The following is a 117,527-nucleotide window of genomic DNA, read 5'->3' on the forward strand; positions in this document are numbered from 1 at the left end:
TAGTGTGAGTATTACGTAGAGATGTCACTATGTTAGGGAAGTAAACAAAGTAGCCTTTGCAGACCATTTACATGCACACATATACCTATATAACACGCTACAGGAAAGGGCAAACCCAAAGCATAATTTAATTAATAACACGTTTCCATCCTCCTACCCATACCTAAATCATGTTGACAGAAAATATTGCCCTACTTAAGTTATTCACTGAGTTGGCCTCACAGTTGGAGTAAAGTTTGAAATAGCGGACAGTTATAAAATAGGCTTTCATTTTCAAAAGTGGAGGGACACAGATGAACAGAGAAAAATCACACTAAGTGTAAAATAAGCCACTTTTCCCCACTTCACTTGCAAGATTTAACCAAAACACTTTTAAAAGTTTGAGGTTTAAGAGACTGCAATGCTCGACTGACAAACTGCTTTGAATGACGCATACTGAAAGGAATGTCAAGAAAGCATGTTGACCTATTAAGGAAAATGACACGTCGAATTTACACTAAAAAGTCCTTCATGTATCAGGAATGCGCCTCCCAACAATTATCTCACTTTAGATCCCGTGCCGTTATTGATCAGCAGGGCTCGCTTCTATTTTCTGCTACAAATCTCTCATGCTAGTAGGGATGGTTTAGAGTCGATACAAAATAAAATAAGTTGAAAAATTGCTGTTATTTTCTTCTTTCAACCAATGCCTATTTAGCCATTTTCAGAGTGCTCCCACATCACAGTGCACACTCCAATTCGGTAATGAAAAACAGGGGACTCAGATGTTAGCCTAAAAAGTCACTGATGCCTGCTCTGGGTGCATCAACTCACATAAAATATGACATCAACATTTCAGCTCTTATTTATGAGATCACAATTGTGCACGCTGAGGCGACCGGCTGTCACAGAATGAAAAAGCATTTGCCCTTTTGCCTAGTCAGAATATGCCATGAGAAATGCTGCAGCTCTATAGATGTTCAGAATCCTGGGTTAGGTCTGTTTATGTATTCTGCATGAAATTATCCGGCAGTACATTACATTTGCAACCACTCATGCAGATCTGTCTACATGTGTGTGTGAGGTGTGAAGTGTGTGTGTTTAAGCGGAAGCAAGTGGGCACAAAGTCTCTTAGGTGCTGTTTACACGAGAACGCAAACGGTTGTATCCGCTACTTTTCTCTTTCGTAAAGCCCGTTCGTTCACACGAGGCCGTAACGGAAACTCGGAAACGGACCCCACAAACGATAACGGGTCCCAAGGTGGATAGATCTGCAAACGGAACGCTCTGGGGGGCCAAACGGCTCCGTGTGTACGCCCGAAACGATCATTTCCTGATAACGATGAAGCCTCTCCCCACCTCTGCTGCTCACTGCTGTAGCATGGTCAGTAGCTACTGTCAGTAGCTACTGCTAGTGCTACTGCTACTGACCATGCTACAGATGTTAGTGCAAAATCTACAGCTCCTCTACCACAACCATCAGCAACAAGTGGACATGGAGAACTACATGAACTACATGTTGCTAAATCCACCGCGGGGCATAAACAGAAGGGCAACCATGGCAACCATGCTCGGGGGTCTTCTTCGCTGCTTTTGGTGTATTTTGTGGCGGAAGTACAGCGCCACTTACAGGCCCGGCATATGTACTACAGCGTCTCTAGCGCTTTCGAGTGGTCTCGTGTGAACGGAATACTTTTTTGATATTGTATTCAGTTCGTTTGCATTTCGTTTGCGTTTGCGTATAAATGGGGTCTTAACTTACTTTAAAAAATAAATACAACACTGCCTTTCTCCATCGCTTTAGTCTGAAGGCCGCAGTTTCTCTCTGTTAACCCGCTTTTTAAATATATATCTTTGTTTCTCTTCACGTTTCACATTCTCTTTTTCCTACAATGTCTTTATCAAAAATTCTGATTTTAAATGATCCATTGATTTCCTTTTTCGCATTGTTACTTGTCTTTTTCTGAATAAAGTGAAAAGAAACTTTGGATTTCCTTTCAAAACTGAGCAGATGGAGTGAATGCCCACACTTTAAATAACTAGTTTCCTTTTGTTTTATTCTATCTAAAACTAGCTAACTTGTTTCATACTGTATGTTAAAAACCAATTAAATGTGAGAGAGATTGTGAGGTACATTTTCAGAAGGGAAAAGTTGTCAGGACTTAATAAAGGTGGACGAAGCAGAACAACATGGACGGGCTGTGGTTTCATGACCTGTCCGGGAAATCCCCAGTCAGCTGGTCCCTTGACTCAGCCATGGCAAGAGGAATTGCATGAGGAAGAGAGGAGGATCGACTGGTGGAAGAATAGAAGAGGAAGAGGGGAAGAGGAAGTGGAACGGCCTTTCAGCTCCATGGCCAAAGCACAATCTCTACTTTTTTGTGTGTGTGATGATTTCCCATGAGTTCCTACACATGAGGACGTGTACGGCATCTCAATACGGAAGCAATCCATCACAGATAGTGATATTTATTGTAAAGGCTATAAATGCTGAATAGGAATATAAAGGACAGTTTATTTCAGCATCAAAGCCATGTGTTCTGTATGTTTTGAGTTAGCTTGATAGAAGATAGTTAGAAAACCTCTACAGATGGGCATCGAACATGGAGCTCGTGAATCTAATTCTTTCATTTTTATTGGTACATTTGTAGTAATTGGTCATAACTGTTTTGTTTCTGATAGCACTTCTCAGCCCCACGTCGGAAATAAACAGTGTGGGCTGTACTTGTTTGTTCTTTTATTTGGATTTTGGTTGTCAAGTTGGATTTTTCTGTAGGTGGCTCTGTTCTTTGTCTACGCTCAACTCTTCATACCCTTTTGTTCTGTTCAGCTCACCCAGCACTTACATCACTTCCTGTGTCCATTTCCAGTGAAGACAGCGCCGGATGTTTTGAGCAGCAAGTGTTGAAGCTGCTGTGAAGTGTTTTATATATCATTTTGTTCCATCAGTTACCCAGTGACCCTTCAAAATCTTTATATTTGTATTGAGGGATATGAGTAACTAACATTTCATTGTTCGTGTGAAAGGCAATTCAATAGCAACAGCAGTGAATGTGTTAGCCACAACCTACTGGCACATGTAGAATGCAAGGGTGAAGAAAACTGTTCATCCTGTCTTAACCCTAACCACTCATGCTGAGGGCACAGGTGTGTACATGTGTGTGTGAGGCGTGAAGTGTGTGTGTTTAAACGGAAGCAAGTGGGCACAAATTCTCTTCACTTTCTTTCAAACACAAAGACAACACCACCTTTCTCCATCGCTTTAGTCTGAAGGCCGCAGTTTTTCATTGGTTTGTTCTTTTCTTTTTCTTTGCACCACGCTCTTCAAATATATACCTTTTTTTCTTTACATTATATTGTCCCCATGACACATGTTATCTCACATTCTCTTTTCCCTACTATGTCTTCATCTTGAAATCTGATTGAAATAATCCGATGATTTATTTTTTTGGATCGTTAGTTGGCTTTTTGTGAATTAGGTGAAAAAAATGTTGGATTTCCTTACAACTCAGATGGGGTAAATGCTCACACTTCTGTTCATGTTTGAGTGACATATTTCATTTTTTAGTCAACATAATAAGAAAAAATGGGGTTTGTAAGTATTTAAAATAAAAAAACTGAAATTTGTAAAACATGAATTACTTGCAGACTTTACTTATAGTGTTTTTTTTGTAATTCATCATTGACCTCTATCTGCATCAGTAGCTTAACAAGGATAGACACTTCCGCAAATTAACAATGATTTATAGTTAATTAAACATTAAATAAAATCGCATTTTGCATCAAGTTATGCAGAACGAACTGGCAGTGTTTGAATTAACATCTCTTTGCGGATGAGTAAGATTAACACTGTCTATTATTAATGTTTCCTCTGTAACTGTTTGTTCAGATCACATCATTTAGTTTTGTGGTGATGGGGTGGCTTGACTAGTTTGCTAGACTTGTGGTGATACCCACTGTAGAGTGTTAACAAGCGTCATCTGAAACTCGACACATAGTTTGTGTTAGAAATTAAAATCAATGTTAATAGCATAATTAGTCTAAAATATATCGTCAGTTTTAAAAGCTGTTTTATTGTGAAAAAACCCGGAAGTTCTCAAAGTCTCAATGCCAAGCTTTATTCTGAAAATCCTTCATATCCGGTCAGTACGTAGCATGTCGTGAAAGTGTTTCTAGGACTTCTAAACTAACGATTACAGCTGTTTATAAGGTATTAAATAGAAAGTCATGACAGAGATAATGAGGAGAAAATGCTTAAGGAAGTAGGCAGAGAATATCAATGTCGAAATCATCTGTGCTCTCGCGATATCGAACCGGCAAATGAGTAGGGGGCCACCCACTATTTGCACAGCGGGGGACAACGAGACGTGGATAAAAAGGCAGGACGAAAGATAACTCAGTCCCTTTTCTTCGCTGCAGCCTACCCTGAAGACACACCGGCTTTGTCTCTCCATTACCCATGCTTGTTCTTTAACCACGTTACTTAATTAAACTACCCATTTGAACCTTTTCAGAGACTCCATTAGTCTCGTTATTTTAAGTTTCTTTCCTGGGAGCGAGAAGATCACTATTTATCAACATTTGCCAACAAGTCTCCCTGAATTATAGATTTCAAGTCTTAATTTTGTATGTTTTCCATGATTATTTACGGTATAAGAGTTGTAGTGGACGCTGCTACTGTAGTTGCTAAAAGTTAAACCCATATCAGATGTGTTGAAAATGCGTGAATGTTAAACTTTTAAAACCTTCCTTTTTTTTCTTCAAAAGCTACTTTTACTCCCGCCCAGCAGACATAATGCCACACACACACACACTGTGAGAATAGATACAGCTAATAAGCCGTCAGGAGTGGCACGTATTAACATGATCCTGTTTCATGCTTTCTGTCTTCTTCTGCCGATTCTCTCTCCATCTGGAACCACGTGTTTCACTGCGGGCCAAAGACTGAATCCTGCCAGTCTTTCCCCCTTTTGCTGATTACTTTTGTATGTTTTGAAAATGATGCACCAGTAATTCATGCAGCGACTATTGACCTGTGTGCAATTTGCCTTATGTGGTCCGCTATTTTCACACATGCTGCTGAAATATATTCAAGTGAACCAGATGTACATGTGTCAATGCCTTTTCAACTGTGATTTCAGTCAGACAACTCACGTGTTTCTTTAACATGTTTATTAGAAGCCGCATATAGTTGAGTTTGGCGTCTAGGCTCGGGTTCATCACTCCACAGATATACATAGCACGATGAGTGAGGATTAAATAAATAACCCCCCGAGCCTACAGGTGGAAGCTGGGGTGGAAGCTGGGGTGGTGGTGGGGCAGGCAAGCAGCAGCGACGTGGAAGTAGCTGCAGCAATAGCAGCAGCAAGCAATGCATGGAGAGATATCTGGCAGGTTAAATAGAGCGGCATATTAAGGAGACTCTGTTTGGTTGTTTGTCGAGTGGCAAGGGGCGTTATGTATGAATGTGAATGAAAGTGCTCGAGTTGACTGCCTGAACTAGCTTGCAGGCTTCGCCCCATATATGACTGACCAGTGGCGAGCCGTGAGCTTTATACCTAGGCCCTCTGACCCCCACCCCTTCCCTCGAAAAAAAGAAAAAAAAATAGTTATTACGTCACAGCGTATACTTCAGCGGAATATCAAAACAACGGCCCAGGGTGCAAAACGCATCAATGACAGCGACCCTCTACCACACAAAACAACACCTGTGAACCCAATTTGTGTTCTTTGACATTGAAAATGATATTGCATTGTGTTTGTTACTTTCGTATGTCTTAAGTGTAATTTTGCATGCTTTTATTTTGAAGGCGAGTTCACGCTGTTGACAGGAAGTTGTTGTTGCTATGGAAACAAGAACAGTTTCACAGCGGGCGGATCTCGTCATAAAGTCCGCGATAATAAAACCCACCCATTTAGAGGGAAGATATGATTGGTCAATTGTACTGTCATTTGACATTACTCTCTCGTTCAGTTACTATAGCGGGCCCTCTGTGAATCGCAGAGGCCCGCTATAGTAACTGACATTCAAACAGAGACTGAACAGGCAGATTCGAAGGATTTATTTATTTGGAAATGTTATTTTATTAAATCAAGTTTTTTTTCGGTAAAACTAATGAAAAATATAACAAAAATAATATTAAAAATATATATATTTTAAAAAAATATATATTTTTTTAATGTTTTTAAATATTATTTTTTGGAATATCTTAGGCCCTCACAGAGGGCCTAGAGGGCCCTGACGGCTCGCCACTGTGACTGACTGTGACTGAACTGCTGCTGTGTGACAAATAGTAGGCTACTCACTGGAATCAGAATACTTTATTTTACCTGGGGGAATTTAGGTTTTGTGACAGTTGCTACATTTAAGAATTAAATAAAATCTAAGATTAAAAAAAATAAATAGAACAAAAATGTGTATGAACATACAAAGTTAAAGTAAGAATTTGCATTAATAAAATCAATTTAAATACAGATATATATAAGCATAAGAAGTTAAGATCATTTCCAATGAATAAAATAAAATAAAATAAAACAAATATATTTAAATAACTATAAGAAGTAAACATTTCCAATAAAATATCATACAAATATTTCAGTAAATATAAGATGTTAAAATAAAAAGATATACATTACAATAAATAAAGTGTTATATTAGAATAAATACAATAACAATGCTAAATTGCACAGTTTAAGAGGGATTGGCTGCTGACGGTTAAGAATGTCCTATCGTGGGAATGCAATAATCTATAGACAATGTTTTACTAGATAGATCATAGATAAAGTAGATCATAATGATATTTATAACTGATCTGATTACATCTACGACCGGTGCATTAGACTTGTTGATAGGATATCTAAGGGCCCAATGATTTTCCAATAGGATGTTGGTAATTACAATGAAGAAGGCAGGGTATAGTGTTTAATTTTTTATTAGGCTTAATATTTTTGTTTTATTGAGGGTCACCAGGCTTATTCCAAGTTAAAAGCCACTCATGGCTGCAGGGGTTCAGGTAAAGGACCTCCCAAGTTACCTTCAGATACAATAAGAAGGTAAGTCTTATCAAAAGTAGAACACTGCTGACCTCTGTTGGCTGAAATTGGAACTGCAGATGAATGGAGGTGTCTGATCTGAAGGAGGCACTAAATAGACAGTGTAAAACAAGCCTGCTGACTTTCATTGCTTTCTCTTTGCCTTCTATAGATTAGCACAGTGGTGTAAAAGTACAAGACATAACTTAATTAAAGATAGCCTTCAAAATATACTCAGAGTCCAAAAATTAAAAGTAGCCTATTTAATTTTGAGTTATTTCGACACAATTAACACTTATAGTTTCATGTCTTGTTACATAAGAATAGATCATATTTGTTAAGTGTTATTATGGGAGAATTACTATTCATGTGGTACTACTGCCTTATTAGGCCCATATTGAGCAGAGCATATTAAGACCAAAACTCATGTACAACAACTTCCTTACTTGCAACAATTAAGCACTAATTAGAGGGTTATTGAGGAAAAACTCTCAACTAATGGCTTATTACTTGCATAATATGGTCATGTTTCTACATAAGGCATTAATAAGTGTTTTATAATGACTAATAAAGAGCCAATATACTGCTAATATGCATGTTAATTAACAACTTGTTGATGGTTATTTTGTGTACCTTAATATAAAGTGTTACCCACATTTAATACCCAATGGCATTGTGAGGCTGAACAAAAGGACCTTTTGACAAACAAAAACATTTACTGACTTTTTTTAGGATAGCCTAAAGTAATGTTGTAAAATTATAACCGGGGGCCTTACAGGGTTAATACGTGTGAGTGACAATAAGTTTCAATTTCTATTTCAATTCCAACCTAATGAATAATATATTTTTCACTGTTGTCCAGGTTCAAAAATCATAAAACAACACCATTAAAAGCCACTATTCATTAACTCGGTGACGTTTCCCTCAGACGTCATGGAATAGTGGTTAGGAAAAGACGATATTTGGATAATTTGACCGCAACCTTTGTTTTATTATAATATCAGTTTCAATTCAAGTAGCGAAAAATCACAATGTTTAAATTCTGCTAAAAAGCAGCAGGAGACAGAGATTGTAGTACGCTCTCTTTTGTGTCAAGTTTTTGGTGTAGATGTAATGTTTAATCTAGATAGGTCAAATATCAATTTAGATTCATGTTATTTAAATGTATGCAGATGATTTACTGCTTTTTATTTATAATCCTGGAAATATGTTTGATTCAGATGTTGAGAATATATTCGAGATAAAGTTTAACAACACATGAACATCACAAATGGATTTAATTTAACATTAGTGATAAGAGAGAGCTTTGTGGTTTACCATTAAAATGTTCATGCTATGGTTATTGGTACCAATTTTCATTAACAAAAATAAAACTAGGATCCAGAAGTATATCCAAACCCTTAAGATCATTACAAAGTCATATGGAAAATATTGACTTGTTAAGGTTGTGAGTGACTTTTGTGAATTAATGTGAATAAGGTTTCTTATATATATATATCATATCTCACAGAAAGGGAATCCGAAGACATGTCACTTTTATAATACACACATTAATCTTTATTGTTTTAAAATGTTGAAACCATCGACACAAGCAAAAACAGGTTGATGTTGAAACATGTCCTGAGAGCCAGAGAGCAGACTGAGAGCAGTGTGAGAGAGAAAGCAGAGTCCCAGTGAGTCAGCTCAGGACTGGGAACACTGGTCTCTCCTCAGTGTCTCTGAGAGCGCAGTCTGGGAGCCCTGGGTGGCCTCACAGGTCACAGAGCGCACCTTCCTCCACTGGTCTGCAGGGAGCCTCAGGGTGCTGCTCCAGCTGTAGTGGGCGTCCTTCTCCAGCACCCCGGGGCTCCTGCTCTCCTCCCAGCTGCTGCTGCTGCTGCTGCTGCTGTCCACCTTCCAGGCCAGACTCCAGTCTGAGGGGAAGCCCTTGTTGGCCAGGCACACGAGCGTGGCCTTCCCCTGCTGCAGCTCTTCTGTGGAGGGGGGCAGCACCGTCAGGGTGGGACGGACATCACCTAGGAGAGACCAATCAGATTAGAGGACAGGGAGCACACAGCTGTCAATCAACCAGCAGACACTGGGACACCTTTACTGTGAGAGCGTTTCTCCTTTAAGGAGTTTCTGTCAGATGTTGGTTCTGCTCCATCAGTCTCTCACTCACACATTGTTTCACTTCCCTTTAAGAAGCCTCTCATGCAAATCAGCACAGAGGCACTTCATACAGAATCACCTCAACTACACTGGAAATAAAGTACAACATTAGGAAGCATTTAAAAAGTTGTGGTCCAAATCATCCAAAACCTGAACTCAGCAAACCATTATTTTAAATTATTTACTGGATAAATGAACAAATACAGGAAATGGAACAATCAATTGAGCTTAGTGTGAATCTCAATCACTACCCAGTTTTACAAACTTTAAAATAATGTCTGAAAGAATTCAACACATTTTTTAATATCCATCGTTATCTTTACTCTGTTTAACTGTATATGAAAACTGTTTTCGTAATTTCTTTGAAAACAGAGGGGAGAACCGAGATAGATACATTTAAAATAAGTTAAGGTAAAATTAGCATTTTTATCATTTCACATTTGAAGCTGTTTAAATGACAGTATGTTGGGAATGTATAAAGACATTTGAAGAAAATCTTCTCCGACTTAGGCTCAATGATGAAATAAAGACATGAATACTAACACTATCTAAACATTACGATTAAAATAATAAAAATCTATCTCTCAAACATTCTAACATAGAATTTAAAACATCTCTTAACAACATCATATTTAGTTTTTGTGCAGAAACTTACTTCCAACATCCAGTCTGGTTCCTCCACCAAAAGTCAACCACAGTGATACAAAGTCATTGAGCCGCCGTACAAAAACCTCTCACTGTAGAGAGACACGGCTCTCTGACTTTGACACACTGAACTAAACCTACCAGCCCTCAAGATGCTACTTCACCATTAAAGGTGGAAATAAGGATTTATTCTCGTTTAACTCTCATAAAAACATTTAAACGTCTTTTGCTGGAGGAAAGTTAGTCTCTTAGTGCAAAATATTTGAGAAGAATTTATACAATGGAGAGGCAACTATTTTGCCTAGTATGCGGAATACACAACAAAAGAGAAATTGCTCTTGTAAAATAACATTTGACTTACTTCCAACATCCAGTCTGGTTCCTCCACCGAACGTGTACCACAGTGATACAAAGTCATTGAGCCGCCGTACAAAAACCTCTCACTGTAGAGAGACACGGCTCTCTGACTTTGACACAAACAAACTCACCAAACACATCCACAGTTTACCCAGTTTATATAAGAACTGCTTCAAATGTTTGAAACAGATTCACAAACTATGGAAAAGTATCTAATGTTTATTTTGTGAACCTTTTAAACATTTAAAAGGAATACTAAGTTGTGTCTTAAGTTTCAAAATGAAGATGATTCTTTCGAAAAACAAATTGTTTACAAAATATGTTTTTTTTTAGATTTTATCAACTTTTTCATCAAAGTAATTGAACACTTAAATGAAACAATAAATGTCTAATAAAAGCTCTACATGTTATACTTCCAAATGTGCATAATTCCCATGAACACATGTTTGTTTGTCCATCAGGATTCATAATAAACCTCCATTTAGTTTTTCCTAGGTGGTATTGATTATTTGGGGTTATTCATTTGAGCTTTTTAATGAAATTAACTGCAAGAAAATGTGTCCATTGAACTTTGAGCCTCAAACAAGTGAGCGCTGACCCATTCCTGATCAATCCTCTGACAGAGAGATGGATCCATTGATAAACAGCATCATCAGAGTAATCCAGGTCCCTGTTGGAGTCAGTCAGAGCATTTCCATAGAGAGACACTTTGCATCAGCAGCACCATGCTCCAGTGCTCTGGGAGACCTTATAGTCCTGAGAGTTGAACACTGGATGACTGACAGCTGCCCTTCATGACAACAGAAGCCACAGAAATCCTCCTCATCAAAAACATGACTTTGATCTGCGTCCTCATCTGGACTCTCCTCTGCTGCTGCTTCACAGGTAAAGTCCAGAGAATCAAACTCCTCTCCTCTGTGAACATCCGTCCCTCTGGAATGAAGCGGACAAAACCATGACGCTGCTTTATGTCTTTGTCTCTGTATCCTCAGAGTCCAGAGGCCAGGTCACAGTGACTCAGTCTGGAGCAGTGAGCTCTGCTGCGGGAAGCTCCGTCTCCATCACATGTACGACCAGTTCCCATGTTCATGCTGGGAAGTGTTTAGCCTGGTACCAACAGAGAGATGGAGGAACTCCTAAACTTCTCGTTTATTATGCTACCACTCGAGCATCAGGGATTTCAGAGCGTTTTACAGGCAGTGGATCAAACTCTGACTTCACTCTGACCATCAGTGGAGTCCAGACTGATGATGCAGCAGTTTACTACTGTCAGAGCTTCCATTACCCCAACAGTCAGTATGTGTTCACACAGTGAAAAAGCGTCGTACAAAAACCTCCCTCAGTCAGACTGAACAGGAACTGAACTGACTGCTGCAGCTGGAAGCTACACTTCACTGAGGACACACACACACACACACACACACACACACACACACACACACACACACACACACACACACACACACACACACACACACACACACACACTTTCATCTCCATTAAGCGTGTAACTTTTTTCTTTTTCAAGCAAAGACTTCTGAAATGTTCCTGATAATATATTAAGAGAATGAACTCATACACACCATACTAAAATACTAAATCTATAAAAGCCACACTGAACTCATTGGTCCTCAGCTTCTTTTTGAACAGTGTTCACTTCTGTCTAACTGGAGTGACTCCCAAAGATGAAAAGTCCCGACTTCAAATCAAAGGTCACCTTCACTTTAAAGTCTGCAGTGAGGTAAATCCAGCCAGCCCTGATCATGAGACGTTTCTGACCTCCTAGTGATACAGCGCTGTAGAAGGTCAGAGATAAAGGAGGCTGTCTGACCATGCAGAGCTCTAAAAGGGATCACCAGTATCTTAAACTGGATTCTTTATTTAATGTGGAGCCAAGAATCAAAATCATCTGTTACATGAGATCTTTTCAAAGAGCCGGTCAAAGTTCATTTAACAGTCCTTTGAACATTTTAGTGAGTGATGGATGTGAAAGTTAAATATAAATTGAATTACACCGTTTAAATGGACAAACAAATCTGAAATGATCATCTCCAGCTTAGCTTGAAGCACATTGGGATACAACTTAACAAATAATGTAAACGGTAAACAACAGATGTGAATCCAACACTTCATGCTGCTGATCTAAAGTGTCAGCTATATTTCAGACAGTAGATTTGAACAGATGATAAAACAAGGAGCATCTGAAAACTGAAATAATACAACTTTATGGAGATTAAAGAAAAGCATCAGCATCTCAGGTATCTTCTCTGAGTATATTCATCATGAAATCATATTCCCCACTAATGACATTCATTTTCACATCATATAAAACTGCCTTGTTTAATCTTTAAGACCATAACGTGATCAGTCATTAAATATAGTATTCTGTCTAATGCCACTCTTCTTTTAGATTTACAAAAAGGATGAATTGCCGACTTCAGACTTTACATTTCTGTCAAAATGAATCATGTAAATTAAAGTAGCTACTCTATAAGAAAACTTGCAAAACTGAATTTGTATTCTGGTGTGAAACCTTTTAACAATCTGTATCAATAGATTTTTTTTTCTTTCACGTGTGTCAAACAACATATATTTCTACACTTTAAAATCTTCTCACCAACAGGCTCAACTTGTAGTACTTGCTTTGTGTAAACCAAATGAACTTGTGTTCGACATAGTAATCTTTGAGAGGCCATTATGTAGTGAAACATGAAACAGTGAATGCTGTCAGCACTGAGGGGGAACACCATGCTGTTTGAGGACAGCTACACTTCACTGACTCTGTGTGTTTGCATATGTGTCCTGCCTCTCTGCTCCCAGACATTAAGAGGCCAGAGGTGATCAGCGGCTGTCCAGGTCTTTCAGAGCCACTGACACGCCGGCAGCACAATGATGATGTCACTGACTCTACTGCTGGCCACCCTGGGGCTCCTTGTTCAGGGTGAGACTCTCTTCTGAAAACGTTGCTTCAGGATGCAACCAGGTTCACCAACATGATGATCTGCTATGATGGAGAAGCACTGAGACAAGCAGCATGTACCTTCTTCCATCTGATCTCCATGTTAAAGAGAGGATGATCTTCTGTTTGGATGTTGATCATCTTTCTCCAAGCTGGATTTGTCTCAATAACCCTTCTGCTGTTTTCATGTTTTCCAGATTCATCAGGAGAAATCCTCCTGACTCAGTCTCCTGGATCTCTGTCTGTTGTTCCAGGACAGACTCTTTCTATCAAATGTACAGCCAGTACAAGTGCTGGTACATGCCTTAACTGGTACCTTCAGAAACCTGGAGAAGCTCCTAAACTCTTGGTATATTATGCTACATCTCTTCAGTCTGGAGTTTCAAATCGTTTCAGTGGAAGTGGATCTGGGACTGTCTTCACTCTGAGCGTCACTGGAGTTCAGGCTGAAGATGCAGGAGATTATTATTGTCAGCATTGTCAGAGCTTCCCGTTCACACAGTGATACAACGTCGTACAAAAACCTCCTCAACTAAAGAGGAAGTGATTTGAATGAACAACTGCACACAAAAAACAAAAAACTATAGCATTCATTACCAACATTTTTTTAATGTAATACCACAACAACACTTTCAACATTAAAAAAACTTGTTTATTTCTGTTAAAAATAGTTTTACAATTAGTTTGTGATTTTTGAGTACCAAAAGGTTTTCTAACAGCTTTAATAACCACTCTATAACTTTGGCCCTCATAACTGTGAACCCCAAGTGACATTATAGCACATATTTAATTTTGTATAAATATTGAGTGAATGCTAAATTCTTACTTTTTATGTTTGCTTTCTAACGTAATTAGTCAAGGAGCAGGAAAAGAAAGATATTTTAGCTCTTAACAAATCTTATTTTCTATCATGCTGTAAGAAATTGTGTACAATTACATAAGTGTATCATTGATACCGTTTTATTGCACTCACAATATATCAATGATGCTATGCAATTTCTTCAAAACAGATTATAAAACTGTATATCTGTACATATATGTGTAGATATCAATGAAAAAGCTGAAGATTAAATCCATCAATTCATATAGCCCAATATCAGACATTTTACATTTGTCTCAGCGGACTTTACAGTTTGTACAGAATATAAATACGACACCCTTGGTCCTCGGACCCTCACATTGGACAAGGAAAAACATCCAAAGAAAATAAATGAAAAAAAACGGAGAAAGCAACAGAGGAGGGATCCCTCTCCCAGGACGGACAGACGTGCAATAGATGTTGTTTGTAAATTAAAAAGACAATACATTTACAACATAGGTAGTCCAAATGCTTGACAATGCATGTGTCTATAAATAAGAAGACATTGAATCCAGGTGGATGACAACAATCCTGTGGGAGCCATCAAAGAAGTATTAAAGGGCCCATGTCATGGCCATTTCCACTGATCATAATTCCATTGTTGAGGTCTACTAGAATAGATTTATATTGTGCAATTTTCCAAACTCACATTGGTTTCTCATACAGCATCTCTGTAAACTACTTGTATTCACTGAATTTCACTCTCTGCCTTTAACGGCTCGTTGTAGCTCCCAAAGCTCCAGCCCCCACCCTCCCTGTGAGCACAGTGTGCTCTGATTGGTCTGGACGTTGTGAATCGCGCTGAGCTCCGTGGAGGTGTTAATTCCTTGTTAGCGATACACAGCCAAACACAGCCAAACTCATCCTGAGCACACACAAACTCACAGCCAAAGTAAAAACAATAAGTGTGGCTTGATATTGAGTAAGAAAAAGGATGATAAACGCTGTGAGAATGGGTCTGCAGAGAGAATTTTGCCGCGATCCCAACTGTCTGTTATCAGCCTGCAGCCAGGGAGGAGAAATCAGCTGAGCTGCCTGCTCCCTGCACACAGATGTGTATGTGAGGAAGTCCGTGGATTGGTCAATTTGGACCAATCAGCGGGGGCTTAACGTAACGGCTCCACGGATTGGTCCATTTCGTTCCGGGTACGGCTTGACATCATGCCGTACCCGGAACGAAATGGAAGAATCAAATGGACAATGACGTATCTCCAATGAGGCGTTTTGGGGAGGTATTTTCTGTGTTAGAGTTTTACTCGCTACAGGGTGTACTTTGAGGGTTTGTGACTCTGCACACCGTTTACATGCATAAAAACCTTCATAACACACAAGGGGACGGGTAATAACCGGAAAAGCATGACATGGGCCCTTTAAGGAGGAGAGCATCAGGCAGGACCACAGCGACAGCTATAGCCACAACTCAGGATCCACGACTCAGGATTCACGACTCAGATCCACGACTCAGGATCCACTACTCAGGATCCACATTACATTTCATATAGCTGACGCTTTTATCCAAAGCGACTTACAATAAGTGCATTCGACCAAGAAGATACAAACTTGAAGAAAACAGAATCATATAAGTACATTATGTTTCATAGAGCCAAACCATTTTAAGTGCTACTCAACTGGCTTTAGATAAGCCAGTCCTTTGTTATTATATAAGTGCTTTGTTAGTATGTTTTTATTTTATTTTTTATTTTATTGCTCAAAGTGGAGTCGAAAGAGATGAGTTTTTAGTCTGCGCCGGAAGATATGTAAGCGTTAGGATGTCCTGATGTCAATGGGGAGCTCATCTGACGCAGAGCGGAGTGCACATACTGGGGTGTATGGTTTAACCATGTCCTGGATGTAGGAAGGGCCAGATCCATTCACAGCATGGTACGCTAGAACCAGTGTCTTGAAGTGGATTCTAGCAGTTACTGGAAGCCAGTGAAGGGAGCAGAGGAGCGGTGTGGTGTGGGAAAATGTAGGAAGGTTGAAGACCAGACGAGCCGCTGCATTCTGGATGAGCTGCAGAGGTCGTGGATCCAAGACTCAGGATCCACTTTTCCTTTTATACATAAATATGTGTCCCCTCTGTGTAAAGGCATTATGAAAGTTTCAGGAAAAAAGATTCCCTTTCTTTTTATCCTGATCCATCTAAAAACCTGTCTGAAAATGAGCTGGTCAGATTTTGGCCACTTTTTGATGTCACAATGTTTTTGTTGGGCTGTGCAACCATTAGCCAATAACCAACCAAGGTAACACCGGCCCACCTTATCACCTGAATCTCCTCCTAGAGCACCATTGTGTTTTTTTAAACCAAACACAGGGCTGAAGCAGAGGGGTTTACTGCATTATATCATGCATGATCTGTTTGGTTGTTAGAGCCAAACACTTCAGAGACATGGTTTGTAAATATCTGAGACCTATAATATATTGTTGAAAATGAGTATAATAGGGGACCTTTAAGGTAATCTCAATTTAGATTCAAGTTATATAACTGTATGCAGATGATACCCTGCTTTTCATTTCTTAACCTGCATTTCTTTTTCTTATTGAGTCAGATGTCCAGAATGAATTCAGGGTAACATTTAACAACACATGAACATAACATAGAGAATACATTAAACATTAGTTATAAGAGCTATGTGGTTTACCATTTAAATGTTCCTACTAAGATTATTGGAACTAATTAATAACATAGATAGAAACAAAATGAATGCGGAAGTACATCAACAGTCTAGCAATTATTAACAAGTCATCTGGAAAAAATGTATGATGGCTTTTGTGAATTCATGTGAATAAGGTTTCTTATCATATCTCACAGAAAGGGAATCAGAACACACTTTTATAATACACACATTAATCTTTATTGTTTTAAAATGTTGGAACCATCGACACAAGCAAAAACAGGTTGATGTTGAAACATGTCCTGAGAGCCAGAGAGCAGACTGAGAGCAGTGTGAGAGAGAAAGCAGAGTCCCAGTGAGTCAGCTCAGGACTGGGAACACTGGTCTCTCCTCAGTGTCTCTGAGAGCGCAGTCTGGGAGCCCTGGGTGGCCTCACAGGTCACAGAGCGCACCTTCCTCCACTGGTCTGCAGGGAGCCTCAGGGTGCTGCTCCAGCTGTAGTGGGCGTCCTTCTCCAGCACCCCGGGGCTCCTGCTCTCCTCCCAGCTGCTGCTGCTGCTGCTGCTGCTGCTGCTGCTGCTGCTGTCCACCTTCCAGGCCAGACTCCAGTCTGAGGGGAAGCCCTTGTTGGCCAGGCACACGAGCGTGGCCTTCCCCTGCTGCAGCTCTTCTGTGGAGGGGGGCAGCACCGTCAGGGTGGGACGGACATCACCTAGGAGACACCAATCAGATTAGAGGACAGGGAGCACACAGCTGTCAATCAACCAGCAGACACTGGGACACCTTTACTGTGAGAGCGTTTCTCCTTTAAGGAGTTTCTGTCAGATGTTGGTTCTGCTCCATCAGTCTCTCACTCACACATTGTTTCACTTCCCTTTAAGAAGCCTCTCATGCAAATCAGCACAGAGGCACTTCATACAGAATCACCTCAACTACACTGGAAATAAAGTACAACATTAGGAAGCATTTAAAAAGTTGTGGTCAAAAACATCCAAAACCTGAACTCTGCAAACCATTATTAAATTATTAACTGGATAAATGAACAAATACAGGAAATGGAACAATCAATTGAGCTTAATGTGAATCTCAATCACTACCCAGTTTTACAAACTTTAAAATAATGTCTGAAAGAATTCAACACATTTTTTAATATCCATCGTTATCTTTACTCTGTTTAACTGTATATGAAAACTGTTTTTGTAATTTCTTTGAAAACAGAGGGGTGAACCGAGATAGATACATTTAAAATAAGTTAAGGTAAAATTAGCAGTTTTATCATTTCACATTTGAAGCTGTTTAAATGACAGTATGTTGGGAATGTATAAAGACAGTTCAAGAAAATCTTCTCCAACTTAGGCTCAATGATGAAGAGAAATAAAGACATGAATACTAACACTATCTAAACATTACGATTAAAATAATAAAAATCTATCTCTCAAACATTCTAACATAGAATTTAAAACATCTCTTAACAACATCATATTTAGTTTTTGTGCAGAAACTTACTTCCAACATCCAGTCTGGTTCCTCCACCAAAAGTCAACCACAGTGATACAAAGTCATTGAGCCGCCGTACAAAAACCTCTCACTGTAGAGAGACACGGCTCTCTGACTTTGACACACTGAACTAAACCTACCAGCCCTCAAGATGCTACTTCACCATTAAAGGTGGAAATTAGTGATGGGAATTATGGCTCTTTGAAGGGAGCCGGATCTTATGGCTCCGTTCCTTTCAAAGAGCCGTTCAAAAGAGCCGTTCAAAAGAGCCGTTTTTTTAAGGTTACTAGGTTTATCTGCAAAATAATCACCAGGATAATGATTGCCAGACCTAATGTCAATAATCGGCATTGTAAACATGACACAAGGTGGCGCCATATCCATGTCATTCATGTCAGTGAATGTACTTTGAATTTACCCTCTGTATGTGTTAAGTAAATAAAGTTGCCTTGCCTTGAATGAAATTCATGCAACTCTTAATATTAGATACTGTGTTTTTAAGTGGCGATGGAGATTATTTGTTGACCCTGCTTTAAAGGATATTTTGCCTTTACAAATGGTGCGCTTTATCACTGCCTGGGTTTTGGTTGAAGTGCATCCAAATGCTGCTGCGTTTTCGCGTTTGGCTCATTTTCCATCCGAAAAACACGTCGTCTACCTGTCCTGTACCACTTGTTATGACTTCTCTCTCGCGCGTATTCCGTTAAGACCCACCCCATCTCACTCCTCGTGCTGAAACCTACCAATCAGAGTAGTGGCGGATCTTCACAGAATACGTTTGGGGAACAAAATCAAGCTTTTTAAAAGGCGAGTGGATGTTGGCAGGCAGTGAGTGCGGACCAACGATTGAACGATAACAAGAACGGCTCTCACCAAGTACGACTCGGTTCCCCTCGTTTGTACCAAAGAGCCGTTCAAAAGAATCGGCTCGTTCGCGACCGACACATCACTAGTGGAAATAAGGATTTATTCTCGTTTAACTCTCATAAAAACATTTAAATAACTTTTGCTGGAGTAAAGGTAGCCTCTTAGTTAAACAAATATTTGATAAGTATGTATACAATGACATGGAGAGGTAATTATTTCTCCTAGTACACTGAATAATAAGTACAACAAAAGAGAAATTGCTCTTATGAATTCATATTTGACTTACTTCCAACATCCAGTCTGGTTCCTCCACCAAAAGTCAACCACAGTGATTCAAAGCCATTGAGCCGCCGTACAAAAACCTCTCACTTTAGAGACACGGCTCTCTGACTTTGACACACTGAACTAAACCTACCAGCCCTCAAGATGCTACTTCACCATTAAAGGTGGAAATAAGGATTTATTCTCGTTTAACTCTCATAAAAACATTTAAACGTCTTTTGCTGGAGGAAAGTTAGCCTCTTAGTGCAAAATATTTGAGAAGAATTTATACAATGGAGAGGCAACTATTTTGCCTAGTATGCTGAATACACAACAAAAGAGAAATTGCTCTGGTAAAATAACATTTGACTTACTTCCAACATCCAGTCTGGTTCCTCCACCGAACGTGTACCACAGTGATACAAAGTCATTGAGCCGCCGTACAAAAACCTCTCACTGTAGAGAGACACGGCTCTCTGACTTTGACACAAACAAACTCACCAAACACATCCACAGTTTACCCAGTTTATATAAGAACTGCTTCAAATGTTTGAAACAGATTCACAAACTATGGAAAAGTATCTAATGTTTCTTTTGTGAACCTTTTAAACATTTAAAAGGAATATTAAGTTGTGTCTTAAGTTTCAAAACTAAGATGATTCTTTCGAAAAACGAATTGTTCACAAAATATGTTTTTTTTATGATTTTATCAACTTTTTCATCAAAGTAATTGAACACTTAAATGAAACAATAAATGTCTAATAAAATCTCTACATGTTATACTTCCAAATGTGCATAATTCCCATAAATACATGTTTGTTTGTCCATCAGGATGAATAATAAATCTCCATTTAGTTTTTCCCAGGTGGTATTGATTATTTGGGGTTATTCATTTGAGCTTTTTAATGAAATTAAGTTCAAGAAAATGTGTCTATTGAACTTAGAGCCTCAAACAAGTGAGCGCTGACCCATTCCTGATCAATCCTCTGACAGAGAGATGGATCCATTGATAAACAGCATCATCAGAGTAATCCAGGTCCCTGTTGGAGTCAGTCAGAGCATTTCCATAGAGAGACACTTTGCATCAGCAGCACCATGCTCCAGTGCTCTGGGAGACCTTATAGTCCTGAGAGTTGAACACTGGATGACTGACAGCTGTCCTTCATGACAACAGAAGCCACAGAAATCCTCCTCATCAAAAACATGACTTTGATCTGCGTCCTCATCTGGACTCTCCTCTGCTGCTGCTTCACAGGTAAAGTCCAGAGAATCAAACTCCTCTCCTCTGTGAACATCCGTCCCTCTGGAATGAAGCGGACAAAACCATGACGCTGCTTTATGTCTTTGTCTCTGTATCCTCAGAGTCCAGAGGCCAGGTCACAGTGACTCAGTCTGGAGCAGTGAGCTCTGCTGCGGGACGCTCCGTCTCCATCACATGTACGACCAGTTCCCATGTTCATGCTGGGATATATTTAGCCTGGTACCAACAGAGAGATGGAGGAACTCCTAAACGTCTCGTTTACGGTGCTACCAGTCGAGCATCAGGTATTTCAGAGCGTTTTACAGGCAGTGGATCAAACTCTGACTTCACTCTGACCATCAGTGGAGTCCAGACTGATGATGCAGCAGTTTACTACTGTCAGAGTGTCCATATCATCAACAGTCAGTATGTGTTCACACAGTGAAAAAGCGTCGTACAAAAACCTCCCTCAGTCAGACTGAACAGGAACTGAACTGACTGCTGCAGCTGGAAGCTACACTTCACTGAGGACACACACACACACACACACACACACACACACACACACACACACACACACACGCACGCACGCACGCACGCACGCACGCACGCACGCACGCACGCACGCACGCACGCACGCACGCACGCACGCACGCACGCACACACACACACATGAAATGTCCGTCATCTCCATTAGGCATGTAACTTTCTTCTTTTTCAAGCAAAGCATTCTGAAATACTTCTCAAGGGAATATAAAGAGAATGAACTCATACACACACCATAGGAACATTGTAAATCTAAATCTATAAAAGCCACACTAAACTCATGGGTGCTCATCTTCCTTTTGAACAGTGTTCACTTCTGTCTCGCTGGAGAGACTCCCAAAGATCAAAAGTCCCAACTTAAAATCAAACATCCTTGTTTGGAAATAACTCTGTCCCCAACAGTAGCACAAACTACAATAACTGGAGAAATGTTCAAGTCCACAGGAATTGTCCAACTCAAAAAACAGTCTTTTAAAAGCGGCTGAATAATCCAGTAAACAGAGTAAGTACCTGGGAGTGCACGTAGACTACGGACTGAAGTGGAGGATCAACACTGACGCTGTGTACAAGAAGGGGATGAGCCGACTCTATTTTCTGAGGAAGCTGAGATCCTTCCAAGTGTGCAGCAAGATGTTGGAGATCTTCTACCAGTCTGTTGTGGCCAGTGCTGCGGTCTGCTGGGGGGGGGGGGGGGGGGGGGCGGGCAGCATCAAAGCCGGTGACACCAGCAGACTCAATAAACTGATCAGGAGAGCTGGCTCTATCATCGGTGTGAAACTGGGCAGTTTGTAGCTGTGGTGGAGAGGAGGACACTTAACAAACTGTTATCCATCATGGATAACCCCACCCACCCTCTCCACCTGCAGCTGGACAGACAGGAGCTCCTTCTCCAACAGACTGCTCCGCTGTCACACAGAGAGGGACAGGAAAACATTCCTGCCTTCTGCAATAACACTTTTCAACACCTCACCTCTGGCTGGCAGAGAGCTCACTGCTGCATTGAGCTCCACTTCCTGATAACAATTTGCAATGTTCTGTATATTTGTAAATGATATGCTCTCATATGTTTATACAGTATAGCATAAGCCTATATTCCTGCTACTGCAGTATTTTTGACCTTTGTAAAGAATATTTTAAATATCCAGAATTTGTTATGTTGTTTATAGTGTTTATATTTGATATACTATTTTCCATTTTCATTTGATTTGTAATTGTTAATTGTTAACTTTATTCCACTTTTTAAGTATTTGTATTTTAATGTTGAACACACTGGTCCGGTAACAAAATGATTTCCCAAATTGGGATGAATAAAGTAAATATCCATCCATCTAAATCCAATGTCATTGACATACATGCACCAATGTAATCCACAGCACCTGCAAAGCGATCACAAAGATCCAAATATGATTGAACTCACCAGCAGTCGAGGAGGGATAGAATGCTTCGACTCTGGCTGAGTAACACCACTGTAGAAGCATCTTCTCAGAGCAACACCTTTGTAAAAACATCTTCTCCACCAATGATTTTCAAATATATGCATCAAGATAATCAGGATCTACTGTCATGTCATACAGAAACATAGGAGCGATTTAATTCTTATGAAAGGCATTCACACAACTAAGGTAATAAATAAGTATTTGTTTTCATATAATATCAGTTTTGATTCAATCAGCAAAAAATCGTGTAATTTAATAATTCTGCAAACAGACAGCAGAGACAGAGCCTGTGGTACCCTCTCTTTGGTCTCAAGTTCTTTGGTGGAGTTGTACTGTGTCCATTAAATAATATTTGAGGATTCATGTTATATGACTTTATGATGATGATAGCCATGCTTTTTATTTCTTATCCTGGACAATCTTATTTAGAAGTTTTGATTCAGATGGTCAGAATATATTCAAGGTACAGTTTAACAACACATGAACATCACACATGGATGTACTTACACATTAGTAATAAGAGAGAGCTTTGTGGTTTACCATTGAAATGTTCATGCTATTGTTATTGGTACCAATTTTTATTAATAAAAATAAAACTAGAATAAATCCAGAAGTATATCCAAACCCTTAAAGATCCCATCATATGCTTTTCTGGTTACTACCCGTCCCCTTGTGTGTTATGTAGCTTTTTCTGCATGTAAATGGTCTGCAAAGTCACAAACCATCAAAGTACACCCTGTAGCGAGTAAAACTCTAACACAGAAAAGACCTGTCTGTGCTGCCCCAGAACGCCTCGTTGGAGATTTATCTTTTTTCATTTTTTTCTTCCGGGGCAGGTTGACGTCACTAAGTCCAAATGGACCAATTGGACTCACTCACACTTATCTTTTCTCAGCCGCGATGCTCAGACCCCACGCAGCAGTCACCAGTATTCCACATACTATACAGACATGCTGTATGAGAAACCAATGTGATTTTGGAACATTGAACAATGTAAATGTATTCTAGTAGACCTCAACAATGGAATTATGATCAGTAGAAATGGCCAAGACATGGGACCTTTAAGATCATTAAAAAGTAATATGGGTTATATTGACTTGGTAATGTTGTGACATTTGTGAATTAATGTGAATAAGGTTTCTTATATATATCATATCTCACAGAAAGGGAATCCGAAGACATGTCACTTTTATAATACACACATTAATCTTTATTGTTTTAAAATGTTGAAACCATCGACACAAGCAAAAACAGGTTGATGTTGAAACATGTCCTGAGAGCAGTGTGAGAGAGAAAGCAGAGTCCCAGTGAGTCAGCTCAGGACTGGGAACACTGGTCTCTCCTCAGTGTCTCTGAGAGCGCAGTCTGGGAGCCCTGGGTGGCCTCACAGGTCACAGAGCGCACCTTCCTCCACTGGTCTGCAGGGAGCCTCAGGGTGCTGCTCCAGCTGTAGTGGGCGTCCTTCTCCAGCACCCCGGGGCTCCTGCTCTCCTCCCAGCTGCTGCTGCTGCTGCTGCTGCTGTCCACCTTCCAGGCCAGACTCCAGTCTGAGGGGAAGCCCTTGTTGGCCAGGCACACGAGCGTGGCCTTCCCCTGCTGCAGCTCTTCTGTGGAGGGGGGCAGCACCGTCAGGGTGGGACGGACATCACCTAGGAGACACCAATCAGATTAGAGGACAGGGAGCACACAGCTGTCAATCAACCAGCAGACACTGGGACACCTTTACTGTGAGAGCGTTTCTCCTTTAAGGAGTTTCTGTCAGATGTTGGTTCTGCTCCATCAGTCTCTCACTCACACATTGTTTCACTTCCCTTTAAGAAGCCTCTCATGCAAATCAGCACAGAGGCACTTCATACAGAATCACCTCAACTACACTGGAAATAAAGTACAACATTAGGAAGCATTTAAAAAGTTGTGGTCCAAATCATCCAAAACCTGAACTCAGCAAACCATTATTTTAAATGATTTACTGGATAAATGAACAAATACGGGAAATGGAGCAATCAATTGAGCTTAATGTGAATCTCAATCACAACCCAGTTTTACAAACTTTAAAATAATGTCTGAAAGAATTCAACACATTTTTTAATATCCATCGTTATCTTTACTCTGTTTAACTGTATATGAAAACTGTTTTCGTAATTTCTTTGAAAACAGAGGGGTGAACCGAGATAGATACATTTAAAATAAGTTAAGGTAAAATTAGCATTTTTATCATTTCACATTTGAAGCTGTTTAAATGACAGTATGTTGGGAATGTATAAAGACATTTCAAGAACATCTTCTCCAACTTAGGCTCAATGATGAAGAGAAATAAAGACATGAATACTAATACTATCTAAACATTACGATTAAAATAATAAAAATCTATCTCTCAAACATTCTAACATAGAATTTAAAACATCTCTTAACAACATCATATTTAGTTTTTGTGCAGAAACTTACTTCCAACATCCAGTCTGGTTCCTCCACCAAAAGTCAACCACAGTGATACAAAGTCATTGAGCCGCCGTACAAAAACCTCTCACTGTAGAGAGACACGGCTCTCTGACTTTGACACACTGAACTAAACCTACCAGCCCTCAAGATGCTACTTCACCATTAAAGGTGGAAATAAGGATTTATTCTCGTTTAACTCCCATAAAAACATTTAAATAACTTTTGCTGGAGTAAAGGTAGCCTCTTAGTTAAACAAATATTTGATAAGTATGTATACAATGACATGGAGAGGTAATTATTTCTCCTAGTACGCTGAATAATAAGTACAACAAAAGAGAAATTGCTCTTATGAATTCATATTTGACTTACTTCCAACATCCAGTCTGGTTCCTCCACCAAAAGTCCACCACAGTGATTCAAAGTCATTGAGCCGCCGTACAAAAACCTCTCACTTTAGAGACACGGCTCTCTGACTTTGACACACTGAACTAAACCTACCAGCCCTCAAGATCCTACTTCACCATTAAAGGTGGAAATAATAACTCTCATAAAAACATTTAAACGTCTTTTGCTGGAGGAAAGTTAGCCTCTTAGTGCAAAATATTTGAGAAGAATTTATACAATGACATGGAGAGGCAACTATTTTGCCTAGTATGCTGAATACACAACAAAAGAGAAATTGCTCTTGTAAAATAACATTTGACTTACTTCCAACATCCAGTCTGGTTCCTCCACCGAACGTGTACCACAGTGATACAAAGTCATTGAGCCGCCGTACAAAAACCTCTCACTGTAGAGAGACACGGCTCTCTGACTTTGACACAAACAAACTCACCAAACACATCCACAGTTTACCCAGTTTATTTAAGAACTGCTTCAAATGTTTGAAACAGATTCACAAACTATGGAAAAGTATCTAATGTTTCTTTTGTGAACCTTTTAAACATTTAAAAGGAATATTAAGTTGTGTCTTAAGTTTCAAAATGAAGATGATTCTTTCGAAAGAACGAATTGTTCACAAAATATGTTTTTTTTACGATTTTATCAACCTTTTCATCAAAGTAATTGAACACTTAAATTAAACAATAAATGTATAATAAAATCTCTACATGTTATACTTCCAAATGTGCATAATTCCCATAAATACATGTTTGTTTGTCCATCAGGATTCATAATAAACCTCCATTTAGTTTTTCCTAGGTGGTATTGATTATTTGGGGTTATTCATTTGAGCTTTTTAATGAAATTAACTGCAAGAAAATGTGTCCATTGAACTTAGAGCCTCAAACAAGTGAGCGCTGACCCATTCCTGATCAATCCTCTGACAGAGAGATGGATCCATTGATAAACAGCATCATCAGAGTAATCCAGGTCCCTGTTGGAGTCAGTCAGAGCATTTCCATAGAGAGACACTTTGCATCAGCAGCACCATGCTCCAGTGCTCTGGGAGACCTTATAGTCCTGAGAGTTGAACACTGGATGACTGACAGCTGTCCTTCATGACAACAGAAGCCACAGAAATCCTCCTCATCAAAAACATGACTTTGATCTGCGTCCTCATCTGGACTCTCCTCTGCTGCTGCTTCACAGGTAAAGTCCAGAGAATCAAACTCCTCTCCTCTGTGAACATCCGTCCCTCTGGAATGAAGCGGACAAAACCATGACGCTGCTTTATGTCTTTGTCTCTGTATCCTCAGAGTCCAGAGGCCAGGTCACAGTGACTCAGTCTGGAGCAGTGAGCTCTGCTGCGGGAAGCTCCGTCTCCATCACATGTACGACCAGTTCCCATGTTCATGCTGGGAACCGTTTAGCCTGGTACCAACAGAGAGATGGAGGAACTCCTAAACTGCTCATTCATTATGCTACCACTCGAGCATCAGGGATTTCAGAGCGTTTTACAGGCAGTGGATCAAACTCTGACTTCACTCTGACCATCAGTGGAGTCCAGACTGATGATGCAGCAGTTTACTACTGTCAGAGTTTCCATTACCCCAACAGTCAGTTTGTGTTCACACAGTGAAAAAGCGTCGTACAAAAACCTCCCTCAGTCAGACTGAACAGGAACTGAACTGACTGCTGCAGCTGGAAGCTACACTTCACTGAGGACACACACACACACACACACACACACACACACACACACACACACACACACACACACACACACACACACACACACACACACACACACACACACACACACACACACACACACACAAACACACACACACACACACACACACTTTCATCTCCATTAAGCGTGTAACTTTTTTCTTTTTCAAGCAAAGACTTCTGAAATGTTCCTAATAATATATTAAGAAGATGAACTCATACACACCATACTAAAATACTAAATCTATAAAAGCCACACTAAACTCATTGGTCCTCAGCTTCTTTTTGAACAGTGTTCACTTCTGTCTAACTGGAGTGACTCCCAAAGATGAAAAGTCCCGACTTCAAATCAAAGGTCACCTTCACTTTAAAGTCTGCAGTGAGGTAAATCCAGCCAGCCCTGATCATGAGACGTTTCTGACCTCCTAGTGATACAGCGCTGTAGAAGGTCAGAGATAAAGGAGGCTGTCTGACCATGCAGAGCTCTAAAAGGGATCACCAGTATCTTAAACTGGATTCTTTATTTAATGTGGAGCCAAGAATCAAAATCATCTGTTACATGAGATCTTTTCAAAGAGCCCGTCAAAGTTCATTTAACAGTCCTTTGAACATTTTTGTGAGTGATGGATGTGAAAGTTAAATAGAAATTGAATTACACCGTTTAAATGGACAAACAAATCTGAAATGATCATCTCCAGCTTAGCTTGAAGCACATTGGGATACAACTTAACAAATAATGTAAACGGTAAACAACAGATGTGAATCCAACACTTCATGCTGCTGATCTAAAGTGTCAGCTATATTTCAGACAGTAGATTTGAACAGATGATAAAACAAGGAGCATCTGAAAACTGAAATAATACAACTTTATGGAGATTAAAGAAAAGCATCAGCATCTCAGGTATCTTCTCTGAGTATATTCATCATGAAATCATATTCCCCACTAATGACATTCATTTTCACATCATATAAAACTGCCTTGTTTAATCTTTAAGACCATAATGTGATCAGTCATTAAATATAGTATTCTGTCTAATGCCACTCTTTTTTTAGATTTACAAAAAGGATGCATTGCCGACTTCAGACTTTACATTTCTGTCAAAATGAATCATGTAAATTGAAGTAGCTACTGTATAAGAAAACTTGCAAAACTGAATTTGTATTCTGGTGTGAAACCTTTTAACAATCTGTATCAATAGATTTTTTTTTCTTTCACGTGTGTCAAACAACATATATTTCTACACTTTAAAATCTTCTCACCAACAGGCTCAACTTGTAGTACTTGCTTTGTGTAAACCAAATGAACTTGTGTTCGACATAGTAATCTTTGAGAGGCCATTATGTAGTGAAACATGAAACAGTGAATGCTGTCAGCACTGAGGGGGAACACCATGCTGTTTGAGGACAGCTACACTTCACTGACTCTGTGTGTTTGCATATGTGTCCTGCCTCTCTGCTCCCAGACGTTAAGAGGCCAGAGGTGATCAGCGGCTGTCCAGGTCTTTCAGAGCCACTGACACGCCGGCAGCACAATGATGATGTCGCTGACTCTACTGCTGGCCACCCTGGGGCTCCTTGTTCAGGGTGAGATTCTCTTCTGAAAACGTTGCTTCAGGAAGCAACCAGGTTCACCAACATGATGATCTGCTATGATGGAGAAGCACTGAGACAAGCAGCATGTACCTTCTTCCATCTGATCTCCATGTTAAAGAGAGGATGCTCTTCTGTTTGGATGTTGATCATCTTTCTCCAAGCTGGATTTGTCTCAATAACCCTTCTGCTGTTTTCATGTTTTCCAGATTCATCAGGAGAAATCCTCCTGACTCAGTCTCCTGGATCTCTGTCTGTTGTTCCAGGACAGACTCTTTCTATCAAATGTATAGCCAGTACAAGTGCTGGTACATACCTTAACTGGTACCTTCAGAAACCTGGAGAAGCTCCTAAACTCTTGGTATATTATGCTACATCTCTTCAGTCTGGAGTTTCAAATCGTTTCAGTGGAAGTGGATCTGGGACTGTCTTCACTCTGACCGTCACTGGAGTTCAGACTGTAGATGCAGGAGATTATTATTGTCAGCAGTGTAACAGCAGGCCGTTCACACAGTGATACAACGTCGTGCAAAAACCTCCTCAACTAAAGAGGAAGTGATTTGAATGAACAACTGCACAGAAAAAAAAAAAAAACTATAGCATTCATTACCAACATTTTTTTAATGTAATACCACAACAACACTTTCAACATTAAAAAAAATAGTTTATTTCTGTTAAAAATAGTTTTACAATTAGTTTGTGATTTTTGAGTACCAAAAGGTTTTCTAACAGCTTTAATAACCACTCTATAACTTTGGCCCTCATAACTGTGAACCCCAAGTGACATTATAGCACATATTTAATTTTATATAAATATTGAGTGAATGCTAAATTCTTACTTTTTATGTTTGCTTTCTAACGTAATTTGTCAAGGAGCAGGAAAAGAAAAATATTTTAGCTCTTAACAAATCTTATTTTCTATCATGCTGTAAGAAATTGTGTACAATTACATAAGTGTATCATTGATACCGTTTTATTGCACTCACAATATATCAATGATGCTATGCAATTTCTTCTAAAAAATTATAAAACTGTATATCTGTGTATATATGTGTAGATATCAATGAAAAAGCTGAAGATTAAATCCATCAATTCATACAGCCCAATATCAGACATTTTACATTTGTCTCAGCGGACTTTACAGTTTGTACAGAATATAAATATGACACCCTTGGTCCTCGGACCCTCACATTGGACAAGGAAAAACATCCAAAGAAAATAAATGAAAAAAACCCGGAGAAAGCAACAGAGGAGGGATCCCTCTCCCAGGACGGACAGACGTCCAATAGATGTTGTTTGTAAATTAAAAAGACAATACATTTACAACATAGGTAGTCCAAATGCTTGAAAATGCATGTGTCTATAAATAAGAAGACATTGAATAAAGGTGGATGGCAACAATCCTGTGGGAGCCATCAAAGAAGTAGTAAGGAGGAGAGCATCAGGCAGGACCACAGCGACAGCTATAGCCACGACTCAGGATCCACGACTCAGGATCCACGACTCAGGATCCACGACTCAGGATCCACGACTCAGGATCCACGACTCAGGATCCACGACTCAGGATCCACATTACATTTCATTTAGCTGACGCTTTTATCCAAAGCGACTTACAATAAGTGCATTCGACCAAGAAGATACAAACTTGAAGAAAACAGAATCATATAAGTACATTATGTTTCATAGAGCCAAACCATTTTAAGTGCTACTCAACTGGCTTTAGATAAGCCAGTCCTTTGTTAGTATATAAGTGCTTTGTTAGTATGTTTTTATTTTATTTTTTATTTTATTGCTCAAAGTGGATTCGAAAGAGATGAGTTTTCAGTCTGCGCCGGAAGATGTGTAAGCTTTAGGCTGTCCTGATGTCAATGGGCAACAGGGAGCTGACGCAGAGCGGAGTGCACGTGCTGGGGTGTATGGTTTAACCATGTCCTGGATGTAGGAAGGGCCAGATCCATTCACAGCATGGTACGCTAGTACCAGTGTCTTGAAGTGGATTCTAGCAGTTACTGGAAGCCAGTGAAGGGAGCGGAGGAGCGGTGTGGTGTGGGAAAATGTAGGAAGGTTGAAGACCAGACGAGCCGCTGCATTCTGGATGAGCTGCAGAGGTCGTGGATCCAAGACTCAGGATCCACTTTTCCTTTTATACATAAATATGTGTCCCCTCTGTGTAAAGGCATTATGAAAGTTTCAGGAAAAAAGATTCCCTTTCTTTTTATCCTGATCCATCTAAAAACCTGTCTGAAAATGAGCTGATCACATTTTGGCCACTTTTTGATGTCACAATGTTTTTGTTGGGCTGTGCAACCATTAGCCAATAACCAACCAAGGTAACACCGGCCCACCTTATCACCTGCATCTCCTCCTAGAGCACCATTGTGGTTTTTTAAACCAAACACAGGGCTGAAGCAGAGGGGTTTACTGCATTATACCATGCATGATCTGTTTGGTTTTTAGAGCCAAACACTTCAGAGACATGGTTTGTAAATATCTGAGACCTATAATATATTGTTGAAAAGGAGTATAATAGGGGACCTTTAAGGTAATCTCAATTTAGATTCAAGTTATATAACTGTATGCAGATGATACCCTGCTTTTCATTTCTTAACCTGCATTTCTTTTTCTTATTGAGTCAGATGTCCAGAATGAATTCAGGGTAACATTTAACAACACATGAACATAACATACAGAATACATTAAACATTAGTTATAAGAGCTTTGTGGTTTACCATTTAAATATTCCTACTAAGATTATTGGAACTAATTAATAACATAGATAGAACCAAAATGAATGCGGAAGTACATCAACAGTCTAGCAATTATTAACAAGTCATCTGGAAAAAATGTATGATGGCTTTTGTGAATTCATGTGAATAAGGTTTCTTATCATATCTCACAGAAAGGGAATCAGAACACACTTTTATAATACACACATTAATCTTTATTGTTTTAAAATGTTGGAACCATCGACACAAGCAAAAACAGGTTGATGTTGAAACATGTCCTGAGAGCCAGAGAGCAGACTGAGAGCAGTGTGAGAGAGAAAGCAGAGTCCCAGTGAGTCAGCTCAGGACTGGGAACACTGGTCTCTCCTCAGTGTCTCTGAGAGCGCAGTCTGGGAGCCCTGGGTGGCCTCACAGGTCACAGAGCGCACCTTCCTCCACTGGTCTGCAGGGAGCCTCAGGGTGCTGCTCCAGCTGTAGTGGGCGTCCTTCTCCAGCACCCCGGGGCTCCTGCTCTCCTCCCAGCTGCTGCTGCTGCTGCTGCTGCTGCTGTCCACCTTCCAGGCCAGACTCCAGTCTGAGGGGAAGCCCTTGTTGGCCAGGCACACGAGCGTGGCCTTCCCCTGCTGCAGCTCTTCTGTGGAGGGGGGCAGCACCGTCAGGGTGGGACGGACATCACCTAGGAGAGACCAATCAGATTAGAGGACAGGGAGCACACAGCTGTCAATCAACCAGCAGACACTGGGACACCTTTACTGTGAGAGCGTTTCTCCTTTAAGGAGTTTCTGTCAGATGTTGGTTCTGCTCCATCAGTCTCTCACTCACACATTGTTTCACTTCCCTTTAAGAAGCCTCTCATGCAAATCAGCACAGAGGCACTTCATACAGAATCACCTCAACTACACTGGAAATAAAGTACAACATTAGGAAGCATTTCAAAAGTTGTGGTCCAAATCATCCAAAACCTGAACTCTGCAAACCATTATTACACACATTTTTTAATATCCATCGTTATCTTTACTCTGTTTAACTGTATATGAAAACTGTATTCGTCATTTCTTTGAAAACAGAGGGGAGAACCGAGATAGAACATTTAAAATAAGTTAAGGTAAAATTAGCAGTTTTATCATTTCACATTTGAAGCTGTTTAAATGACAGTATGTTGGGAATGTATAAAGACATTTGAAGAAAATCTTCTCCGACTTAGGCTCAATGATGAAGAGAAATAAAGACATGAATACTATATCTAAACATTACGATTAAAATAATACAAATCTATCTCTCAAACATTCTAACATAGAATTTAAAACGTCTCTTAACAACATCATATTTAGTTTTTGTGCAGAAACTTACTTCCAACATCCAGTCTGGTTCCTCCACCAAAAGTCAACCACAGTGATACAAAGTCATTGAGCCGCCGTACAAAAACCTCTCACTGTAGAGAGACTCGGCTCTCTGACTTTGACACACTGAAATAAACCTACCAGCCCTCAAGATGCTACTTCACCATTAAAGGTGGAAATAAGGATTTATTCTCGTTTAACTCTCATAAAAACATTTAAATAACTTTTGCTGGAGTAAAGGTAGCCTCTTAGTTAAACAAATATTTGATAAGTATGTATACAATGACATGCAGAGGTAATTATTTCTCCTAGTACGCTGAATAATAAGTACAACAAAAGAGAAATTGCTCTTATGAATTCATATTTGACTTACTTCCAACATCCAGTCTGGTTCCTCCACCAAAAGTCAACCACAGTGATTCAAAGTCATTGAGCCGCCGTACAAAAACCTCTCACTTTAGAGACGCGGCTCTCTGACTTTGAAACACTGAACTAAACCTACCAGCCCTCAAGATCCTACTTCACCATTAAAGGTGGAAATAATAACTCTCATAAAAACATTTAAACGTCTTTTGCTGGAGGAAAGTTAGCCTCTTAGTGCAAAATATTTGAGAAGAATTTATACAATGACATGGAGAGGCAACTATTTTGCCTAGTATGCTGAATACACAACAAAAGAGAAATTGCTCTTGTAAAATAACATTTGACTTACTTCCAACATCCAGTCTGGTTCCTCCACCGAACGTGTACCACAGTGATACAAAGTCATTGAGCCGCCGTACAAAAACCTCTCACTCTAGAGAGACACGGCTCTCTGACTTTGACACAAACAAACTCACCAAACACATCCACAGTTTACCCAGTTTATTTAAGAACTGCTTCAAATGTTTGAAACAGATTCACAAACTATGGAAAAGTATCTAATGTTTCTTTTGTGAACCTTTTAAACATTTAAAAGGAATATTAAGTTGTGTCTTAAGTTTCAAAATGAAGATGATTCTTTCGAAAGAACGAATTGTTCACAAAATATGTTTTTTTTACGATTTTATCAACCTTTTCATCAAAGTAATTGAACACTTAAATTAAACAATAAATGTATAATAAAATCTCTACATGTTATACTTCCAAATGTGCATAATTCCCATACATACATGTTTGTTTGTCCATCAGGATTCATAATAAATCTCCATTTTGTTTTTCCTAGGTGGTATTGATTATTTGGGGTTATTCATTTGAGCTTTTTAATGAAATTAACTGCAAGAAAATGTGTCCATTGAACTTAGAGCCTCAAACAAGTGAGCGCTGACCCATTCCTGATCAATCCTCTGACAGAGAGATGGATCCATTGATAAACAGCATCATCAGAGTAATCCAGGTCCCTGTTGGAGTCAGTCAGAGCATTTCCATAGAGAGACACTTTGCATCAGCAGCACCATGCTCCAGTGCTCTGGGAGACCTTATAGTCCTGAGAGTTGAACACTGGATGACTGACAGCTGTCCTTCATGACAACAGAAGCCACAGAAATCCTCCTCATCAAAAACATGACTTTGATCTGCGTCCTCATCTGGACTCTCCTCTGCTGCTGCTTCACAGGTAAAGTCCAGAGAATCAAACTCCTCTCCTCTGTGAACATCCGTCCCTCTGGAATGAAGCGGACAAAACCATGACGCTGCTTTATGTCTTTGTCTCTGTATCCTCAGAGTCCAGAGGCCAGGTCACAGTGACTCAGTCTGGAGCAGTGAGCTCTGCTGCGGGAAGCTCCGTCTCCATCACATGTACGACCAGTTCCCATGTTCATGGTGGGAACCGTTTAGCCTGGTACCAACAGAGAGATGGAGGAACTCCTAAACTGCTCATTCATTATGCTAGCACTCGAGCATCAGGGATTTCAGAGCGTTTTACAGGCAGTGGATCAAACTCTGACTTCACTCTGACCATCAGTGGAGTCCAGACTGATGATGCAGCAGTTTACTACTGTCAGAGTTTCCATTACCCCAACAGTCAGTTTGTGTTCACACAGTGAAAAAGCGTCGTACAAAAACCTCCCTCAGTAAGACTGAACAGGAACTGAACTGACTGCTGCAGCTGGAAGCTACACTTCACTGAGGACACACACACACACACACACACACACACACACACACACACACACACACACACACACACACACACACACACACACACACACACACACACACACACACACACACACACACACACACACACACACACACACACACACACATGAAATGTCCGTCATCTCCATTAAGCATGTAACTTTCTTCTTTTTCAAGCAAAGAATTCTGAAATACTTCTCAAGGGAATATAAAGAGAATGAACTCATACACACACCATAGGAACATTGTAAATCTAAATCTATAAAAGCCACACTAAACTCATGGGTGCTCATCTTCCTTTTGAACAGTGTTCACTTCTGTCTCACTGGAGAGACTCCCAAAGATCAAAAGTCCCAACTTCAAATCAAACATCCTTGTTTGGAAATAACTCTGTCCCCAACAGCAGCACAAACTACAATAACTGGAGAAATGTTCAAGTCCACAGGAATTGTCCAACTCAAAAAACAGTCTTTTAAAAGCGGCTGAATAATCCAGTAAACAGAGTAAGTACCTGGGAGTGCACGTAGACAACGGACTGAAGTGGAGGATCAACACTGACGCTGTGTACAAGAAGGGGATGAGCCGACTCTATTTTCTGAGGAAGCTGAGATCCTTCCAAGTGTGCAGCAAGATGTTGGAGATATTCTACCAGTCTGTTGTGGCCAGTGCTGCGGTCTGCTGGGGCGGGGGGGGCAGCATCAGAGCCGGTGACACCAGCAGACTCAATAAACTGATCAGGAGAGCTGGCTCTATCATCGGTGTGAAACTGGGCAGTTTGTAGCTGTGGTGGAGAGGAGGACACTTAACAAACTGTTATCCATCATGGATAACCCCACCCACCCTCTCCACCTGCAGCTGGACAGACAGGAGCTCCTTCTCCAACAGACTGCTCCGCTGTCACACAGAGAGGGACAGGAAAACATTCCTGCCTTCTGCAATAACACTTTTCAACACCTCACCTCTGGCTGGCAGAGAGCTCACTGCTGCATTGAGCTCCACTTCCTGATAACAATTTACAATGTTCTGTATATTTGTAAATGATATGCTCTCATATGTTTATACAGTATAGCATAAGCCTATATTCCTGCTACTGCAGTATTTTTGACCTTTGTAAAGAATATTTTAAATATCCAGAATTTGTTATGTTGTTTATAGTGTTTATATTTGATATACTATTTTCCATTTTCATTTGATTTGTAATTGTTAATTGTTAACTCTATTCCACTTTTTAAGTATTTGTATTTTAATGTTGAACACACTGGTCCGGTAACAAAAGAATTTCCCAAATTGGGATGAATAAAGTAAATATCCATCCATCTAAATCCAATGTCATTGACATAAATGCACCAATGTAATCCACAGCACCTGCAAAGCGATCACAAAGATCCAAATATGATTGAACTCACCAGCAGTCGAGGAGGGATAGAATGCTTCGGCTCTGGCTGGACTTTCTGCTCCGTCTTTATCTCCCAGACTCCACTGGTCTCAATTTTCTTCAGCGAGTCGAGGAAACACCACATAAAGAGGTGAGTGCTTCCTGAATCATCTCTGACAAGCTGCCATGATTCCCTCCTCCTCTTCCTCTACCTTCCTCCACACACAGAAAAGACTTTCCAAACATTACCCTCTCTCGTTTGTTCCCCAGCTCCCCCCCCCCCCCTACTAAATTTAGGAAGAAAGATCAGGGTCTCAAGCCTCTTCTCAGAGTAACACCACTGCAAAATAATCTTCTCAGAGTAACACCTTTGTAAAAGCATCTTCTCCACCAATGATTTTCAAATATATCCATCAAGATAATCAGGATCTACTGTCATGTGTCATACAGAAACATAGGAGCGATTTAATTCTTATGAAAGGCATTCACACAACTAAGGTAATAAATAAGTATTTGTTTTCATATAATATCAGTTTTGATTCAATCATCAAAAAATCGTGTAATTTAATAATTCTGCAAACAGACAGCAGAGACAGAGCCTGTGGTACCCTCTCTTTGGTCTCAAGTTCTTTGGTGGAGTTGTACTGTGTCCATTAAATAATATTTGAGGATTCATGTTATATGACTTTATGATGATGATGATAGCCTGCTTTGTATTTCTTATCCTGGACAATCTTATTTAGAAGTTTTGATTCAGATGGTCAGAATATATTCAAGGTACAGTTTAACAACACATGAACATCACACATGGATGTACTTACACATTAGTAATAAGAGAGAGCTTTGTGGTTTACCATTGAAATGTTCATGCTATTGTTATTGGTACCAATTTGTATTAATAAAAATAAAACTAGAATAAATCCAGAAGTATATCCAAACCCTTAAAGGTCCCATCATATGCTTTTCTGGTTATTACCCGTCCCCTTGTGTGTTATGTAGCTTTTTCTGCATGTAAACGGTCTGCAAAGTCACAAACCCTCAAAGTACACCCTGTAGCGAGTAAAACTCTAACACAGAAAATACGTGTCTATGCTGCCCCAGAACGCCTCGTTGGAGATTTATCTTTTTCCATTTTTTTCTTCCGGGGCAGGTTGACGTTACTAAGTCCAAATGGACCAATTGGTCCAATCCGTGGAGCTCCGCACACACACTCACTCACACTTATCTTTTCTCAGCCGCGATGCTCAGACCCCACGCAGCAACCAGGTAACAACACCAGTAATCCACCTCACACTGGCCTCTCCTCGAGCCCCACAGGGCGGACCAGCGATCCCCGCAACGTCCCGCCAACACGGCACCCAGACCCCACGCAGCATTCTCATCTGTTTGTCATTACTGGTGTCATTTTCTGGTTGCAAACAAACGCCATTGTAGCTGTAGCGGTGGTTGACTAATCAGAACAGAGTGGGCGAGCTGACCAATCAGAGCACAGTGGGCTCATGGGGGGGGGGGGGGAGCAGGAGCTCCAACAAGGCGTGTAGGACAGAGAGTGAATACACATACTATACAGAGATGCTGTATGACAAAACCAATGTGATTTTGGAACATTGAACAATGTAAATGTATTCTAGTAGACCTCAACAATGGAATTATGATCAGTAGAAATGGCCATGACATGGGACCTTTAAGATCATTAAAAAGTAATATGGGTTATATTGACTTGGTAATGTTGTGACATTTGTGAATTAATGTGAATAAGGTTTCTTATATATATATATCATATCTCACAGAAAGGGAATCCGAAGACATGTCACTTTTATAATACACACATTAATCTTTATTGTTTTAAAATGTTGAAACCATCGACACAAGCAAAAACAGGTTGATGTTGAAACGTGTCCTGAGAGCCAGAGAGCAGACTGAGAGCAGTGTGAGAGAGAAAGCAGAGTCCCAGTGAGTCAGCTCAGGACTGGGAACACTGGTCTCTCCTCAGTGTCTCTGAGAGCGCAGTCTGGGAGCCCTGGGTGGCCTCACAGGTCACAGAGCGCACCTTCCTCCACTGGTCTGCAGGGAGCCTCAGGGTGCTGCTCCAGCTGTAGTGGGCGTCCTTCTCCAGCACCCCGGGGCTCCTGCTCTCCTCCCAGCTGCTGCTGCTGCTGCTGCTGCTGCTGTCCACCTTCCAGGCCAGACTCCAGTCTGAGGGGAAGCCCTTGTTGGCCAGGCACACGAGCGTGGCCTTCCCCTGCTGCAGCTCTTCTGTGGAGGGGGGCAGCACCGTCAGGGTGGGACGGACATCACCTAGGAGAGACCAATCAGATTAGAGGACAGGGAGCACACAGCTGTCAATCAACCAGCAGACACTGGGACCCCTTTACTGTGAGAGCGTTTCTCCTTTAAGGAGTTTCTGTCAGATGTTGGTTCTGTTCCATCAGTCTCTCACTCACACATTGTTTCACTTCCCTTTAAGAAGCCTCTCATGCAAATCAGCACAGAGGCACTTCATACAGAATCACCTCAACTACACTGGAAATAAAGTACAACATTAGGAAGCATTTAAAAAGTTGTGGTCCAAATCATCCAAAACCTGAACTCAGCAAACCATTATTAAATTATTAACTGGATAAATGAACAAATACAGGAAATGGAACAATCAATTGAGCTTAATGTGAATCTCAATCACTACCCAGTTTTACAAACTTTAAAATAATGTCTGAAAGAATTCAACACATTTTTTAATATCCATCGTTATCTTTACTCTGTTTAACTGTATATGAAAACTGTTTTCGTAATTTCTTTGAAAACAGAAGGGTGAACCGAGATAGAACATTTAAAATAAGTTAAGGTAAAATTAGCATTTTTATCATTTCACATTTGAAGCTGTTTAAATGACAGTATGATGGGAATGTATAAAGACATTTGAAGAAAATCTTCTCCGACTTAGGCTCAATGATGAAGAGAAATAAAGACATGAATACTAATACTATCTAAACATTACGATTAAAATAATAAAAATCTATCTCTCAAACATTCTAACATAGAATTTAAAACGTCTCTTAACAACATCATATTTAGTTTTTGTGCAGAAACTTACTTCCAACATCCAGTCTGGTTCCTCCACCAAAAGTCCACCACAGTGATACAAAGTCATTGAGCCGCCGTACAAAAACCTCTCACTGTAGAGAGACACGGCTCTCTGACTTTGACACACTGAACTAAACCTACCAGCCCTCAAGATGCTACTTCACCATTAAAGGTGGAAATAAGGATTTATTCTCGTTTAACTCTCATAAAAACATTTAAATAACTTTTGCTGGAGTAAAGGTAGCCTCTTAGTTAAACAAATATTTGATAAGTATGTATACAATGACATGGAGAGGTAATTATTTCTCCTAGTACGCTGAATAACAAGTACAACAAAAGAGAAATTGCTCTTATGAATTCATATTTGACTTACTTCCAACATCCAGTCTGGTTCCTCCACCAAAAGTCAACCACATTGATACAAAGTCATTGAGCCGCCGTACAAAAACCTCTCACTTTAGAGACACGGCTCTCTGACTTTGACACACTGAACTAAACCTACCAGCCCTCAAGATGCTACTTCACCATTAAAGGTGGAAATAATAACTCTCATAAAAACATTTAAACGTCTTTTGCTGGAGGAAAGTTAGCCTCTTAGTGCAAAATATTTGAGAATAATTTATACAATGGCATGGAGAGGCAACTATTTTGCCTAGTATGCTGAATACACAACAAAAGAGTAATTGCTCTTGTAAAATAACATTTGACTTACTTCCAAACTCCAGTCTGGTTCCTCCACCGAACGTGTACCACAGTGATACAAAGTCATTGAGCCGCCGTACAAAAACCTCTCACTGTAGAGAGACACGGCTCTCTGACTTTGACACAAACAAACTCACCAAACACATCCACAGTTTACCCAGTTTATATAAGAACTGCTTCAAATGTTTGAAACAGATTCACAAACTATGGAAAAGTATCTAATGTTTATTTTGTGAACCTTTTAAACATTTAAAAGGAATATTAAGTTGTGTCTTAAGTTTCAAAATGAAGATGATTCTTTCGAAAAACGAATTGTTCACAAAATATGTTTTTTTTACGATTTTATCAACTTTTTCATCAAAGTCATTGAACACTTAAATGAAACAATAAATGTCTAATAAAAGCTCTGCATGTTATACTTCCAAATGTGCATAATTCCCATGAATACATGTTTGTTTGTCCATCAGGATTCATAATAAACCTCCATTTAGTTTTTCCTAGGTGGTATTGATTATTTGGGGTTATTCATTTGAGCTTTTTAATGAAATTAACTGCAAGAAAATGTGTCCATTGAACTTAGAGCCTCAAACAAGTGAGCGCTGACCCATTCCTGATCGATCCTCTGACAGAGAGATGGATCCATTGATAAACAGCATCATCAGAGTAATCCAGGTCCCTGTTGGAGTCAGTCAGAGCATTTCCATAGAGAGACACTTTGCATCAGCAGCACCATGCTCCAGTGCTCTGGGAGACCTTATAGTCCTGAGAGTTGAACACTGGATGACTGACAGCTGTCCTTCATGACAACAGAAGCCACAGAAATCCTCCTCATCAAAAACATGACTTTGATCTGCGTCCTCATCTGGACTCTCCTCTGCTGCTGCTTCACAGGTAAAGTCCAGAGAATCAAAGTCCTCTCCTCTGTGAACATCCGTCCCTCTGGAATGAAGCGGACAAAACCATGACGCTGCTTTATGTCTTTGTCTCTGTATCCTCAGAGTCCAGAGGCCAGGTCACAGTGACTCAGTCTGGAGCAGTGAGCTCTGCTGCGGGACGCTCCGTCTCCATCACATGTACGACCAGTCAGGTGGTTTATCAAGGGTACTATTTAGCCTGGTACCAACAGAGAGATGGAGGAACTCCTAAACTACTCATTCATTATGCTAGCACTCGAGCATCAGGGATTTCAGAGCGTTTTACAGGCAGTGGATCAAACTCTGACTTCACTCTGACCATCAGTGCAGTCCAGACCGATGATGCAGCAGTTTACTACTGTCAGAGTCTCCATATCCCCAACAGTCAGTATGTGTTCACACAGTGAAAAAGCGTCGTACAAAAACCTCCCTCAGTCAGACTGAACAGGAACTGAACTGACTGCTGCAGCTGGAAGCTACACTTCACTGAGGACACACACACACACACACACACACACACACACACACACACACACACACACACACACACACACACACACACACTTTCATCTCCATTAAGCGTGTAACTTTTTTCTTTTTCAAGCAAAGACTTCTGAAATGTTCCTGATAATATATTAAGAGAATTAACTCATACACACAATACTAAAATACTAAATCTATAAAAGCCACACTAAACTCATTGGTCCTCAGCTTCTTTTTGAACAGTGTTCACTTCTGTCTAACTGGAGTGACTCCCAAAGATGAAAAGTCCCGAAGTAGTGTTACCAATCCCGCTTCAATCACATTAGTATGCATAAAAAAGTGACAGGTCACACCTTCTAAGTCCCGCCCCCTAATTATGCTAATGAGCCCCCTTTGATATGCTAATGAGCCCCTTTGTTCGAGGTGTTATCGCGTACAGGTGTTACATCCTCCCGGTAGCCCCCACCCCTCTCAGCCCCCACCCCCCTTAGCCCCCACCCCTTCTCAGCCCACGCCCCTCCCCCTCACATACAGGTGTTACATCCGCCCTGTAGCCCCCACCCCTCTCAGCCCCCACCCCTCTCAACCCACCCCCTCCTCTCCCCTTACAGTACGCGTCACATCCTCCCTGTCGCCCCCCACCCCTGAAGATAGTGAGGGGGTGGAGTCAGTCATAAAAAAAGAAATCTATGCAAAATTAGATAAAAGCCAGTCATTTGAGCTTTGAAACAAATTGATATGATTCGATATTAAACCAACTAATTATAGTAGATTAATTAACTATTCAAACGTGTACAGTAATTTACAATAACACGGGAATAATAAACGGGTCAGCAACAGCGGGTCTCTCCCGTCAGATTAGACTTTACTAGATTAGACTTTACTAGCGTTTATACCCATATCGATCAGATCTAGCTAGTTCTAGCTAATGATATGACTACCTGCTTATTAAAAGACACCTAAACAATAAGCGTCACTATGCAACGGGGTGAGGCCACAAAGTATAGTACAGCATTATGCATTTTGTTTACATGCCCACCGGAACCCCGAGGCATTACCAACAGATCAATGCGCAATCAACCCATACAGGACATCTCTTGCTACACATAATGTGTAGACATTATAATTGACTATTCTTGTCTGTCACATACTCTTTTGTCTGTCACACACTATTCTTGTATGTCACATAAGTGGCGCAACTGATGCGGTATTACCGCTAAAGGGGGCCAGTCAAGAAACGGGTGCAGTATCTGTGCCGGGTTCAGACCCTCCGTCTGAGGCTCTTCATGAAAAATGGAGTCTGGGTGTGTGAGACTGTCTCCCCTCATACCCCCTCCCACGACCTCCCCTCCCCCCTGCCTGTCACCTCCTGATCTTGCGATCAGCTGTTAATTCTCATTCACTAAGTCACCTAAAACTTTTATTGGAATTGGGTTTTCTTTAGAGCTGTTTTCAGTGAGACAATGCAGTTTCTGATCATTTTAAGTTTCAAGTTTCAAGGCTTTATGGCATATGCCCATTAGCTACAGTGTAGATATGTCAATGAAAAACATAGGTCACAGGCTCCTCCAACAGTGCACATAAAACAGATAAAATACTGCAATTTGTGCGTAATTCTCTCACAAAGGAACTGTAAGATACACGTTTATGTATGGAAAACTATATAACTTGGTAAAATATTCATTCATTTGTAATGAATTGAGTTTTCTTCAAGAATCAAACTCTAAATGGAGAGTTTGTGATTTTAACACTGTTTCGATGAAACAATGCAGTTTTGATAACTTGACTTGACTAACATTACTTTTTTAAATATATGTTTTTTAGATGCTTTACTTTTTGATTTCTTTCATATTATTTTAACACAACATTACTTTTTTCATATTTTTCAACATACTGTGATATATATATTTTTTTTCTCTCCATTATATTTTTGAATATACAGTGATTTTTATCAAAATACAACATGCAACTATTACATTATACAATATTACGACTTTTTGCGATATTTTCAACACAATATACTTTTTTTTTTGTAGGGCTTCAGGATATTTGGCATGTCATGCCTAAAACCGGTGTCATCTTTCCTGAAACTGACGTGCTGTCCGTTTTACAAACAAGTTATCTTTCTGCTTCTTCCCCCTATGAATTTTCCTCCCCCGTCCCTCTTACTACAGCCATCACAACAGCAACCAAGTCAGATCTGTGAAATTAAACACCTCTTCCCAAAGCGTGACTTCCCTATTGAGGGAGTGGGGCAGTGGGGCCTAACCCGATTTGGCCAAATATACTAACATGCAGAACATATGGTATGTTTGAAAAAAGACTAACCATCTATCCAGTTCAAGCTGTCTTTAAGATGTGACATTGTGCTCTGACTTTTCCCCGTAAAATCGTGACAAACTATTACTTATTAAATTTGACCTCATGCTGCTTGGTTGAAAATGATAGATGAGCATTTACCAACAGATCAACGCGCAATCAACCCATACAGGAGATCTCTTTCTACACATCATGTGTTATCACTATAATATCATGTCATTATTTAATGTTGTTTTGTTTGTGTGTGTGTGTGTACAACGAAGTCTCTTTGAGAGGAAAATTATAATTTAAAGATCTTAATACCCCCTTATTGTTTAATTACTTCACACAACTATTAAAGAATCCCTATATGAAGTTACATGAGGCTACATTTACTGGTGTGCTTCCCTAGATGATATAAATAGTCCACGTGCCATGGAACTCAGGAGTCCGCCCTTTGAGGCGTTGTTAACATTAATGCTTTTTGCTTTGTTTTTGTTACTAAGATACTTTTTTAGCCTTATGATAGGATGAACTTAAGCTGTAGTCAATAAAGACATGTTTAATAGAGTGTTGCTGTTAGAGAACATACCTGCGCAGCACTCCACCACGTCTTGGCTTTGGCTTCATGGCCTTCACTGTCCTCTCCCTTTGAGTTTTTTCAAAGGCTGGGATACATTTTCCAAATGATCACTTGTTACATGGTGACAAACATATGGTTATATAACCTTAAAGAACTAACAAAAAATAATTAAGTATTTGCAATGCATAAACATAGAAGATATCACTGTCATATTATGATCACTTATTGTAAGTAAGTTTAAGTAAAACTAACACAAGTCAATATTATTCACCTGGGCATTAGTGGGCTTGAGGGTCTCAGGGAGCGTGGACAAAGTGACTTGTCTCTGTATTTGAGGATTCTCAGTGCAGGCACTAACAGGAAGCTGCTGTGCATTAGTGGAGAGTCCTCTGAAGGCAGCTGTTATTTCATTCACACACTCATCTGTTACCTGCTGACTCCTCATAGTAAGTATAGCCAAGTCAGCTGTTAAGTTGTCCATACCATCGCTTGATAACTGGTAACTTTTGATTGACAGTCCAGCCATGGCAGCTGCCAACTCGTCCATATAATTCTTAAGAACGTGGTGACAATACTACAAAAAAAAAGTGTATATATTAGGTCAGTTAACCTTGAAGAGCTAAACAGTTCAAGTGGTAAGTAACTAAGTATTTGCAATGAATAAACATAGAAATGATCACTGTCATATTATATAATCACTTAATATGGAGATAAGTAAAACTGACACAGACAGTTTAAACTGCTTGTTAAAACGCTATTGCTTATTGTGTTTTCTCAGCACACTAACATAAATAAGGATGTATAATATAAAAAACTAGAAAACGATATAGTATTTTCAAGTCTTACTTTAGTATGGTAAAATTAAGAATAAGTCACATTAAAGTGTGTCATGATTTTCCGTAAAAAAGTCAAGTATAGTTTGTCAAAAGAATATGAAAAAATCATTTTGTAGAGTAGTATGTTGAAAATCTCAGTGTTTAACTGAACACACCTACATGTGATAACGCCTCGAACAAAGGGGTAATTAGCATACAAAGGGGGGTCACTAGCATCAGTGGGGGAAAGGTGCTACGGGAATGAACTTTGAGGAGGGGGAACTTGTAAGAATTTCCAGCTTTTGAAGATAATTATATGGTACCCGTCCTTACAGCTAAACAAATCCTATGCCAGGTATTCTACAGACCACAAGAAGCACAAGAAGCCCCAGAAAGTATTATATTCAGAGCTAATAATGGTGAAACCGAAGAAGAAGCAAAGCAGATTATAATCGTTGCGGGTGAAAGGATAGAGAATTTGCAAGTGATGTTAATGCACTTATCTGATATAAAAAAAAATGCATTCATTTACTTCCAAGAGACCCCTAAACATCTACTTGGGCAATGTGAATTGAACGATAAACCGATCACTGTAAATGAAACGCGGAGAGAAGCAGCAGTGCAAATCGTTAAGTCTATTACCTTGAATGCACTACGACATTAACTTGGTCAAATGTAATATGTCTTTCTGAAAATGTGGCGAATGGTGTGTTTTTCAATTAAGCAACCATAACAAATGAAAATGTGTTTTATTTTTGCTTTCTTATATAGTAATAGTATTAACTCCTTTGACTAGACTGTACTAAAATAAGACGTTTCACTGTTAAATAAAAAATGGAAGTAGAAAATCGAGATAATGATGAGGTTCGTTATGTATCCAGTAACTATGAACAGCAGTTGAAAATGTTATTTAACCCTTTAACTCTAATAGACAAATCTAAAATAGCCTCTAGCTTATCTATAAGTTTGTGATTTTAACACTTATTCACTGACACAAGGCAGATTTTGGCTTTTTTCTCATGCCAAGATACTTTTAGACACACTTTGAGGTATGCAAAACCTTAAAACTAGAAAATGAAGTACATTGTCTGATTAGATTTTTTCTTAAAGACTGTTTCTCTAAAAGGCAAGTTTTGTGATTTTTAACACTTATTTACTTTTTTTTTCTCTTTTCTTGTGCTACCAAGATACTTTTAGATACACTTTTGATGTATGCAACACTTAACAAAAGGGTATAATATGAAGTACTTTGTAAGGAATGGGGGTTTCTTTAATACCCCGTTTTTTATTTTTAAAAACACTTGTACAGTTAAATAATGTAGGTTTTCTCTGATATTTTAGTTATTTTCAGCTACCAAGATACTTTTTTGATACACTTTAATGTAGGAACATTTGGCAACTGGTAGAATGTCAATTATTTTGTAATAAAATGTATTTTCTTAAAGACTGTGACTCTAAAAGGGGAAGTTTTTTTTTTTTTTCTCCCGTTGTCTTTCACTTACTTTTTGGATACAGTTTTATGTATGACAACTTTACAACTGGTAGAAAGTTAAGTACTTTTTCTGAACAGATTTTCTTTAAGACTGTGACTCTTAAAGGTAAGACAATCCAGTTTTATGGAAGTAACTTAAATTATTTTTTGTTTTGTTTTTTCTCCTACAAAGATACTTATAGTTACACTTTAATGGATGCAAAACTTTATAACTTGGTAAAATATTCATTATTTTGTAATGAATTGAGTTTTCTTTTTTGTTTTTGTTTTTCAACATACTATTGTACACAATGACTTTTCCATATATATATATATATATATATATATTTTTTTTTTTTTTTTTTCAGACAAACTATACTTTTGACTTTTTCCGTAAAATCGTGACAAACTATTACTTATTCTTACATTTGACCTCTTGCTGCTTGGTTGGAAATGATAGATGAAAAAGCTACAAAGCTGAAAGAACTTTTCTAAAAACTCTCAATTCTACAGATGACTCCCCCCCACTCAACGCAATAAGTCCACCCCCCCACTCAGCAAATCATCTAAAACGAAGGACCCCACTAAGACGCCCGTTGAAAACTAGCCAGGGATCTGAGAAAAACCAAGTCTCCCCCCGCGAGATGCAGCCAGGAACAAACTCCTGGACTACTATCGTCCCCAGCATTGTGGACACCCAAATCTTGCAATACTATAGCTGCTGATGTTACTCCTGGGGCCAAGACGTCTCTGTTTTTGAACATAGTGAAATCGGAGTTGGTTGATATTCTGGAGAGGGTGCTGCATCGGTACAGAGAAGAAATCTGCAATGGATCCCGAGTCAGTCACCCCAGCCAGAGGCAACACGATTGTGTGAATGACATTCCAGAATATTTCTTCAGAAACAATTACAACGCGTTAATGAAAAAGACTTTGGCTCGCCGACTTCATTACTGCGATTGACCAGAGTCTTAATGATATAAACATTTACATAGCTGAATGAAGGATCCAAGGCGCTTCGGAGGCTTTTCTGCACAATCTCAAAACTGCAGACGCCTCAAGGAGAGACTTGAAAAGATCCACGCCGAGCTGAATGGAGAGGAAGAAGACTAATAACCAACGGTTGATTTGAAGCCGGGGATTTTTTCGATACTTTGACTTTTCTTTAAAGTAAAATAAAAATGGGTAACTACTATGGAAAACAATCTGTATTTATCTATCAGAATGCAGTCAATACCTGTTTAATAAGTGTGTTGTTGATGACGATTGAAAACAGAATGAGTAGTGATCCCCGTGTAAACAGAACGGCTGAAGTTTGTAAACTAGAAGACATTTTGGATATCGTTCATTCTGGCAGTACTATTCCGGGTCATTGGGAAACGATTGTAAACGAAACATTTAAAGTGGTACTGGAATCTTCATTTTCCGAAACATTCTGTAACATTACCGAAGAAATGAAACAAACACCAAAAGTGTATCATGTGCTCGCATTGTATGCTCTGTTTGTAGATGTAATGCATCTTTGTGTCAAAAACAGCATACACATGAATACTTTGGCCGAAGTGCAAAAACTCCATTATAATATTTCCCTTCATCTGGGGGATTCTATGCTGGAGAAGATCCTGGGGATGTTGCAATCAGTATACATGTATTATTGATTCCTATGGGGTGAAAACAATAAATTGTAAATATGAAATTCTGCAAATAAAAAAAGTGTTTTTTACATTTTAAAAAAAACTGTTGTCTTCAAATCATAGTATAGTATTTCCTACATATCATTTTAAAAAAGAGTCACAGTGTAGAATGTCCAAACATTTAATTTAAAAGTACTAGTATAGTATGTTAAAAGTATCTTGAAAAAAGTCCAAGTATAGTATGTAGTTAAGAAATATATTATATAGTTTTGTCTGCAATGTCAGTATAGGATCTCTAATAAAAAAATTAAAAAATGAGAAAAAGTCATAGTATAGTTTGACAAAAAGATCCTGAAAAAGTCATGACATTGTGTGTTGAAATGGTTTTGAATAAACACATCAGTATTTTAAAAAGTAAAATTGTATCAAGTGCATCAGACAACTCAAATTACTCCATTTGAACCATATTATAAATAAGTAAAGAATGGTCATAGTATATAGCAGGGGTGTTTAATAGTTTTCTGTGTGTCGGTGTTTCAGTGTTTCAGTGTTTCTGTGTTTCAGTGTTTCAGTGTTTTGTGTTTTTGTGTGTCAGTATTTCAGTGTTTCAGTGTTTCAGTGTTTTTGTGTGTCAGTGCTTTCAGTGTTTCAGTATTTCAGTATTTCAGTGTTTTGTGTTTCAGTGTTTTGTATGTCTGTGTTTCAGTGTTTCAGTGTTTCAGTGTTTTGTGTGTCAGTGTGTCAGTGTTTACAGCCTTTCTTTGCTCTGATCAATCCCCAGGGATCCTCCCCTGGAAGGAATATAGCAGGATGAGAGAAAAACATTTAAAAAACGTATCTTAGAAGTGGCTATAGCATTTGATGCAATTCTAAAAGATAGTCAGATTCCTAAAAAGTTACAAACGGATGCTGGAAAATAATTATTTAACAAGATTTTTGAAGCCTTACTGAAGAAACAAATAATTATTTTCCAGCATCCGTTTGTAACTTTTTAGGAATCTGACTATCTTTTAGAATTGCATCAAATGCTATAGCCACTTCTAAGATACGTTTTTTAAATGTTTTTCTCTCATCCTGCTATATTCCTTCCAGGGGAGGATCCCTGGGGATTGATCAGAGCAAAGAAAGGCTGTAAACACTGACACACTGACACACAAAACACTGAAACACTGAAACACTGAAACACAGACATACAAAACACTGAAACACAAAACACTGAAATACTGAAATACTGAAACACTGAAAGCACTGACACACAAAAACACTGAAACACTGAAACACTGAAATACTGACACACAAAAACACAAAACACTGAAACACTGAAACACAGAAACACTGAAACACTGAAACACCGACACACAGAAAACTATTAAACACCCCTGCTATATACTATGACCATTCTTTACTTATTTATAATATGGTTCAAATGGAGTAATTTGAGTTGTCTGATGCACTTGATACAATTTTACTTTTTAAAATACTGATGTGTTTATTCAAAACCATTTCAACACACAATGTCATGACTTTTTCAGGATCTTTTTGTCAAACTATACTATGACTTTTTCTCATTTTTTAATTTTTTTATTAGAGATCCTATACTGACATTGCAGACAAAACTATATAATATATTTCTTAACTACATACTATACTTGGACTTTTTTCAAGATACTTTTAACATACTATACTAGTACTTTTAAATTAAATGTTTGGACATTCTACACTGTGACTCTTTTTTAAAATGATATGTAGGAAATACTATACTATGATTTGAAGACAACAGTTTTTTTTAAAATGTAAAAAACACTTTTTTTATTTGCAGAATTTCATATTTACAATTTATTGTTTTCACCCCATAGGAATCAATAATACATGTATACTGATTGCAACATCCCCAGGATCTTCTCCAGCATAGAATCCCCCAGATGAAGGGAAATATTATAATGGAGTTTTTGCACTTCGGCCAAAGTATTCATGTGTATGCTGTTTTTGACACAAAGATGCATTACATCTACAAACAGAGCATACAATGCGAGCACATGATACACTTTTGGTGTTTGTTTCATTTCTTCGGTAATGTTACAGAATGTTTCGGAAAATGAAGATTCCAGTACCACTTTAAATGTTTCGTTTACAATCGTTTCCCAATGACCCGGAATAGTACTGCCAGAATGAACGATATCCAAAATGTCTTCTAGTTTACAAACTTCAGCCGTTCTGTTTACACGGGGATCACTACTCATTCTGTTTTCAATCGTCATCAACAACACACTTATTAAACAGGTATTGACTGCATTCTGATAGATAAATACAGATTGTTTTCCATAGTAGTTACCCATTTTTATTTTACTTTAAAGAAAAGTCAAAGTATCGAAAAAATCCCCGGCTTCAAATCAACCGTTGGTTATTAGTCTTCTTCCTCTCCATTCAGCTCGGCGTGGATCTTTTCAAGTCTCTCCTTGAGGCGTCTGCAGTTTTGAGATTGTGCAGAAAAGCCTCCGAAGCGCCTTGGATCCTTCATTCAGCTATGTAAATGTTTATATCATTAAGACTCTGGTCAATCGCAGTAATGAAGTCGGCGAGCCAAAGTCTTTTTCATTAACGCGTTGTAATTGTTTCTGAAGAAATATTCTGGAATGTCATTCACACAATCGTGTTGCCTCTGGCTGGGGTGACTGACTCGGGATCCATTGCAGATTTCTTCTCTGTACCGATGCAGCACCCTCTCCAGAATATCAACCAACTCCGATTTCACTATGTTCAAAAACAGAGACGTCTTGGCCCCAGGAGTAACATCAGCAGCTATAGTATTGCAAGATTTGGGTGTCCACAATGCTGGGGACGATAGTAGTCCAGGAGTTTGTTCCTGGCTGCATCTCGCGGGGGGAGACTTGGTTTTTCTCAGATCCCTGGCTAGTTTTCAACGGGCGTCTTAGTGGGGTCCTTCGTTTTAGATGATTTGCTGAGTGGGGGGGTGGACTTATTGCGTTGAGTGGGGGGGAGTCATCTGTAGAATTGAGAGTTTTTAGAAAAGTTCTTTCAGCTTTGTAGCTTTTTCATCTATCATTTCCAACCAAGCAGCAAGAGGTCAAATGTAAGAATAAGTAATAGTTTGTCACGATTTTACGGAAAAAGTCAAAAGTATAGTTTGTCTGAAAAAAAAAAAAAAAGAATATATATATATATATATATATATATGGAAAAGTCATTGTGTACAATAGTATGTTGAAAAACAAAAACAAAAAAGAAAACTCAATTCATTACAAAATAATGAATATTTTACCAAGTTATAAAGTTTTGCATCCATTAAAGTGTAACTATAAGTATCTTTGTAGGAGAAAAAACAAAACAAAAAATAATTTAAGTTACTTCCATAAAACTGGATTGTCTTACCTTTAAGAGTCACAGTCTTAAAGAAAATCTGTTCAGAAAAAGTACTTAACTTTCTACCAGTTGTAAAGTTGTCATACATAAAACTGTATCCAAAAAGTAAGTGAAAGACAACGGGAGAAAAAAAAAAAAAACTTCCCCTTTTAGAGTCACAGTCTTTAAGAAAATACATTTTATTACAAAATAATTGACATTCTACCAGTTGCCAAATGTTCCTACATTAAAGTGTATCAAAAAAGTATCTTGGTAGCTGAAAATAACTAAAATATCAGAGAAAACCTACATTATTTAACTGTACAAGTGTTTTTAAAAATAAAAAACGGGGTATTAAAGAAACCCCCATTCCTTACAAAGTACTTCATATTATACCCTTTTGTTAAGTGTTGCATACATCAAAAGTGTATCTAAAAGTATCTTGGTAGCACAAGAAAAGAGAAAAAAAAAGTAAATAAGTGTTAAAAATCACAAAACTTGCCTTTTAGAGAAACAGTCTTTAAGAAAAAATCTAATCAGACAATGTACTTCATTTTCTAGTTTTAAGGTTTTGCATACCTCAAAGTGTGTCTAAAAGTATCTTGGCATGAGAAAAAAGCCAAAATCTGCCTTGTGTCAGTGAATAAGTGTTAAAATCACAAACTTATAGATAAGCTAGAGGCTATTTTAGATTTGTCTATTAGAGTTAAAGGGTTAAATAACATTTTCAACTGCTGTTCATAGTTACTGGATACATAACGAACCTCATCATTATCTCGATTTTCTACTTCCATTTTTTATTTAACAGTGAAACGTCTTATTTTAGTACAGTCTAGTCAAAGGAGTTAATACTATTACTATATAAGAAAGCAAAAATAAAACACATTTTCATTTGTTATGGTTGCTTAATTGAAAAACACACCATTCGCCACATTTTCAGAAAGACATATTACATTTGACCAAGTTAATGTCGTAGTGCATTCAAGGTAATAGACTTAACGATTTGCACTGCTGCTTCTCTCCGCGTTTCATTTACAGTGATCGGTTTATCGTTCAATTCACATTGCCCAAGTAGATGTTTAGGGGTCTCTTGGAAGTAAATGAATGCATTTTTTTTTATATCAGATAAGTGCATTAACATCACTTGCAAATTCTCTATCCTTTCACCCGCAACGATTATAATCTGCTTTGCTTCTTCTTCGGTTTCACCATTATTAGCTCTGAATATAATACTTTCTGGGGCTTCTTGTGCTTCTTGTGGTCTGTAGAATACCTGGCATAGGATTTGTTTAGCTGTAAGGACGGGTACCATATAATTATCTTCAAAAGCTGGAAATTCTTACAAGTTCCCCCTCCTCAAAGTTCATTCCCGTAGCACCTTTCCCCCACTGATGCTAGTGACCCCCCTTTGTATGCTAATTACCCCTTTGTTCGAGGCGTTATCACATGTAGGTGTGTTCAGTTAAACACTGAGATTTTCAACATACTACTCTACAAAATGATTTTTTCATATTCTTTTGACAAACTATACTTGACTTTTTTACGGAAAATCATGACACACTTTAATGTGACTTATTCTTAATTTTACCATACTAAAGTAAGACTTGAAAATACTATATCGTTTTCTAGTTTTTTATATTATACATCCTTATTTATGTTAGTGTGCTGAGAAAACACAATAAGCAATAGCGTTTTAACAAGCAGTTTAAACTGTCTGTGTCAGTTTTACTTATCTCCATATTAAGTGATTATATAATATGACAGTGATCATTTCTATGTTTATTCATTGCAAATACTTAGTTACTTACCACTTGAACTGTTTAGCTCTTCAAGGTTAACTGACCTAATATATACACTTTTTTTTTGTAGTATTGTCACCACGTTCTTAAGAATTATATGGACGAGTTGGCAGCTGCCATGGCTGGACTGTCAATCAAAAGTTACCAGTTATCAAGCGATGGTATGGACAACTTAACAGCTGACTTGGCTATACTTACTATGAGGAGTCAGCAGGTAACAGATGAGTGTGTGAATGAAATAACAGCTGCCTTCAGAGGACTCTCCACTAATGCACAGCAGCTTCCTGTTAGTGCCTGCACTGAGAATCCTCAAATACAGAGACAAGTCACTTTGTCCACGCTCCCTGAGACCCTCAAGCCCACTAATGCCCAGGTGAATAATATTGACTTGTGTTAGTTTTACTTAAACTTACTTACAATAAGTGATCATAATATGACAGTGATATCTTCTATGTTTATGCATTGCAAATACTTAATTATTTTTTGTTAGTTCTTTAAGGTTATATAACCATATGTTTGTCACCATGTAACAAGTGATCATTTGGAAAATGTATCCCAGCCTTTGAAAAAACTCAAAGGGAGAGGACAGTGAAGGCCATGAAGCCAAAGCCAAGACGTGGTGGAGTGCTGCGCAGGTATGTTCTCTAACAGCAACACTCTATTAAACATGTCTTTATTGACTACAGCTTAAGTTCATCCTATCATAAGGCTAAAAAAGTATCTTAGTAACAAAAACAAAAGCAAAAAGCATTAATGTTAACAACGCCTCAAAGGGCGGACTCCTGAGTTCCATGGCACGTGGACTATTTATATCATCTAGGGAAGCACACCAGTAAATGTAGCCTCATGTAACTTCATATAGGGATTCTTTAATAGTTGTGTGAAGTAATTAAACAATAAGGGGGTATTAAGATCTTTAAATTATAATTTTCCTCTCAAAGAGACTTCGTTGTACACACACACACACAAACAAAACAACATTAAATAATGACATGATATTATAGTGATAACACATGATGTGTAGAAAGAGATCTCCTGTATGGGTTGATTGCGCGTTGATCTGTTGGTAAATGCTCATCTATCATTTTCAACCAAGCAGCATGAGGTCAAATTTAATAAGTAATAGTTTGTCACGATTTTACGGGGAAAAGTCAGAGCACAATGTCACATCTTAAAGACAGCTTGAACTGGATAGATGGTTAGTCTTTTTTCAAACATACCATATGTTCTGCATGTTAGTATATTTGGCCAAATCGGGTTAGGCCCCACTGCCCCACTCCCTCAATAGGGAAGTCACGCTTTGGGAAGAGGTGTTTAATTTCACAGATCTGACTTGGTTGCTGTTGTGATGGCTGTAGTAAGAGGGACGGGGGAGGAAAATTCATAGGGGGAAGAAGCAGAAAGATAACTTGTTTGTAAAACGGACAGCACGTCAGTTTCAGGAAAGATGACACCGGTTTTAGGCATGACATGCCAAATATCCTGAAGCCCTACAAAAAAAAAAGTATATTGTGTTGAAAATATCGCAAAAAGTCGTAATATTGTATAATGTAATAGTTGCATGTTGTATTTTGATAAAAATCACTGTATATTCAAAAATATAATGGAGAGAAAAAAAATATATATATCACAGTATGTTGAAAAATATGAAAAAAGTAATGTTGTGTTAAAATAATATGAAAGAAATCAAAAAGTAAAGCATCTAAAAAACATATATTTAAAAAAGTAATGTTAGTCAAGTCAAGTTATCAAAACTGCATTGTTTCATCGAAACAGTGTTAAAATCACAAACTCTCCATTTAGAGTTTGATTCTTGAAGAAAACTCAATTCATTACAAATGAATGAATATTTTACCAAGTTATATAGTTTTCCATACATAAACGTGTATCTTACAGTTCCTTTGTGAGAGAATTACGCACAAATTGCAGTATTTTATCTGTTTTATGTGCACTGTTGGAGGAGCCTGTGACCTATGTTTTTCATTGACATATCTACACTGTAGCTAATGGGCATATGCCATAAAGCCTTGAAACTTGAAACTTAAAATGATCAGAAACTGCATTGTCTCACTGAAAACAGCTCTAAAGAAAACCCAATTCCAATAAAAGTTTTAGGTGACTTAGTGAATGAGAATTAACAGCTGATCGCAAGATCAGGAGGTGACAGGCAGGGGGGAGGGGAGGTCGTGGGAGGGGGTATGAGGGGAGACAGTCTCACACACCCAGACTCCATTTTTCATGAAGAGCCTCAGACGGAGGGTCTGAACCCGGCACAGATACTGCACCCGTTTCTTGACTGGCCCCCTTTAGCGGTAATACCGCATCAGTTGCGCCACTTATGTGACATACAAGAATAGTGTGTGACAGACAAAAGAGTATGTGACAGACAAGAATAGTCAATTATAATGTCTACACATTATGTGTAGCAAGAGATGTCCTGTATGGGTTGATTGCGCATTGATCTGTTGGTAATGCCTCGGGGTTCCGGTGGGCATGTAAACAAAATGCATAATGCTGTACTATACTTTGTGGCCTCACCCCGTTGCATAGTGACGCTTATTGTTTAGGTGTCTTTTAATAAGCAGGTAGTCATATCATTAGCTAGAACTAGCTAGATCTGATCGATATGGGTATAAACGCTAGTAAAGTCTAATCTAGTAAAGTCTAATCTGACGGGAGAGACCCGCTGTTGCTGACCCGTTTATTATTCCCGTGTTATTGTAAATTACTGTACACGTTTGAATAGTTAATTAATCTACTATAATTAGTTGGTTTAATATCGAATCATATCAATTTGTTTCAAAGCTCAAATGACTGGCTTTTATCTAATTTTGCATAGATTTCTTTTTTTATGACTGACTCCACCCCCTCACTATCTTCAGGGGTGGGGGGCGACAGGGAGGATGTGACGCCTACTGTAAGGGGAGAGGAGGGGGTGGGTTGAGAGGGGTGGGGGCTGAGAGGGGTGGGGGCTACAGGGCGGATGTAACACCTGTATGTGAGGGGGAGGGGGGTGGGCTGAGAAGGGGTGGGGGCTAAGGGGGGTGGGGGCTGAGAGGGGTGGGGGCTACCGGGAGGATGTAACACCTGTACGCGATAACACCTCGAACAAAGGGGCTCATTAGCATATCAAAGGGGGCTCATTAGCATAATTAGGGGGCGGGACTTAGAAGGTGTGACCTGTCACTTTTTTATGCATACTAATGTGATTGAAGCGGGATTGGTAACACTACTTCCCGACTTCAAATCAAAGGTCACCTTCACTTTAAAGTCTGCAGTGAGGTAAATCCAGCCAGCCCTGATCATGAGACGTTTCTGACCTCCTAGTGATACAGCGCTGTAGAAGGTCAGAGATAAAGGAGGCTGTCTGACCATGCAGAGCTCTAAAAGGGATCACCAGTATCTTAAACTGGATTCTTTATTTAATGTGGAGCCAAGAATCAAAATCATCTGTTACATGAGATCTTTTCAAAGAGCCCGTCAAAGTTCATTTAACAATCCTTTGAACATTTTAGTGAGTGATGGATGTGAAAGTTAAATATAAATTGAATTACACCGTTTAAATGGACAAACACATTTGTAAATGATCATCTCCAGCTTAGCTTGAAGCACATTGGGATACAACTTAACAAATAATGTAAACGGTAAACAACAGATGTGAATCCAACACTTCATGCTGCTGATCTAAAGTGTCAGCTATATTTCAGACAGTAGATTTGAACAGATGATAAAACAAGGAGCATCTGAAAACTGAAATAACACAACTTTATGGAGATTAAAGAAAAGCATCAGCATCTCAGGTATCTTCTCTGAGTATATTCATCATGAAATCATATTCCCCACTAATGACATTCATTTTCACATCATATAAAACTGCCTTGTTTAATCTTTAAGACCATAATGTGATCAGTCATTAAATATAGTATTCTGTCTAATGCCACTCTTCTTTTAGATTTACAAAAAGGATGAATTGCCGACTTCAGACTTTACATTTCTGTCAAAATGAATCATGTAAATTGAAGTAGCTACTGTATAAGAAAACTTGCAAAACTGAATTTGTATTCTGGTGTGAAACCTTTTAACAATCTGTATCAATAGATTTTTTTTTCTTTCACGTGTGTCAAACAACATATATTTCTACACTTTAAAATCTTCTCACCAACAGGCTCAACTTGTAGTACTTGCTTTGTGTAAACCAAATGAACTTGTGTTCGACATAGTAATCTTTGAGAGGCCATTATGTAGTGAAACATGAAACAGTGAATGCTGTCAGCACTGAGGGGGAACACCATGCTGTTTGAGGACAGCTACACTTCACTGACTCTGTGTGTTTGCATATGTGTCCTGCCTCTCTGCTCCCACACGTTAAGAGGCCAGAGGTGATCAGCGGCTGTCCAGGTCTTTCAGAGCCACTGACACGCCGGCAGCACAATGATGATGTCACTGACTCTACTGCTGGCCACCCTGGGGCTCCTTGTTCAGGGTGAGACTCTCTTCTGAAAACGTTGCTTCAGGATGCAACCAGGTTCACCAACATGATGATCTGCTATGATGGAGAAGCACTGAGACAAGCAGCATGTACCTTCTTCCATCTGATCTCCATGTTAAAGAGAGGATGCTCTTCTGTTTGGATGTTGATCATCTTTCTCCACGCTGTTTGTCTCAATAACCCTTCTGCTGTTTTCATGTTTTCCAGATTCATCAGGAGAAATCCTCCTGACTCAGTCTCCTGGATCTCTGTCTGTTGTTCCAGGACAGACTCTTTCTATCAAATGTACAGCCAGTACAAGTGCTGGTACATGCCTTAACTGGTACCTTCAGAAACCTGGAGAAGCTCCTAAACCCTTGGTATATCATTCTACATCTCTTCAGTCTGGAGTTTCAAATCGTTTCAGTGGAAGTGGATCTGGGACTGTCTTCACTCTGACCGTCACTGGAGTTCAGACTGAAGATGCAGGAGATTATTATTGTCAGCAGTGTAACAGCTACCCGTTCACACAGTGATACAACGTCGTACAAAAACCTCCTCAACTAAAGAGGAAGTGATTTGAATGAACAACTGCACAGAAAAAAAATAACTATAGCATTCATTACCAACATTTTTTTAATGTAATACCACAAAAACACTTTCAACATAAAAAAAACTTGTTTATTTCTGTTCAAAATAGTTTTACAATTAGTTTGTGATTTTTGAGTACCAAAAGGTTTTCTAACAGCTTTAATAACCACTCTATAACTTTGGCCCTCATAACTGTGAACCCCAAGTGACATTATAGCACATATTTAATTTTGTATAAATATTGAGTGAATGCTAAATTCCTACTGTTTATGTTTGCTTTCTAACGTAATTTGTCAAGGAGCAGGAAAAGAAAAATATTTTAGCTCTTAACAAAACTTATTTTCTATCATGCTGTAAGAAATTGTGTACAATTACATAAGTGTATCATTGATACTGTTTTATTGCACTCACAATATATCAATGATGCTATGCAATTTCTTCTAAAAAAATTATAAAACTGTATATCTGTACATATATGTGTATATATCAATGAAAAAGCTGAAGATTAAATCCATCAATTCATATATCCCAATATCAGACATTTTACATTTGTCTCAGTGGACTTTACAGTTTGTACAGAATATAAATACGACACCCTTGGTCCTCGGACCCTCACATTGGACAAGGAAAAACATCCAAAGAAAATAAATGAAAAAAACCCGGAGAAAGCAACCGAGGAGGGATCCCTCTCCCAGGACAGACAGACGTGCAATAGATGTTGTTTGTAAATTAAAAAGACAATACATTTACAACATAGGTAGTCCAAATGCTTGAAAATGCATGTGTCTATAAATAAGAAGACATTGAATCCAGGTGGATGACAACAATCCTGTGGGAGCCATCAAAGAAGTAGTAAGGAGAGCATCAGGCAGGACCACAGCGACAGCTATAGCCACGACTCAGGATCCACGACTCAGGATCCACTACTCAGGATCCACATTACATTTCATTTAGCTGACGCTTTTATCCAAAGCGACTTACAATAAGTGCATTCGACCAAGAAGATACAAACTTGAAGAAAACAGAATCATATAAGTACATTATGTTTCATAGAGCCAAACCATTTTAAGTGCTACTCAACTGGCTTTAGATAAGCCAGTCCTTTGTTATTATATAAGTGCTTTGTTAGTATGTTTTTATTTTATTTATTTTATTTTATTGCTCAAAGTGGAGTCGAAAGAGATGAGTTTTCAGTCTGCGCCGGAAGATGTGTAAGCTTTAGGCTGTCCTGATGTCAATGGGGAGCTCATCTGACGCAGAGCGGAGTGCACGTGCTGGGGTGTATGGTTTAACCATGTCCTGGATGTAGGAAGGGCCAGATCCAATCACAGCATGGTACGCTAGTACCAGTGTCTTGAAGTGGATTCTAGCAGTTACTGGAAGCCAGTGAAGGGAGCAGAGGAGCAGTGTGGTGTGGGGAAATGTAGGAAGGTTGAAGACCAGACGAGCCGCTGCATTCTGGATGAGCTGCAGAGGTCGTGGATCCAAGACTCAGGATCCACTTTTCCTTTTATACATAAATATGTGTCCCCTCTGTGTAAAGGCATTATGAAAGTTTCAGGAAAAAAGATTCCCTTTCTTTTTATCCTGATCCATCTAAAAACCTGTCTGAAAATGAGCTGGTCAGATTTTGGCCACTTTTTGATGTCACAATGTTTTTGTTGGGCTGTGCAACCATTAGCCAATAACCAACCAAGGTAACACCGGCCCACCTTATCACCTGCATCTCCTCCTAGAGCACCATTGTGTTTTTTAAAACCAAACACAGGGCTGAAACAGAGGGGTTTACTGGATTATATCATGCATGATCTGTTTGGTTGTTAGAGCCAAACACTTCAGAGACATGGTTTGTAAATATCTGAGACCTATAATATATTGTTGAAAAGGAGTATAATAGGGGACCTTTAAGGTAATCTCAATTTAGATTCAAGTTATATAACTGTATGCAGATGATACCCTGCTTTTCATTTCTTAACCTGCATTTCTTTTTCTTATTGAGTCAGATGTCCAGAATGAATTCAGGGTAACATTTAACAACAACATAACATAGAGAATACATTAAACATTAGTTATAAGAGCTTTGTGGTTTACCATTTAAATATTCCTACTAAGATTATTGGAACTAATTAATAACATAGATAGAACCAAAATGAATGCGGAAGTACATCAACAGTCTAGCAATTATTAACAAGTCATCTGGAAAAAATGTATGATGGCTTTTGTGAATTCATGTGAATAAGGTTTCTTATCATATCTCACAGAAAGGGAATCAGAACACACTTTTATAATACACACATTAATCTTTATTGTTTTAAAATGTTGGAACCATCGACACAAGCAAAAACAGGTTGATGTTGAAACATGTCCTGAGAGCCAGAGAGCAGACTGAGAGCAGTGTGAGAGAGAAAGCAGAGTCCCAGTGAGTCAGCTCAGGACTGGGAACACTGGTCTCTCCTCAGTGTCTCTGAGAGCGCAGTCTGGGAGCCCTGGGTGGCCTCACAGGTCACAGAGCGCACCTTCCTCCACTGGTCTGCAGGGAGCCTCAGGGTGCTGCTCCAGCTGTAGTGGGTGTCCTTCTCCAGCACCCCGGGGCTCCTGCTCTCCTCCCAGCTTCTGCTGCTGCTGCTGCTGCTGTCCACCTTCCAGGCCAGACTCCAGTCTGAGGGGAAGCCCTTGTTGGCCAGGCACACGAGCGTGGCCTTCCCCTGCTGCAGCTCTTCTGTGGAGGGGGGGCAGCACCGTCAGGGTGGGACGGACATCACCTAGGAGACACCAATCAGATTAGAGGACAGGGAGCACACAGCTGTCAATCAACCAGCAGACACTGGGGACACCTTTACTGTGAGAGCGTTTCTCCTTTAAGGAGTTTCTGTCAGATGTTGGTTCTGCTCCATCAGTCTCTCACTCACACATTGTTTCACTTCCCTTTAAGAAGCCTCTCATGCAAATCAGCACAGAGGCACTTCATACAGAATCACCTCAACTACACTGGAAATAAAGTACAACATTAGGAAGCATTTAAAAAGTTGTGGTCCAAATCATCCAAAACCTGAACTCTGCAAACCATTATTAAATTATTTACTGGATAAATGAACAAATACAGGAAATGGAGCAATCAATTGAGCTTAGTGTGAATCTCAATCACTACCCAGTTTTACTAACTTTAAAATAATGTCTGAAAGAATTCAACACATTTTTTAATATCCATCGTTATCTTTACTCTGTTTAACTGTATATGAAAACTGTATTCGTAATTTCTTTGAAAACAGAGGGGTGAACCGAGATAGATACATTTAAAATAAGTTACGGTAAAATTAGCAGTTTTATCATTTCACATTTGAAGCTGTTTAAATGACAGTATGTTGGGAATGTATAAAGACATTTGAAGAAAATCTTCTCCGACTTAGGCTCAATGATGAAATAAAGACATGAATACTAACACTATCTAAACATTACGATTAAAATAATAAAAAAATTTCTCTCAAACACTCTAACATAGAATTTAAAACATCTCAACATCACATTTAGTTTTTGTGCAGAAACTTACTTCCAACATCCAGTCTGGTTCCTCCACCAAAAGTCCACCACAGTGATTCAAAGTCATTGAGCCGCCGTACAAAAACCTCTCACTGTAGAGACACGGCTCTCTGACTTTGACACACTGAACTAAACCTACCAGCCCTCAAGATGCTACTTCACCATTAAAGGTGGAAATAATAACTCTCATAAAAACATTTAAACGTCTTTTGCTGGAGGAAAGTTAGCCTCTTAGTGCAAAATATTTGAGAAGAATTTATACAATGACATGGAGAGGCAACTATTTTGCCTAGTATGCGGAATACACAACAAAAGAGAAATTGCTCTTGTAAAATAACATTTGACTTACTTCCAACATCCAGTCTGGTTCCTCCACCGAACGTGTACCACAGTGATACAAAGTCATTGAGCCGCCGTACAAAAACCTCTCACTGTAGAGAGACACGGCTCTCTGACTTTGACACAAACAAACTCACCAAACACATCCACAGTTTACCCAGTTTATATAAGAACTGCTTCAAATGTTTGAAACAGATTCACAAACTATGGAAAAGTATCTAATGTTTATTTTGTGAACCTTTTAAACATTTAAAAGGAACATTAAGTTGTGTCTTAAGTTTTAAAATGAAGATGATTCTTTCGAAAAACAAATTGTTTACAAAATATGTTTTCTTTTAGATTTTATCAACTTTTTCATCAAAGTAATTGAACACTTAAATGAAACAATAAATGTCTAATAAAAGCTCTACATGTTATACTTCCAAATGTGCATAATTCCCATGAATACATGTTTGTTTGTCCATCAGGATTCATAATAAACCTCCATTTAGTTTTTCCTAGGTGGTATTGATTATTTGGGGTTATTCATTTGAGCTTTTTAATGAAATTAACTGCAAGAAAATGTCTCCATTGAACTTAGAGCCTCAAACAAGTGAGCGCTGACCCATTCCTGATCAATCCTCTGACAGAGAGATGGATCCATTGATAAACAGCATCATCAGAGTAATCCAGGTCCCTGTTGGAGTCAGTCAGAGCATTTCCATAGAGAGACACTTTGCATCAGCAGCACCATGCTCCAGTGCTCTGGGAGACCTTATAGTCCTGAGAGTTGAACACTGGATGACTGACAGCTGTCCTTCATGACAACAGAAGCCACAGAAATCCTCCTCATCAAAAACATGACTTTGATCTGCGTCCTCATCTGGACTCTCCTCTGCTGCTGCTTCACAGGTAAAGTCCAGAGAATCAAACTCCTCTCCTCTGTGAAACATCCGTCCCTCTGGAATGAAGCGGACAAAACCATGACGCTGCTTTATGTCTTTGTCTCTGTATCCTCAGAGTCCAGAGGCCAGGTCACAGTGACTCAGTCTGGAGCAGTGAGCTCTGCTGCGGGAAGCTCCGTCTCCATCACATGTACGACCAGTTCCCATGTTCATGCTGGGAAGTGTTTAGCCTGGTACCAACAGAGAGATGGAGGAACTCCTAAACTTCTTGTTTATTATGCTACCACTCGAGCATCAGGGATTTCAGAGCGTTTTACAGGCAGTGGATCAAACTCTGACTTCACTCTGACCATCAGTGGAGTCCAGACTGATGATGCAGCAGTTTACTACTGTCAGAGTTTCCATTACCCCAACAGTCAGTATGTGTTCACACAGTGAAAAAGCGTCGTACAAAAACCTCCCTCAGTCAGACTGAACAGGAACTGAACTGACTGCTGCAGCTGGAAGCTACACTTCACTGAGGACACACACACACACACACACACACACACACACACACACACACACACACACACACACACACACACACACACACACACACACACACACACACACACACACACACACACACACACACACACACACACACACACTTTCATCTCCATTAAGCGTGTAACTTTTTTCTTTTTCAAGCAAAGACTTCTGAAATGTTCCTAATAATATATTAAGAGAATGAACTCATACACACCATACTAAAATACTAAATCTATAAAAGCCACACTAAACTCTTTTGTCCTCAGCTTCTTTTTGAACAGTGTTCACTTCTGTCTAACTGGAGTGACTCCCAAAGATGAAAAGTCCCGACTTCAAATCAAAGGTCACCTTCACTTTAAAGTCTGCAGTGAGGTAAATCCAGCCAGCCCTGATCATGAGACGTTTCTGACCTCCTAGTGATACAGCGCTGTAGAAGGTCAGAGATAAAGGAGGCTGTCTGACCATGCAGAGCTCTAAAAGGGATCACCAGTATCTTAAACTGGATTCTTTATTTAATGTGGAGCCAAGAATCAAAATAATCTGTTACATGAGATCTTTTCAAAGAGCCCGTCAAAGTTCATTTAACAGTCCTTTGAACATTTTAGTGAGTGATGGATGTGAAAGTTAAATATAAATTGAATTACACCGTTTAAATGGACAAACAAATCTGAAATGATCATCTCCAGTTTAGCTTGAAGCACATTGGGATACAACTTAACAAATAATGTAAACGGTAAACAACAGATGTGAATCCAACACTTCATGCTGCTGATCTAAAGTGTCAGCTATATTTCAGACAGCAGATTTGAACAGATGATAAAACAAGGAGCATCTGAAAACTGAAATAACACAGCTTTATTGAGATTAAAGAAAAGCATCAGCATTTCAGGTATCTTCATCAAACTATATGCAATATGTGCTATATGTGCAATATATACATTGTTAACGTAATTTGTCAAGGAGCAGGAAAAGAAAAATATTTTAGCTCTTAACAAAACTTATTTTCTATCATGCTGTAAGAAATTGTGTACAATTACATAAGTGTATCATTGATACCGTTTTATTGCACTCACAATATATCAATGATGCTATGCAATTTCTTCTAAAAAAATTATAAAACTGTATATCTGTGTATATATGTGTATATATCAATGAAAAAGCTGAAGATTAAATCCATCAATTCATATAGCCCAATATCAGACATTTTACATTTGTCTCAGTGGACTTTACAGTTTGTACAGAATATAAATACGACACCCTTGGTCCTTGGACCCTCACATTGGACAAGGAAAAACATCCAAAGAAAATAAATGAAAAAAACCCGGGGAAAGCAACAGAGGAGGGATCCCTCTCCCAGGACGGACGTGCAATAGATGTTGTTTGTAAATTAAAAAGACAATACATTTACAACATAGGTAGTCCAAATGCTTGAAAATGCATGTGTCTATAAATAAGAAGACATTGAATCCAGGTGGATGGCAACAATCCTGTGGGAGCCATCAAAGAAGTAGTAAGGAGGAGAGCATCAGGCAGGACCACAGCGACAGCTATAGCCACGACTCAGGATCCACGACTCAGGATCCACGACTCAGGATCCACGACTCAGGATCCACGACTCAGGATCCACGACTCAGGATCCACATTACATTTCATTTAGCTGACGCTTTTATCCAAAGCGACTTACAATAAGTGCATTCGACCAAGAAGATACAAACTTGAAGAAAACAGAATCATATAAGTACATTATGTTTCATAGAGCCAAACCATTTTAAGTGCTACTCAACTGGCTTTAGATAAGCCAGTCCTTTGTTAGTATATAAGTGCTTTGTTAGTATGTTTTTATTTTATTTATTTTATTTTTTATTGTATTGCTCAAAGTGGAGTCGAAAGAGATGAGTTTTCAGTCTGCGCCGGAAGATGTGTAAGCTTTAGGCTGTCCTGATGTCAATGGGGAGCTCATCTGACGCAGAGCGGAGTGCACGTGCTGGGGTGTATGGTTTAACCATGTCCTGGATGTAGGAAGGGCCAGATCCATTCACAGCATGGTACGCTAGTACCAGTGTCTTGAAGTGGATTCTAGCAGTTACTGGAAGCCAGTGAAGGGAGCGGAGGAGCGGTGTGGTGTGGGAAAATGTAGGAAGGTTGAAGACCAGACGAGCCGCTGCATTCTGGATGAGCTGCAGAGGTCGTGGATCCAAGACTCAGGATCCACTTTTCCTTTTATACATAAATATGTGTCCCCTCTGTGTAAAGGCATTATGAAAGTTTCAGGAAAAAAGATTCCCTTTCTTTTTATCCTGATCCATCTAAAGACCTGTCTGAAAATGAGCTGATCAGATTTTGGCCACTTTTTGATGTCACAATGTTTTTGTTGGGCTGTGCAACCATTAGCCAATAACCAACCAAGGTAACACCCGCCCACCTTATCACCTGAATCTCCTCCTAGAGCACCATTGTGTTTTTTTAAACCAAACACAGGGCTGAAGCAGAGGGGTTTACTGCATTATACCATGCATGATCTGTTTGGTTTTTAGAGCCAAACACTTCAGAGACATGGTTTGTAAATATCTGAGACCTATAATATATTGTTGAAAATGAGTATAATAGGGGCCCTTTAAGGTAATCTCAATTTAGATTCAAGTTATATAACTGTATGCAGATGATAGCCTGCTTTTCATTTCTTAACCTGCATTTCTTTTTCTTATTGAGTCAGATGTCCAGAATGAATTCAGGGTAACATTTAACAACACATGAACATAACATAGAGAATACATTAAACATTAGTTATAAGAGCTTTGTGGTTTACCATTTAAATATTCCTACTAAGGTTATTGGAACTAATTAATAACATAGATAGAACCAAAATGAATGCGGAAGTACATCAACAGTCTAGCAATTATTAACAAGTCATTTGGAAAAAATGTATGATGGCTTTTGTGAATTCATGTAAATAAGGTTTCTTATCATATCTCACAGAAAGGGAATCAGAACACACTTTTATAATACACACATTAATCTTTATTGTTTTAAAAGGTTGGAACCATCGACACAAGCAAAAACAGGTTGATGTTGAAACATGTCCTGAGAGCCAGAGAGCAGACTGAGAGCAGTGTGAGAGAGAAAGCAGAGTCCCAGTGAGTCAGCTCAGGACTGGGAACACTGGTCTCTCCTCAGTGTCTCTGAGAGCGCAGTCTGGGAGCCCTGGGTGGCCTCACAGGTCACAGAGCGCACCTTCCTCCACTGGTCTGCAGGGAGCCTCAGGGTGCTGCTCCAGCTGTAGTGGGCGTCCTTCTCCAGCACCCCGGGGCTCCTGCTCTCCTCCCAGCTTCTGCTGCTGCTGCTGCTGCTGTCCACCTTCCAGGCCAGACTCCAGTCTGAGGGGAAGCCCTTGTTGGCCAGGCACACGAGCGTGGCCTTCCCCTGCTGCAGCTCTTCTGTGGAGGGGGGCAGCACCGTCAGGGTGGGACGGACATCACCTAGGAGACACCAATCAGATTAGAGGACAGGGAGCACACAGCTGTCAATCAACCAGCAGACACTGGGACACCTTTACTGTGAGAGCGTTTCTCCTTTAAGGAGTTTCTGTCAGATGTTGGTTCTGCTCCATCAGTCTCTCACTCACACATTGTTTCACTTCCCTTTAAGAAGCCTCTCATGCAAATCAGCACAGAGGCACTTCATACAGAATCACCTCAACTACACTGGAAATAAAGTACAACATTAGGAAGCATTTAAAAAGTTGTGGTCCAAATCATCCAAAACCTGAACTCAGCAAAACATTTTTAAATTATTTACTGGATAAATGAACAAATACAGGAAATGGAACAATCAATTGAGCTTAATGTGAATCTCAATCACTACCCAGTTTTACAAACTTTAAAATAATGTCTGAAAGAATTCAACACATTTTTTAATATCCATCGTTATCTTTACTCTGTTTAACTGTATATGAAAACTGTTTTCGTAATTTCTTTGAAAACAGAGGGGAGAACCGAGATAGATACATTTAAAATAAGTTAAGGTAAAATTAGCATTTTTATCATTTCACATTTGAAGCTGTTTAAATGACAGTATGTTGGGAATGTATAAAGACATTTCAAGAACATCTTCTCCAACTTAGGCTCAATGATGAAGAGAAATAAAGACATGAATACTAACACTATCTAAACATTACGATTAAAATAATAAAAATCTATCTCTCAAACATTCTAACATAGAATTTAAAACGTCTCTTAACAACATCATATTTAGTTTTTGTGCAGAAACTTACTTCCAACATCCAGTCTGGTTCCTCCACCAAAAGTCAACCACAGTGATACAAAGTCATTGAGCCGCCGTACAAAAACCTCTCACTGTAGAGAGACACGGCTCTCTGACTTTGACACACTGAACTAAACCTACCAGCCCTCAAGATGCTACTTCACCATTAAAGGTGGAAATAATAACTCTCATAAAAACATTTAAACGTCTTTTGCTGGAGGAAAGTTAGCCTCTTAGTGCAAAATATTTGAGAAGAATTTATACAATGACATGGAGAGGCAACTATTTTGCCTAGTATGCTGAATACACAACAAAAGAGAAATTGCTCTTGTAAAATAACATTTGACTTACTTCCAACATCCAGTCTGGTTCCTCCACCGAACGTGTACCACAGTGATACAAAGTCATTGAGCCGCCGTACAAAAACCTCTCACTGTAGAGAGACACGGCTCTCTGACTTTGACACAAACAAACTCACCAAACACATCCACAGTTTACCCAGTTTATATAAGAACTGCTTCAAATGTTTGAAACAGATTCACAAACTATGGAAAAGTATCTAATGTTTCTTTTGTGAACCTTTTAAACATTTAAAAGGAATATTAAGTTGTGTCTTAAGTTTCAAAATTAAGATGATTCTTTCGAAAAACGAATTGTTCACAAAATATGTTTTTTTACGATTTTATCAACTTTTTCATCAAAGTAATTGAACACTTAAATTAAGCAATAAATGTCTAATAATAGCTCTACATGTTATACTTCCAAATGTGCATAATTCCCATAAATACATGTTTGTTTGTCCATCAGGATTCATAATAAACCTCCATTTTGTTTTTCCTAGGTGGTATTGATTATTTGGGGTTATTCATTTGAGCTTTTTAATGAAATTAACTGCAAGAAAATGTGTCCATTGAACTTAGAGCCTCAAACAAGTGAGCGCTGACCCATTCCTGATCAATCCTCTGACAGAGAGATGGATCCATTGATAAACAGCATCATCAGAGTAATCCAGGTCCCTGTTGGAGTCAGTCAGAGCATTTCCATAGAGAGACACTTTGCATCAGCAGCACCATGCTCCAGTGCTCTGGGAGACCTTATAGTCCTGAGAGTTGAACACTGGATGACTGACAGTTGTCCTTCATGACAACAGAAGCCACAGAAATCCTCCTCATCAAAAACATGACTTTGATCTGCGTCCTCATCTGGACTCTCCTCTGCTGCTGCTTCACAGGTAAAGTCCAGAGAATCAAACTCCTCTCCTCTGTGAACATCCGTCCCTCTGGAATGAAGCGGACAAAACCATGACGCTGCTTTATGTCTTTGTCTCTGTATCCTCAGAGTCCAGAGGCCAGGTCACAGTGACTCAGTCTGGAGCAGTGAGCTCTGCTCCGGGACGCTCCGTCTCCATCACATGTACGACCAGTTCCCGTGTTTATGGTGGGAACCGTTTAGCCTGGTACCAACAGAGAGATGGAGGAACTCCTAAACTTCTCGTTTATTATGCTACCACTCGAGCATCAGGGATTTCAGAGCGTTTTACAGGCAGTGGATCAAACTCTGACTTCACTCTGACCATCAGTGGAGTCCAGACTGATGATGCAGCAGTTTACTACTGTCAGAGTTATCATGAGATCAACAGTCAATCTGTGTTCACACAGTGAAAAAGCGTCGTACAAAAACCTCCCTCAGTCAGACTGAACAGGAACTGAACTGACTGCTGCAGCTGGAAGCTACACTTCACTGAGGACACACACACACACACACACACACACACACACACACACACACACACACACACACACACACACACACACACACACACACACACACACACACACACACACACACACACACATGAAATGTCCGTCATCTCCATTAAGCATGTAACTTTCTTCTTTTTCAAGCAAAGAATTCTGAAATACTTCTCAAGGGAATATAAAGAGAATGAACTCATACACACACCATAGGAACATTGTAAATCTAAATCTATAAAAGCCACACTAAACTCATGGGTGCTCATCTTCCTTTTGAACAGTGTTCACTTCTGTCTCACTGGAGAGACTCCCAAAGATCAAAAGTCCCAACTTCAAATCAAACATCCTTGTTTGGAAATAACTCTGTCCCCAACAGCAGCACAAACTACAATAACTGGAGAAATGTTCAAGTCCACAGGAATTGTCCAACTCAAAAAACAGTCTTTTAAAAGCGGCTGAATAATCCAGTAAACAGAGTAAGTACCTGGGAGTGCACGTAGACAACGGACTGAAGTGGAGGATCAACACTGACGCTGTGTACAAGAAGGGGATGAGCCGACTCTATTTTCTGAGGAAGCTGAGATCCTTCCAAGTGTGCAGCAAGATGTTGGAGATCTTCTACCAGTCTGTTGTGGCCAGTGCTGCGGTTTGCTGGGGGGGGGGGGCAGCATCAAAGCCGGTGACACCAGCAGACTCAATAAACTGATCAGGAGAGCTGGCTCTATCATCGGTGTGAAACTGGGCAGTTTGTAGCTGTGGTGGAGAGGAGGACACTTAACAAACTGTTATCCATCATGGATAACCCCACCCACCCTCTCCACCTGCAGCTGGACAGACAGGAGCTCCTTCTCCAACAGACTGCTCCGCTGTCACACAGAGAGGTACAGGAAAACATTCCTGCCTTCTGCAATAACACTTTTCAACACCTCACCTCTGGCTGGCAGAGAGCTCACTGCTGCATTGAGCTCCACTTCCTGATAACAATTTACAATGTTCTGTATATTTGTAAATGATATGCTCTCATATGTTTATACAGTATAGCATAAGCCTATATTCCTGCTACTGCAGTATTTTTGACCTTTGTAAAGAATATTTTAAATATCCAGAATTTGTTATGTTGTTTATAGTGTTTATATTTGATATACTATTTTCCATTTTCATTTGATTTGTAATTGTTAATTGTTAACTCTATTCCACTTTTTAAGTATTTGTATTTTAATGTTGAACACACTGGTCCGGTAACAAAATAATTTCCCAAATTGGGATGAATAAAGTAAATATCCATCCATCTAAATCCAATGTCATTGACATAAATGCACCAATGCAATCCACAGCACCTGCAAAGCGATCACAAAGATCCAAATATGATTGAACTCACCAGCAGTCGAGGAGGGATAGAATGCTTCGGCTCTGGCTGGACTTTCTGCTCCGTCTTTATCTCCCAGACTCCACTGGTCTCAATTTTCTTCAGCGAGTCGAGGAAACACCACATAAAGAGCTGAGTGCTTCCTGAATTACCTCTGACAAGCTGCCATGATTCCCTCCTCCTCTTCCTCTACCTTCCTCCACACACAGAAAAGACTTTCCAAACATTACCATCTCTCGTTTGTTCCCCAGCTCCCCCCTACTAAAGATTTAGGAAGAAAGATCAGGGTCTCAAGCCTCTTCTCAGAGTAACACCACTGCAAAATAATCTTCTCAGAGTAACACCACTGCAAAATAATCTTCTCAGAGTAACACCTTTGTAAAAGCATCTTCTCCACCAATGATTTTCAAATATATCCATCAAGATAATCAGGATCTACTGTCATATGTCATACAGAAACATGAGCGATTGAATTCTTATGAAAGGCATTCACACAACTAAGGTAATAAATAAGTATTTGTTTTCATATAATATCAGTTTTGATTCAATCAGCAAAAAATCGTGTAATTTAATAATTCTGCAAACAGACAGCAGAGACAGAGCCTGTGGTACTCTCTCTTTGGTCTCAAGTTCTTTGGTGGAGTTGTACTGTGTCCATTAAATAATATTTGAGGATTCATGTTATATGACTTTATGATGATGATGATAGCCTGCTTTTTATTTCTTATCCTGGACAATCTTATTTAGAAGTTTTGATTCAGATGGTCAGAATATATTCAAGGTACAGTTTAACAACACATGAACATCACACATGGATGTACTTACACATTAGTAATAAGAGAGAGCTTTGTGGTTTACCATTGAAATGTTCATGCTATTGTTATTGGTACCAATCTTTATTAATAAAAATAAAACTAGAATAAATCCAGAAGTATATCCAAACCCTTAAAGGTCCCATGACATGCTTTTCTGGTTACTACCCGTCCCCTTGTGTGTTATGTAGCTTTTTCTGCATGTAAATGGTCTGCAGAGTCACAAACCATCAAAGTACACCCTGTAGCGAGTAAAACTCTAACACAGAAAAGACCTGTCTGTGCTGCCCCAGAACGCCTCGTTGGAGATTTATCTTTTTCCATTTTTTTCTTCCGGGGCAGGTTGACGTCACTAAGTCCAAATGGACCAATTGGACTCACTCACACTTATCTTTTCTCAGCCGCGATGCTCAGACCCCACGCAGCAGTCACCAGTATTCCACATACTATACAGACATGCTGTATGAGAAACCAATGTGATTTTGGAACATTGAACAATGTAAATGTATTCTAGTAGACCTCAACAATGGAATTATGATCAGTAGAAATGGCCAAGACATGGGACCTTTAAGATCATTAAAAAGTAATATGGGTTATATTGACTTGGTAATGTTGTGACATTTGTGAATTAATGTGAATAAGGTTTCTTATATATATCATATCTCACAGAAAGGGAATCCGAAGACATGTCACTTTTATAATACACACATTAATCTTTATTGTTTTAAAATGTTGAAACCATCGACACAAGCAAAAACAGGTTGATGTTGAAACATGTCCTGAGAGCAGTGTGAGAGAGAAAGCAGAGTCCCAGTGAGTCAGCTCAGGACTGGGAACACTGGTCTCTCCTCAGTGTCTCTGAGAGCGCAGTCTGGGAGCCCTGGGTGGCCTCACAGGTCACAGAGCGCACCTTCCTCCACTGGTCTGCAGGGAGCCTCAGGGTGCTGCTCCAGCTGTAGTGGGCGTCCTTCTCCAGCACCCCGGGGCTCCTGCTCTCCTCCCAGCTGCTGCTGCTGCTGCTGCTGCTGTCCACCTTCCAGGCCAGACTCCAGTCTGAGGGGAAGCCCTTGTTGGCCAGGCACACGAGCGTGGCCTTCCCCTGCTGCAGCTCTTCTGTGGAGGGGGGCAGCACCGTCAGGGTGGGACGGACATCACCTAGGAGAGACCAATCAGATTAGAGGACAGGGAGCACACAGCTGTCAATCAACCAGCAGACACTGGGACACCTTTACTGTGAGAGCGTTTCTCCTTTAAGGAGTTTCTGTCAGATGTTGGTTCTGCTCCATCAGTCTCTCACTCACACATTGTTTCACTTCCCTTTAAGAAGCCTCTCATGCAAATCAGCACAGAGGCACTTCATACAGAATCACCTCAACTACACTGGAAATAAAGTACAACATTAGGAAGCATTTAAAAAGTTGTGGTCCAAATCATCCAAAACCTGAACTCAGCAAACCATTTTTAAATGATTTACTGGATAAATGAACAAATACGGGAAATGGAGCAATCAATTGAGCTTAATGTGAATCTCAATCACTACCCAGTTTTACTAACTTTAAAATAATGTCTGAAAGAATTCAACACATTTTTTAATATCCATCGTTATCTTTACTCTGTTTAACTGTATATGAAAACTGTTTTCCTAATGTCTTTGAAAACAGAGGGGAGAACCGAGATAGATACATTTAAAATAAGTTAAGGTAAAATTAGCATTTTTATCATTTCACATTTGAAGCTGTTTAAATGACAGTATGTTGGGAATGTATAAAGACATTTGAAGAAAATCTTCTCCGACTTAGGCTCAATGATGAAATAAAGAGATGAATACTAATACTATCTAAACATTACGATTAAAATAATAAAAATCTATCTCTCAAACATTCTAACATAGAATTTAAAACATCTCTTAACAACATCATATTTAGTTTTTGTGCAGAAACTTACTTCCAACATCCAGTCAGGTTCCTCCACCAAAAGTCAACCACAGTGATACAAAGTCATTGAGCCGCCGTACAAAAACCTCTCACTGTAGAGAGACACGGCTCTCTGACTTTGACACACTGAACTAAACCTACCAGCCCTCAAGATGCTACTTCACCATTAAAGGTGGAAATAAGGATTTATTCTCGTTTAACTCTCATAAAAACATTTAAACGTCTTTTGCTGGAGGAAAGTTAGCCTCTTAGTGCAAAATATTTGAGAAGAATTTATACATGGAGAGGCAACTATTTTGCCTAGTATGCTGAATACACAACAAAAGAGAAATTGCTCTGGTAAAATAACATTTGACTTACTTCCAACATCCAGTCTGGTTCCTCCACCGAACGTGTACCACAGTGATACAAAGTCATTGAGCCGCCGTACAAAAACCTCTCACTGTAGAGAGACACGGCTCTCTGACTTTGACACAAACAAACTCACCAAACACATCCACAGTTTACCCAGTTTATATAAGAACTGCTTCAAATGTTTGAAACAGATTCACAAACTATGGAAAAGTATCTAATGTTTCTTTTGTGAACCTTTTAAACATTTAAAAGGAATATTAAGTTGTGTCTTAAGTTTCAAAATGAAGATGATTCTTTCGAAAAACGAATTGTTCACAAAATATGTTTTTTTTACGATTTTATCAACTTTTTCATCAAAGTAATTGAACACTTAAATGAAACAATAAATGTCTAATAAAAGCTCTACATGTTATCCTTCCAAATGGGCATAATTCCCATGAATACATGTTTGTTTGTCCATCAGGATTCATAATAAACCTCCATTTAGTTTTTCCTGGGTGGTATTGATTATTTGGGGTTATTCATTTGAGCTTTTTAATTAAATTAACTGCAAGAAAATGTGTCCATTGAACTTAGAGCCTCAAACAAGTGAGCGCTGACCCATTCCTGATCAATCCTCTGACAGAGAGATGGATCCATTGATAAACAGCATCATCAGAGTAATCCAGGTCCCTGTTGGAGTCAGTCAGAGCATTTCCATAGAGAGACACTTTGCATCAGCAGCACCATGCTCCAGTGCTCTGGGAGACCTTATAGTCCTGAGAGTTGAACACTGGATGACTGACAGCTGTCCTTCATGACAACAGAAGCCACAGGAATCCTCCTCATCAAAAACATGACTTTGATCTGCGTCCTCATCTGGACTCTCCTCTGCTGCTGCTTCACAGGTAAAGTCCAGAGAATCAAACTCCTCTCCTCTGTGAACATCCGTCCCTCTGGAATGAAGCGGACAAAACCATGACGCTGCTTTATGTCTTTGTCTCTGTATCCTCAGAGTCCAGAGGCCAGGTCACAGTGACTCAGTCTGGAGCAGTGAGCTCTGCTGCGGGACGCTCCGTCTCCATCACATGTACGACCAGTTCCCAAGTTCATGGTGGGACATATTTAGCCTGGTACCAACAGAGAGATGGAGGAACTCCTAAACTGCTCATTCATTATGCTACCACTCGAGCATCAGGGATTTCAGAGCGTTTTACAGGCAGTGGATCAAACTCTGACTTCACTCTGACCATCAGTGGAGTCCAGACTGATGATGCAGCAGTTTACTACTGTCAGAGTCTCCATATCCCCAACAGTCAGTGGGTGTTCACACAGTGAAAAAGCGTCGTACAAAAACCTCCCTCAGTCAGACTGAACAGGAACTGAACTGACTGCTGCAGCTGGAAGCTACACTTCACTGAGGACACACACACACACACACACACACACACACACACACACACACACACACACACACACACCACACACACACACACACACACACACACACACACACACACACACACACACACACGCACACACACACACACACACACACACACACACACACACACACACACACACACCACACACACACACACACACACACACACACACACACACAAGAAATGTCCGTCATCTCCGATAAGCATGTAACTTTCTTCTTTTTCAAGCAAAGAATTCTGAAATACTTCTCAAGGGAATATAAAGAGAATGAACTCATACACACACCATAGGAACATTGTAAATCTAAATCTATAAAAGCCACACTAAACTCATGGGTGCTCATCAGTGGCGGCCGGTGGTCTTTTTTTTTGGTGGGGCTCTTGACGTACCGTAAGTGACCTACCCGGGGGGTCCGGGGGGTTTCCCCCCGGAAATTGTTTTCGAGAAATGACCCCTTAAATGATGACTTCTGGTGATGTTAGAGGGGGGGGAAAGGAGAAATCGAGGCTTAAAAATATGAGAAGACTGATCAATACCTCCATAATCTTCAGTGTGGAAAATATTATTTATCAACCTCAACATCTACTACTTTACCAGGAATTTGTGTTCTCAGAACTGGTCTGTTTTTTTCTTTCTTAAAACTGTTCATGTTTTATGAACCAACACCTTCACCAAGTAGCTTTACAGTGAACTGCATGTGAGATATAAAATTAATAGCATCTTTTCAGTAGCATTAATTATAAATATTTAAGTGGTTCAATACAAGTCACTACAGCATTTCAAACTGAACTGTGAATAAATGCAATTTAAAAAAAATAACCACAGCACAAAATGTCATAAATTGTGTTTTTTCTTTGTTTCTCTGAGGATTATTTACAAACAGGCTTATTTACATATAGCAATAACTCAGAAATGAAAAAGCTACATCGTCTAACAAGAACAACCAGTTAGCATAATGATAATATATGTGTTATGTACAATGTAACTGGCAAGGCTAGAGCAAGAAAGAACATAAAGTTTGCAAAAGGTTTAAATAACTTCAAGTATCTGTCTTCAGATTACGTGGAGGTTTTAGTCCGATGGGAAGCAGATTTTAAGCGACACCGAAGATAAACCAAAAATGTGGTGGAGCTGCAAACCGTGTAGTGTTGCTGGGACAGAACAGGAGCTATAACCGTTGGAAAATACATCACAGACAATGCAACAAACGTGGAGACAGAACAATCACTTCTGTGATAAATGCCCACTTATTAATAAACTTCTAACAACCATGGGAAACCTCCTCTCTACATATAAAGTGATATCCAAGCATGGGAAACAAAAGACAGCATTTACCTGTTTGCATCCAGCTAGCCAAGCCTTTCTTGTGTACCAGCTACTTGTGAAGCCTCGTGTATAAATGTTGTCTTTTTCACGAGATTGCTGCGATATATTCAAATCGGGTTGGTCCGGTGCAAGGTCTTTAAGCAACAATTTATCTGCCAAACTTCTCCTTTCGAAAGGATTGGAGATTAGCTCTTGAACAGAATTAGCCGGGGACCGAGGTCCGGAGACTCCACCTGCACACGAAGCCATCCTCATCAACTACTGCGTCAACCGGATACGAGTCACTGTCCAAACTACTCACAGACTGCACTGGGCGCTGACATTGGCGCCTGGTGACCGTCATCTTTGACGACGCTGATTGGCTGAAATTATATTTTCGCGGCATAGTTTACACGTTACAGATAGCAACAGTCAGCTGCTAGTGGCTGATGCTGCACTGGTTGAAGGCTCCTCTCTTAGCGCCCAGACGAGAGAAGGTGCATGGGCAAGGCCAGGCAGGAAACATGTGACTTATCAGTAACTTTAGACATCGTAACACAATTTTAAACGAGATTTTATTGTAGATTATACATTTTACTGATACCAATTATATAATATTTACCTTGTTCATTAAAAATAAAAATAAAAACATATATTTTTTTTTAAACATATTTTTTTTTTTTTAATTTTAATTTTAATTATTATTATTTTTATTTTTTTTCAATATGGGAAGAGGTGGGGCGGCGCCCCTAGCGCCCCTATGGACCGGCCGCCACTGGTGCTCATCTTCCTTTTGAACAGTGTTCACTTCTGTCTCGCTGGAGAGACTCCCAAAGATCAAAAGTCCCAACTTCAAATCAAACATCCTTGTTTGGAAATAACTCTGTCCCCAACAGCAGCACAAACTACAATAACTGGAGAAATGTTCAAGTCCACAGGAATTGTCCAACTCAAAAAACAGTCTTTTAAAAGCGGCTGAATAATCCAGTAAACAGAGTAAGTACCTGGGAGTGCACGTAGACTACGGACTGAAGTGGAGGATCAACACTGACGCTGTGTACAAGAAGGGGATGAGCCGACTCTATTTTCTGAGGAAGCTGAGATCCTTCCAAGTGTGCAGCAAGATGTTGGAGATATTCTACCAGTCTGTTGTGGCCAGTGCTGCGGTCTGCTGGGGGGGAGGGGGGGGGCGGGCAGCATCAAAGCCGGTGACACCAGCAGACTCAATAAACTGATCAGGAGAGCTGGCTCTATCATCAGTGTGAAACTGGGCAGTGTGTAGCTGTGGTGGAGAGGAGGACACTTAACAAACTGTTATCCATCATGGATAACCCCACCCACCCTCTCCACCTGCAGCTGGACAGACAGGAGCTCCTTCTCCAACAGACTGCTCCGCTGTCACACAGAGAGGGACAGGAAAACATTCCTGCCTTCTGCAATAACACTTTTCAACACGTCACCTCTGGCTGGCAGAGAGCTCACTGCTGCATTGAGCTCCACTTCCTGATAACAATTTGCAATGTTCTGTATCTTTGTAAATGATATGCTCTCATATGTTTATACAGTATAGCATAAGCCTATATTCCTGCTACTGCAGTATTTTTGACCTTTGTAAAGAATATTTTAAATATCCAGAATTTGTTATGTTGTTTATAGTGTTTATATTTGATATACTATTTTCCATTTTCATTTGATTTGTAATTGTTAATTGTTAACTCTATTCCACTTTTTAAGTATTTGTATTTTAATGTTGAACACACTGGTCCGGTAACAAAAGAATTTCCCAAATTGGGATGAATAAAGTAAATATCCATCCATCTAAATCCAATGTCATTGACATACATGCACCAATGTAATCCACAGCACCTGCAAAGCGATCACAAAGATCCAAATATGATTGAACTCACCAGCAGTCGAGGAGGGATAGAATGCTTCGGCTCTGGCTGGACTTTCTGCTCCGTCTTTATCTCCCTCAGACTCCACTGGTCTCAATTTTCTTCAGCGAGTCGAGGAAACACCACATAAAGAGCTGAGTGCTTCCTGAATTACCTCTGACAAGCTGCCATGATTCCCTCCTCCTCTTCCTCTACCTTCCTCCACACACAGAAAAAACTTTCCAAACATTACCCTCTCTCGTTTGTTCCCCAGCTCCCCCCCCCCTACTAAAGATTTAGGAAGAAAGATCAGGGTCTCAAGCCTCTTCTCAGAGTAACACCACTGCAAAATAATCTTCTCAGAGTAACACCTTTGTAAAAGCATCTTCTCCATCAATGATTTTCAAATATATCCATCAAGATAATCAGGATCTACTGTCATATGTCATACAGAAACATAGGAGCGATTGAATTCGTATGAAAGGCATTCACACAACTAAGGTAATAAATAAGTATTTGTTTTCATATAATATGAGTTTTGATTAAATCAGCGAAAAATCGTGTAATTTAATAATTCTGCAAACAGACAGCAGAGACAGAGCCTGTGGTACCCTCTCTTTGGTCTCAAGTTCTTTGGTGGAGTTGTACTGTGTCCATTAAATAATATTTGAGGATTCATGTTATATGACTTTATGATGATGATGATAGCCTGCTTTTTATTTCTTATCCTGGACAATCTTATTTAGAAGTTTTGATTCAGATGGTCAGAATATATTCAAGGTACAGTTTAACAACACATGAACATCACACATGGATGTACTTACACATTAGTAATAAGAGAGAGCTTTGTGGTTTACCATTGAAATGTTCATGCTATTGTTATTGGTACCAATTTTTATTAATAAAAATAAAACTAGAATAAATCCAGAAGTATATCCAAACCCTTAAAGGTCCCATCATATGCTTTTCTGGTTATTACCCGTCCCCTTGTGTGTTATGTAGCTTTTTCTGCATGTAAACGGTCTGCAGAGTCACAAACCATCAAAGTACACCCTGTAGCGAGTAAAACTCTAACACAGAAAAGACCTGTCTGTGCTGCCCCAGAACGCCTCGTTGGAGATTTATCTTTTTCCATTTTTTTCTTCCGGGGCAGGTTGACGTCACTAAGTCCAAATGGACCAATTGGACTCACTCACACTTATCTTTTCTCAGCCGCGGTGCTCCGACCCCACGCAGCAGTCACCAGTATTCCACATACTATACAGAGATGCTGTATGAGAAACCAATGTGATTTTGGAACATTGAACAATGTAAATGTATTCTAGTAGACCTCAACAATGGAATTATGATCAGTAGAAATGGCCATGACATGGGACCTTTAAGATCATTAAAAAGTAATATGGGTTATATTGACTTGGTAATGTTGTGACATTTGTGAATTAATGTGAATAAGGTTTCTTATATATATCATATCTCACAGAAAGGGAATCCGAAGACATGTCACTTTTATAATACACACATTAATCTTTATTGTTTTAAAATGTTGAAACCATCGACACAAGCAAAAACAGGTTGATGTTGAAACATGTCCTGAGAGCCAGAGAGCAGACTGAGAGCAGTGTGAGAGAGAAAGCAGAGTCCCAGTGAGTCAGCTCAGGACTGGGAACACTGGTCTCTCCTCAGTGTCTCTGAGAGCGCAGTCTGGGAGCCCTGGGTGGCCTCACAGGTCACAGAGCGCACCTTCCTCCACTGGTCTGCAGGGAGCTTCAGGGTGCTGCTCCAGCTGTAGTGGGCGTCCTTCTCCAGCACCCCGGGGCTCCTGCTCTCCTCCCAGCTGCTGCTGCTGCTGCTGCTGCTGCTGCTGCTGCTGTCCACCTTCCAGGCCAGACTCCAGTCTGAGGGGAAGCCCTTGTTGGCCAGGCACACGAGCGTGGCCTTCCCCTGCTGCAGCTCTTCTGTGGAGGGGGGCAGCACCGTCAGGGTGGGACGGACATCACCTAGGAGAGACCAATCAGATTAGAGGACAGGGAGCACACAGCTGTCAATCAACCAGCAGACACTGGGACACCTTTACTGTGAGAGCGTTTCTCCTTTAAGGAGTTTCTGTCAGATGTTGGTTCTGCTCCATCAGTCTCTCACTCACACATTGTTTCACTTCCCTTTAAGAAGCCTCTCATGCAAATCAGCACAGAGGCACTTCATACAGAATCACCTCAACTACACTGGAAATAAAGTACAACATTAGGAAGCATTTAAAAAGTTGTGGTCCAAATCATCCAAAACCTGAACTCAGCAAACCATTATTAAATTATTTACTGGATAAATGAACAAATACGGGAAATGGAACAATCAATTGAGCTTAATGTGAATCTCAATCACTACCCAGTTTTACAAACTTTAAAATAATGTCTGAAAGAATTCAACACATTTTTTAATATCCATCGTTATCTTTACTCTGTTTAACTGTATATGAAAACTGTTTTCGTAATGTCTTTGAAAACAGAGGGGAGAACCGAGATAGATACATTTAAAATAAGTTAAGGTAAAATTAGCATTTTTATCATTTCACATTTGAAGCTGTTTAAATGACAGTATGTTGGGAATGTATAAAGACATTTGAAGAAAATCTTCTCCGACTTAGGCTCAATGATGAAATAAAGACATGAATACTAATACTATCTAAACATTACGATTAAAATAATAAAAATCTATCTCTCAAACATTCTAACATAGAATTTAAAACATCTCTTAACAACATCATATATAGTTTTTGTGCAGAAACTTACTTCCAACATCCAGTCTGGTTCCTCCACCAAAAGTCAACCACAGTGATACAAAGTCATTGAGCCGCCGTACAAAAACCTCTCACTGTAGAGAGACACGGCTCTCTGACTTTGACACACTGAACTAAACCTACCAGCCCTCAAGATGCTACTTCACCATTAAAGGTGGAAATAAGGATTTATTCTCGTTTAACTCTCATAAAAACATTTAAACGTCTTTTGCTGGAGGAAAGTTAGCCTCTTAGTGCAAAATATTTGAGAAGAATTTATACATATACTATTTTGCCTAGTATGCTGAATACACAACAAAAGAGAAATTGCTCTTGTAAAATAACATTTGACTTACTTCCAACATCCAGTCTGGTTCCTCCACCGAACGTGTACCACAGTGATACAAAGTCATTGAGCCGCCGTACAAAAACCTCTCACTGTAGAGAGACACGGCTCTCTGACTTTGACACAAACAAACTCACCAAACACATCCACAGTTTACCCAGTTTATATAAGAACTGCTTCAAATGTTTGAAACAGATTCACAAACTATGGAAAAGTATCTAATGTTTATTTTGTGAACCTTTTAAACATTTAAAAGGAATATTAAGTTGTGTCTTAAGTTTCAAAATGAAGATGATTCTTTCGAAAAACGAATTGTTCACAAAATATGTTTTTTTACGATTTTATCAACTTTTTCATCAAAGTCATTGAACACTTAAATTAAGCAATAAATGTCTAATAAAAGCTCTACATGTTATACTTCCAAATGTGCATAATTCCCATAAATACATGTTTGTTTGTCCATCAGGATTCATAATAAACCTCCATTTTGTTTTTCCTAGGTGGTATTGATTATTTGGGGTTATTCATTTGAGCTTTTTAATGAAATTAACTGCAAGAAAATGTGTCCATTGAACTTAGAGCCTCAAACAAGTGAGCGCTGACCCATTCCTGATCAATCCTCTGACAGAGAGATGGATCCATTGATAAACAGCATCATCAGAGTAATCCAGGTCCCTGTTGGAGTCAGTCAGAGCATTTCCATAGAGAGACACTTTGCATCAGCAGCACCATGCTCCAGTGCTCTGGGAGACCTTATAGTCCTGAGAGTTGAACACTGGATGACTGACAGCTGTCCTTCATGACAACAGAAGCCACAGAAATCCTCCTCATCAAAAACATGACTTTGATCTGCGTCCTCATCTGGACTCTCCTCTGCTGCTGCTTCACAGGTAAAGTCCAGAGAATCAAACTCCTCTCCTCTGTGAACATCCGTCCCTCTGGAATGAAGCGGACAAAACCATGACGCTGCTTTATGTCTTTGTCTCTGTATCCTCAGAGTCCAGAGGCCAGGTCACAGTGACTCAGTCTGGAGCACTGAGCTCTGCTGCGGGACGCTCCGTCTCCATCACATGTACGACCAGTCAGGTGGTTTATCAAGGGATCCGTTTAGCCTGGTACCAACAAAGAGATGGAGGAATTCCTAAACGTCTCGTTTACGATGCTACCACTCGAGCATCAGGGATTTCAGAGCGTTTTACAGGCAGTGGATCAAACTCTGACTTCACTCTGACCATCAGTGGAGTTCAGACTGATGATGCAGCAGTTTACTACTGTCAGAGTTTCCATTACCCCAACAGTCAGTATGTGTTCACACAGTGAAAAAGCGTCGTACAAAAACCTCCCTCAGTCAGACTGAACAGGAACTGAACTGACTGCTGCAGCTGGAAGCTACACTTCACTGAGGACACACACACACCACACACACACGCACACACACACACACACATACACACACACACACACACACACACACACACACACACACACACACACACACACACACACACACACACACACACACACACCACACACACACACAAGCCACACTAAACTCATGGGTGCTCATCTTCCTTTTGAACAGTGTTCACTTCTGTCTCACTGGAGAGACTCCCAAAGATCAAAAGTCCCAACTTCAAATCAAACATCCTTGTTTGGAAATAACTCTGTCCCCAACAGTAGCACAAACTACAATAACTGGAGAAATGTTCAAGTCCACAGGAATTGTCCAACTCAAAAAACAGTCTTTTAAAAGCGGCTGAATAATCCAGTAAACAGAGTAAGTAACTGGGAGTGCACGTAGACAACGGACTGAGGTGGAGGATCAACACTGACGCTGTGTACAAGAAGGGGATGAGCCGACTCTATTTTCTGAGGAAGCTCAGATCCTTCCAAGTGTGCAGCAAGATGTTGGAGATCTTCTACCAGTCTGTTGTGGCCAGTGCTGCGGTCTGCTGGGAGGGGGGGGGGGGGGGGGGGGGAGGCAGCATCAGAGCCGGTGACACCAGCAGACTCAATAAACTGATCAGGAGAGCTGGCTCTATCATCGGTGTGAAACTGGGCAGTTTGTAGCTGTGGTGGAGAGGAGGACACTTAACAAACTGTTATCCATCATGGATAACCCCACCCACCCTCTCCACCTGCAGCTGGACAGACAGGAGCTCCTTCTCCAACAGACTGCTCCGCTGTCACACAGAGAGGGACAGGAAAACATTCCTGCCTTCTGCAATAACACTTTTCAACACGTCACCTCTGGCTGGCAGAGAGCTCACTGCTGCATTGAGCTCCACTTCCTGATAACAATTTGCAATGTTCTGTATATTTGTAAATGATATGCTCTCATATGTTTATACAGTATAGCATAAGCCTATATTCCTGCTACTGCAGTATTTTTGACCTGCAAAGCGATCACAAAGATCCAAATATGATTTAACTCACCAGCAGTCGAGGAGGGATAGAATGCTTCGACTCTGGCTGGACTTTCTGCTCCGTCTTTATCTCCCTCAGACTCCACTGGTCTCAATTTTCTTCAGCGAGTCGAGGAAACACCACATAAAGAGCTGAGTGCTTCCTGAATTACCTCTGACAAGCTGCCATGATTCCCTCCTCCTCTTCCTCTACCTTCCTCCACACACAGAAAAGACTTTCCAAACATTACCATCTCTCGTTTGTTCCCCAGCTCCCCCCCCCCGCTACTAAAGATTTAGGAAGAAAGATCAGGGTCTCAAGCCTCTTCTCAGAGTAACACCACTGCAAAATAATCTTCTCAGAGTAACACCACTGTAGAAGCATCTTCTCAGAGCAACACCTTTGTAAAAGCATCTTCTCCACCAATGATTTTCAAATATATGCATCAAGATAATCAGGGTCTACTGTCATATGTCATACAGAGACATGAGCGATTGAATTCGTATGAAAGGCATTCACACAACTAAGGTAATAAATAAGTATTTGTTTTCATATAATATCAGTTTTGATTCAATCAGCAAAAAATCGTGTAATTTAATAATTCTGCAAACAGACAGCAGAGACAGAGCCTGTGGTACCCTCTCTTTGGTCTCAAGTTCTTTGGTGGAGTTGTACTGTGTCCATTAAATAATATTTGAGGATTCATGTTATATGACTTTATGATGATGATAGCCTGCTTTTTATTTCTTATCCTGGACAATCTTATTTAGAAGTTTTGATTCAGATGGTCAGAATATATTCAAGGTACAGTTTAACAACACATGAACATCACACATGGATGTACTTACACATTAGTAATAAGAGAGAGCTTTGTGGTTTACCATTGAAATGTTCATGCTATTGTTATTGGTACCAATTTTTATTAATAAAAATAAAACTAGAATAAATCCAGAAGTATATCCAAACCCTTAAAGGTCCCATCATATGCTTTTCTGGTTACTACCCGTCCCCTTGTGTGTTATGTAGCTTTTTCTGCATGTAAATGGTCTGCAGAGTCACAAACCATCAAAGTACACCCTGTAGCGAGTAAAACTCTAACACAGAAAAGACCTGTCTGTGCTGCCCCAGAACGCCTCGTTGGAGATTTATCTTTTTCCATTTTTTTCTTCCGGGGCATGTTGACGTCACTAAGTCCAAATGGACCAATTGGACTCACTCACACTTATCTTTTCTCAGCCGCGATGCTCAGACCCCACGCAGCAGTCACCAGTATTCCACATACTATACAGAGATGCTGTATGAGAAACCAATGTGATTTTGGAACATTGAACAATGTAAATGTATTCTAGTAGACCTCAACAATGGAATTATGATCAGTAGAAATGGCCATGACATGGGACCTTTAAGATCATTAAAAAGTAATATGGGTTATATTGACTTGGTAATGTTGTGACATTTGTGAATTAATGTGAATAAGGTTTCTTATATATATCATATCTCACAGAAAGGGAATCCGAAGACATGTCACTTTTATAATACACACATTAATCTTTATTGTTTTAAAATGTTGAAACCATCGACACAAGCAAAAACAGGTTGATGTTGAAACATGTCCTGAGAGCCAGAGAGCAGACTGAGAGCAGTGTGAGAGAGAAAGCAGAGTCCCAGTGAGTCAGCTCAGGACTGGGAACACTGGTCTCTCCTCAGTGTCTCTGAGAGCGCAGTCTGGGAGCCCTGGGTGGCCTCACAGGTCACAGAGCGCACCTTCCTCCACTGGTCTGCAGGGAGCCCTCAGGGTGCTGCTCCAGCTGTAGTGGGCGTCCTTCTCCAGCACCCCGGGGCTCCTGCTCTCCTCCCAGCTGCTGCTGCTGCTGCTGCTGCTGCTGCTGCTGCTGCTGTCCACCTTCCAGGCCAGACTCCAGTCTGAGGGGAAGCCCTTGTTGGCCAGGCACACGAGCGTGGCCTTCCCCTGCTGCAGCTCTTCTGTGGAGGGGGGCAGCACCGTCAGGGTGGGACGGACATCACCTAGGAGACACCAATCAGATTAGAGGACAGGGAGCACACAGCTGTCAATCAACCAGCAGACACTGGGACACCTTTACTGTGAGAGCGTTTCTCCTTTAAGGAGTTTCTGTCAGATGTTGGTTCTGCTCCATCAGTCTCTCACTCACACATTGTTTCACTTCCCTTTAAGAAGCCTCTCATGCAAATCAGCACAGAGGCACTTCATACAGAATCACCTCAACTACACTGGAAATAAAGTACAACATTAGGAAGCATTTAAAAAGTTGTGGTCCAAATCATCCAAAACCTGAACTCTGCAAACCATTATTAAATTATTTACTGGATAAATGAACAAATACGGGAAATGGAGCAATCACTTGAGCTTAATGTGAATCTCAATCACTACCCAGTTTTACAAACTTTAAAATAATGTCTGAAAGAATTCAACACATTTTTTAATATCCATCGTTATCTTTACTCTGTTTAACTGTATATGAAAACTGTATTCGTCATTTCTTTAAAAACAGAGGGGAGAACCGAGATAGATACATTTAAAATAAGTTAAGGTAAAATTATCATTTTTATCATTTCACATTTGAAGCTGTTTAAATGACAGTATGTTGGGAATGTATAAAGACATTTCAAGAACATCTTCTCCAACTTAGGCTCAATGATGAAGAGAAATAAAGACATAAATACTAACACTATCTAAACATTACGATTAAAATAATACAAATCTATCTCTCAAACATTCTAACATAGAATTTAAAACGTCTCTTAACAACATCATATTTAGTTTTTGTGCAGAAACTTACTTCCAACATCCAGTCTGGTTCCTCCACCAAAAGTCAACCACAGTGATACAAAGTCATTGAGCCGCCGTACAAAAACCTCTCACTGTAGAGAGACACGGCTCTCTGACTTTGACACACTGAACTAAACCTACCAGCCCTCAAGATGCTACTTCACCATTAAAGGTGGAAATAAGGATTTATTCTCGTTTAACTCTCATAAAAACATTTAAATAACTTTTGCTGGAGTAAAGGTAGCCTCTTAGTTAAACAAATATTTGATAAGTATGTATACAATGACATGGAGAGGTAATTATTTCTCCTAGTACGCTGAATAATAAGTACAACAAAAGAGAAATTGCTCTTATGAATTCATATTTGACTTACTTCCAACATCCAGTCTGGTTCCTCCACCAAAAGTCAACCACAGTGATTCAAAGTCATTGAGCCGCCGTACAAAAACCTCTCACTGTAGAGAGATACGGCTCTCTGACTTTGACACACTGAACTAAACCTACCAGCCCTCAAGATGCTACTTCACCATTAAAGGTGGAAATAATAACTCTCATAAAAACATTTAAACGTCTTTTGCTGGAGGAAAGTTAGCCTCTTAGTGCAAAATATTTGAGAAGAATTTATACAATGACATGGAGAGGCAACTATTTTGCCTAGTATGCTGAATACACAACAAAAGAGAAATTGCTCTTGTAAAATAACATTTGACTTACTTCCAACATCCAGTCTGGTTCCTCCACCGAACGTGTACCACAGTGATACAAAGTCATTGAGCCGCCGTACAAAAACCTCTCACTGTAGAGAGACACGGCTCTCTGACTTTGACACAAACAAACTCACCAAACACATCCACAGTTTACCCAGTTTATTTAAGAACTGCTTCAAATGTTTGAAACAGATTCACAAACTATGGAAAAGTATCTAATGTTTCTTTTGTGAACCTTTTAAACATTTAAAAGGAATATTAAGTTGTGTCTTAAGTTTCAAAATGAAGATGATTCTTTCGAAAGAACGAATTGTTCACAAAATATGTTTTTTTTACGATTTTATCAACCTTTTCATCAAAGTAATTGAACACTTAAATTAAACAATAAATGTCTAATAAAAGCTCTACATGTTATACTTCCAAATGTGCATAATTCCCATGAATACATGTTTGTTTGTCCATCAGGATTCATAATAAACCTCCATTTAGTTTTTCCTAGGTGGTATTGATTATTTGGGGTTATTCATTTGAGCTTTTTAATGAAATTAAGTTCAAGAAAATGTGTCTATTGAACTTAGAGCCTCAAACAAGTGAGCGCTGACCCATTCCTGATCAATCCTCTGACAGAGAGATGGATCCATTGATAAACAGCATCATCAGAGTAATCCAGGTCCCTGTTGGAGTCAGTCAGAGCATTTCCATAGAGAGACACTTTGCATCAGCAGCACCATGCTCCAGTGCTCTGGGAGACCTTATAGTCCTGAGAGTTGAACACTGGATGACTGACAGCTGTCCTTCATGACAACAGAAGCCACAGAAATCCTCCTCATCAAAAACATGACTTTGATCTGCGTCCTCATCTGGACTCTCCTCTGCTGCTGCTTCACAGGTAAAGTCCAGAGAATCAAACTCCTCTCCTCTGTGAACATCCGTCCCTCTGGAATGAAGCGGACAAAACCATGACGCTGCTTTATGTCTTTGTCTCTGTATCCTCAGAGTCCAGAGGCCAGGTCACAGTGACTCAGTCTGGAGCAGTGAGCTCTGCTGCGGGACGCTCCGTCTCCATCACATGTACGACCAGTCAGGTGGTTTATGGTGGGACATGTTTAGCCTGGTACCAACAGAGAGATGGAGGAACTCCTAAACTTCTCGTTTACGTTGCTACCACTCGAGCATCAGGGATTTCAGAGCGTTTTACAGGCAGTGGATCAAACTCTGACTTCACTCTGACCATCAGTGGAGTCCAGACTGATGATGCAGCAGTTTACTACTGTCAGAGTCTCCATTACCCCAACAGTCAGTGGGTGTTCACACAGTGAAAAAGCGTCGTACAAAAACCTCCCTCAGTCAGACTGAACAGGAACTGAACTGACTGCTGCAGCTGGAAGCTACACTTCACTGAGGACACACACACACACACACACACACACACACACACACACACACACCACACACACACACACACACACACACACACACACACACACAAACACACAAACACAAACACACACTTTCATCTCCATTAAGCGTGTAACTTTTTTCTTTTTCAAGCAAAGACTTCTAAAATGTTCCTGATAATATATTAAGAGAATGAACTCATACACACCATACTAAAATACTAAATCTATAAAAGACACACTGAACGCATTGGTCCTCAGCTTCTTTTTGAACAGTGTTCACTTCTGTCTAACTGGAGTGACTCCCAAAGATGAAAAGTCCCGACTTCAAATCAAAGGTCACCTTCACTTTAAAGTCTGCAGTGAGGTAAATCCAGCCAGCCCTGATCATGAGACGTTTCTGACCTCCTAGTGATACAGCGCTGTAGAAGGTCAGAGATAAAGGAGGCTGTCTGACCATGCAGAGCTCTAAAAGGGATCACCAGTATCTTAAACTGGATTCTTTATTTAATGTGGAGCCAAGAATCAAAATCATCTGTTACATGAGATCTTTTCAAAGAGCCCGTCAAAGTTCATTTAACAGTCCTTTGAACATTTTAGTGAGTGATGGATGTGAAAGTTAAGTAGAAATTGAATTACACCGTTTAAATGGACAAACTAATCTGAAATGATCATCTCCAGTTTAGCTTGAAGCACATTGGGATACAACTTAACAAATAATGTAAACGGTAAACAACAGATGTGAATCCAACACTTCATGCTGCTGATCTAAAGTGTCAGCTATATTTCAGACAGTAGATTTGAACAGATGATAAAACAAGGAGCATCTGAAAACTGAAATAATACAACTTTATGGAGATTAAAGAAAAGCATCAGCATCTCAGGTATCTTCTCTGAGTATATTCATCATGAAATCATATTCCCCACTAATGACATTCATTTTCAAATCATATAAAACTGCCTTGTTTAATCTTGAAGACCATAATGTGATCAGTCATTAAATATAGTATTCTGTCTAATGCCACTCTTCTTTTAGATTTACAAAAATGATGAATTGCCGACTTCAGACTTTACATTTCTGTCAAAATGAATCATGTAAATTGAAGTAGCTACTGTATAAGAAAACTTGCAAAACTGAATTTGTATTCTGGTGTGAAACCTTTTAACAATCTGTATCAATAGATTTTTTTTTCTTTCACATGTGTCAAGCAACATATATTTCTACACTTTAAAATCTTCTCACCAACAGGCTCAACTTGTAGTACTTGCTTTGTGTAAACCAAATGAACTTGTGTTCGACATAGTAATCTTTGAGAGCCCATTATGTAGTGAAACATGAAACAGTGAATGCTGTCAGCACTGAGGGGGAACACCATGCTGTTTGAGGACAGCTACACTTCACTGACTCTGTGTGTTTGCATATGTGTCCTGCCTCTCTGCTCCCAGACGTTAAGAGGCCAGAGGTGATCAGCGGCTGTCCAGGTCTTTCAGAGCCACTGACACGCCGGCAGCACAATGATGATGTCACTGACTCTACTGCTGGCCACCCTGGGGCTCCTTGTTCAGGGTGAGACTCTCTTCTGAAAACGTTGCTTCAGGATGCAACCAGGTTCACCAACATGATGATCTGCTATGATGGAGAAGCACTGAGACAAGCAGCATGTACCTTCTTCCATCTGATCTCCATGTTAAAGAGAGGATGCTCTTCTGTTTGGATATTGATCATCTTTCTCCAAGCTGGATTTGTCTCAATAACCCTTCTGCTGTTTTCATGTTTTCCAGATTCATCAGGAGAAATCCTCCTGACTCAGTCTCCTGGATCTCTGTCTGTTGTTCCAGGACAGACTCTTTCTATCAAATGTACAGCCAGTACAAGTGCTGGCACATACCTTAACTGGTACCTTCAGAAACCTGGAGAAGCTCCTAAACCCTTGGTATATTATGCTACATCTCTTCAGTCTGGAGTTTCAAATCGTTTCAGTGGAAGTGGATCTGGGACTGTCTTCACTCTGACCGTCACTGGAGTTCAGACTGAAGATGCAGGAGATTATTATTGTCAGCAGTGGAACAGCTTCCCGTTCACACAGTGATACAACGTCGTACAAAAACCTCCTCAACTAAAGAGGAAGTGATTTGAATGAACAACTGCACAGAAAAAAAATAACTATAGCATTCATTACCAACATTTTTTTAATGTAATACCACAACAACACTTTCAACATTAAAAAAACTTGTTTATTTCTGTTCAAAATAGTTTTACAATTAGTTTGTGATTTTTGAGTACCAAAAGGTTTTCTAACAGCTTTAATAACCACTCTATAACTTTGGCCCTCATAACTGTGAACCCCAAGTGACATTATAGCATATATTTAATTTTGTATAAATACTGAGTGAATGCTAAATTCCTACGTTTTATGTTTGCTTTCTAACGTAATTTGTCAAGGAGCAGGAAAAGAAAAATATTTTAGCTCTTAACAAAACTTATTTTCTATCATGCTGTAAGAAATTGTGTACAATTACATAAGTGTATCATTGATACCGTTTTATTGCACTCACAATATATCAATGATGCTATGCAATTTCTTCAAAAAAAATTATAAAACTGTATATCTGTGTATATATGTGTATATATCAATGAAAAAGCTGAAGATTAAATCCATCAATTCATATAGCCCTATATCAGACATTTTACATTTGTCTCAGTGGACTTTACAGTTTGTACAGAATATAAATATGACACCCTTGGTCCTCGGACCCTCACATTGGACAAGGAAAAACATCCAAAGAAAATAAATGAAAAAAACCCGGAGAAAGCAACAGAGGAGGGATCCCTCTCCCAGGACGGACAGACGTGCAATAGATGTTGTTTGTAAATTAAAAAGACAATACATTTACAACATAGGTAGTCCAAATGCTTGAAAATGCATGTGTCTATAAATAAGAAGACATTGAATCCAGGTGGATGGCAACAATCCTGTGGGAGCCATCAAAGAAGTAGTAAGGAGAGCATCAGGCAGGACCACAGCGGCCGACAGCTATCCACGACTCAGGATCCACGACTCAGGATCTACGACTCAGGATCCACGACTCAGGATCCACGACTCAGGATCCACGACTCAGGATCCACATTACATTTCATATAGCTGACGCTTTTATCCAAAGCGACTTACAATAAGTGCATTTATTAGTATATAAGTGCTTTGTTAGTATGTTTTTATTTTATTTTTTATTTTATTGCTCGAAGTGGAGTCGAAAGAGATGAGTTTTCAGTCTGCGCCGGAAGATGTGTAAGCTTTAGGCTGTCCTGATGGGGAGCTCATCTGACGCAGAGCGGAGTGCACGTGCTGGGGTGTATGGTTTAACCATGTCCTGGATGTAGGAAGGGCCAGATCCATTCACAGCATGGTACGCTAGTACCAGTGTCTTGAAGTGGATTCTAGCAGTTACTGGAAGCCAGTGAAGGGAGCGGAGGAGCGGTGTGGTGTGGGAAAATGTAGGAAGGTTGAAGACCAGACGAGCCGCTGCATTCTGGATGAGCTGCAGAGGTCGTGGATCCAAGACTCAGGATCCACTTTTCCTTTTATACATAAATATGTGTCCCCTCTGTGTAAAGGCATTATGAAAGTTTCAGGAAAAAAGATTCCCTTTCTTTTTATCCTGATCCATCTAAAAACCTGTCTGAAAATGAGCTGATCAGATTTTGGCCACTTTTTGATGTCACAATGTTTTTGTTGGGCTGTGCAACCATTAGCCAATAACCAACCAAGGTAACACCGGCCCACCTTATCACCTGCATCTCCTCCTAGAGCACCATTGTGTTTTTTTAAACCAAACACAGGGCTGAAGCAGAGGGGTTTACTGGATTATACCATGCATGATCTGTTTGGTTTTTAGAGCCAAACACTTCAGAGACATGGTTTGTAAATATCTGAGACCTATAATATATTGTTGAAAAGGAGTATAATAGGGGACCTTTAAGGTAATCTCAATTTAGATTCAAGTTATATAACTGTATGCAGATGATACCCTGCTTTTCATTTCTTAACCTGCATTTCTTTTTCTTATTGAGTCAGATGTCCAGAATGAATTCAGGGTAACATTTAACAACACATGAACATAACATACAGAATACATTAAACATTAGTTATAAGAGCTTTGTGGTTTACCATTTAAATATTCCTACTAAGGTTATTGGAACTAATTAATAACATAGATAGAACCAAAATGAATGCGGAAGTACATCAACAGTCTAGCAATTATTAACAAGTCATCTGGAAAAAATGTATGATGGCTTTTGTGAATTCATGTGAATAAGGTTTCTTATCATATCTCACAGAAAGGGAATCAGAACACACTTTTATAATACACACATTAATCTTTATTGTTTTAAAATGTTGGAACCATCGACACAAGCAAAAACAGGTTGATGTTGAAACATGTCCTGAGAGCCAGAGAGCAGACTGAGAGCAGTGTGAGAGAGAAAGCAGAGTCCCAGTGAGTCAGCTCAGGACTGGGAACACTGGTCTCTCCTCAGTGTCTCTGAGAGCGCAGTCTGGGAGCCCTGGGTGGCCTCACAGGTCACAGAGCGCACCTTCCTCCACTGGTCTGCAGGGAGCCTCAGGGTGCTGCTCCAGCTGTAGTGGGCGTCCTTCTCCAGCACCCCGGGGCTCCTGCTCTCCTCCCAGCTGCTGCTGCTGCTGCTGCTGCTGCTGTCCACCTTCCAGGCCAGACTCCAGTCTGAGGGGAAGCCCTTGTTGGCCAGGCACACGAGCGTGGCCTTCCCCTGCTGCAGCTCTTCTGTGGAGGGGGGCAGCACCGTCAGGGTGGGACGGACATCACCTAGGAGACACCAATCACATTAGAGGACAGGGAGCACACAGCTGTCAATCAACCAGCAGACACTGGGACACCTTTACTGTGAGAGCGTTTCTCCTTTAAGGAGTTTCTGTCAGATGTTGGTTCTGCTCCATCAGTCTCTCACTCACACATTGTTTCACTTCCCTTTAAGAAGCCTCTCATGCAAATCAGCACAGAGGCACTTCATACAGAATCACCTCAACTACACTGGAAATAAAGTACAACATTAGGAAGCATTTAAAAAGTTGTGGTCCAAATCATCCAAAACCTGAACTCTGCAAACCATTTTTAAATTATTTACTGGATAAATGAACAAATACGGGAAATGGAACAATCAATTGAGCTTAGTGTGAATCTCAATCACTACCCAGTTTTACTAACTTTAAAATAATGTCTGAAAGAATTCAACACATTTTTTAATATCCATCGTTATCTTTACTCTGTTTAACTGTATATGAAAACTGTATTCGTGATTTCTTTGAAAACAGAAGGGAGAACCGAGATAGATACATTTAAAATAAGTTAAGGTAAAATTAGCAGTTTTATCATTTCACATTTGAAGCTGTTTAAATGACAGTATGTTGGGAATGTATAAAGACATTTCAAGAACATCTTCTCCAACTTAGGCTCAACGATGAAGAGAAATAAAGACATGAATACTAACACTATCTAAACATTACGATTAAAATAATAAAAATCTATCTCTCAAACATTCTAACATAGAATTTAAAACATCTCTTAACAACATCATATTTAGTTTTTGTGCAGAAACTTACTTCCAACATCCAGTCTGGTTCCTCCACCAAAAGTCCACCACAGTGATACAAAGTCATTGAGCCGCCGTACAAAAACCTCTCACTGTAGAGAGACACGGCTCTCTGACTTTGACACACTGAACTAAACCTACCAGCCCTCAAGATGCTACTTCACCATTAAAGGTGGAAATAAGGATTTATTCTCGTTTAACTCTCATAAAAACATTTAAACGTCTTTTGCTGGAGGAAAGTTAGCCTCTTAGTGCAAAATATTTGAGAAGAATTTATACATGGAGAGGCAACTATTTTGCCTAGTATGCTGAATACACAACAAAAGAGAAATTGCTCTTGTAAAATAACATTTGACTTACTTCCAACATCCAGTCTGGTTCCTCCACCGAACGTGTACCACAGTGATACAAAGTCATTGAGCCGCCGTACAAAAACCTCTCACACGGCTCTCTGACTTTGACACAAACAAACTCACCAAACACATCCACAGTTTACCCAGTTTATATAAGAACTGCTTCAAATGTTTGAAACATATTCACAAACTATGGAAAAGTATCTAATGTTTCTTTTGTGAACCTTTTAAACATTTAAAAGGAATAGTAAGTTGTGTCTTAAGTTTCAAAATGAAGATGATTCTTTCGAAAAACGAATTGTTCACAAAATATGTTTTTTTACGATTTTATCAACTTTTTCATCAAAGTAATTGAACACTTAAATGAAACAATACATGTCTAATAAAAGCTCTACATGTTATACTTCCAAATGTGCATAATTCCCATAAATACATGTTTGTTTGTCCATCAGGATTCATAATAAACCTCCATTTTGTTTTTCCTAGGTGGTATTGATTATTTGGGGTTATTCATTTGAGCTTTTTAATGAAATTAACTGCAAGAAAATGTGTCCATTGAACTTAGAGCCTCAAACAAGTGAGCGCTGACCCATTCCTGATCAATCCTCTGACAGAGAGATGGATCCATTGATGAACAGCATCATCAGAGTAATCCAGGTCCCTGTTGGAGTCAGTCAGAGCATTTCCATAGAGAGACACTTTGCATCAGCAGCACCATGCTCCAGTGCTCTGGGAGACCTTATAGTCCTGAGAGTTGAACACTGGATGACTGACAGCTGTCCTTCATGACAACAGAAGCCACAGGAATCCTCCTCATCAAAAACATGACTTTGATCTGCGTCCTCATCTGGACTCTCCTCTGCTGCTGCTTCACAGGTAAAGTCCAGAGAATCAAACTCCTCTCCTCTGTGAACATCCGTCCCTCTGGAATGAAGCGGACAAAACCATGACGCTGCTTTATGTCTTTGTCTCTGTATCCTCAGAGTCCAGAGGCCAGGTCACAGTGACTCAGTCTGGAGCAGTGAGCTCTGCTGCGGGACGCTCCGTCTCCATCACATGTACGACCAGTCAGGTGGTTTATCAAGGGAACCGTTTAGCCTGGTACCAACAGAGAGATGGAGGAACTCCTAAACTTCTCGTTTACGTTGCTACCACTCGAGCATCAGGGATTTCAGACCGTTTTACAGGCAGTGGATCAAACTCTGACTTCACTCTGACCATCAGTGGAGTCCAGACTGATGATGCAGCAGTTTACTACTGTCAGAGCTTCCATTACCCCAACAGTCAGTATGTGTTCACACAGTGAAAAAGCGTCGTACAAAAACCTCCCTCAGTCAGACTGAACAGGAACTGAACTGACTGCTGCAGCTGGAAGCTACACTTCACTGAGGACACACACACACACACACACACACACACACACACACACACACACACACACACACACACACACACACACACACACACACACACACACACACACACACACACACACACACACACTTTCATCTCCATTAAGCGTGTAACTTTTTTCTTTTTCAAGCAAAGACTTCTGAAATGTTCCTGATAATATATTAAGAGAATGAACTCATACACACCATACTAAAATACTAAATCTATAAAAGCCACACTAAACTCATTGGTCCTCAGCTTCTTTTTGAACAGTGTTCACTTCTGTCTAACTGGAGTGACTCCCAAAGATGAAAAGTCCCGACTTCAAATCAAAGGTCACCTTCACTTTAAAGTCTGCAGTGAGGTAAATCCAGCCAGCCCTGATCATGAGACGTTTCTGACCTCCTAGTGATACAGGGCTGTAGAAGGTCAGAGATAAAGGAGGCTGTCTGACCATGCAGAGCTCTAAAAGGGATCACCAGTATCTTAAACTGGATTCTTTATTTAATGTGGAGCCAAGAATCAAAATCATCTGTTACATGAGATCTTTTCAAAGAGCCCGTCAAAGTTCATTTAACAGTCCTTTGAACATTTTAGTGAGTGATGGATGTGAAAGTTTAATAGAAATTGAATTACACTGTTTAAATGGACAAACAAATCTGAAATGATCATCTCCAGCTTAGCTTGAAGCACATTGGGATACAACTTAACAAATAATGTAAACGGTAAACAACAGATGTGAATCCAACACTTCATGCTGCTGATCTAAAGTGTCAGCTATATTTCAGACAGTAGATTTGAACAGATGATAAAACAAGGAGCATCTGAAAACTGAAATAATACAACTTTATGGAGATTAAAGAAAAGCATCAGCATCTCAGGTATCTTCTCTGAGTATATTCATCATGAAATCATATTCCCCACTAATGACATTCATTTTCACATCATATAAAACTGCCTTGTTTAATCTTTAAGACCATAACGTGATCAGTCATTAAATATAGTATTCTGTCTAATGCCACTCTTCTTTTAGATTTACAAAAAGGATGAATTGCCGACTTCAGACTTTACATTTCTGTCAAAATGAATCATGTAAATTAAAGTAGCTACTCTATAAGAAAACTTGCAAAACTGAATTTGTATTCTGGTGTGAAACCTTTTAACAATCTGTATCGATAGATTTTTTTCTTTCACGTGTGTCAAGCAACATATATTTCTACACTTTAAAATCTTCTCACCAACAGGCTCAACTTGTAGTACTTGCTTTGTGTAAACCAAATGAACTTGTGTTCGACATAGTAATCTTTGAGAGCCCATTATGTAGTGAAACATGAAACAGTGAATGCTGTCAGCACTGAGGGGGAACACCATGCTGTTTGAGGACAGCTACACTTCACTGACTCTGTGTGTTTGCATATGTGTCCTGCCTCTCTGCTCCCAGACGTTAAGAGGCCAGAGGTGATCAGCGGCTGTCCAGGTCTTTCAGAGCCACTGACACGCCGGCAGCACAATGATGATGTCACTGACTCTACTGCTGGCCACCCTGGGGCTCCTTGTTCAGGGTGAGACTCTCTTCTGAAAACGTTGCTTCAGGATGCAACCAGGTTCACCAACATGATGATCTGCTATGATGGAGAAGCACTGAGACAAGCAGCATGTACCTTCTTCCATCTGATCTCCATGTTAAAGAGAGGATGATCTTCTGTTTGGATGTTGATCATCTTTCTCCAAGCTGGATTTGTCTCAATAACCCTTCTGCTGTTTTCATGTTTTCCAGATTCATCAGGAGAAATCCTCCTGACTCAGTCTCCTGGATCTCTGTCTGTTGTTCCAGGACAGACTCTTTCTATCAAATGTACAGCCAGTACAAGTGCTGGCACATACCTTAACTGGTACCTTCAGAAACCTGGAGAAGCTCCTAAACTCTTGGTATATCGTTCTACATCTCTTCAGTCTGGAGTTTCAAATCGTTTCAGTGGAAGTGGATCTGGGACTGTCTTCACTCTGAGCGTCACTGGAGTTCAGGCTGAAGATGCAGGAGATTATTATTGTCAGCAGTGTAACAGCTCGCCGTTCACACAGTGATACAACGTCGTACAAAAACCTCCTCAACTAAAGAGGAAGTGATTTGAATGAACAACTGCACAGAAAAAAAATAACTATAGCATTCATTACCAACATTTTTTTAATGTAATACCACAACAACACTTTCAACATTAAAAAAACTTGTTTATTTCTGTTAAAGATAGTTTTACAATTAGTTTGTGATTTTTGATTGCCAAAAGTTTTTTTAACAACTTCAATAACCACTCTATAACTTTGGCCCTCATAACTGTGAACCCCAAGTGACATTATAGCACATATTTAATTTTGTATAAATATTGAGTGAATGCTAAATTCTTACTGTTTATGTTTGCTTTCTAACGTAATTTGTCAAGGAGCAGGAAAAGAAAAATATCTTAGCTCTTAACAAAACTTATTTTCTATCATGCTGTAAGAAATTGTGTACAATTACATAAGTGTATCATTGATACCGTTTTATTGCACTCACAATATATCAATGATGCTATGCAATTTCTTCAAAAAAAATTATAAAACTGTATATCTGTGTATATATGTGTATATATCAATGAAAAAGCTGAAGATTAAATCCATCAATTCATATAGCCCAATATCAGACATTTTACATTTGTCTCAGCGGACTTTACAGTTTGTACAGAATATAAATACGACAGCCTTGGTCCTCGGACCCTCACATTGGACAAGGAAAAACATCCAAAGAAAATAAATGAAAAAAACCCAGGGAAAGCAACAGAGGAGGGATCCCTCTCCCAGGACGGACAGACGTGCAATAGATGTTGTTTGTAAATTAAAAAGACAATACATTTACAACATAGGTAGTCCAAATGCTTGAAAATGCATGTGTCTATAAATAAGAAGACATTGAATCCAGGTGGATGGCAACAATCCTGTGGGAGCCATCAAAGAAGTAGTAAGGAGGAGAGCATCAGGCAGGACCACAGCGACAGCTATAGCCACGACTCAGGATCCACGACTCAGGATCCACGACTCAGGATCCACGACTCAGGATCCACATTACATTTCATTTAGCTGACGCTTTTATCCAAAGCGACTTACAATAAGTGCATTCGACCAAGAAGATACAAACTTGAAGAAAACAGAATCATATAAGTACATTATGTTTCATAGAGCCAAACCATTTTAAGTGCTACTCAACTGGCTTTAGATAAGCCAGTCCTTTATTAGTAAATAAGTGCTTTGTTAGTATGTTTTTATTTTATTTATTTTATTTTTTATTGTATTGCTCAAAGTGGAGTCGAAAGAGATGAGTTTTCAGTCTGCGCCGGAAGATGTGTAAGCTTTAGGCTGTCCTGATGTCAATGGGGAGCTCAGAGCGGAGTGCACGTGCTGGGGTGTATGGTTTAACCATGTCCTGGATGTAGGAAGGGCCAGATCCATTCACAGCATGGTACGCTAGTACCAGTGTCTTGAAGTGGATTCTAGCAGTTACTGGAAGCCAGTGAAGGGAGCGGAGGAGCGGTGTGGTGTGGGAAAATGTAGGAAGGTTGAAGACCAGACGAGCCGCTGCATTCTGGATGAGCTGCAGAGGTCGTGGATCCAAGACTCAGGATCCACTTTTCCTTTTATACATAAATATGTGTCCCCTCTGTGTAAAGGCATTATGAAAGTTTCAGGAAAAAAGATTCCCTTTCTTTTTATCCTGATCCATCTAAAGACCTGTCTGAAAATGAGCTGGTCAGATTTTGGCCACTTTTTGATGTCACAATGTTTTTGTTGGGCTGTGCAACCATTAGCCAATAACCAACCAAGGTAACACCGGCCCACCTTATCACCTGAATCTCCTCCTAGAGCACCATTGTGTTTTTTTAAACCAAACACAGGGCTGAAGCAGAGGGGTTTACTGGATTATATCATGCATGATCTGTTTGGTTGTTAGAGCCAAACACTTCAGACACATGGTTTGTAAATATCTGAGACCTATAATATATTGTTGAAAAGGAGTATAATAGGGGACCTTTAAGGTAATCTCAATTTAGATTCAAGTTATATAACTGTATGCAGATGATACCCTGCTTTTCATTTCTTAACCTGCATTTCTTTTTCTTATTGAGTCAGATGTCCAGAATGAATTCAGGGTAACATTTAACAACACATGAACATAACATACAGAATACATTAAAAATTAGTTATAAGAGCTTTGTGGTTTACCATTTAAATATTCCTACTAAGATTATTGGAACTAATTAATAACATAGATAGAACCAAAATGAATGCGGAAGTACATCAACAGTCTAGCAATTATTAACAAGTCATCTGGAAAAAATGTATGATGGCTTTTGTGAATTCATGTGAATAAGGTTTCTTATCATATCTCACAGAAAGGGAATCAGAACACACTTTTATAATACACACATTAATCTTTATTGTTTTAAAATGTTGGAACCATCGACACAAGCAAAAACAGGTTGATGTTGAAACATGTCCTGAGAGCCAGAGAGCAGACTGAGAGCAGTGTGAGAGAGAAAGCAGAGTCCCAGTGAGTCAGCTCAGGACTGGGAACACTGGTCTCTCCTCAGTGTCTCTGAGAGCGCAGTCTGGGAGCCCTGGGTGGCCTCACAGGTCACAGAGCGCACCTTCCTCCACTGGTCTGCAGGGAGCCTCAGGGTGCTGCTCCAGCTGTAGTGGGCGTCCTTCTCCAGCACCCCGGGGCTCCTGCTCTCCTCCCAGCTGCTGCTGCTGCTGCTGCTGCTGTCCACCTTCCAGGCCAGACTCCAGTCTGAGGGGAAGCCCTTGTTGGCCAGGCACACGAGCGTGGCCTTCCCCTGCTGCAGCTCTTCTGTGGAGGGGGGCAGCACCGTCAGGGTGGGACGGACATCACCTAGGAGACACCAATCAGATTAGAGGACAGGGAGCACACAGCTGTCAATCAACCAGCAGACACTGGGACACCTTTACTGTGAGAGCGTTTTTCCTTTAAGGAGTTTCTGTCAGATGTTGGTTCTGCTCCATCAGTCTCTCACTCACACATTGTTTCACTTCCCTTTAAGAAGCCTCTCATGCAAATCAGCACAGAGGCACTTCATACAGAATCACCTCAACTGCACTGGAAATAAAGTACAACATTAGGAAGCATTTAAAAAGTTATGGTCCAAATCATCCAAAACCTGAACTCTGCAAACCATTATTTAAAATGATTTACTGGATAAATGAACAAATACGGGAAATGGAGCAATCAATTGAGCTTAATGTGAATCTCAATCACTACCCAGTTTTACTAACTTTAAAATAATGTCTGAAAGAATTCAACACATGTTTTAATATCCATCGTTATCTTTACTCTGTTTAACTGTATATGAAAACTGTTTTCCTAATTTCTTTAAAAACAGAAGGGAGAACCGAGATAGATACATTTAAAATAAGTTAAGGTAAAATTAGCAGTTTTATCATTTCACATTTGAAGCTGTTTAAATGACAGTATGTTGGGAATGTATAAAGACATTTCAAGAACATCTTCTCCAACTTAGGCTCAATGATGAAGAGAAATAAAGACATGAATACTAACACTATCTAAAGATTACGATTAAAATAATAAAAATCTATCTCTCAAACATTCTAACATAGAATTTAAAACGTCTCTTAACAACATCATATTTAGTTTTTGTGCAGAAACTTACTTCCAACATCCAGTCTGGTTCCTCCACCAAAAGTCCACCACAGTGATACAAAGTCATTGAGCCGCCGTACAAAAACCTCTCACTGTAGAGAGACACGGCTCTCTGACTTTGACACACTGAACTAAACCTACCAGCCCTCAAGATGCTACTTCACCATTAAAGGTGGAAATAATAACTCTCATAAAAACATTTAAACGTCTTTTGCTGGAGGAAAGTTAGCCTCTTAGTGCAAAATATTTGAGAATAATTTATACAATGACATGGAGAGGCAAATATTTTGCCTAGTATGCTGAATACACAACAAAAGAGAAATTGCTCTTGTAAAATAACATTTGACTTACTTCCAACATCCAGTCTGGTTCCTCCACCGAACGTGTACCACAGTGATACAAAGTCATTGAGCCGCCGTACAAAAACCTCTCACTGTAGAGAGACACGGCTCTCTGACTTTGACACAAACAAACTCACCAAACACATCCACAGTTTACCCAGTTTATATAAGAACTGCTTCAAATGTTTGAAACAGATTCACAAACTATGGAAAAGTATCTAATGTTTCTTTTGTGAACCTTTTAAACATTTAAAAGGAATATTAAGTTGTGTCTTAAGTTTCAAAATGAAGATGATTCTTTCGAAAGAACGAATTGTTCACAAAATATGTTTTTTTACGATTTTATCAACTTTATCATCAAAGTAATTGAACACTTAAATGAAACAATAAATTTATAATAAAAGCTCTACATGTTATACTTCCAAATGTGCATAATTCCCATAAATACATGTTTGTTTGTCCATCAGGATTCATAATAAACCTCCATTTTGTTTTTCCTAGGTGGTATTGATTATTTGGGGTTATTCATTTGAGCTTTTTAATGAAATTAACTGCAAGAAAATGTGTCCATTGAACTTAGAGCCTCAAACAAGTGAGCGCTGACCCATTCCTGATCAATCCTCTGACAGAGAGATGGATCCATTGATGAACAGCATCATCAGAGTAATCCAGGTCCCTGTTGGAGTCAGTCAGAGCATTTCCATAGAGAGACACTTTGCATCAGCAGCACCATGCTCCAGTGCTCTGGGAGACCTTATAGTCCTGAGAGTTGAACACTGGATGACTGACAGCTGTCCTTCATGACAACAGAAGCCACAGGAATCCTCCTCATCAAAAACATGACTTTGATCTGCGTCCTCATCTGGACTCTCCTCTGCTGCTGCTTCACAGGTAAAGTCCAGAGAATCAAACTCCTCTCCTCTGTGAACATCCGTCCCTCTGGAATGAAGCGGACAAAACCATGACGCTGCTTTATGTCTTTGTCTCTGTATCCTCAGAGTCCAGAGGCCAGGTCACAGTGACTCAGTCTGGAGCAGTGAGCTCTGCTGCGGGACGCTCCGTCACCATCACATGTACGACCAGTTCCCATGTTCATGCTGGGAAGTGTTTAGCCTGGTACCAACAGAGAGATGGAGGAACTCCTAAACGTCTCGTTTACCTTGCTACCACTCGAGCATCAGGGATTTCAGAGCATTTTACAGGCAGTGGATCAAACTCTGACTTCACTCTGACCATCAGTGGAGTCCAGACTGATGATGCAGCAGTTTACTACTGTCAGAGTACACATTACCCCAACAGTCAGTGGGTGTTCACACAGTGAAAAAGCGTCGTACAAAAACCTCCCTCAGTCAGACTGAACAGGAACTGAACTGACTGCTGCAGCTGGAAGCTACACTTCACTGAGGACACACACACACACACTTTTAATTGCAAGTCGACTGACAATGAAGTTTGTATATAAATTAAATATACTATAGTAAGTTATTATGGTAATCCTGTTAAAAGAGTATATTAAACACAATTCCTAAAGCCTTATTAAACGTACTTTCTTATAAATTAGTTAATTGATTCATATTAAATTCACACAGTTTAGTTTCCATTCAAACTTAAGGCCGGCATTTTTTAATTAGCTTGTAGGAGAATGTCACATCAATAATGTTACATTTAGAGACCACAATGCTTATAGGGATCATTTGATGATATTCTTTTCAAGATTCAAAGGTTTATTGTCATAACATACACAAATACGGAGTAATTATGTAATGTATGAACAACTTAGATCGCAGGTTCCTCAACAGTTCAATTTCAAGACATAAAACAATACATTTAAAAAACAACAATACAAATTAAAATAGTGCAAGCTCAAGTGTTTAATAGTCTTATGGCCTGTGGGATGAAACTGTCTCTGAATCTGGTGGTTTTAGTCCGGATGCTGCGGTAGCGCCTGCCAGACGACAGCAGACTGAACAGTTTGTGGCTGGGGTGATGGGGGTCTTTTATAATCCTGAGGGCTTTCTTCCTGAGCCGCTGGGAGTAAAGGTCCTCCATGGATGGCAGCTCCGTCCTGGTGATGTTCTGTGCAGTTTTCACCACCCTCTGTAAAGCCTTACGATTGAGGGCGGTGCAGCTGCCGTACCAGGCCGTGATGCAGCCAGTCAGGATACTCTCTATGGTGCACCTGTAGAAGGTCAGGATACTCTCTATGGTGTACCTGTAGAAGGTCAGGATACTCTCTATGGTGCACCTGTAGAAGGTCAGGATCCTCTCTATGGTGCACCTGTAGGAGGTCAGGATCCTCTCTATGGTGCACCTGTAGAAGGTCAGGATACTCTCTATGGTGCACCTGTAGAAGGTCAGGATACTCTCTATGGTGCACCTGTAGGAGGTCAGGATCCTCTCTATGGTGCACCTGTAGAAGGTCAGGATCCTCTCTATGGTGCACCTGTAGAAGGTCAGGATACTCTCTATGGTGTACCTGTAGAAGGTCAGGATACTCTCTATGGTGCACCTGTAGAAGGTCAGGATCCTCTCTATGGAGCACCTGTAGAAGGTCAGGATACTCTCTATGGTGCACCTGTAGAAGGTCAGGATCCTCTCTATGGTGTACCTGTAGAAGGTCAGGATACTCTCTATGGTGCACCTGTAGAAGGTCAGGATCCTCTCTATGGTGCACCTGTAGAAGGTCAGGATACTCTCTATGGTGCACCTGTAGAAGGTCAGGATACTCTCTATGGTGCACCTGTAGAAGGTCATGATACTCTCTATGGTGCACCTGTAGAAGGTCAGGATACTCTCTATGGTGCACCTGTAGAAGGTCAGGATACTCTCTATGGAGCACCTGTAGAAGGTCAGGATCTTCTCTATGGTGCACCTGTAGAAGGTCATGATCCTCTCTATGGTGCACCTGTAGAAGGTCAGGATCCTCTCTATGGTGCACCTGTAGAAGGTCAGGATACTCTCTATGGTGCACCTGTAGAAGGTCAGGATCCTCTCTATGGTGCACCTGTAGAAGGTCAGGATCCTCTCTATGGTGCACCTGTAGGAGGTCAGGATACTCTCTATGGAGCACCTGTAGAAGGTCAGGATACTCTCTATGGTGCACCTGTAGAAGGTCAGGATCCTCTCTATGGTGCACCTGTAGAAGGTCAGGATCCTCTCTATGGTGCACCTGTAGAAGGTCAGGATCCTCTCTATGGTGCAGCTGTTGAAGTTGCTGAGTATCCTGGAGTCCATTTTGAACCTCTGCAGCCTTTAAGGAGTTTCTGTCGTTGGTTCTGCTCCATCAGTCTCTCACTCACACATTGTTTCACTTCCCTTTAAGAAGCCTCTCATACTAATCAGCACAGAGACACTTCATACAGAATCACCTGAAATATGTCAGACCACCAAAAGACACATTTCCAAACTATGTTATCAAAATCTTCCAAAATAATTCATATTTTAAATTAAAGTACTTAGTGGATACATGAAGAAATACAGGGAATGAGCTGTCAGCAATCAATTGCGTGATGTGTATTTCAATTACATCCATATTTTAAACATTTGAGACAGTATATCACACAATTTAGAAATGTTGCATAAGTTCAAAGATTCATTTAAAAAAATGTTTAAATAATAATGAATTGAGTAGTAAAGCAGCTCTGAGTCAGCCTTGATGATAAAGAGAATTAACAAACATGACTATAAAAATGTCTGTTGGAACGAGATGTAAACTATTTATATGCTTTGAAGAACCAAAAACGAATTCAAATGTCCACTCTGCTCTGCCTCCAAACGTGACATTTTTAAATATACTGCTTTTTAATCGCTTTGCAAATGTAAGTATTGAATAAAATCAAAATTTGTGTCCATATCCAAAACTTTAAATCTATTTTCTGTAAGCTTTGTCCCAGAAAGAACAGACTTAGTGTTCAGTTGCAGATGCATTAAGTCTGCCTCCATCTACCCACAAGTACTGACTCCATTCTGCAAGAGTCAAGCTTTGCCTGAACATTCAACTAAAACTATTCATCAAGTATGAATATTTCTGCTCTCATGGAGGTCAGAGATCATCTCCAGGTTTAAATGTTCTTTTCTTCATCAACTCACAGATGAAATTCTCTGTCTGACATATTTGATTCTGCTCATAGACTGGTTCTGCTGCACCCTCAGGTGGAGGATGAGTGGCACTACACGCTGATGGAGTGCATGTTATCATTACAAGTGAATATCTCATTTAATATTTGTCATAAGACCTGTGTTTAGTGCATGCAGTCAAGGTCATATGGGATCCAGAGATAAAAAGGATGTACATGTTTATATACCTGCTGCCCCAAATTCCCAAAAATGATTAATAAATAATATGAATTTCTCACTCCTACATGAATGTATAGATTGCAATTGGACTCATAGCCTACTGGCAACACTTACAATGTCATTTAACAAGAGAGATAGTTGAACTTTAATATAAAAAAGTCCTTACTTTACACCAAAGTACTTTAAAACAACCAGGTGAACAAAATAGACGTAATGAATTCTTATTTGATTACTGAGTCAAAAGCAATCATAAAATATCGTAATAATGAACAAAACATAATGTTAGAAGTATATAAAACTTGTGGGACATATTTGTTTCAGGAAACTGCGTAATGCTCCGCCTATGGGAGTAACAACAACAGGTACGTAATGGTGCAATAACAAGTGTTTTCATCAGTTTTGAAGTGTTTTTTTCATGTTAACGATAAATATATACCATTAATAGATATGACAGTATGGATAATGGTGAATATGATATGCCTCCATTCTCTGCACAGTTTTCAATGTAATTTACAATTGACAATTATTGACTCAAAATTGAGCTCTGATCCAAACTGTGAAGCTGTGTGTTAACATTGACAAAACCATGATGATTATGTTTTATCGTGCTTTTATCGAGTCAATTCTGTCTTTTTCCTTAATGTCATGACCTGACTTTAAAGAGCAGAAACTCTCTGATTGGTGAGCCAAAGGCAAACCTGGAGACCCTGTACCTCAGGCAGTTACAGCGGTTATCCAGCTCCATATTAGACGATGACTCCCACCCTCTGCACTCAGAATTTAAGCTTTTTCCTTCGGGCCCGAAGTTACTTGTCCCAAGGAGTAGAACGAAGCGGTATAAAAACAGTTTTATCCCAGCAGCTATTGCACAAATGAACACATCATAGGAGTGTCACATAGATGCCTATTTATTTATTTAATTGTGAATTTTGAATGTCCATGTTTGTACTAGTGTTTTCCTTCTTTTTGAAATATTTTGAGATTTGACGGAGCAGGGTGTATTTTTTACTAATCCTTTTATTCGAGATGTGTCTGTTTGTGTTTGTTTTTAGAGTGTGTCAGGATGGATCCCTTGTCTTTTTCTCTGCAAACAAATTATATTCATTTCTTTATCATCAATATCGGGAAAACTGAGTTTCTCAGTTCCCGATGTGTGAAAAATGGAACAATCAAGTGCTTTTATAATTGTCAGTAAGTCATAAATAAACTGTTGTTATTGTAGTCTAATATTTTTTCATTAGTAAATGTTCAATTGTTTGAATATATATACTATTTTGTAAGTTAATAACAAATTGAGTTTCCTACTTTAAGTTTGGGAAGAAAATCATCTACCAGAGAACGATACATTACATGCTTATTATTTTAGAAAAGTGTACCAGAAAGTACCTCGTAGTAACGCAAAGTATGCCGCAGAGCTTATACATGAATAGTACTTTGTATTATGGTTCTGATGCACGCAAAAGCACGTAAGGTCATGGACATGTAAAAAGACAAAATAGTATCTTCTGAAGCTGAAACTATAAACATGGACATGGGTCTTTCTCACAGAGCCAGCCTGCTCCACTCGGGGGAAGAAGAAATAATGTAAATGAAAAGAAAATGCATTCATATTTGTACCTTCTCTTTACGCATGCAACAACCAATTAGAAATATTTTTATTAATTTGTGTTGTATTAGCTGTATTTGATTTATTTACACAATGATGTGATTTAAAAAAAATAAAAAATGTCAACACAGTGAACAAGCATCAATAACTTGTACTGTCTGCCTGAGGATCCTGATCTCTTGTTCTTGATTGGATTATTTCCCCCTGTCTTTCAGTCAATCAGAAATATGCAGTAAAGTGTTTGATTAAGATACATTTTTACAGTAATTAGAAAATAACACTTTCTGCATGCAAACAATTGCTATAATTAAGGTAAAAGTAGTTTGAAGATTTGTTGTTGTTGTTTGTGAGTAAATATAAGTTTGCTAAAAGCTTTAATTACCACTCTTTAACGTCCCCCCCTTATAACTTTATATTCTAAGTAACATTTTAACCATAATCAATACATTAATATAGATTCAATTAGAAATATTTAGTGAATGCTTAATTTGTACTTTTCATGTTTGCTTGAAAAAAGTCCCGAAACCATTACACTCATAATATATCAATGATACTTAAAGGGGACCTATCATGCAAAATGCACTTTTGTACGTCTTTTATACATGAATATGTGTCCCCGGTGTTCCAGGGAACTCACCAAGTGTCAGAAAACACAACCCTCTCTATTTTCCTCCATACCCAAATCTCTAAAAAAGGGGCTGCAACGGATCTGATAAAAACTGATTTGAACACTGTCCTGACGTCAGGACGGTGGCGCTATGGCTATTGGGCCAACTCCACCAATCAGGAGGAGACAGCCACGGCCATTGCCGTTCGAAAGCGCTGGAGACGCTGTAGTACATATGCCAGGCCAGTAGACGGTGCTGTTCTCACTGAATCTGCCCTTGCAGAGCAGAGCTAAAAAAAGTGCAAATTGAGCGAAATGAGGCATGGCTAAAATGCATGATCTGTTTGGTATTTTGAAAACAGAAACGTATAAATATACCTTATATAGGTATGGCCCTACAATATATAATTTAAATATACCATGATAGGTCCACTTTAACGTTTCTTGCTCAACATTTTTTAAGCTTTTATAGTTATTTAGATTATCTCTAGAAAGCGGAAGGACTATATATATATTTTTTTTAAAACCTAAAAGAAAATTATAAAATCTCAGTGATCCGACCCCGAGACTAACTCAGTCTCTTTGGATAAAAACAGTTTTAATGTGACACAGCAACATACGAGTCATTATGTTTATATAATGCATGAACACAGCTGATGAATAGGTCTTAGGTTGCGTTAGAATTGTCAGTTTAGCTTAGGAAGGTTCCTAACGGAGTGAAATTAGCCGGGAGTGCCTCAGTGGCAGCCATGATAAGAGCTGTTGGAATTCTCTAGTCTAGATGATAAAAGGAGCTTTGAAACTTCCTGTATAACCTCCTTTAGCTTAGGTAACACTCCTTTGATTATGAAACACTCCTTTAGGAAAGGAAAGCAGAAAATTCTGCCCCACAATGCCTTGCAGCCGCGACATTAACCTGGATACAACATTCGGCCGTTCACGAAAACAACCGACCTTGACCGAGAACAAAATATCATGAAAGTTAGGGTGCTTATTAAACCTTTTACAAGTTATATTGTAACTTGCCAAAAGCAATTTGTTTTGAAAGTTCAACACTATAATAATCAAAAGGCAAAATATGAACGTTATTTTTTAACTGTAAAATTATCAAATAAAGTCAACATTTCTCAGTCTTTACTGAGTTGAGGTTTCTTAAACTTTATCAAACACATTTAATTGGTGATATACACAGTGATAGGTTGAGGCCTAACAGGTTTATAATAAATACAATTGTATTTATTTTTAAATATTTTCATGCAATCATACGTATTGGGATTAATGTGGATTAAGCGGAAGCAAGTGGGCACAAAGTCTCTTAACTTCCTTTCAAAGAAAAAGACAACACTGCCTTTCTCCATCGCTTTAGTCTGAAGGCCGTTGAGAAGAATGTACAGGACTTAATAAAAGTGGACGAAGCAGAACAACATGGACGGGTAATGGTTTCAACAACATGACCTGTCCAGGAAATCCCCAGTCAGCTGGTCCCTTGACTCAGCCATGGCAAGAGGAATTGCATGAGGAAGAGAGGAGGGTCGACTGGTGGAAGAATAGAAGAGGAAGAGGGGAAGAGGAAGTGGAACGGCTTTTCAGCTCCATGGCCAAAGCACAATCTCTACTTTTTTGTGTGTGTGATGATTTCCCATGAGTTCCTACACATGAGGCACGTGTACGGCATCTCAATACGGAAGCAATCCATCACAGATAGTGATATTTATTGTAAAGTCTATAAATGCTGAACAGGAATAGTAAAAGACAATAAATAAAGAGTTTATTTCAGCACCAAAGCCATGTTTTCTGTATGTTTTGAGTTAGCTAAGCGGACAGAAGATAGTTAGAGATCTTTTACAGATGGGCATTGAACATTGCTTTTTTCTTTTTTCTTGGTACATTTGTACTAATTGGTCATAACAGCATTTTTCAGGCTCACTTCTGAAATAAACAGGGTGGGTTGTACTTGTTTTTTTGTTTTTTTGGATTTTGTGCTTTGGTTGTCAAGTTGTATTTTTCTGTAGGTGGCTCTGAGTCTGTTCTTTATCTACGCTCAACTCTTCATACCCTTTTGTTCTGTTCAGCTCACCCAGCACTTACATCACTTCCTGTGTCCATTTCCAGTGAAGACAGCGCTGGATATTATAAGCAACGAGTGTTGAAGCTGCTGTGAAGTGTTTTATATATCATTTTGTTCCATCAGTTACCCAGTGACCCTTCAAAATCTTTATATTTGTATTGAGAGATATGAGTAACTAACATTTCATTGTTCGTGTGAAAGGCAATTCAATAGCAACAGCGGTGAATGTGTTAGCCACAACCTACTGGCAAATGTAGAATGCGAGGGTGAAGAAAACTGTTCATACTGTCTTAACCCTAACCACTCATGCTGAGGGCACAGGTGTGTACATGTGTGTGTGTGTGTGTGTGTGTGTGTGTGTGTGTGTGTGTGTGTGTGTGTGTGTGTGTGTGTGTGTGAACAAAAATTGAACAAAAATGTGTATGAACATACAAAGTTTTAGTAAGAATTTGCATTAATAAAATCATTTAAATAAAGATATATAAGCATAAGAAGTTAAGATAATTTCCAATGAATTGAATAAAATAAAAATATAACAAATATATTAAAATAACTATAAGTAAAAATGTCCAATAAAATATCATACAAATATTTCAGTAAATATAAGATGTTAAAATAAAAAGATATACATTACAATAAATAAAGTGTTGTATTAGAATAAATACAATAACAATGCTAAATTGCACACTTTAAGAGGGATTGGCTGCTGACGGTTAAGAATGTCCTATCGTGGGGATGCAATAATCTATAGACAATGTTTTACTAGATAGATAATAGATAAAGTAGATCATAATGATATTTATAACTGATCTGATTACATCTACGACCGGTGCATTAGACTTGAAGGTAGGTATAGGTAATTTCGGAGAAACCAGCTTGAGTGCGCTAGAATTTGAAAATACACAGCCGGAAGAAATCTGCTACTTCCTTACAGAGCCCCTCCTCCAACACACACGAACGCGCACATGACCAATGAGGGCACGAGATAAGTTTGTGCACAGATGGAAGGCTGACAGGCAGGTAGGCCATCCAGTTATTTTAGCCGGGCCGGCTACATACTGATATACAGTACACCTGAACATCAGCAGGAGAGGACTCTTTAAAGTAGAGACACTACATACTGAAATACACCTAAACATCAGCAGGAGAGGACTCTTTAAAGTAGAGACACTACATACTGATATACTGTACACCTGGACATCAGCAGAAATGTAAAACTATTAAGTAAATATGAAAAATATAACTTAAATATGAAAATGAACACTATAAACCAAACATGACGATATAACATAAACCTGATAACTTGTAATGACTAAATGTTCCTCTTATTTAGGGGTGCTAGAAGCAAAGGAATAGTTTATATATTTTAAAATTAAGGTTGTTTTTTTGCCCCTAGTGGCTAAAACTGCACATCACTGTGAGTCTCTTCTGGAACCTTTGTTGATGTCTAACCAGATCTAATAACTGTTAAGTGTTTAAATATATATCCTGACTGGCTGTGAGTATATGTTGTTGCTCACTCACTTTGAGCTTTAGACTGTACTTGAAATGTTTTAATGTCTTACTAATTTTTGATGTTGTGAGTTTGTTTTTTAAAGTTTTTAAAGCCGATGTCAGGGCTGCCTTTGAGTCTTATGTTTTCCTTTTTAGTCATCGTTGATGTTTGGGCGGATACAAGAAAAGGAATTGATGAATCTTCTCCACCGTGGTGTTGTCCTCCTCTGCGTTGTTGGGATCGGCTCATTGGTTTGCTCAGGTGGATCCACCCTCACTTCCTGTTCCACCTCCAACTCCACCTTTACCTCAACAAGCTCCTCCTTCACCGGTGCCTTTGGTGGTTTTTTCAGCTGTTTCTTCAGCAAGGCGGCTATCTCTGCATCCTTTTCCTCAACACAACGTTCCTTCTTTTGTTCCAGTTCCTGGTTTCTATCATGCAAAGCAACTACCTCTGCATCCTTTTCCTCAACACAACGTTCCTTCTGTTGTTCCAGTTCCTGGTTTCTCTCATGCAAAGCAACTATCTCTGCATCCTTCTCCTCCACACAACGTTCCTTCTGTTGTTCCAGTTCCTGGTTTCTCTCATGCAAAGCGACTATCTCTGCATCCTTCTCCTCCACACAACGTTCCTTCTGTTGTTCCAGTTCGTGGTTTCTCTCATGCAAAGCGACTATCTCTGCATCCTTCTCCTCCACACAACGTTCCTTCTGTTGTTCCAGTTCGTGGTTTCTCTCATGCAAAGCGACTATCTCTGCATCCTTCTCCTCCACACAACGTTCCTTCTGTTGTTCCAGTTCGTGGTTTCTCTCATGCAAAACGACTATCTCAAAATGTTTCACCCCAAGACAACGCAACTTCTCTTGTTTGAGTTCCTGGTTTGTCTTTTGCAAGGCAGCCATCTCTGCATCCTTCTCCTCAACACAGGGTTCTTTCAGTTGTTTGAGATCCTGGTTTGCCTTTCTCAAGGTGGCCATCACTGCTTTGTCCTTCTCGTGCATCTTGAGGAGCTTTCCATATTTCATGTTCAGTTCCTCATTGTTTCCGCGCAAGACCTTCTTCTCAATTTCCAGGGCATTCATTTTCACATTGTGCCTCACTTCTGGTTCCACTTTCACCTCCACAACCTCTTTCTTGTCCACCTTCGCCTCCTCCACCACACAACGTTCCTTCTCTTGTTTCAGTGTTTGGTTTTCCTTCAGCAAGGCGGCCATCTCTGCAACCTTTTCCTCAACACAACGTTCCTTCTGTTGTTCCAGTTTGTGGTTTCTCTCATGCAAAGCGACTATCTCTGCATCCTTCTCCTCCACACAACGTTCCTTCTGTTGTTCCAGTTCCTGGTTTCTCTCATGCAAAGCGACTATCTCTGCATCCTTCTCCTCCACACAACGTTCCTTATGTTGTTCCAGTTTGTGGTTTCTCTCATGCAAAGCAACTATCTCTGTATCCTTCTCCTCCACACAACGTTCCTTCTGTTGTTCCAGTTTGTGGTTTCTATCATGCAAAGCGACTATCTCTGCATCCTTCTCCTCCACACAACGTTCCTTCTGTTGTTCCAGTTTGTGGTTTCTCTCATGCAAAGCGACTATCTCTGCATCCTTCTCCTCCACACAACGTTCCTTATGTTGTTCCAGTTTGTGGTTTCTCTCATGCAAAGCAACTATCTCTGTATCCTTCTCCTCCACACAACGTTCCTTCTGTTGTTCCAGTTTGTGGTTTCTCTCATGCAAAGCAACTATCTCTGCATCCTTCTCCTCCACACAACGTTCCTTCTGTTGTTCCAGTTTGTGGTTTCTCTCATGCAAAGCAACTATCTCTGCATCCTTCTCCTCCACACAACGCTCCTTCAGTTGTGTGAGTTCCTGGTTTCTCTCACGCAAATCAGCTATCTTTACAGCTTGCTCCTCAACACAGGGTTCTTTCAGTTGTTTGAGTTCCTGGTTTGCCTTTCTCAAGGCAGCCATCTCGGCTTCGACCTTCTTGTGTGACCTCTGGAGGTTTCTGTATTTCATGTTCAGGTCCTCATTGTTGAAGCGCAAGACGTTCTGCTCAATTTCCTGGGCTTTCACTTTCACATTGTGCTTAAACAGCAAAGCTGAATTCTCTGTATATGCTTTGAGCATCGCTTCCTTCTTTTTAGCGCCTTCAATCTCAAGCTTATCCCTTAAAGTCCTCTCCTGCTCCAGCCACAACTTAATTTCCTGATTTTCTTTTTGCAGAATCTCGAGCTTGACTGCCAGCTCATCTCTATTGTTCATCTCCATCTCTACTGCTGTGACGAAATGACCTGTTGTTTAGCAAACTAAATGTAATTGTTCGACTGAATTAACGTCACAAAAGTTCACTTGTGAAGATTATCTCGCTAAAAAACACTGCAAGTATCCCTAATGTTTGCTTGCAACAAAACCTATTTCTGCAATGATCTGACACTAGCTGGACAAATTCCTTCTGCCTGCTGCTCTGGTGCTCTGGTGCTCTGATGCTCTGATGAATTCACCGTTACAGCCAAGTCCTGCAAACTCCTTGAAGATCAATGCAGAATTCAGAATTCTACATGAAAGCAAAAGATGATGTCATAATTCTGAAGGTTCCATTCCAAATAAAGAGTGAAGGACATCAGCTTACAGGAAGTAAGAATGGAACCATGCTGTTGCCTAGAAACGCAATTGTGTTTAGATAATATAAAGAAATGTAAACAATCGAAATGCTTTATTAATTCCAATGGGAAGTAAGCAACATGTTCTATTATGTTTCATCTTCACGTCAAATGCATATTTTCTACTTTTTAATTTCTATTTTGATATCTTTCAAATTTTTGAAATGTTTATTTCTACTCTTTTAATTTCTAATTATGTGCAATGCCTTGTTTTTTATGCTGCTGCAACGCAAACATTTCCCAATTTGGGATCAATAAAGTACATCTTATCTAATAGGAACCAAAAATACAGTTACGTTGAAGTTGCACTCAATTGCATTTTGATAAAGTGCCATTTTGAATAAAACTTTTTTTTACAGGATTCCCTTCAACACATTAACTTCAATGAAAACATTTCTCTACTAAAATATTTTTTTATGGTGATTCATTGTCTCTTTGTTGTAATTTTCTGTCTCTTTGCAGCTGTTTTCCATCTAATTGTAGGACTCTTTAAAGTAAAGACACTACATACCGATATACACCTGAACATCAGCAGGAGAGGACTCTTTAAAGTAGAGACACTACATACTGATATACAGTACACCCTGAACATCAGCAGGAGATAGCTCTTTAAAGTAGAGGGACTACGTACACCTGAACATCAGCAGGAGAGGACTCTTTAAAGTAGAGACACTACACAGATGACATTTTTTTATGGATTTTTTGTCAAAACACTTAAGATATTCATTGCTATCGGGATGTTAAGAGCATTCCATGGAATATAACAAAAAGTGTATCTCGAGCCGGTTTCTCAAACTTACCTACCCCACCTTTAAGGGTGTTGATAGGATATCTAAGGGCCCAATGATTTTCCAATAGGATGTTGGTAATTAAGATAAGATAAGATAAGATAAGATGGTACTTTATTGATCCCAATTTGGGAAATTGTTTTAGTTGCAGCAGCATAAAAGACAAGGCATTTTACAATAAAACAAAACTACAAATAAACAAGAATAGAAAGAAAAGAAAAGAAAATAGAAAATATACATGTTGAAATAGAAAACATACATGTAGATATTATGTATACAAATATATATATTCAAAAATATATGACATATGGAATATTAAATATTAAATATAAAATATTGAACAGATTATATATGTGTAAAATGTACAACGTGGTTTTACAATGAAGAAGGCAGGGTATAGTGTTTAATTTTTAATTAGGTTTAATATTTTGTTTTATTGAGGGTCACCAGGCTTATTCCAAGTTAAAAGCCACTCATGGCTGCAGGGGTTCAGGTAGAGGACCTCCAAAGTTACCTTCAGATACAATAAGAAGGTAAGTCTTATCAAAAGTAGAACACTGCTGACCTCTGTTGGCTAAAATTGGAACTGCAGATGAATGGAGGTGTCTGATCTGAAGGAGGCACTAAATAGACAGTGTAAAACAAGCCTGCTGACTTTCATTGCTTTCTCTTTGCCTTCTATAGATTAGCACAGTGGTGTAAAAGTACAAGACATAACTTAATTAAAGATAGCCTTCAAAATATACTCAGAGTCCAAAAATTAAAAGTAGCCTATTTCTGAATAATATTTATATAATATTACTGCACTATGATTATTGATGCATTCATGAGTCTATAGCAGCTGGCATTTTGTATTAGCTAATAATCTGAATATGTAGAACAACTAGTTGCTAAAGCTCTCAGATAAATAATAATAATAATAAATAATATTTATATATAGTGCTTCTCTAGAACTCAAAGACGCTTGTAGCAGAGTTAAGAGTACAACATGTACATCCAAAATGTAGTGGAGTAGTATAAAGTAGCATAAAATGAAAAGTAAAAGAACCTCACAATTGTACTTCATTGTACTTGAGTGAATGTACTTCATTACATTCAACCAATGGAATAGCACAATCCAGATTTGACAGGCTTGAATAAGCAAAGAGGAGAGTATGATAACACTCGGGCAGACAAGATAAGAAAACTATGAAACAAGGTGATGTCAGGAGTTGGTAAATAATCTTATATGTCAAGGTGACATTAAATGGTGTTTTTTTTTAATGTCCTGCTTGCAAAATAAAGGATCTTATCAGACCGACCCATGCAGGGTTATCTTTGGTCACATGCTGGAAAGGAGAGCATTTATCACATGTGTTAGTGCAATTGCTTTTTTCCAGCTGATTCAAGAAAAAAAAAGTTATATTTTATTATATATTTTGTATTTTATATTTATTT

The 117,527-nt window shown here is 39.5% G+C and overlaps 1 protein-coding gene, 1 pseudogene and 24 gene segments (V, D, J or C); 16 read left to right on the top strand and 10 right to left on the bottom strand.

The window, feature by feature from the left end:
* Positions 1-8,541: 8,541 nt before the first annotated feature.
* LOC117492452 lies at positions 8,542-9,878 on the bottom strand (the record flags this gene model as incomplete). The annotated part of the segment is given in 2 exon segments: positions 8,542-9,026; positions 9,818-9,878. Coding segments are annotated over 2 exon segments (393 nt in total), but the record flags the coding sequence as incomplete, so codon positions are not given.
* A 1,046-nt stretch (positions 9,879-10,924) lies between these two features.
* Positions 10,925-11,788, top strand: LOC117492436. The segment is given in 2 exon segments: positions 10,925-11,049; positions 11,157-11,788. Coding segments are annotated over 2 exon segments (414 nt in total).
* A 1,212-nt stretch (positions 11,789-13,000) lies between these two features.
* On the top strand, positions 13,001-13,643 carry LOC117492442. The segment is given in 2 exon segments: positions 13,001-13,105; positions 13,321-13,643. Coding segments are annotated over 2 exon segments (360 nt in total).
* Positions 13,644-16,810: 3,167 nt separating this feature from the next.
* On the bottom strand, positions 16,811-19,666 carry LOC117492447 (the record flags this gene model as incomplete). The annotated part of the segment is given in 2 exon segments: positions 16,811-17,309; positions 19,597-19,666. Coding segments are annotated over 2 exon segments (417 nt in total), but the record flags the coding sequence as incomplete, so codon positions are not given.
* A 582-nt stretch (positions 19,667-20,248) lies between these two features.
* LOC117492432 lies at positions 20,249-20,953 on the top strand. The segment is given in 2 exon segments: positions 20,249-20,477; positions 20,585-20,953. Coding segments are annotated over 2 exon segments (414 nt in total).
* A 2,765-nt stretch (positions 20,954-23,718) lies between these two features.
* On the bottom strand, positions 23,719-26,190 carry LOC117492145. The segment is given in 3 exon segments: positions 23,719-24,093; positions 25,253-25,330; positions 26,187-26,190. Coding segments are annotated over 3 exon segments (414 nt in total).
* A 33-nt stretch (positions 26,191-26,223) lies between these two features.
* LOC117492435 lies at positions 26,224-26,918 on the top strand. The segment is given in 2 exon segments: positions 26,224-26,473; positions 26,581-26,918. Coding segments are annotated over 2 exon segments (414 nt in total).
* A 1,580-nt stretch (positions 26,919-28,498) lies between these two features.
* LOC117492445 lies at positions 28,499-29,128 on the top strand. The segment is given in 2 exon segments: positions 28,499-28,579; positions 28,795-29,128. Coding segments are annotated over 2 exon segments (360 nt in total).
* Positions 29,129-31,500: 2,372 nt separating this feature from the next.
* LOC117492449 lies at positions 31,501-33,433 on the bottom strand (the record flags this gene model as incomplete). The annotated part of the segment is given in 2 exon segments: positions 31,501-31,987; positions 33,364-33,433. Coding segments are annotated over 2 exon segments (405 nt in total), but the record flags the coding sequence as incomplete, so codon positions are not given.
* Positions 33,434-33,907: 474 nt separating this feature from the next.
* LOC117492434 lies at positions 33,908-34,689 on the top strand. The segment is given in 2 exon segments: positions 33,908-34,245; positions 34,353-34,689. Coding segments are annotated over 2 exon segments (414 nt in total).
* A 3,346-nt stretch (positions 34,690-38,035) lies between these two features.
* LOC117492440 lies at positions 38,036-39,691 on the bottom strand. The segment is given in 2 exon segments: positions 38,036-38,442; positions 39,599-39,691. Coding segments are annotated over 2 exon segments (378 nt in total).
* Positions 39,692-40,578: 887 nt separating this feature from the next.
* LOC117492431 lies at positions 40,579-41,343 on the top strand. The segment is given in 2 exon segments: positions 40,579-40,818; positions 40,926-41,343. Coding segments are annotated over 2 exon segments (414 nt in total).
* A 16,318-nt stretch (positions 41,344-57,661) lies between these two features.
* Positions 57,662-58,303, top strand: LOC117492441. The segment is given in 2 exon segments: positions 57,662-57,767; positions 57,981-58,303. Coding segments are annotated over 2 exon segments (360 nt in total).
* A 2,317-nt stretch (positions 58,304-60,620) lies between these two features.
* Positions 60,621-74,193, bottom strand: LOC117492451 (the record flags this gene model as incomplete). The annotated part of the segment is given in 3 exon segments: positions 60,621-60,790; positions 72,671-72,984; positions 74,124-74,193. Coding segments are annotated over 3 exon segments (402 nt in total), but the record flags the coding sequence as incomplete, so codon positions are not given.
* Positions 62,887-63,556, top strand: LOC117492430. The segment is given in 2 exon segments: positions 62,887-63,110; positions 63,219-63,556. Coding segments are annotated over 2 exon segments (414 nt in total).
* Positions 69,009-69,573, top strand: LOC117492429. The segment is given in 2 exon segments: positions 69,009-69,128; positions 69,236-69,573. Coding segments are annotated over 2 exon segments (414 nt in total).
* Positions 74,194-74,673: 480 nt separating the features above from the next.
* LOC117492438 lies at positions 74,674-75,526 on the top strand. The segment is given in 2 exon segments: positions 74,674-75,004; positions 75,112-75,526. Coding segments are annotated over 2 exon segments (414 nt in total).
* A 4,695-nt stretch (positions 75,527-80,221) lies between these two features.
* Positions 80,222-81,920, bottom strand: LOC117492448 (the record flags this gene model as incomplete). The annotated part of the segment is given in 2 exon segments: positions 80,222-80,718; positions 81,851-81,920. Coding segments are annotated over 2 exon segments (414 nt in total), but the record flags the coding sequence as incomplete, so codon positions are not given.
* Positions 81,921-82,370: 450 nt separating this feature from the next.
* Positions 82,371-83,175, top strand: LOC117492437. The segment is given in 2 exon segments: positions 82,371-82,730; positions 82,838-83,175. Coding segments are annotated over 2 exon segments (414 nt in total).
* Positions 83,176-85,770: 2,595 nt separating this feature from the next.
* LOC117492446 lies at positions 85,771-87,839 on the bottom strand (annotated as a pseudogene).
* A 721-nt stretch (positions 87,840-88,560) lies between these two features.
* On the top strand, positions 88,561-89,081 carry LOC117492146. The segment is given in 2 exon segments: positions 88,561-88,651; positions 88,759-89,081. Coding segments are annotated over 2 exon segments (414 nt in total).
* A 1,536-nt stretch (positions 89,082-90,617) lies between these two features.
* On the top strand, positions 90,618-91,340 carry LOC117492443. The segment is given in 2 exon segments: positions 90,618-90,726; positions 90,942-91,340. Coding segments are annotated over 2 exon segments (360 nt in total).
* A 2,171-nt stretch (positions 91,341-93,511) lies between these two features.
* Positions 93,512-95,763, bottom strand: LOC117492147. The segment is given in 3 exon segments: positions 93,512-93,998; positions 95,143-95,218; positions 95,725-95,763. Coding segments are annotated over 3 exon segments (450 nt in total).
* Positions 95,764-95,771: 8 nt separating this feature from the next.
* On the top strand, positions 95,772-98,612 carry LOC117492148 (tyrosine-protein phosphatase non-receptor type substrate 1-like). The gene is made up of 4 exons (XM_034142264.1): positions 95,772-96,011; positions 96,119-96,437; positions 98,025-98,089; positions 98,305-98,612. Exons 1-4 carry the CDS (start codon positions 95,921-95,923, stop codon positions 98,610-98,612), a joined length of 783 nt encoding a protein of 260 aa, XP_033998155.1. The 5' UTR covers positions 95,772-95,920.
* A 2,352-nt stretch (positions 98,613-100,964) lies between these two features.
* Positions 100,965-102,655, bottom strand: LOC117492450 (the record flags this gene model as incomplete). The annotated part of the segment is given in 2 exon segments: positions 100,965-101,448; positions 102,586-102,655. Coding segments are annotated over 2 exon segments (402 nt in total), but the record flags the coding sequence as incomplete, so codon positions are not given.
* A 586-nt stretch (positions 102,656-103,241) lies between these two features.
* Positions 103,242-104,009, top strand: LOC117492439. The segment is given in 2 exon segments: positions 103,242-103,466; positions 103,574-104,009. Coding segments are annotated over 2 exon segments (414 nt in total).
* The last annotated feature ends 13,518 nt before the right edge of the window (positions 104,010-117,527 follow it).

Source organism: Trematomus bernacchii, unplaced genomic scaffold (assembly GCF_902827165.1).
Source record: "Trematomus bernacchii unplaced genomic scaffold, fTreBer1.1, whole genome shotgun sequence".
Taxonomy (NCBI): domain Eukaryota; kingdom Metazoa; phylum Chordata; class Actinopteri; order Perciformes; family Nototheniidae; genus Trematomus; species Trematomus bernacchii.

Coding starts and splice junctions, on each gene's coding strand:
- LOC117492148 (XM_034142264.1), top strand. CDS start 95,921: ATGACAACAGAAGCCACAGGAATCCTCCTCATCAAAAACATGACTTTG. Junction 96,012..96,118: donor CCTCTGCTGCTGCTTCACAG/GTAAAGTCCAGA, acceptor CTGTATCCTCAG/AGTCCAGAGGCCAGGTCACA. Junction 96,438..98,024: donor AGTCAGTATGTGTTCACACA/GTGAAAAAGCGT, acceptor GAGCCACTGACA/CGCCGGCAGCACAATGATGA.